General features: G+C 37.1%; 11 protein-coding genes, 1 non-coding gene and 1 pseudogene across 16 annotated transcripts; 8 read left to right on the top strand and 5 right to left on the bottom strand.

Annotated features, from left to right (window-relative positions):
- Nucleotides 1-3,644: 3,644 nt before the first annotated feature.
- LOC149012939 (pentatricopeptide repeat-containing protein At2g15820, chloroplastic-like) lies at nt 3,645-8,068 on the top strand. The gene is given in 3 exon segments (XM_089159819.1): nt 3,645-4,327; nt 5,714-7,576; nt 7,578-8,068. Coding segments are annotated over 3 exon segments (2,505 nt in total). The 5' UTR covers nt 3,645-3,715; the 3' UTR covers nt 7,608-8,068.
- Nucleotides 8,069-16,153: 8,085 nt separating this feature from the next.
- LOC149012938 (11S globulin seed storage protein 2-like) lies at nt 16,154-18,002 on the bottom strand. Its single transcript, XM_089158821.1, has 3 exons — nt 17,498-18,002; nt 16,664-17,393; nt 16,154-16,571 (listed from the first exon to the last, which is right to left on the bottom strand). Exons 1-3 carry the CDS (start codon nt 17,691-17,693, stop codon nt 16,415-16,417), a joined length of 1,083 nt encoding a protein of 360 aa, XP_089014947.1. The 5' UTR covers nt 17,694-18,002; the 3' UTR covers nt 16,154-16,414.
- A 6,062-nt stretch (nt 18,003-24,064) lies between these two features.
- ATA1 (TAPETUM 1) lies at nt 24,065-24,891 on the top strand. The gene has a single exon (XM_089157894.1). It carries the CDS (start codon nt 24,065-24,067, stop codon nt 24,875-24,877), a length of 813 nt encoding a protein of 270 aa, XP_089014020.1. The 3' UTR covers nt 24,878-24,891.
- An 872-nt stretch (nt 24,892-25,763) lies between these two features.
- LOC149012936 (glutelin type-D 1-like) lies at nt 25,764-27,160 on the top strand (annotated as a pseudogene).
- Nucleotides 27,161-30,662: 3,502 nt separating this feature from the next.
- On the bottom strand, nt 30,663-31,832 carry LOC149012935 (F-box protein At5g49610-like). The gene has a single exon (XM_089157684.1). The coding sequence runs from the start codon at nt 31,830-31,832 to the stop codon at nt 30,663-30,665; it is 1,170 nt and encodes a 389-aa protein (XP_089013810.1).
- Nucleotides 31,833-33,020: 1,188 nt separating this feature from the next.
- On the top strand, nt 33,021-35,364 carry LOC149012934 (pentatricopeptide repeat-containing protein At3g12770-like). The gene is made up of 2 exons (XM_089158200.1): nt 33,021-33,093; nt 33,269-35,364. The coding sequence occupies exon 2, from the start codon at nt 33,324-33,326 to the stop codon at nt 34,872-34,874; it is 1,551 nt and encodes a 516-aa protein (XP_089014326.1). The 5' UTR covers nt 33,021-33,093; nt 33,269-33,323; the 3' UTR covers nt 34,875-35,364.
- A 224-nt stretch (nt 35,365-35,588) lies between these two features.
- On the bottom strand, nt 35,589-47,624 carry LOC149012933 (ALA-interacting subunit 3-like). Of its 2 annotated transcripts, XM_089158201.1 has the most exons (9): nt 47,518-47,609; nt 47,287-47,374; nt 44,012-44,070; nt 43,842-43,916; nt 43,639-43,755; nt 43,439-43,509; nt 38,685-38,985; nt 38,238-38,527; nt 35,589-36,360 (listed from the first exon to the last, which is right to left on the bottom strand). In XM_089158201.1, the coding sequence occupies exons 2-9, from the start codon at nt 47,366-47,368 to the stop codon at nt 36,300-36,302; spliced, it is 1,056 nt and encodes a 351-aa protein (XP_089014327.1). In that variant the 5' UTR covers nt 47,369-47,374; nt 47,518-47,609; the 3' UTR covers nt 35,589-36,299. The 2 variants fall into 2 exon arrangements, with proteins under 2 accessions (XP_089014327.1, XP_089014328.1); XM_089158202.1 differs by lacking the exon at nt 35,589-36,360 and having other exon boundaries at nt 38,234-38,527; nt 47,287-47,372; nt 47,517-47,624.
- Nucleotides 47,625-65,059: 17,435 nt separating this feature from the next.
- On the top strand, nt 65,060-74,518 carry LOC149012932 (protein argonaute 1-like). Its single transcript, XM_089159513.1, has 22 exons — nt 65,060-65,219; nt 66,564-67,324; nt 67,409-67,617; nt 67,713-67,862; nt 67,976-68,109; nt 68,291-68,400; nt 68,522-68,628; nt 68,750-68,888; nt 68,967-69,083; nt 69,711-69,818; nt 69,927-69,998; nt 71,664-71,786; nt 71,864-72,029; nt 72,121-72,380; nt 72,537-72,679; nt 72,811-72,873; nt 72,942-73,005; nt 73,090-73,225; nt 73,462-73,535; nt 73,639-73,733; nt 73,837-73,868; nt 74,061-74,518. Exons 2-22 carry the CDS (start codon nt 66,572-66,574, stop codon nt 74,276-74,278), a joined length of 3,273 nt encoding a protein of 1,090 aa, XP_089015639.1. The 5' UTR covers nt 65,060-65,219; nt 66,564-66,571; the 3' UTR covers nt 74,279-74,518.
- Nucleotides 74,519-75,155: 637 nt separating this feature from the next.
- Nucleotides 75,156-80,168, bottom strand: LOC149012931 (sucrose synthase 7-like). Of its 2 annotated transcripts, none has more exons than XM_089159514.1 (16): nt 79,850-80,168; nt 79,632-79,764; nt 79,376-79,530; nt 78,969-79,161; nt 78,752-78,870; nt 78,434-78,650; nt 78,255-78,350; nt 78,003-78,176; nt 77,790-77,906; nt 77,538-77,704; nt 77,076-77,300; nt 76,222-76,788; nt 75,987-76,125; nt 75,767-75,882; nt 75,609-75,632; nt 75,156-75,434 (listed from the first exon to the last, which is right to left on the bottom strand). In XM_089159514.1, the coding sequence occupies exons 1-16, from the start codon at nt 79,948-79,950 to the stop codon at nt 75,281-75,283; spliced, it is 2,697 nt and encodes an 898-aa protein (XP_089015640.1). In that variant the 5' UTR covers nt 79,951-80,168; the 3' UTR covers nt 75,156-75,280. The 2 variants fall into 2 exon arrangements, with proteins under 2 accessions (XP_089015640.1, XP_089015641.1); XM_089159515.1 differs by having other exon boundaries at nt 75,342-75,508.
- A 909-nt stretch (nt 80,169-81,077) lies between these two features.
- LOC149012930 (small nucleolar RNA Z103) lies at nt 81,078-81,174 on the top strand. Its single transcript, XR_016174177.1, has one exon. It is a non-coding gene; the product is annotated as a small nucleolar RNA Z103 (small nucleolar RNA).
- Nucleotides 81,175-85,039: 3,865 nt separating this feature from the next.
- SDG40 (SET domain group 40) lies at nt 85,040-91,424 on the bottom strand. Of its 3 annotated transcripts, none has more exons than XM_089159516.1 (6): nt 91,142-91,424; nt 90,841-90,988; nt 90,622-90,753; nt 90,393-90,533; nt 88,053-88,310; nt 85,040-86,181 (listed from the first exon to the last, which is right to left on the bottom strand). In XM_089159516.1, the coding sequence occupies exons 1-6, from the start codon at nt 91,285-91,287 to the stop codon at nt 85,537-85,539; spliced, it is 1,470 nt and encodes a 489-aa protein (XP_089015642.1). In that variant the 5' UTR covers nt 91,288-91,424; the 3' UTR covers nt 85,040-85,536. The 3 variants fall into 3 exon arrangements, with proteins under 3 accessions (XP_089015642.1, XP_089015643.1, XP_089015644.1); XM_089159517.1 differs by having other exon boundaries at nt 86,091-86,534; nt 88,061-88,310; XM_089159518.1 differs by lacking the exon at nt 85,040-86,181 and adding an exon at nt 86,382-86,534.
- An 8,061-nt stretch (nt 91,425-99,485) lies between these two features.
- LOC149012928 (myb family transcription factor MOF1-like) lies at nt 99,486-102,650 on the top strand. Its single transcript, XM_089159638.1, has 6 exons — nt 99,486-100,214; nt 100,327-100,403; nt 100,506-100,542; nt 101,078-101,255; nt 101,395-101,638; nt 102,201-102,650. Exons 1-6 carry the CDS (start codon nt 100,088-100,090, stop codon nt 102,534-102,536), a joined length of 999 nt encoding a protein of 332 aa, XP_089015764.1. The 5' UTR covers nt 99,486-100,087; the 3' UTR covers nt 102,537-102,650.
- A 7,721-nt stretch (nt 102,651-110,371) lies between these two features.
- On the top strand, nt 110,372-110,938 carry LOC149012927 (zinc-finger homeodomain protein 6-like). The gene has a single exon (XM_089157683.1). The coding sequence runs from the start codon at nt 110,372-110,374 to the stop codon at nt 110,936-110,938; it is 567 nt and encodes a 188-aa protein (XP_089013809.1).
- The last annotated feature ends 4,508 nt before the right edge of the window (nt 110,939-115,446 follow it).

The following is a 115,446-nucleotide window of genomic DNA, read 5'->3' as shown; positions in this document are numbered from 1 at the left end:
AGTTTTTTACACGACACCTATTCTTATTGGGATCAAATTAGTACCTTTCACTTTCAGCTGTAAATTACATGGCATTTACTTTTGAAGGTATAAGTTATTCATAGTTAATTTTTATTATTAAATAGCTGATAAAATTACTTAAATATTATTTTTATTTAAATTATTTAAAATTTAAATTTCAAATTATTTAAATACCCTCTAGGTAGTGAATGACATAATTATGTTTCATTTATAAGGGTGTCAATTGCGTATCAAAACCGTTTAACCGTATTGAATTGCGCCATCTAAAACCGTACAGTACTGTGTCGTTCAAAATTGTATCGTACCGAAACCGAATTTCTTCGGTATGGTTCCGGTTTTAGGTGCTCATATCGTTGGTATTTACTGAAACCGTACTGAATTAGTATCATACTAAATTAAGGAATATAAATATAATTTTACAATTAAAACATTTTACCTTTATCCTATCACTGATTCCCTTTTATAGTTTTTCGTTTCATTCTTCACTCATCTTCTTAAATTTACTTATTTTGTCTTTGTTTTATATTAATTTATATCGTTTATTTGATCCTAATTTCATTAGGATTTTAATGAACTAATAACAAAAGTGTCATGAGGTTCCTTCGTAAATAAATTGTACCGCATTAGATATAGTGTTTAAATCGTTTTTCTGTACCGATTTAATACCAAAACCGTATCAAACCATTTTTGCAAATACTGAAACCATACCGTACGTACCATGTAAATTCGGTATGGTACATTTCTATTTTCAGTATTCAAAGTTGATATCATATCGAAACCATACTAAAACCATATCGATTGACACCCTTACCCATCTATTCGTTTTACATACCTAATTCTTAAGTAGATGAAGAGATTCTCTATTCATCTATATACTACCTACACCTCCCCTAAAATCGCCCACTGACACAGCTACCGAAAACCACCGCCTCCCTTCTATGTCGACCAGGAGTCCGGATCTGCGACCCCCTCGGGGAGCATTTTCCACCCCAAGAAAAGATATACAAGGTGGGAAACAATCAGGGGGGTGGGTGAGGGGATTTTTTCTGGAAATATTTTTGCATAATCATGGATGGTGGCCACCAATTTTGTGGTTGTCAAGGAATCGTGGTATGGACAGCCTTTGTGCTCCCCGACGGGTGATGATCCGGATGAGTTCAAATCGATCGACGAGCAAATAATAGGGGGGGGGGGGGGGCGGTATCTTGGGTCGAAGCCGACATACATTTATTGGTGTAATAATTGCCCATTTTCTCTCTTTACTGTTGTAATTAACGCAGTATCAGTAAAGAATTTGTGGTGGAAGCTGCTTCTGACGTTGGATGGCAAGCTTGGATTCACAGAATTTTCAAACATAAAAAGTTGAACACTTGATGAATCATGTATCGTCAGTAATCCAGCAGTAAATTATTAACCCTCAATCGCAAAAGACGATCAAAGACGGAAATCTTATAGCTAACCTAATAGCACGACATGATTACCATGAACAAAGGAAAGAGCTTAGAAGAAACTTTCCAGATCGCAACTAATCTAAGGTGCGAAGCACCCAATTGACCTTAGGTATTCATAGCAGTTCACCAATTCGAAGTCCAAAACCTAATTTGAGAAATTTTAAACAGCTCAAGTCACTGAGAAAGGCAAACAGAAGCTATGGCACTGCCGCACTGGCCGGTTCCTTTCTCACTAGTTCATCTTTTCTTCTCCCTCAATGTTTCAGTTCCAAATCTCTCATTTTGCCCGTTCCATCTCTCATTCTCGGTTTACCTACTGAATGAGTTAAAGTGGGAGGAGACATAGTTGAGATGGGGTGGAAAAAGATGAGTTGTAGTGGGAGGAGACACGGTGGAGATGGATTGCAGAGGGAGGAGTACCCGTGGAGAAAGAGAGAGGGAGGTTGATTTGGTAATTTTAATTTTCAAAGGGTATTTGGATAATATCATCCACTAAATGAGTTAAACCGGACTAAGGACATTTAAGTCATCTAGTGAGTGAGCCTGGAGGCAATAAGGTCATTTTAAGACTTAAGAAAAATTTGAATAATTTGTATTTTAAATAAATTAAATGGAATAAGGGCATTTAGGTCATTTTTTATCCATCACTCAAAAAAAAACTTGACTATGGTGACTTGTAATTTTCAAGTGAATGCCATAAAATTTATATTATAATAGTAGCTGGTCATTAATTCCATATAAACAACTCCAATATTTTTTGTATTAATTTTCTTTCTCATGATTGATTTACCTAGACTTGGTTGTGATTTTTAACTTAGAAAGAAAACAAAATTTGTCGGACATGCTCTGAGGGGAGGGGGAAGATGTGGTAGTGACTAGGGATGGAGGTTTGAACCTCATGATTTCCTTAGACTCATTGTCTCTACGTGGGAGGCTATCATCGCCAATGTTCAGTGTGTCAGCGATATATCTTAGACATACGGTGATATATCGCTATGTCGCTGGGGGGAGACACAATACCCCCCAGCGATATGATATAAACAATAAATCGGTGATATATCACCAACAGTTGATTTTTTGGGGCAAAAATATCAATTCTCACAGCCCGAGTCACTGCTCCTCCGATGCTACAACAATAAACACGGAATTAGTTAGATCAAACAATTTCAACAGATTCTTCACCAAGTTTCTTAAGCTCCTATTATCCCAACGGTCACCAAATTCCGGTCTACGATTTGCGGATTCATAGTCTTTGTTTTCAGATCTACTAAGCCTCAAACATATTTGAATGTACAAGCAGTAACTCCACAAAAGAATTGAAGAAGAATAAGAAGCTAGAAATGAAATGAAACACCAGGAAGAAAAAGAAAATTCGAAATGAGAGAGAGAGAGAGAGAGAGTGAGTAAAACTCTTCTCACTCGTCTGACAATCACCGGCGTCATTATTTCTTTCTCCTCAAAAAATTGCTTGACATATCAATTTGTGTCATCGCGTCGATAGTGTTGCCAAGCACCGACACAACAACACATATCGACATGTCAAACCTTGGTCACCACTGTGTTACAAACACATCGATCCACTCACTTAGTTATAAAATGTTGTTGTTTGTCAACTAAGATAACCCCTCAGGAGATTTTACTTGGATAGTGCGTCTAATGTGGTAGTGCCTGTGGTGCGCACCATTAGTTGCATGCCATGTAGATCTCAATAAATTTTAACAGCTCAAAACACCATATGCACATATAATCAACTTAAGTTAAAAACGAAAAAGAAAAAAAAACAAAAGTTTTATTAAAATGGTCTAATTCATTTGAGCAGCTACGATTTAATATAATTCACGCAGCACGCATCCAACGGTACATTCCATAGACACCATCAAGTTAGGTGCACTACTCAAACAAGATCCTAATGAGATAGTTAAATAATTATTCAAACTCTATCTATTTATAATCCTAATTTAACTAAATTAGCACGAGGATGCCGGGGTGACTTGCCCAACCCTACCCGCCCTGTCAGGAATGGCTATATACTTATATTAGTACCCAACCCTGTCAGTTGGGTTAAAAGGTCAGGCCAGATTCTGGACGGGTTTGGGTTTTATGGACACACCCCAAAAAATAGCCGGATATAGCGGGTTAAACCGTCAAACCCAATTTGCCGCCAACCTCAGAACCTCTTGGATAAGGGCTTAGCAGAGGGAGAAGGAAACGGTAAAATCTAATGTTAGTGGCCAAATGCTTCTATGGAGCTAACTTCCTCTGTTCTCACCAGCGTCACCACCTCTTCCTTCTTCTTCAATTCTAACCCTAACTCCACCCCTCTTTCTCCTTCCATGTGCACATCCTTCTCCTCTTCCATTAGGGTTATTCGCTCCCTTGCTTTCTCACCTTGTCTCCGAAATCTTTACTGCGAAGTCTCTCCGCTAACCATCTCACCTTTCCGCCTTACCCGTAAGCGCAACCACAGCTTATCGATCGTTTTGCCCACTTTAGCTTCTCCTGCTTCTACTGCATCGATACAGCAGTTATCGGCAGAGGATGAGAGGGTTAGAGTGGAGGAGAATAGGGATTTTGATGGTGAGAGTGAGAAAGAGGTCTTTGATTTCGATTCTGGGTCGGCAGCCAATGATTTGAAGCATCTGAAGTCGCCTTCCATTGAAGTGAAAGACCTGGAGGAGTTCCCGGAACATTGGAGGAGATCGAAGTTGGCGTGGTTATGTAAGGAATTACCCTCACATAAACCGGCAACTCTGTTTCGGGTACTTAATGCGCAGCGGAAGTGGATGACTCAGGAAGATGCAACTTATGTTGTTGTTCATTGTATGAGGATTCGTGAGTATGAGGCTAGTTTCAAGGTAAGCTGGGTTCTGTCTTCACCTGTGAATGATTGCTTGTAGGATTCTTATTTTTATTACTGAGCTGAACGGTTAATCATCCTGTAGTTTTTTTTTTTTTTTCGCTTTGGGTTTAAAGAAAACGGATGAAGCATCTGCCAGAACTAAGAAGTGTAACGATTCTTTCAGCTTAGAAACTACATTTTGGTAATAATTGGGACTGGAACCAATTTCTAGCTTGGATACTAATGTATCTATCTGTTACTAAGAAAACAAACAGTGACAACTAAGCCCTATCCTCCAACTAATTGGAGGTTCATAATGTAAGTTTCCCACACCCTGTAGTGATGAGAGCTTTATGCATTGGGTATGCTCATTATTGGTCAAAATGCATAGCAAGCACATGATGCTTGGATGTGTAGGTATGTTCAGTCAGGAGCACTATGAATGGGGACACCTTCAGAACATTTCAGCCATTGCCCAAAAAGTAAATAAATGGATGACAACTTTCTGAAGGCATAGATGCATTCCCTGCATGGTAGTTTTTTATTCTGACCAACACATCATCTTGATGGAATTTGGGTTTGAATTTTAAGCCATAGATTGAAATTTTACCAAGCTGATTGTGATTCCTTTTGTAAGAAGAAGAAAAAAAACAATGAAAAAAACTAGTGCTCTGCACTTTGCCTAGGTTTCTGGGTTCCTATTTCTTGTTGTTGCCGATTTTATAGTTTACAACTGTCTAGGTGGCCCTTGTTAAGCCTTTGTTGTTCGCTTCACTTTGGCTGGGCTTTTCCCTTTGTTTTCCTTGGATCCCCCCCCCCCCCCCTTTATTCTTTTTCCTTTGTTAGAATTTAGTTATTCATCCAACAATAAAAAGCTCCAAACCAACGCTTTGAAGATCATTATTAGTATGGAGAAATCTGGCTCATCAGGACACTGCATTTCTCAGATTTGCACATAATCGTGAAATGTACTATCAACGGATCAGTTGGAGACACTTTGTGTTTCATTTATTCCTTCTTCAACCAGGGCTTCAATTCAGTCTCCTCCTTTCACATAGAATACTTGTGTGTGCTTTTCTATATGATCTTGACAGACAAAGAAGACAATGTGCTACTCTAACGTTCATTCTGTTTCTCTCAGTTCCCAGAAGAAGCATAAGGTCCACCTATTTGCAAAAGATGTTAGAAAGGTTTTAAATATTCTTAACCAGTTTCCTTTTTTATTTATTTTTTAAATAGACTATGGCTAATTGAACAAAATCTGAGGTTTTATTTACCTTTTAGAATACACAGACTCGTGATGCATCTTCTCTCTAGTGTCATACATTTTGTGCCTTGAATTAGCTTATTCTTGTAAAAGAACAGCTTTATAGCTTTTTTCCTCATGTGGGTCTAATCTCAGGTGTACAAATGGATGACCCAGCAGCATTGGTTTCGATTTGATTTTGCACTTGCTACTAAACTGGCAGATTTCATGGGCAAAGAGCGAAAATTTTCAAAATGTCGTGAGATATTTGATGACATAATTAATCAGGGTAAAGTGCCCAGTGAATCTACCTTTCATATCCTGACTGTTGCGTATCTTGGTGCGCCTGTTCAAGGTTCCCTGGAGGAAGCATGTAGCATTTACAATCGCATGATTCAACTTGGAGGTTACCAGCCGCGCCTAAGTTTACACAATTCTCTATTCAAAGCTCTCACTAATAAACCTGGAAGTGCCTCCAAATATTATTTAAAGCAGGCAGAGTTCGTTTATCATAATTTGGTAACATCTGGACTTGAAATACACAAGGACATTTATGCTGGTCTGATATGGCTCCACAGTTATCAAGACACTATCAATAGAGAAAAGATTATTGAACTGAGGAAGGAGATGCAACAGGCAGGAATCAAAGAGGGAGCGGATGTTCTGGTGTCCATCTTAAGGGCTTGCTCCAAAGAAGGGGACACAGAAGAAGCAGAACGAACTTGGCTTAAACTGCTGAATTCTGTCCACAGACTCCCTTCTCAAGCTTTCATTTATCGAATGGAAGTCTATTCAAAGGTTGGGGAACCTATGAAATCATTGGAGATATTCAGAGGATTTCAAGAGCATGTGGGATCTATCAATGATGTGGCATATCATAAGATCATAGAGGTCATGTGCAAAGCCCAGGAAGTAGAAGTTGCAGAAATTTTGATGAGTGAGTTCCAAAATAGTGGTCTAAAGGTCCTTGTGCCATCTTTTATTGATCTGATGGCTATGTACTTGGATTTGAGCTTACATGTCAAAGTGGAGTCAACATTTACGGAGTGCCTTGAGAAATGCCAACCCAATCGTACTATTTACAATATATATTTGGATTCATTGGTTAAAATTGCTAATATTGACAAGGCTGAGGAGATCTTCAACCGAATGCTCAATGACGGGATGATTGGTGTCAATGCTCGATCATGCAATGCAATTTTGGCTGGGTATCTCTCTTCAGGAGACTATGTGAAGGCGGAAGGGATTTATGACTTGATGTGCCAGAAGAAATATGACATTGAATCTCCACTAATGGAAAAACTCGAGTATATTCTGAGCTTAAACAGAAAGGTAGTTAAGAAGCCCACGAGTCTGAAACTAAGTAAAGAACAAAGGGAGATCTTGGTTGGCTTGCTTTTAGGTGGTTTGCAGATGGAATCAGATGAAGAACGTAGGAATCATGCGCTCCTATTTTATTTCAATGAAAACTCTGATGTACATTGTGTTCTGAAAAGACATGTCTTTGACCTCTATCATGAGTGGGTACATTTTCATGCTAGGCCAGATGATGAGAGTGATGACATACCAAATCGATTTTCTACAATTTCACACACTTACTTTGGCTTTTACGCAGACCAATTTTGGCCCAAAGGCCGGCCCGTGATTCCGAAGCTCATTCATCGGTGGCTGTCTCCCCGTGTTCTTGCATATTGGTACATGTATGGAGGCCTCAGAACATCTTCAGGTGACATTTTGTTGAAAATAAAGGGAGGTAATGAAGAAGATGTTGAGAGAATTGTCAAGACATTGAAAACAAAATCATTGGACTGCAAGGTCAAGAGGAAGGGGAAAGTGTTTTGGATTGGTTTCTTGGGAAGCAACTCTGTCTGGTTCTGGAAGCTTACTGAACCTTACATCTTGGATGGGTTAAAAGATTTCCTAAGAGTGGCTGGTCACACCGAGGAAGCTAAAATGACTGAAGTCGAAAGTACCAGGTTTGACATTGAGTCTGACTCTGAGGAGAGGTCTTGTAACTACAAACAGTAAAAGTGATCCTCAGGAAAGCTAAGAGTGCATTAGATGCTAACATAATTGTACAGTTTTTTTTTTTTTGGTTTTTTTTTGGTATTTCTCAAGTGCAGAGCTTGAAATTGCCATTGTTGGATCTGAGTTGCATGTGTTACTTTCTGGGCTGGCTTGCTCATATTTGAGCCTTTAGAAGATGTCAGATGTCACTTGCTCATAGTTGCTTGGTCTTTCACCAAATCAGTCGAGGAGAAGTTAAAAGTAACCTGATTACCTTGGCAATATGGTTCTATATTAGTGGGTTGTCCGTTGATGATCCGAATTAGAGAATTCTTCATTTTCTGATGGCCAGGGCCCCTTTGGCCCATGATTCAAAGATGCTAGATTCTTTCATAAGTAGTCAAAGCAATGTTATTTTTTAGGGAAAATTTCATGGACACCCTAAGATAATTGCTCTCATTTTATCGTTGTTAGCCTAACTTACATTAATTTGGTGGTGAGTTTCATACAGGTGTTACCCGGAAAAGAAAAAAAAAAAAGAGATTGGAAGTGTTGATTAACATCTCTCGAACTTCATATAACTACATGTTCTTCGTGACACATAAGAAACTAGTCTTTCTGAAGCATCTTTGAGTTATCCCATTCGATATAGAATTTGAGATTCAAAAGGGATTCAAAAGGAATTCAAAAGTACTTGTGTAGAGAGTATGAAAGTATTTTATGTTCAAAATTTTTGTGGTCAGATTTACTTATAATTATTATTATTATTTTTTGGGTTACATTTACTTATAATTACATGGTTACAAGTTTACAAACTCAAATAATACAAGACTTAATTCAATCTGTAGATGGAGTTTCTATCCAAGATCGAATAGATCGATTAAAAACTCTTTTCTACAATAACAATAAAAGATGATGATAAGCATACATTGTTTAGGATCCATTGGAAACAAAGCGCATCGAAATCTCTTTATTTTTAGTCTCCCACTTGGAACGAACTTAAACTTGAAGTTGACTCTATAATTAACTTAATTTCATATTCACTGGGTTGATGGAATAACCTCTCTGAACTTAGCAAAGAATAATATGGTAATTATTAGGGTTTAGAGGAGTGACCTAGCATCCTTTATATAGGCAAACTTGTTAAATCATCCATCAAGATCTAACGGTCCCTATTAGCCTACATTAGTCAATCCATAAAAGAATTTTAGTAACTATATATTATCCATATCAGACCAATAAGGAATCTAAATCAAAATGTAACACAATCAATGAAGCTCATTTTATGTGGAATATTTTTATTAATAATCTAACATTTTCTTACTTTGGCTATATTGATTGTGATACAATCGAGTAAAACAAAACATCTCTTTAGTTAAAAAAAAAATTAAAAAAAAAAAAGAATAAACATGTTAAAAATATTTTGACATTTATGTGCACAACTTATATTGGTCTGATGATAATCCTAAAACTCAATCCCTTCACATAGAGTCTTAAATACCGAATCATGGCAATGATTGCACTTTTAAGCGACACAAGACTATCCATGGTCATTTAACTCTACTGAAATGGATGCAATATGGTAATGTGGCAACTAATGATACTTTGAGGATCATTCCTTTGTTGATTCAAATCTCTCACTTTATATGACTCAATGTCACGAAAAAATATATTTTATGGTTCCCACTAACCTGTAATTCAATGCCACGAAATTATGTACATTATGGTTCCCACGAACCTGTGATTTAGTGTTACGAAATTATGTACATTATGGTTCCCATGCACCTATGACTCAATGTTAGGAAATTATGTACATTATGGTTCCTACGAACCTGTGATTTAATGTCACAAAATTATGTTCATTATGGTTCCCACGAACCTGTGACTCAATGTCATGAAATTATGTACATTATGATTCCCACGAACCTGTATGTCATCTTTATAACTTAAGTTTAACTTTATGTATTATATGACACACTTCAAGGCTAATACATAAATGCATTAGCCTTTACATTTGCTTAAGGTTAACACATACATTAAGACTTACATAATATGCAACATGATAATAATGTTGAACACCCATGTGTCACTAAAGAACATTGTTGAATTTAAACAACAAATTATCAGTGCATATATAATATCAAGAAACAAGTACAGATAAAATACATTATTACACAATAGAGCAAAATATACAAACTCCCACTAAACAACCGCATCTAAGGATGCTCTTAAGCCCATAGTTACCACATGTCTATCAAAGACGTCTGGGTAGAGACCCTTAGTTAAGGGATCTATAACATATCATTTGTACAAATATGTTCTATTATGGTGTCACCTTATTTAGCTTTTTCCTTAGTGATCAAATATTTGACCATCATATGCTTAGATCATGTGATCACTTATTTCTTCTTGTTAATAAACAATACAACAAAATTGTGATCAAATATTTGACCATCATATGCTTAGATCCTGTGATCACTCATTTCTTCTTGTTAATAAACAACACAACAAAATTGTGATCACAATATAACTAATTGGCCTATCCACGATATTAAAATAAAACTGTCATTTATCTGATGAGATTATTTAGTCAAACAATTTAAGTAATTGCCCCATAACATGTAGCAAAGTCTACCTACATAATGGAATAAGTACTTATTCTTTATTTTGTATCTTTCACGATACTATCCCTCTTGTCATCAAGGAAAACAACCTAAAGTGGACTTTTTATTATGCTAACAATTAGCAAAGTCAAAATCTATATACCCTAATGCTCTAAGTTTGGAACATACTTGTAGATTAGCATATAATCATTTGTCTTTTTAAAGTACCTTGAAATAAGATATTTTCTTCAATTGTTCTGTTTCAGTATCTTTTATATGGCAATTATTATAAGCTCAGTGTATTTCCATTGAGAATTAAAACATTCTCAAGTCTGCAATATAGCATACTGAATTTCTTTAAATATAAATTATATATGCCCTTTGAGAAAGATCCAATAAATAGCATGATTGTTTCCAATAAATAGCATAAACAATCCATATGGTTTTCAATGCCTAGAACAAAGATGTCTTATCAATGTTTTTTATTTCATAATTCTCATATATATATATATATATATATATATATATATATATTGATCTACAAGGTTCTCAACAAAATCGAATGAAATCACAACATTATCAAACTTTAAGTACCACAGTTTGGACGCTTACTCAAAACCACAAATAGTCTTCTTGAGTCTACACCAAGATGATTAAGATCATCAACTACAAAACCCTCAGGCAAAATGATATAGGCTTCCTTATTAAAGTTTCCAATAAATAAATAAATAAATAAAAGTAGTCTTCATATCCATCTGGTATAACTCTAAAAGAATACTTAGAAGGGACAGGTGAGAAAATCTCACTAGTCAATTTCCTTTTCCTAAGTAAATTTTTTAACTGCAAGTATGGCTTTAAACCTTGCAATCTTTCTTCAGTTTTTTTATTGTTCTTATACACCCACTTACAACCAATGGGTTTATAGATTTTGGGCAACTTAACAAGTTTTCCAAACATCATTATGTCTCATCAACTATATCATATTTTTCATTGCACCCAATTATAAATCTAATTAAAGATTAAAGACAACTTTTTAGTAACTGGGTCAATCATAATGTCAATGTTATAATTATGTTCACTAAAATTAAATCAAGTAGTATGAGAATAAACTATCTTTCTTGGCTATATAAAACTCCATAAAACTAACTAAGAATCTACAATTCTAGTGTCTCGACAAAGATGGTAAAACAAGATCTAAGTAAGAAACAAATTAACAATGAATATCTTTATGTCCAACTTTTGCAATACTATATTATATAACCTTAACTTTGCAGAACAACTCAAATACTAAGATGATTCAAGTTAAATTTATGAATAATCTACAATAGAAAGGGAATCAAAGGAACATATTTGGAAAGGGACATGATTAAAGATATAAAAGGTTGTTATCAAGGCTTTACCTTATAAAAAATTCAGATAAAATAGTTTTTCTACCATACTCATCAGTCCTAACTATTATCCATAAGGGTATGATTAAGCATTTTAGTTACACCATTTTGCTTGGGACTGTCAAGTATAGTAAACTAACCAACTATATTCAAATCCTCCAAGTATTTGGCGAATGGACCCTTAAGCTATCCAACATCCTCATATTAGCCATAATACTCTCCTCCCCGATCATATCTAACAATTTTTATAACTTTTTCTTACTGTTTCTCAATTTCAATCTTAAAAACAAAAAAATCTCAAGAGATTCAGACTCTTCCTTAATTGAGTATAAAAAACTATATTAGGAGTGATCATCAATAAATATGATAAATAATAATTTATACATAAAGTGGCTGAATAATAACCACTATTTAGTCACTAGAACCGAATGAGACAAAAGAAAATCGAATTTTCAAATAAAAACCAAATAATCATTACTTTTATTCTCGCATTTGGCTAACCAAATCTTATACTCGATGCAACTTCTACTTACAGAAAAAATAACGCTCATCTCCCTTTTATAAGGAAGCTTTCATAAGTCCCAAATTGTTAGTTTGATCGAACTCTTTATCTTTAACATGAGTATTTTTATGAGTATTGATGTTCATAAGAACAAAGTTTCTTCTTGGAAAAAGTAATTGGTCTTTATAATTCCAACCTCAGGGGAGGATCCTAAGGGCTTTGATGAATAATAGCAGGGGTAATGAAGAGAAACATTAGAAGTCTTGAGTTTTATCTTGAAAAACAATCATCCTAATGAAATAATTCATAACTCCTCCAAAACCATCACACCTTATGATAAAGAACTCATCTTACAAAAATATACTTATTTCAACACTAGATGAAACTCAATATCTTTATGTTACTGCACTCAACAATTTCAAAACAGTGCATTCAATGAGTAAACAACTCTTCAAGTGTTCCTTGATGAACCTCTTAATGGACAGTAAGTAGACATTATTACTTTTCACATCTGTAGTGTAAATCAACTTTTGTCTTTTATACTCTTATTAGTCATATCCATCAATTTCTCAATAACTAAGAATGTTAATCATCTACTATTTTCATAGTAATTAATACAGACTCTACAATTTCTTAAAGTTTAACTTTATAAGAATCTCAATAATAATCATATTATTATTGTTGACATAAAATGTGACTAGCATCAAACAATGCATACTTTATTAGCACATTCTTACAAGTACATTATTAGAAAGAGCACACATATATTATAATGAAAACACCTTTTGATACAATTCATGATATACAGTTGTAATATTTCCTCACTATGTTAGCACATTAATGTGTAACTTATAAGTACATCACTAGGAATAACACACATATATCATCCTGAAAACACTTTTTGGCAGAATTCATGACATACAACTGTGATACTTTCTCACTTTGTTAGCACATTAATATTTAACTTATAGGTACATCACTAGAAATAACACACATATATCATCCTGAAAACACCTTTGGGCAGAATTCATAACATACAACTGTGATACTCTCTTACTTTATTAGCACATTAATATGTAACTTATAGGTACATCACTAAAAAGATCACACATATATCATCCTGAAAACACCTTTGGGCATAATTCATAACATATAGCTGTGATACTCTCTTACTTTATTAACACATTAATATGAAACTTATAAGTACATCATTAGAAAGAACATACAAATATATCAAAAAATATTCCACATATATAAGATGGGCTTCATTGATTGTGTTACATTTTGATTTGGATTCTTTATTGGTCTGATATGGGTAATATATAATTACTAAAACTCTTTTATGGACTGGCTAGTGTGGGCTAATAGGGATCGTTAGATCTTGATGGACGATCTAACAAGTTTGCCCATATAAAGGATGATAGGTCCATCTTCTAAACCCTAATAATTATCACATTACTTTCTGCTAAGTTCAGAAAAGTTATTCCATCAAGCCAGTGAATAGGGAGAAGTCTAGAGGAGAAGATCTAACATCAAGTTGATCATAGAATCAATTTCAAGTTCAAGTTTGTTTCAAGTGGGAGACTAAAGATAAAGAGATTCTGCTGCGCTTCATCTCCAATGGATCATAAACAAGGTATGTTCATCATCATCTCCAATTCTTACATATGATATCAAAGCCTACATAGAATATATTAAAGACCCATAGGAATGTTGAATGATGAATTTTGAGTTCTAGAATCAAACCTTTGCAATTTGTGAATTTTTTCTCTTGAATTTTCATCGAAACCATACGTTTTTTGTCAATAATTTTTTTTTCTAGAAATGATCTTGAAAAACCAAAACCACCACTACATAGATCTCAAAAAAAATGAAGAAATCGATATATTATGGGTCACCACCGGACTTCGGACGTGCCGACACACGTTGCCAGAATCCGACAACAGTTTTCTTTTTCTTTTTTCTTTTTTTAAATTTTTAATTAATATTCTAACATTTTCCACGTAAATCAACCATTTGTTCTGAATTTCCTGATCTTGAATATGAATTGATTTTGATTGTTACAAAAACAACACCTTGTTGTGATCAGAGTTCCACTTGAGTACTGGTCAACTTTACTAACTAATACTTTTTTTTTTTTTTTGATAAAAATTTACTGACTGTACAAAGGGTTATAGAACTGATGGCAGCACGCAAGAACCATTTCGTGAAACTATATTTAAACTTAGATTAGAAAGATAATGAAGGTTTCTCTTTCTCCTTTGACACTACATTTAAACGACAAATCCAATCGAAAGTGGCAAGTTTATCTGACTCTCCCTCTCTCTATTTTTGATAATATCTGACTTTCTATGTTGTGAGAGCCTAGAGCCTAGCTGAAAACATTAGTGTCGTAGTCAAATTACCTTCTATTCCTAGACAAGGTTTGCAATGTGTAAACCAAGTGAGCTCAAAAATCTTCTCTAGTGTTGTTATGTGTGATCTAAATTCTTTTACTCAATTTTGAAGATTGGATTGTATCAATATATTTTGAAGGATGAGCCACGAATTCAGATCAACTGCATTCGAGAAGTGTGTCCGTCCAAGTGTCTAGCAATTGGATGTCTTGTTCATGGTACTCGATTCTCCAAGAGGTGGATGTACGAACAGACACCCTAACGCAGGACGCATGGACGAACACCCTGCCCAAACCCAGAGAATTTTTAATGAACCAAATGATTTTGTTTTTCTTTTTTAAGGTGTGCAATGAGTGACTTATTTATCTATATTTTTGCATTAGAGTTTTAGGTGAAAGTTTGTAACGTTTGCATTTTGGTTGATAGTTTGTAATATTGTTCTAAGCATTATTTAGTGATTTCTATCCTAATCTTCTTTCGTACATAATAATAATTATTTCTTAGTCCATAAACATATCACATTATGTAATGATAGTTATTTCTTAGTCTGTTGACATATCACATCGTGTCAGTTGCTTTAGAAAAGTAATGTCATAAATAATTTATAGATCTAAATAGACTTGTAACCGGATTGGAATTGACTCGAACACACCACTATCTGAATTCGAATCCTATAAAAAAATTCGATCGGATATTCGACGAATAATTTTAAAGGTATCCGAATTTGAATCCAAGAACCTATCAGATATCCGGTTATTATTTGATCCACAAAATTACCAATTATTGGTTGCCATTTTATAAGTTCCGGTGACTATGATCTTAAAGAACCTGAGTTTCAATGAAGTAGTGAAGATCGTCCGGTTTGAAGATTGACCCATCAAGCACAACCAATGTATTCAAAGAGGATCTAATAGAGGAAGATCATTGGATTTGAGAGCATCCATCAAGCACAGCCAAACCATTGTCGGCCATTTAAGAGGAATTCAAGACAAACAAAGCCACGTTATTACTAGCACTATAAGAAACACGAGCCCAATGAAACAGAAGAACAATAAGAATTTGATGAGAAATCATCAATATAGGTACTCGAAGATGCAGAGCCACGTTCTTACCGGCGCCATAAGGTTATTGCTATTGTTTGTTAGCTGCCTCTGGTTGACGGTAAGTACTGAAACATGAGATTTTACCGTTTCAATTTTTTTAACAAACCCGTTTCGATTCTTCCCAAGCCAAAAAGAGCTAAAGAGCTTGAAAGTGCAAGTCTACATCCCAAAAGTCTCCTTAATCAGTATGCCTGATAAAGTCGCTATTGGAGTAGTGGAAATATTGAAAAATTATTTTTTAAAACCTTTTAAAAGTTGCTAGTGGAGTAGTGGTTATGTTGAAAAATTATTTTTTAAAACTTTTTAAAATACAAAAGACAAAGTCATTGATGCATGTGTGAAGTCACTCGAGATTATCCAAAAATATCAATTTTTTAAAATTAAAGTCATGCAATGATGTGAAAAGTGATTGTATCGAAAAATTTTAAAATGCATGAAAGAGAAAGGGGTAGAAACTTTCCTCAAATTCAAAATCATATTTGTTAATTAAATTTATTAAAAAATATATTTTTTATTTTAAATGAATAAAATATTATCCAATCTATTTAGCAAATATTCGAATTCGAAACTAACAGTCTTAAACAAATATGAAAACGAATTCAAAGATAAATTTCGATTATCCATTACCCATATAGATAATCCATCTAAATCTAAGCAACAATATTTGCCAACTTTCCATAACTCTTCTGCAAATTATTCAATACATGAACGTATAAGGAATAATAAACACAAGTTGACAAACTAATACTTGTCCCTCATTTTATGTGTGGTGGAAGATCTGCACGGAAGCACAACCCAGCTCCGCATTAGATTTATTATTCTCAATTAGAAAATGAGCCTCTCTCTCTCATAGAAGATCTACGACTTTGGTGCAGGAATTAAATTGGTTTTCTCGCTCATCTTTGAAGTGAATACTTCAACTTCGTTTGGAGTCAGATTCAGAGAAGCTTGAAGAACTTTTGGAGATAAAGCTTTCCACACAGATGTCTTCCCAGCCAAGTAACTAAAAACAGGCCTGAGAAAAGAAAAACAAACGAGTAATATTTCAACAAATGTCTCTATCATAAATCCAAAGAAACACAAAGAACAGAAGTTAAAAGTCCTTACTCTGTTGCTGTAATCACAGAAAAACACTCCATCCCTTCATGTCCTGCAATCTTAGAGACCACAAAAAACCTTGGCACCACAAACAAGTCGCCAGCCTTGACCATTTTGTCCAGAACACGTTTACCATTAATACCAACAACCTGTACATGCCCACTGCCTTTGATAACATAGCAAACTTGAACAGATGAATCTGGAGAGTATTCTGGTGCAGAAATTGCATTGCCATTAACACTTAGATGTTTGGCACCCAGACCAACTTCCTTCAAGAAAGGAAATTTTGCGCTACATAGAACGATCTCTCGCCCGCCGTTCTCAATGTTTTCGTCCGGTGTTGCAGTGTCTATGTTAAAGATGATCTCTTTCCTGTGAGACTTACTGGGTTGAGGCATGTCATCTTTTCCTTCCTCAAGCTTGATAAGCAGAACACCAGGTTGACTACCCACAATCTTATTTGCTTCCTTTTCATTCAAATCACAAGCTCTACTGACAAAATCTGTAGAGAAACCCTTAAATATACTCATAGCTCCTGCCAGAAAAAAATATGTGAAATCACCTGGACTGTGAGCCTTAGAAGTATCCCCTAAGAATACAACAATAAGTTGATCAGTCTCAGCATCATTGAACCACCAAGAGATGGAACCAAGTGGTACAGGTATAGTATCTCCTTTGACAATCTCCACCACCTTCTCTTCCGAAGCATTTGGCAATACAATCCCAACTCTTCCCTTTCCTATATTTCCGACAGTACAAAAAAAAATCTAGTTAGATATATACATCAATGAAGGATAACAAATAGAACAATCTTAATTTGAAGATTATAAGCAGTTAATTAACCTTGAATTACATAGCCAATTTTTGAAGAATCAGCGTAGTGGGGCAACGCTAGACCAAGAGGGTTCAGAACAAGCTTCCCGGCACCAAGCTTGGCCTGGGTAAGAATGGGGAACTGAGTACTTAACCAGGTATAGTAAGATCCAGCTTCTCCTTCAAAAGCGGTTTGGGCTTCCTTTGGTCCCAATTCTAACTCCATGGTTGCTTTTGGTTTCAACTGCTAGTTGATCAAACTCTTGCAGGTTTTCAAGAAAGGGTTGGTGGGTATGTCTAGAACGGAGTCTGAACTAATGTTGTGAGCTCTCAAATGGGCGTTTAACCCATATTTGTAGGTGAAGAGGTTGATGTTCAAGCCAAGGCATCAAAGTATCAGACACAGATCCATTTTATCTGATTTTTCCTTGTCTAAAAGTCAAGGGTTTTAAATGATCGAACATCGAAGTTTACATGTGCAATAGCAAAATAGAACACGTATGGCTCACGCGCAGTATTGGGTTGAGACAGATATTAAAGCTCGACGGCTCGTTTATCACGCACAAGTATCCAAAATATTTGCCAACCATACAGTTGAAAACTTGAAATCGAATTCTCGACCTTATTTCGATTTTGACCATTTATTGTGCCGTACTGTGTATTTAATGCACAAAACCCAAGCAAATTCCTAAAATAATGATTTTATTTTCTTTTTATCTTGGGATCCAGATCCTCTCTTGTCCCACGCTGCCTTCGATGATGTACATCAATAATTGTGGATAGACCATGCTTGAACTAATAATTAAGTAAACCTACAACAATTTGGATGGAGAGAAATCATACTTTTTGAAAATATACTAATTTTGTATCACAACCCTCTTTATGGTTTGACCCATGGCTACCGACACAAGGGCTAGATCAAACATTAACACAAGATTTCTCCATATGGCCACGTCAAGCTACGGTGGCAGAAGTCCTCAACAATACCCAAAGCATCAACAGGGAGATATTTCTAACTCATCCTAACATTATCCCTATTATTTCAACACTAATAACCCTGTCGGATCGTGACGATTCATGGTCCTCGTTGCTTTCTCCAAATGGAGAATTCACGGTAAAAAAAGCCTTTTCTGAGATAATCAAACGGCGCTTCTCTTTTTCCGAGAACCTTTATTCTGAGTGGTGGAAATTTTATTGAGAATTACCAATACACCCAAAAATTAAGGTTTTCTTCTAGCGGCTGTTGAATGACGGTTTACCAATTAGATCAAAACTAACCAAGTGATCTAACTTAGGGGTGTCAACAGTGCGGTTTGTGGTGGTTTAGGCTGAAAAACACTTAGCCCAAACACGACCCATTACCAAAATAACGGTTTCGATTTGGTGCGGTTTGGATTCGGGCTAACTAACGGTTTAGATTCAGGTTGACTAATGGTTTATGGTGTGTAAGAAAATGAACAAAAATAAACAATTTAGCATCCTACAACAAAAGCGAAAATTATATAGTTTTTAAAGCAAAGTTGTTATTGGTCAATTTCCATTAAAAAGAAACCCACCCATTCTATAGAAATCAATAACCTAGATATCGGTTTGGGCATGTTTTTACTTCACTAACTCCTTTTTGGAATACAACAAGGGATTGAGAGGGTAGCAACACAAGGTTTTGGGATACAGGAGATATGGACCAACTCTCAAGAGTTACCAAACCTGTTACGAAAACCAAATTTTGGGACTTGGCCTCTACATGCACCATATAGCTATATTAATGAAGGTTGCTAAGACAACCAAACATGTAATCTTTGACAATTTTCCATCCCCAGTGCTCCAATTTTGGTTTGAAAAGATAGCTTTATCTGATTCCGAACTGCTAGGAATAGGTAATGGTACTCAATCTTATGGCTGTAAGTGTTTCTAATTTTAATAAAGTTCTTTTTCTTATAAAAAAAAATAAAAAATACTGATTTTGTATCACCCTTTCACACTTTTTATTTCTGCATGATGGAGAGAAACCAAATTTCTTTGTCTTACCCTTTCTTGTTTCTAGGTACAGTTGGAAAATCAGCTTTTCTCTAATTAATTTTGTTTTAGAAAAACTTAGGTAATTCAAATTCTATAAAACTCGATCAAATCGAGTTATATTGTATTTTTCATAGAAGGTCATTAATATTAAAGTAACGGAAAAGATACATAAAGGACTATACAAACATGAGGTATAATCTCCTTAATCACACCCACAAAAAAAAACAATTTGTTGCTCAATCAAAAACACCGAGTTAAAATTTAAATTGTCGTAGATTCACTGTATCCCTATGTAGCTCCATCTTAATCACATTACCCCCATGATATATAATAGAGCAAATTGCATTGGAACCCAAAATTGGAGGCCTTAAACCATTGACACCCCCACTTTATGTTTAAAAAGCACAGACCCCAAAATTGAATTTATATTGAATATATTTGTCCAATTTGTCATTGAAAATGTTTCAAATACGGTTTATTTTAGGGATATTTTGAAAATAAACAGTGATTTAATCGTTTTCGGTGATAAATTTGACATATACATCCAATAAAAATCTAATTTTGGGGTCTCTGTGCTTTTTAAACATAAAATGAGGGTGTCAATGCTTTAAGGCTTCCATTTTCGGGTGACTAGTGCAATTTGCTCTATATAATATCTTGATATCTATTTAAGTTGGGGTTCAACCACTACAACAATTAAGGGCTTCTGCCACGGTAATTTACTATAGCAAAAGCCTAGAAACCGTAGCAAATAATTTGACCCGACGGTAACTTTTCCGTCACATTTCCGTTAGTTAGAAAGCCATCATAAAGGTTTTGCAATGGAGATTAGTGAGCAATAGCTCTATTTTCTTTAGCCACGGTAATTGGTTATCGTGACAAATACTTACGTATATGCTACGGTAATACCGTAGCAACTACTTCACTATCTTGTATAGTTTTAGTTACAGTTGCAAATAATTTGCTACTAGGGGACCCATGGATTTTGTCTTTCGCTACGAAAATTTCCTACCATCACAAATAGATTTTTTTTTTTAAACATTTTATAAATCATTATATTGGTGTATTAATGGAATGTCTTGAAGAAGGTTCTCTCTCCCCCTGGACCTAGAAAAAATGAGTTGTAATCTAATGAGAGAAGTATGTAAATTGTATAGCATATGAATCTGAAAGCTGTTTGGTGCATCCAATCTTACTATATAATTCATTCTCAAGTACACTAACAAAAGTAACCCCAATAATCTTACTCCATAATTTCACAGGTTAATCCAATAGACAAATTTCAGCAATCAAGCTGCAATAAGGCCTTCAAATAAGAAACCTTCAAGATTGCTAAATTAATACAATATTTCATCATTAATAGAAACAAAACAATGATGGAGCATAAACCACAATCGAACTGACTGACATCAGATCTCAAGTTTAAATTCGAGTCTTGGCCAATTTAGTTGGGACCAAATAAGACCTGATATACAAAAACCCCTGTTAAGGTAACAAAAATAGTACTAATCATTATGCTCTACTCTATCTTTAAACCCCTAACAGAAGGTTCCCAGAAAAGAAAACAAAAACAAGTTGCACAAACAAAGATAGTATAACAGATTCTCTGGTCTTTCATGGTCATTAGACTGGATAATATCATGACCATTTTGAGATCCATTACCCTCACCAGAGGCCATATGCCCATATCAGGTATTGGAACATTATTAACTTGAACAACTTTAGTGCTAACAAAACTGCAAACTTCAGAATCCTGTGAAAAATCACTAGGTTGTGCTCTTGAGGTGTCTGATAGATGAATGTGGTGACAGAACAGACTAGGAACCATCTCTGCTTTTGGCTGTGTCATTTTTGGACCTATCGCTGAACAATGAGGAGTATTTCACATAAATGCATGTCAGAGTATTCTTTCACAGAGATCTGATTACCATACTCTTCTTCTAAGCAACCTGGTACAGTTTGTCTACCTTTTGGGTCTACTGTTTCTAAATTCTCTTCTGGACTCTATGCATCCTGAGCAAGAACTGGGCAATCAGAAACTTCCTGCATGATTGAAATTTCAGAGTCCTTTGTCCTGATGCTGTGGTGGATAGGTTCTGCTTTAATGAGATATATCTGATGAAGAAATGATAGCTTCTGATCGAGGTCTCAACTTTAGGCTCTAACATCCCTTGACTGCTTGTTTGAAGAAGTGTGTCCTGGGATAGAGCTCCATAAATGGAACCATCTTGTCTAACTGCTATTTCAGAATCTTCTAACACACTACTCTGTTGATCATGCTCCACTTTCCCTACAACATTTCTTTATATTATGTCGCCAACTTCCAGAATCAAAATGCAGTTTAAGATCTTAGTGCATTTAATTGACAGTAGAAAAATGTCATTGAAGTTGTTGGTGCAGATTTTGCCAAGGGTCTATGAACCACGAATTGCACCAAACAGCTCAGATATGGTTTGATTTGGACTTGAATTCACTCTAACCTGTAAGATCAAAGAAGAAACTATTAGAAACGGAGCCGATCATTGTGACCGGCGGTCTGTCTCCCGACGGTTAAGTCAGTGAGTGTTGAAGGTCTGATGTTGTAGAGCTCCTGAGAGCAATCCATGGGCAGGATCAGAATGCTAAGTTTATATAGTGGGAGTCTTATACAAAGTCAAACATATGTTTTTCTATAGTGATTGTGAACCAATATCAGTCCAACTTTGGACAAGAGCATCGGACTGCTGTCAAGAATACTATAGATTTTAAGTCTATTCCACAGAACCATACTCACCTCAAGTATGTCGTCCTTGCATTAGGAGCGCTCTATCAGCCATGAGCGAAAATATATTTTCATCCTGCGTAGTCTTGTGTAGATACCTTTTCAACTTAACTAGTTATCTCTTCAGCCTGCACAGATGTTGTCACCTCTAATGTATGTATCTTAGCTTGTAATTGTGCATTCTTTTTAGCATATGACTTATTGTCCCATGTACTTGTGTTTGAATTAATCCAACTCCACACATTCGTACTTGATCATGCACATCATCACTTATATAATCTCTAAAAATTTGGTTTTGCACAAAAGGGTCCCGTCACATTTCTTCAAACAATTTGTTGAGTTTTTTTTCTTTTCATCTTGACCTGCATTTGAAATACAAAAATCAGTTAAAACACATATTAATTGAAGTTACAAAATGGTAATACCTCATTTATGATTTTATAACCCACAATGATCACATTAGCAATCTCGTCTGTAGGGTCACATGTAATCTTGAACATTTCCATACGATTGAGAGGTTCTTTATTTGGATGCTTCTGATGCTAAATAATTAAGAAATAATAAAATATTATAAGACATGAACTTCCATTAACAACATTTATACTTCCAAATGACATCATATACCTTCTCCTCTCGAATTACAGCAAAATAAATATTTCCTGTGTTATGCAATGATTTTAAATTTTTTCTATTATCCATGTTGCGGGCCAACATAGCCTAAAATATTTTCAAATACACAGAATTAGATTAGAAATATATTATTGCTCATATAATTTACTGTTTTGTCACAAGATAAGCTAAATTCTAAGCGTCAATATCTGATTGACCTCTTAGCTCCATGTCTCAAAGAGTATATTCTATTGTTCTAATGGAACACGCTTATCCAGATGAGCTAACCTCTCCTCATATGTTCCATACTTGTACACATTTACCTTTAGCTCATGTTTAAAATCCCTCCATCTCTCATTCAGGTTCATTTCCACCCATCTCCTATGATCATTAAAATGCATATCACTAAGCTGCGTATGGCCACGATCAAATGAGTGATCGAGGTCAAAATCTCAACCACTCATTTTGTATTTTTTCTATTATGGTGTGTCTGGTTGAAAAAAAAAAACAAATAATTGAAATTTCTGTCCCTATCACTCATTCCATCTTCACCGTACGTAACATTAAAATTCAATCCCCTATGTTCTAAGTTCTATCCACCTATATTAGGATTATACGGAGAAATTTATAAGCTCCAACGCTGTTCACCTGTTAGGGCTTTCAGGCATTCTTATTATGTCTCTTTTTCTTGGAAAACCGTGATCCATTTGAGGTGGTGGGCCAACCATTTCTGGACTAGTGAGAAAGAAAAAAATTCAGATGTTGAGATTAATTAGGGTTCTCTCTTTATTGGTAGTATCATAAATTTCCTTTTGGTCTATTGTAGGCTTCACGCTGTTGATGCCAGAAGTTTGGTTCTCACCTAACGTTTAAATAAACAAAGAACTATATACTAGCATTTTAGTTTCTTCTTTGCAGCTTCAAAGTAGATAACAAGCATAAAGAGTGTGGTTCTGGTGGCTGAACCAGTCAACCTTATATAACTGCTTCAGTGAACTGCTGAGGAAATTAGAAGCAGAAAAATGGATCAGAGTGATCAAATCTACCACTTCCAGAGGTTAGTTTTCTGTTGAAATCTAAGTAGGGAATGTCTGAAATTTACTATATTTTGTCATATACCCTTTGTACTCTCTCCCAACTCCTCTCCTTCTGGACCTAATCATATATATGAAAGAGTGGCAGAAGTGAACTTGGTAACTGACTACTTGATGTCTTGTAATATTGTTAGGTTGAAGGGTAAAGTCACAATCATAACAGGTGGTGCAAGAGGAATTGGAGCTGCTACAGCCAAACTATTTGCACTTAATGGAGCTTACGTTATCATCGCCGACATCCTCGACGAATTAGGCACCACCCTCGCCGAATCGATAGGTGGCCGCTACATTCATTGCAATGTGGCAAAGGAATCTGATGTGGAATCTGCGGTCCAGTTGGCATTAACATGGAAAGGACACCTAGACATAATGTTCAACAATGCTGGCATATCAGGCCTTGATGGGAGCATAGCCAACATAGACATGGATAAGCTAAATGGGTTACTAGCAGTCAACCTTAACGGAATGGTTCATGGTATCAAACAAGCAGCAAGAGCCATGATCAAGGCTCAATCTGGGTGCATCATATGTACATCAAGCAGTGCAGCAGTGATTGCTGGTTTAGGTTCTCATGGCTATACAATGTCTAAGGAAGCCATACTTGGGTTGGCAAAGAGTGCAGCTTGTGAACTAGGGATGTATGGAATTCGTGTGAATTGCATTTCTCCACATGGGATTCCATCTGATATGCTTATTGATGGGTACAGGTATGTCTTGAAAGATTCAGAAATTTCTATGGAAGATGTGAAGAAGAACCTCACAGAGAAAGATAGAATACTGCGTGGGAGGAATGGCAGCCCTGAAGATGTTGCACAAGCTGTGCTCTTCCTTGCTAGCGATGAAGCTGGATACATAACAGGGCATAATTTGGTGATAGATGGAGGATTCACTACTTGCTATAATAAAATGAGACTTATGTATCAGTGATCTCTCTACTCCGGATTTCACTGCATTTAAGCCTTCACAGGTTATTTAGGCAGGATTTCTATAACCCATTATTATAATAGGCTTAATCTCAGCATGCCCTTCTATGAATTTAGAATAAAATTTCGATTTCCCTGAATATCTCAAAAAGAGAGTTTAGTAGTTTGTGAACAAGATGTGTTTGTGAGTTTGTCTGTGAGAAAGACAAAATGAAAATGATGCATATTAAAAGAAATTGCACTAGACAACCCAATTCCTCTTTCTTCCTCTCTGTTGCTATATTACTTTTCCTTCATCTTCAACCTTTACATGGATAGCTGGTCTGTGTCACTTGATTTGATTGTCCCTCTTTCCTATCTCCCTTCTTTAATATTTCATGATACCAAAAGACTGTTAGGGCTGATAAAAGATTTGGTAAAGGTCAACCTCACTGCCACATCTAGAACTGATCGAATCTACTATTCCTGTGCATTTATGTTGTTTCATAGAAAATAGAAAAATATTATCGAGAAAATAACTTCATATATAATAGTAGAACCTAACCACATGGTCACATGAGTGTTTAATGAAACTTCTCTACTATAATGATAAATCACACTCTTCTTTTCTCTATCTTTATATCAACTAACATGGCTACCTAACAGAAGAAAGGCAAATATAATTGCCATTCAATTCTGGGCCATAGCTGATCAAAATCCGTCTAACCAACAGTGGGGCTTAGATTAAACTTTTCCCGGACTTGGACAAACTATCATTATCAAAAAAAAGCAAAGAAATGATGCACATGGGAAATGTCTCATCCCTAAACAACTATAAATTGGGAATTATCCCACTCATTCTTCTCATAACCTACAAAAAAATATCGCAGCTTTCCTTCAAAATCTTTTTATTTTCGAATTCTTTTTCCCTTTAATAAGTAATAAGAATGAGAGATGTTAAGCTTTTTATCATCCTGGCATCGAGCTTATTCACAGCATTAGAAGCATCCATGGAGTCAAACGACTTCGGACCTAAGAATCCCTAGATATTTGTAGCAACAAAAGGTGGATCTTACCATACCTGGTCAGCTGATGCACTTCCCATACTTAGCCAAGTTCCGGTTGGAGGAGGGAAGCTCGTTCTAAAGCCTCTTGGTCTAGCTTTATCCCACTATACTGGTTCTTCTAAGATTGGCTTTGTAACTCAACGTAATTTGTTCAGTTTACATTTAAATCATATGGTTAAATCCTAAGAATTTTATTTGGCCTGTGGCAGGTCCATTGCAATTGACTGAGGCTCTTCTCTGCTTGTAATTCTCATAGGAAAGGGAAGAGTAGGAATCATATTTCCAAAAGCTTCAGAACACAAGGTGGTGGAAATTGAAGAAGGTGATGTTATACCATTACCACTTGCTACTGTGTCGTGGTGGTTAAATGACGGCGACTCGGTATTGACCATAATCTTCTTAGCCGATACGTCTAAGGCTTACAATCCAGGCAATATCATATATTTATTTTTAGCCGGAGCAAGTGGTATCTTCACTGGTTTTTCTAATGATTTTGTCAGTAAAGCTTGGGGTTTAGATGAAGCAGAAGCAAATACGCTTCTAGAAAGCCAGAGTGGTACCATAATTGTCAAGCTCGAAGAAGGAAACAACTTGCCTCAGCCTTCCAAGGCTGACAAAAAAGAAGTGATCTGTAACATTAAAGCTGCATTACCTGACATCAATGTTAAAAATGGTGGGCAGTTGGTGGTTCTATCAGATGAGAAATTTCCATTGTTGGGAGAAGTTGGGTTAAGTGGCATGTATGTATGGCTTGATGCTAATGCAATGTTTTCACCAGAATTCTCTTCTGATTCAGCAGTTCAAGTGATCTATGTTGTCAAAGGCAGTGGCCGAGTACAGGTTGTGGACATTAACAGTAAACGAGTCTTGGACACCACGGTTAAGGATGGTGACTTGTTCGTCTTGCCAAGGTTCTTTGTGATCAGTACAGTTGCAGGAGATGAGGGGATGGAGTGGTTTTCTATGGTTACAACAACAAAGTAATGACTTCTTTAAATGCCTTTAGATCTCTATTATTAGTATTCTTCTAATGACTTTAACTTGCATTGACATGCACTGACTAAAATCTTCCTTGGGTTTCTTTCAGGCCTTTTATCAATTTTTTGGTGGGAAAGACGTCATTGTGGAATGCTCTCACTCCCCAAGTTGTCCAAGTTTCCTTCAATTTGACTCTTGAGGAAGCAGGAGCTTTCTTTTCGAAGATAAGCAACAACCCAGTTTTCATCCCTGCTTCAATGTAGTTAACCAGTTGAAAGGGAAAAGTTCTATTTGAAATAAAAGATTGAATCAAATCTTCAGAAGAAATAAAATAAAGAAAATTACAGAATGCATGCACACTTCAGTACTGGGGCTTAAACTTGGGTTGTATGCTTTTAGTACCTAAAGTGACATATTGCACACTCTCAAATTTACAAGTTGCATGCTTATAATATCAAAGATTGTGATTAAATTTAAAATATTTGATGTGATTTGTAATTGGACCTCAACCCTTTGATGTGATTTTAAGATACATGTCACCCATCCATAGAAATGGATTGGATAAAATTTCCTTCTAACATTCTATCAAAGATTATGTTAGGTCATCTGTCAAATGACCATATTGTAATCTCCCTTAATTTGAAAAGTTTCACCTTTCAAGTAGTTGCTTGTTAGGGTAGAGTTGTTTGAGGTTGTGGCTTTATATTTTTGTGGGTGCAAGAATTAATATTAGAGTGGGTGCTCTATGTTTTGAATTAATTAAGAGTGGGTGCTCTCTGATCATTGTAGTGAAAAGTTTCACCTTTCAAGTAGTTGCTTCTTAGGGTTGAGTTGTTTGAGGTTGTAGCCTTATACTTTTGTGGATGCAAGAGTTAATACTAGAGTGGGTGCTCTATGTTTTGAATTAATTGAGAGTGTGTACTCTCTGATCATTGTAGTGATCAAAATTTTAGTTGGAAAGTATTGAGTAAATACGAAGCTCTATTTAGGGCATTATTCCATGGATGTAGGCAATTTGGTTGAACCACGTAAATTTGGTGTCTTACATTTCTAGTTTATTTTTCATTGCATGTATTGGAGTGCTTTGATTACAGAGTGGTGGTGCACTGTCTGGTAGACCTAGCCACATTGTGGTGTGTGGTGGACGTGCCAATCCCCTACAGGGATTGATTCCCCAATCTCCTAGAGAGATTGATGCCTATAGGTTATCCCACATAGACTATTTATAGGGAAACCTAAAATCCTAATCCCAATGTAATTACAGTTTTACCCCAGTACTAGTAATTGACCCAAACCCTATTTCAATTACAAACACAACCAAAACCATAATTACATGGACCCACAAAACACAAGACACCCAAACCCAACAATCTCCACCTTGGCTTGAATTCTGCAAACCACCTTGAAGAAAACCGTTGATTATGTCTTTCTACAATCACCAGACTCTGTGTATCCACCACACCTTACCACATGGCCCACATCCCCTCCAGGGATGCTTTTGTTATCGCCATCACTAAACCAGTATGGCGCACACCCCCACCTGGGGTGTCCCGTACAGCTCATCGCCGCTATACACTCATGACCCACATCCCCTCCAGGAATGTTTTTGTTACCGCCATCACTAAACCAGCATGGCACACACCCCCACCTGGGGTGTCCCGTACAGCTCATCACCGCTATACGACATGACGTGGCTCCATCTCTCCTTTTGTCACAGCCGGCTCCGAGAGATCACTGCCACTCACCAAATCCAAAGCGAAAATCACTCGCTTCTTTCCAAATTTGCCCTTGTTTTGCACCTAAAGTAGCGATATCTCACTGATATTTTCATGAGCACAAGAACTGAATACAGAACCGGGGATTATGGCGACGACGTCCTCCATCTCCGGCCGTCGACCAGTAATGGAAGTGAACCCCCACATCACTCCTTTGTTGTTCTTTCCCACGCATCTCTGTCGCACAGTCGCACCTCGCTTCCTACATCTCCAGCCGAGTGTGTAAATGACAATAGCTTAGGCAACATCACCACGATTTCAACCATGGAAGCCAGAATCTCGCCGGAACTACCGCTGCTACGCTCTACCGGGAGATTCAATAGAGCTGGTGGTGCTTGGGCTGTTTTCGCCTCTGAAAATAGAAGACACGCCGGAGCTAGTTCTTGTTCGTCTTTTGCTCTCATGAGATCTTCAGAATCTATGGTAGATGCATCGAAACCCTACATTTAAAACAAGTGGAGATGGCAAGGGAGTTCGTCTGAACAAGCGGAGCTAGCGAGGGAGACACAAAGACAAACTGACGAAGACAAAGAGAGAAGTCGAGAACACAGTAGAAGTTTAAGAAAAACTAGGTGGAGATTGGATAAGTGATAATGAAATTAAATTAAAAAGAAGGAAACGTGTGAGGAAGTAAGACTGAATTGAAGTTTGGAGTCACGTGTATGGGCCCCGCTGATAAATATGATATGACAATAGGGAAGAGTGGAAGACACATGCCAATTGCAAACCTAAAGTCGAACCACATATGTCATATCTCACCGAAATATCAGCGAGATATATCCATATCGCTCGGTTCGCTACCTAGCGAACCGGCGATATGGGGCGAAACTTCGCACCCTGGTTGAAACTCCCATGTTCCACTTAAATATTTCACAATCACAATGATGGAATTTTTACAAACAAATAACATATAAGATCCTAATTGATAGGATTTTTTTTTTTTTTTTTTTTTGGGTATCTAAGGTTCATCCGGGCCAGCTTGCGCGCACCTTAATTACATCCTCAAGGGGGATGCTTGTCGTCCACAAGGGTCGAACCAATGACCTCTCCACTGAGAAGTTTGGATCTTACCACTCTACCAACCCTGCATTGACAATTGATAGGAAATTTGGTAACACATATAATGGTCACCGTATATTAGGTGATTTTCAATTTTCAACTTTGAATTACATTTGATATTTTTTTATATTTTAGTTTCAATTTTAAGTTTTATTTAATCACATATTTTCTTTATTTTGTGATTTCTTTTAGAGAAGAAAAATCAAATCTTTCCTTTATTCAATGATTTCTTTTATAAAAAAAGAAAAACTAATTTAAAGTTAATTTTTTTTCTCATAGTTAATTAAAGGTAGTATTATAACTTGACAAAAGAGTAAATAAGTAAAGAGATAACTGCAGAGTTATTTTTAAAATTTTGAAAAAATATATATAAATGCCACATCATCAGTAAACTAACAGAGCTTAACAGTACAAGAGCATTAGTAATTATAGACATAGTTAAATGTTGGATTAGCACTTTTAAAAAGTACAAGGGTAAAGTAATAATAAGATTAGAGTATTAGGGGACAAGAGTAATTATCTCATATCATAAATAGATAAGCCTTCCAAGTAAAAGAAATTTAATATTTTTAAATTTAAATTTTTTAAAATTCAAATCCACCCTAACTAACCTTATCATCAACTATTCTAGTCCGAAGTGTATTACTATGACAAACCTATGAAAACTTTAATTCAAATTAAATGAATTTCTTCCCCTTCAATTGTCTCTACCTTTGATGCCTTCACAATTCGAGAATGGCATCTTAGGATTCTTTTTTAAGTGACACCAAATGTATCCTCAGTTTCAAATTTAAGCAGAAAATTCTGTACTCGATCAGCAGCTTCCTATGTCTCAGTTGATTTAAAACATGAATTTCAATCTAATTAAAATTGGAAACTTTAACAAAACATTCACAAACTCATTACAAATATTCTCAACATCAAAAGAAAATTAAAATAATGAGCCACAATCGGTTTTACCAAAGATTGCAGGTTCGAAATCAGATTGGAAAGCATGAACTCCAACAATGCTTTCAAAATGACCTTCCACCATACCAATTTGAACCCTTCTCTGACAATCGTACCAAATCAACTTACCAAATACATGAATCAAAACCACATCCATGGTATACAATGCTAATATATGCTGCCATCGCCATGGAACTTCTGGGTTCAAAACTTCTAAACTCAATCTATATTTCTGCTTCCATAATTCCTTGGTATAGTCCTCCATGAACCAGAGCTCCATCCATACATCAGTACTGTACATCAAACCAAGATCACCTTCACAATCCACTAACGTTTTACAAATGCGGAAATCATTGTTCATCGTATCCAAATGTTCTGGAAGTGAAATCAGGTTCCAATTCTCGCAATCAATGTTGAATGCAAGAATCTTTTTTGTGACGTTGAGAAGGATTTGCCAGTAGAAGAAACTCTTAGAGGTTACCTGATCAAGTCCAGAAACAAATGTAAACAGAGGTAACTTTTTATACTGGCTACACTTGCGCCAAGCCCATTTTTTGGAATCAAACATCTCCCAATGAATGCATGTATGGTTGTGCCTAGACCATGAAAATCTAATTATCTTGAAATCGGAATGATCATATTGCTTCATAGCCATCTTCGAAGTAATGCAACGAGACTTTGGGTTTGGAAGTATAGCATATTCTCTAATAGTGGGTTTACAGACATAGTAAAGAGTCTTACCATTCTTGTAAACACTGCAAAGGAGGATCTGAGCGGTAAGGCATGAAGCTTCAACCATGGCATTACCAGGAATGAAGTCAAGAGTTCCACAGTGATGGGAGACAGCAGAGACGAAGTAGGTGAAGTATCCTTCTCCCATTCTAACAGGTTTTAAGGATTGAACAATATAGCCTGATACAGAAGGTGTCCTCTCACAATGAAATTTCTTGAAATTAAAATTATAGGTGAGAGAATACCAATCTTTGCAAACGAATTTACATTGCCGCATGAGAACATTCAGGGAGACTCTTGTCAAAATCTCAAAGATGAGATCTTCGGGTAATGGATTGCTCCTTGGTTCATCCGTTGCTGCTTCTTTCTGCTCTTCTTCTTTGAATTGTATGTCCTTAACACTTTTCTTATAAAGCTCCATTCGAACTTTGATGAAACAATTGGTTTCTCCAATGAAGTATTACTGTTTGTCTTTATGTAAGCTTGAAAGAGAGAAATCGAAAGTACAGAGACGAAAGAATCTCACAATGGCAATCGTACCAGTATTTTTCTTTGCTTACTATTTTTTGTATACCAAAATAGACCCAGATGCTTGCTTACCATCATCTCCAATCTCGGATTCAATGATTCAATCCCAAGTTCCCAACCCTCTTCTGCAGACTTCGAATAACTATAGACACACGCAACCCTCATTTCTTTCTCTCTTCTTTCTTTCTTTCCTTTTTTTTTTTTTTTTTTTTTTTTTTAAAGGGTTTTTTTCTCAATTATTTCTTAGAAAACCAAAGGGATGACGTTACCCTTAGAAATCTTGACCATAACTTGTTACCTACTTTCTCATATCTATCTGTTTAAGCCAAACAGAAGTCCATCACCAGTAGACTATATTAGTCAATTTAAACTATCCACGAACCTAGAGGTATACACTCTCTACAATTCCACCACTTGCAATTCTCCATAATTTCTATCTGGGATTGAGTTTAAATTATGATCATTAGATAATTAGATAATTGATTATCACGTGTCGCAATCCTTAGATAGGAATTACAAGAAATTATAAGTAGTGGGAATTATAGAGAATGTGAACCACTAGGTTTTTGGGTAGTTTAAATTGGCCAATGTAGCCTAGCTTCTTTTTTTTCTTTTTTCTTTTTTTTCTTCTTTTTTTTTTGAGAAAACTATGTTAAGCTAAAGGAGACACAGGTTAATCAACGTGGTTGGTCCAAGTGATAAGCAGCTTGGTTCGCTTAAGCAAAGTTTCAGTATCAAATCCTTATGGATGTAAAAAATTTCCGCTGAAAGACTCACCCACCACAACCAGGTTCTGAATGGAGAACATGCTCCCTCAACCAAACAATGGAATTTTGACAAACCAACGCTTTCTCAAGCGCCAGGGCTTTGTGTGCCAAGGAATGCATCCTAGCGGTTCATAGATATGGGAAGGGAAGTAACAAGGTCTTGGTCACGATTTTTAGGGGTACCATCATCTTTTTTGTCTTTTAAGAAACAATTGAAAAACCCTTTTTTAGGGTTGCCTCTGTCTTTCTACAGCAACAGGAAAAAAATTCTATAGTTATTCGAAATCTTTAGAGGAGGGTTGGGAACTTGGGATCAAATATCCGAGACTCGAAGTTGTTGGTAACCAAGCATCTGGGTCTGATCACCATTTTGGTATATGAAAAATGGTAAGAGAATTTACCAAAGAAAAAAAAAAAAAGTAATAAGGACATTTATCACTATTATGAGTTTATATCAGAGTTTTTTGGGATTTAACATTTGGAGTTAAATGTTTGAACGCCTCACTCTCTGGCGTGCCAAGTGCTAATCTCTTAATTTTTACTGGTAATTTTGTTGTTTCAGAATCTTGATTCTACTGGTTAACGCATGCTGGGGAGCTTTCTTAACTATCACGATTATGTTTAGAAGAAAACACCCTTCTTTTACTTATCCCAGGCGTAACCCAGTGTTTGGTGTATTTCCATTACACTTCCAACCCAATGGAAGGCAACCCACCAGCAATTCTTCCTCAATCCAAGAACTAGTTCATAGTGGCCATTATATGAAAGCCTTGCAACTCTATGCCAACCTTTGGAACCATCATGGCTTCAAGCCTGATAACTTCACTTTTCCTTACATGCTCAAAGCTGCATCTCAAATCAGTGACGTAAACACTGGATTAATAGTCCATAACCATATTATCATTACTGGGTTTGATTCCAATCTCTTCGTTACCAACAGTCTTATGCTCTTCTACGGTCGCTTTGGAAAATTCGAATCAATGTACTACCTGTTCGATGAAATGCCCCAAAGAAACATCGTGTCGTGGACAGCAGTCGTATGGGCGTCCACTGAGCACTGTCAATTCAACCAAGCAGTCAAAACTTTCCATGACATGAGGATTGTGGGAGTTAAACCCAATTCCTTTACCATGGCTACCCTACTTCCAAGCTTCTCTTGTGCTGAAGGATCAGTTCAGATTCACAGTTTCTTGATCAAGTGTGGCTTTGAGTCAGATATCTTTGTCTCGACTGCGTTAATTGACACATATGCCAAATGTGGTTTTGTCAACTCATCTCGGCAAGTTTTCATGGAGATACCCAGTAAAAATCTAGTTTCTTGGAATTCAATCATCACAAGCTATACCCAGAATGGAAATTCAAGAGAAGCACTCAAACTTTTTGTTGAGATGCAAACTGCTAGGGACATCAGACCAGATTCATTCACCATTGTAACAGCCCTGTGTTCATGTGCCAACTTGGCCTCACTCAGACAGGGGAAGGAGTTACATGGTTATGTATACAAAGCTTGTTTACAAGATATAGTCATTGTTGTTAATGGACTTATTGATATGTATGGCAAATGTGGAGCTTTAGGGCTTTCAGAACTGGTTTTTGATAAAATGCGGGAGAAAGATGTGAGCTCATGGACAGCACTGATTAATTGCTATGGGGTAAATGGACAGGGTTCTAAAGCCATTTCTATCTTTGAGAAAATGAAGCAAACATCACCTCTGACCCCGAATCCAGTAACTTGGATAGCAGTTCTCTCAGCTTGCAGTCACTCCCATCTCATAGAAGATGGATTCAGGTATTTCAAAGAAATGTCTCTTGATTTTGGTGCAAAACCCAACATGAAGCACTATGTTTGCATGGTGGATATGCTGGGAAGGGCAGGACATTTTCAAGAGGCCTTGAAGTTCATCAATGCTATGTCAGTTCAAACTAACCCACAAATATGGGAGGCATTGCTTGGGGCCGCAACAATTCAAAGGGATACAGCAGTTGCAGAGCTGGCCGCAAAGCAACTTATTAAGTTAGGACCTGAAAATGATGATCTTCAGGTACAGTTAGCAAACATATATGCAAACGCTGGAAGGTGGGATGACGTTGAAAGCATACGAGCAAGATTATGTTCCAGGAGACATCAAAAAAACCCGGGGATAAGCTTTATCCAGGTTGTGAAATAGCATTAGCTCCATTTCTATTTATCAAATACAAGTAGAGTTTTATTCCTACACTTCTGAATAGAAATTTCAACCTTGATGTACACTGGGAAATTGTCAACCTCCCAAAGACCAGAGATCATGTTCATTTAGAAGGCTTGGATACCTATATGCAGCTTCAAGGGGCCAAAAATCAAATAAAAATGTTAGGATTTAGCAGGATCATTCAAGACTGTCAGGCTTCCTAATCAATGTTGATGCATCTTGGTGTGAAGATCTTTACAATAAATGATTCACCTGCACCTTAATGCTAAGAAAAACCTTTTGATGCTGGCTTTAGCAAATGCCCAGGTGTTGGTGATTTAATCCTTCAAGATTCCCACCAGTGGAATGCAGGATTGGTTAAAGAGTTGTTTAGGCCTGAAGTTGCAGAAGCGGTTAATACCATTCAAATTCCACCTTTTCCCTCTAAAGAACGTATGGTGTGAAGAGTGGAAACAGATGTTACTTTCTTGGTAAATTTAGCAAACCACATGCTTAGTAATGCTTGAGACATTCAAGATCAGCCCCTCCTATCCTCATCCAATGTTCCTCAATGGTCCCCTGTCCCTTCCCTGATGTGGAGACTTACCTGAAAACGTAATACTTCTATGGTAAGGCTTGCGTAAACCCTTAGGTACAACAGTATGCTTTTGGTAATGGTCTTTCCTAAGAATGGCAATCTTTCCCGTAATTGTTTTCTGATGTTCTCATCAAATAATGGTGGTCTAAGTATAGTTTTGACCATTTGGTAAAACCTGTGTTCAGAGCATTTGCAAAAGAGTACTTATTATGTGGCACAGCATGTGGAGATTTATATGGAATGGTCTCAGTTTTCTGCTGTTCTAGCAATTGCCAATGCAAAACAGGTACTTCTCATAAGCTTCTCATTGACCAGCTGGGTTTTATGGGAGCTATCCCACCGAAGAACAATACATGCAGTTAATATCCTTTGGAAAGAGAGGAGAAAGACGGTTTATGCTCTAGCAGCCACTAGTATCGCATACTTGCATTTATAGATTCTCAGCTGATATTGCAAAAAGATCAGAAGTACGATATTCAGAAAGTAGGACACCTAAGCTCTGGTTGGCTCAAAGAACCCTTTCCCTTAAATGTATATAAATCTTTCCTTTCTCTATGAACATAAATTCGGAACAGTAATGTAGAATATATATTTAAAAAAACTCAGCCTTGCAAGAGAAACCAAATACAACTGAAGCTCAAGGATTTCCATAATGTCCAACAACTGATATATTTGTGCCCAGCATTTTCCCTTCATTATCTACACGCTCAGGTTTCAGTTCTCGACAATGATCACATATCTCGCTGATCACCTCATCCAAGGAAGATTATCATGGCCATGAAAGCATTGCAATCCAAGAAATGGAAATCGGAAGCAGGAACCCAGCCTTAATTATAATGCCCTGCTGGATTTCTGTTCCATGATAAGAAGGATGGATCCCCCAGCGGCCTGCAGAAATTCCACCTCAAGTTCAATAAATATACATGTACCATCCATGAAAATAGCATATACATATCTATTAAAATTCAAATAATTTGGCCAGTGACAATAATGTAAGCATCATGACAGCTGCAGCAATTTGAAGGTAATAAGACTAATAATGCACATCATGTTTCATCCAAATACTGCACAGCATTTGATCTTAAGTTTACGAGAAGGCCATGGACAAAAGTTAGCAAAAAGGAAAAGACAATTTTTATTTTATGGAATTGTGATAAGATATGCGTGAGATTTTCATTCCAAAGACAGCAGGGTGGCTTGCCTACAACATACAGTTGCTGGAATAAGAAGGGTAAGACCACTCAAACAAATCCTCCAGACAATAGTCTGAAGATTCATCCAGAAATATACAGCTGTAGTTCAGACCTTGCAGTAATTTCTCCTAACTGGTAATTCTGAACCATTCACACTCTCCTTGCTTTATTTACAGACACTCAAAGGTGGACAAGATGCTTCTTCCCACAAAATCCATAAACAATATCATAGAGGTACTCCCTAATTTTAAGTCCAACCATGGGTATTCTTTGCATGTATAAATGGCTCCACAAATGGATCCATAAACCCTCTATCTGCAACTTTCTGCCATTCTTGTTCTTTTTTAAGATGATTTCACAGTTTCTCTTTTTCATCATTATTAGGAGCTATATGGGCACAGTGATTTCACAAAACTCAGGTGCTTAAGGCACATCTAAATCTAAACTATACAAATCAGTCAAGTTTCCAATTTATGATATATGAAAAATAGTGAGTTGTCCCCAAGGGGGCTTATCCCAGATTGCTGAAAACAGGGATACAGCTGCAACTCCCCACCCCACAAACTGAAGAAGATAAAAAAGAGTAAAAACCTTTCTCTTTTTCCCTCCAATGGGGCAGTAGATATAGGTAAGATTTAATTTCAGGTATAGGACAAAATGTCTTGATGAATGCATATCATATGCATAGCACAAAAAGGTACTAATGGTTGGATTTTTATTTCATTAAACATGCTAGAACAAACACCCACTTCCAATACAGAAATGCGCTAACTTGAGTCTCATTATCCTAAATAGAAGTGTTTTCATGTCTATGGCCAGAAAATTTTAAGCAGTGATGTAGAACAAACTCAAATTCTACCATGGCGGGCCAACTATTGTAGCTTCCCTAAATCTAAAGCATTTCAAATGAACTGACCAGGAGGGACAACCTGATCCCTTCAAGGGCAGCATGCCCACACATGTGGAAGCACATGGCACAAGGAAATTCTAGACAACTTTTTCTTCTTTTTCCTTTTCACATGTGGAAGCACATGGCACAAGGAAATTCTAGACAACTTTTTCCTCAATAAATACTGGACACTTCTGGAAACAGAATTTCCTCAATAAATATGGTAGACTACCAATCTTATCCAAATCCAACAATATAAGACCCACTTCTAACCATAATGCCAAATTAAAAATAACCTATCCTATGCCTAGTTTAGAGTTGTACTAAAATTTTCAGAAAATAAAAACTGCAGAAAAAGAAGCTTTAAATAAAAACTCAGACCCCCCCCCCTCCAAAAAAAAAAAAAAAAGAGGAAATATAGAAACTAGAGAAACATTAAACTTGAAATTGCATTGTTTTAAGTAGTAATAGTTTCTCCACAAAACAGTTGGGAAGAAAGCTCAACCACTTGAATTGGAACTACAGATGGGTAGAAACCACTACCACTTGAATTGGAATATTTTGAATCATTTATCATTAGAAAAGTTTTTCTTGTTATTTTAATTAATTTATATCCAAAAAAATAATACTGAAAGAATCATCAACAGCAGGAAGTCATTGGGAAAAATGAAGAAGTTACTCACCTTGGATGGATCACGTATACTAGTACAAAGCTTATTGCCAAGAATAAGCAAAGACCACCAACAGTAAGATATGCTATACCCAGAAAATCATTTTTCCCTCCTATCCAACTGGTAGTTGAAAGAACTAGTTTCTTTTTGCCCTCAAAACCATAAGTATTATAGTTGTTCTGTATTTGCACTGTAATCTTTTCATTGGCTTCAAGGTCGACCTCGATCCTCCCATAGAGCTTTCTGAAAGTTGGCAGTGCTGCAGTTCTCATCCAAACAATGAGATCCTCTTGTTCGCTCAACTGTTTTTAAAGTATATAAATAAATAAGAGGAGATAGTGAGGAAGAAAACTGAACGACAGGGGAAATAACTGAAATAACAAGCAAGCTTTAGAATTTTTTCCCCCTCATATTTTTCCAAAGATCGGCAATGGACACTTAAGTTGCTATGAAACTTACAGGTTTACTTGAATTAAGTTTGCCACCCCCAATTAAACCCCCACTCTGGAAATTTTTAGGGAAGACATCAGAACCAAACTTGTGATCCAGGTCACTTTTCCAGGCTATATTTTTCTTGCTGACTTCTAAAGCCTTGTTTTTCACAGAAAACCTGTATGTGTCATTAAACAAGCTCCAAGCAATAAGGCCACAAGGAACAATGGGATGCCCATTTCCTGTGGTGGCTTCAGGGGCACAGGTGCTTGTCTCACTTTCATATGCTTTGCTCCTGAGTTGTTTGTCACTTCTGTTTTTAACATATCTGGAATAAAAAGGCAGAAATATTACTATTCACTAACCCAGAGGAAAAGCACAGATTTTTCCAGAAATACGTATAAAAAATTCACAAACTTTAAGAAAATAATATGCATCTAAACAGGCAACACCTACAGGAGTTATCCACATAACCCCCAAGAGAGGTTTTAATACTCTGAAGCAGAGTATGAAGAACACTCATATCATCCATACAACCTGACGTATAGGCATATAGCTCCAACATGGCACAATGAATTCATTTAGCCTATGGTAGATTAAAGACATATATATGACAAACATTTTGAAACATCCGAGATAACCACCTATTTTTGTTAGCTGAATGAAATATCAACACAGGTAACACCCATTTCAAACCATCTAGGAAGATAGCCAATAAATTTTTTGGACTGCAAGTCATCTTATCATGTCTTGGTTTAGGGAGAACTCATATTAAGTTGCTTTAGAGTAGTACTCTTTGCAACTAAACGAGCTAGCTTGTAAGAGTTTCTCAATTAAAAGGTCCAACCAATCTGGGAGGGAATAAACAAAACCAAGGAGAGAAAATAAAAGAAAACATGTTAAAAGAAGAGAAGAAAAAAAAAGATGCAAAAACAATAATTAAAGTTGAACAAGGGCAAGTGTTGTTCCAGGCAATTCCGGAAAAAAATAAACAGTATTTTGGGAAATAGAACAGTTCTGGACTTCTTGGTTTATCTATATTGTCCAACACAAAGTCCTATTATATTGGAGCCTTTATAACTAAAACCTTCCTATCATCCCCTGACTCATGTGAAAGCTGCAGATCATGTGAATTAAATAAAAGAAAGACATCCAGTTCATAAATTCCAAGTCTTGTAGTTTGTAATTGTGGGAGTGATCTATGCAAGAAATGAGACAGGTCCTCTTCAATAAAGAACGATGACCAAGTCAGTAATCAAGGGTTGGGGAAATGCTTTTTATGTCCGGAGGGGATGTGAAGGGAGGAGAGGGGGTAGCAAAAAAAAGCAATGTACATGTTAAAAATCATTCTTAGTCCATGGTACAAACAAACAAACTCATACTTCAAAAATGCACCCAAGTGTTGGATCTTCCCATATTTGACCCTCCAAAAGAACCTTGCTGACTCCCTACTCTTGCTTCACTCCACATTATCACTAACTAGGAGGCTACAAAAGTTCCATACTGTCTCAAATACAAAAGTTCCATACTGCCTCAAAAAATATTTAACAATTACTGAGTGGTGACATCTAAGCAAGGTTCCCCTTCAATATACTTACTGAAATGAATATACAGAACAGAGTTTATCTCAACTCTCCAGTACTAGCTCATCCAGAAGACTGGCAGAACAAATCTGCACACTTAATAGGAAAATCCCATACCAAAAAATGCCATAAGGTGCTTTGGATATCAAGAATAGAAGTGTTCTTCAAATGCAGATCATGCAATACTCATTCATGACAAGTAGGTAAAGAATGGAGGTTATTGCAACTTCATACTGAATTAGTTGAATGACTGGATCTTTTCTCTTTGACTGTAAACAAGAAGGGAAACAGAGTGACAACTGATGAAAGGTCTTTGTATTCATGTGCTTTTTGCAGTCAAAAAGGTTCCCCCTCACATTTGAGTGTATAGCATCAGAGGATGATTACCAGTTCAACATGTAGGCATAGAAAAGCCACAACATGCACAAAAAAAAGTGCAAAAACATGCATAAGCCTTGACAAATTTCTGTACTTCCTCCCTCCTTAGATCAATAACTTGGCAAGATGCTGATAGTATCTCTCTATTCTCTTTTTTATTTATTCTATTTTATTAAGATTCCTAGATAAGATGGCATACGAGTTAATATCCCAGATTTTGCAGCAGTGTCTCAGTTTCTCAGCAAGATTTTGGTATATCTTGAATTTTACTGAAACTTTATGCTTCCCGCCCAAACCTGGCTTCAGTTTCAACCAAAAACAAGTGCACCAACTCAGCTAGATTTTGGTCCAACTCAGCCTTTTGCCTGGTCAGGTTGGGCTCTGAACCCAAGTTCTCAAATTATGCTGTGAACATCACTAAGCACTGTCAGCAACAGCCACACTAGAAAATTTCTAGAAAACCAAACTCCATGAAACTGTATATATTTGCCAATGTTTTCAACATTCTACTCCTTAAAGGAATCACTACTGACATAAATAAAAAGCTACACACTAAGGGTAGCATAGAAATACATTAGGCCCAGCACTTTGCCATATGGGAACACCTAAGGGCCTGTTTGGTTACTTGAGTCTGGAGATTTCAAAAATCTAAAGATTTCAAATCTATAGATTTCAATTCTATGGAGTCATGGTTCATAAAATTAACTGTTTGGTTAGCCTAAATCTTTTGCCATATGGGAACACCTAAGGGCCTGTTTGGTTACTTGAGTCTGGAGATTTCAAAAATCTAAAGATTTCAAATCTACAGATTTCATTCTATGGAGTCATGGTTCATAAAATTAACTGTTTGGTTAGCCTAAATCTTTGGAATGAAATCTGTAGATTCATCCAGAAAAAAAATATTTATGGAGTCATAGTTCAAATTTTTAATGCTTTTATTGTAGGGGGTGAAATCTCTGGATTTCATCTCATACCTATAAATCTACAAATTCACATTTTTAGTGTAAAAAAGTGAATCTCTAGATTTCATGAATCTAGGGATTCACACAACCAAACGGGTATAAATCTCCCATTTCTGAATCCAAAGATTTGAAATCTTTGGATTCATGTAACCAAACAGGCCTTAATGCAGTTAATGTTTAAATGCCACCCGATATGTTTAAAATTTGTTCCATCAATACAAAAGTTCTCTTTTTTAAAAATTAATACTGCTATAAATTCCGGAATTATAAATTTGTAGTTCATAAAATTCCATTTAATCTAACAGCATAAGGTATAAACCTCACAAGGTATTTGCTTTCCTTAAAATGACATAATCAAAGTATTGACCCACCTTTTTTATTTTTGGATGATTTAAAAATTAAATAAAGCAAAGAACACCAAATCTACAAGAGGAGAGAGGGGGCAAGCCTTCAGACAAGAGGCAGGAAGGAAGAACTAAGACTCTAGGTAACAACAATGAGCTTGTTCCTTGGGGTATCAATAACCAAGGGATGGGGAATAGCAAGTAATTTAGCCAAAACATCAAAATAGATGGCTTTCCAAATCAAGTCCAAAGAGCAGGATTTGGAGCTCCATCTTCAAGGATTGTGTTCCCACCACAGGTGATGGACAGTGGCACTGAATACTAGCTTTCCAACCTTGTCACAAATAGAGAAACCTGAAATTTTCTCAAAACCCAATATCAATCTTGAGCAAACCCAAAAGAGCGTCTTGAACGGGCCATATCGAATCAAGGGCTTTTCCCCAAAGGGAATTGGAGAAGGGGCAAGTGAAGAAAAGATGTTCAAGGTCCTCTTAACCATTCCAACACAAGATGCAGTTATGGGAAACCGGAATGCAGCTAAAAAGAAAAGATTAGGTGGGGAGAGCAAGGTTGAGGGCTCTTTAGAGGGTCAAAGAGTGGCAGGGCATGTGGCCTTTAAACCAAACACGAGACAGCCAAGGGGTAGGGGGGAGGGGGAAAGAAGGTTCCAAGCAGAGGAAATGGAGAATTGTTTAGAAGAAGAGGGAAGCCAAACTGTGAGGTCATGGGGGAGACATGGAGGAGAGGGAGAGAAGCCCAAACTCGTGTGAGACTAGGGTAGGGGAAGGGGGCCCAGGAGTCATTAATAATGAAAGCGGAGATGGGGGTGCTTTTGGGAATACAAGACTCATAAACTACACGAGTGCTGAGGAAAGTGTAAAGGATACCCATCGGATGCTACAGATCAAACTAGAGGAGATATAGGTTGAAATGGCAGGTAGGGTGCATGGTCTCAGGAAGAGGGTTTTCCACTAGATCCAAGAAGGATTTGCAGGGACATGAGCAGTCCAAATGGATGAAAGGGGGAGAGAAGTGGGAGAACCATTAATGGTAATGGAGAAATGGGGAGAAGATATACAGGTTTCAATCCAATGGATGAAAGGGGGAGAGAAGTTCATAGAGGAGAGGACATCACTAATAAAATCCCGACTCATCTGGCAGTTTTAATGATACCCGACTTTTGTATGGTACTAGAGGTAAACAGAACTGTTTTAATGATACCGGACTCATCTGGCAGTCAACAACCATAATATTTATACAAGGTGCCAAATGAGTCAATAAAATAATTAACACCACCTGCCTAGTTCAAGAGCTACCTTTAACCGCTAAGGTGCTTTTGTATCTACCCCACCCAATAAAAAGAAGAAATAAAGATACGACAGTAAGGTGGATGTGTAGGATGCTTTGGGATGACCATCATACCATCTTTGATGAAGAAGAAAATAATTAAGCTGGTGCAGTGTATTTTAGAAAACATCTCAAGAATAATTTCTAAGACCATGTAAATTATTCACCTGCGATGGTTCTGGTAGAAGTTATCAAGCTGGTAATAAACATATATAGGACTTTTCATGAGCTTTGGGACCTGAAAGAAATATAACCACTTTGTTTATCAGAATTCTTTGTTACCGGGATTAGGAAAGCATACTGTAGAAGGCAAACTAAAGAATTTATTTCTCAATGCTCCTATGAACTGTGGGGGGTTTGAACTCACAGTCAAAGTCCTAAAACAGCTCTTGTTTGTTTTTGTGCTTTGTATAAAAGCAACCATATCCTTGCTATACTGCCCTGGAATACAGTCCTCGTCATACCGGTCCACAACTTCCACGACCTAGATGTGAAATAAATTGTTACAATCAAATAAAAGATAGAACATAACAAAATGCAAGTCCATAGAAAGTTTTAGATATTTCTTACACTCTCTGATGCAAACAAAGAAACAAGACCAATTGGAATGAAGATAGCCCCAATTAATATAAATGCCGATATGACCTGAAACAAGCCAAGGAGAGAGTGAATAGAGTCTGGGAAATAATTATAAATCTAGTTTAAATGGCCATATTCAATCAGAAGCAAGTAAAACTAACCAATCCTGGTGTTAAAATAGGTTTGCAAGCAGGAAGTTCTTGCTGTGTAAACCTAGAATCTGCGACAAAGAAGCATCAAGACATTAGTTAGAGACACATTATCTCAATGAATCATTCAATGCAAACTGAATGTTCACCTAATTAATAATGCAACTTCAGAAAATAATTCTTCCATCTACAATAGAGGTGGAGGGAGGTAACTTCAGTTAATTGAGAGCTGGGTCGAAATCATTGAGGTATGCCTTGAAAATACAAATTCTCTTATCCAAAAAGCATATCTCCTAGGACAAGTCAGGCTTAAGTTTTCAACTGAACATTTGCACATGATGGTGCTGGAAATGCATTAGATGAAAAGCTAGAAATGTGAAATTCAAGATTACATAGGACTTGCTCCATCAGAAGGTAAGTTGAAGAAAAGATGTTTGATGTGGCAAGCTAATTTTGCAATAGAGGCCTTCCAGTGCAGCCATAAGGAGCTATATGATTCAAATAACAGGAATTGAAAGACTAAGAGATAGACAAGATACAACTTGTGAATAAGTGGTTGGGAAAGGTACAAATGTTTTGGCCTTGACCACAAAATTGGCCCCAGATAGAGTTGAATGGCAAAACAATGCCTGTGTAGCCAATCACATGTAATCATGAACAGGCTTGGTTGAGTTGAACTCAGATGGTGGCAACGTTAGTGGAGGATCCAACTCTTAGTTAGACATCCAAGTATTGCTAGGAAAGATGAAAACAAAATAACTTCATACTGATTTTCCCATCATTGTAGACATCTCCAAGTATACATTTAGCCCAAATATATCTCTAGAGCAAAAAAATGATATTTAAGTTCAAGACAAGCTCCTTGAAAGCTTCAAAAAAACACAACCATATCATAAGATTGGATATGAGAAAGAACTCAAAACTTCCTAAGCAGAATAAATTAAAAAAGTCGAGAGGGGAATCTAGTGTAAGGCTACAATCAAGGATTACTTAGCCCCAATTAAACCCACGAATCAGAAAATTCAGAACTAGGACAGAATTAAAAGTCTAAGGGGTATGGCCAAATCAGACTTTGAAGACTAGGTCAGGAGTGAATAGAGGACTGCAATAGTTCAAACAGAAGCAGCTTCAACACAGATTTGAAGAAGAGAATAATAGGACAAAGGTGTTTCAGCTCTGTCAGCTAGGTTCCTCAACCGTAGGTATTTATCTCTCAAAAGCAAAGCCCTCACCTTTCTTATCACTAAAACAAAAGACAAGATAATAAATTCAAAGCAAAGCTTCATTAACAAGTTCATCAAAATCTGTGGGCCAAGAACAGCCTATTATATATTTATAGAGTGCTATTACTTGCTCCCCAAGTTACATAAACCATAGAAACTATGGCTGAGAGTATTTTTCTGATCTAGCTAATATTCTCACCAATAAAAAAAAATAGAAACTTACTACATAAAAGAAATAGAATCTAGGCTTTATAATCAGCCACGTGCTTAAATCCTAGAATAGAAACTAACTTTTAGAACTTAGGGAACAACTAAAATAAAAAGTAAATCAAGTCTACTAAAGCCTTCAGTCCTCCAAAGCTGTAATGCAAGTGAGCCCCCAACAAATCTTCCCTAGTCTTCTCATGAAGATCCCCAAACAAAGGTGTAACACAGTTCAAGTTACTGTACACATGAACTGTGTTTTTTGCTCTTCTAGAAGCCTATGGCCCAAGGGGTTGGTTCAAAAGTGAACCCGCCCTGTTCTTATTAATTCTTTTGTTATATTTATTGCCAAACAGCTTGGCATCTACATCATAATCTCCCATCTATCACCCTTAAAAACCAGAGAAAAGTCCTTCATGACATTTTCTATTGCTTGCTGAACTGGTATACTCCAAAGCATAATTTGCCACCAGATCCAGTCCATGATTTTGTCATTCTTTTAACAAAACCACAGGGTTAGAAGGAAGGGAGACTCGGACTTTCTAGTTTTCTCAGTCTCAGTCATCATAAAATCAATCTTTTGCAATCATGTAGTCATGTTTTGTCTCATTCAAACCTGAACAAGGAACTTGAACCAATTCCTAAGACAGCATAGAACTAGAAAGAAGATTGGACTCAGGTTGGCTGCAGAGAAGACATATAAAGTAAGAACAACATATATTTCTACAGAAATTCCAAAACAATAATTGATGAAAGGACCACCTCTTTTGTTACAACAACTATCTTAACAAATATGAGTCCCCCCCCCCCCTCTAGGTTTTTTATGGGCCAAGAATCTCAATTACTAACCCAAACTCAAAGCCTAACCAATTTTAAAAATTAAAACCCTTTGTTCATTTGCCATAAATAGCTCACTACAGTAGAAGCAAAAGAATGCCATTGCAAATAATATTTTAATTAAATCGCATTCATGTACATTCGACTGCTAGCATGTGCATTTGACTTGTGTCCTCGCGAATGTTCATAAGTAAATTTCAAAGATCCAGGACTGGCAGGTGAACATCATCAAGTACCTTGCTGTTGTTGTACCCTATCCATCATATTATCTGTAATCTTAAGCTTCAAACCAGAAAGCTTTCAACATAGTATGTGCAATTAGAGTCAGCAATCCAAATGAGGGGCCAGAAAAATATCGAGAAATCACCCCATTACTGTGTACGTATTTTAAACTTTCTATGCCATATCTTTATCCAACCCATTGTATCCCTCGTTTATGTTTTACAATAAAATATTTATCAATAGCAATCAAAAGAGTCAAAAACAAAACAAAGAAGAAACCATACATAGGAATGTTTATCATCAAACACGATAGAGAAAATTTCAAGTTTTCAAAGGTGGATGTCTTAATATTGCGACTGCTAACCCCATCGAGGTCCTTTCAAGATTACCAAAACCCTAATATTTTACGATCAAATGGAAACCCCATTAGCACCCATTACAGCTCCCTCACCTTGTATGAATTTACTCGGACAATGAATCAGACAATTCAACTTCCTCTAACATGCAATACAATAAACCCCGCACCCCCTATTTCAACTATCCCTCACCTTGTAACTTATAAGTTCAAAACCATCAGAAAAAGAAAAGGAAAAAAATCAAACTTCTAGATAAATATGGGCCAAATCTTCTGTAGATTATAATAATTTATTTTAACAACGTGTTCACCAACCCTAGAATTAATATATATTTTTTCAATAAAAAAAGGACGAAAAAAAAAGCATAAAGATGACGATTGAAACCTGCCGGTACCAATTTTAAAATGGAACGACATAAAATGAATTGAGTTCGGGAGAAACTCACATTGAGGTTTCTTGGAATTCTTCTTCGCAGCAGGTGCATCGTCTTCCCTTCCGGAGCTATTAGCTCCACCGGAAGAGGCCATTTTTCTACAAGATTTGAAACCCCAATTTCCGATCAAACACCGATTTGAAATAACAGTCGCAGAAAAATAATGGGATTTGAAATAACAGTCGCAGAAAAATGCTGGAACGAATCAACAAATCAGACACACAAAACTGTTCTACAGTTACCTTTTTTTTCGTTCAGTTCTCTTTCTTTTATTTTATTTCCTCCTCCGTTTTTTTATTTCTATTTCTTTTCCTTGTGTAAAATGGCTTCTTTAGATTTGAATATAGACAGCTCAAAAAAGGCAGAGAATTAACAGATGAGAGGATGCAGTTTTCCGTGAAAGCGAAACCGATATTTTTCCCACACCAGGAGCATTCGGTAATAATATTTTTTTTTTATACAACATTAACCTTGAAAGTTTCTATATTTGCACTTTTACTTTTACCGTAATATTTACTGGTTCAGAGCTTAACTCGGACTCGGAGACCCGTCAACCCGCAGCTGTTCGTGGGTCTGCATGGGCTGAAGTAGTTGAGGCCCAGTTATTTTTCTTTTACGGTTTGGGGCTCAGGCCTGTAATTTCGTAATAGACATTGCCACGTGTCAAAATAAAAAGAAACAACAGATAATACTAGCACAATTTTGGCATATTAGACCATCAACTTAGTTGGGAATGACCAACGAACGCCTCCTAATGGAGAGGTTAGGGTTTCATCTTCCCTAATGGTATATGTAATAGTTATGGGTTTGATCATCATTGATAATATATGTAATAGTTCTCAAAGCTAAGGATGTCAATGATGCAATTTAGAGCGGTTTCGAGCTAATAAACACTCAGCCTAAACACGGCCTATTAAGAAAATAACAATTTCGAGCCAGTTTCGGTTTGGGTTGACTAACAGTTTGGATAAATTAAAAGACTTTGGAAACAATCAAATTATAACAAACTACAAGACAATAAAATTATGGCTAAAGTTTAGCTGAATGGATTGACTTTACTGAACACTATTGAAATCCTACCCTTAAATCTATACAATTATGTTTGAATTGTTCATTAAAGTTTTAGATTTTTCCCATTACTTACAGGTAATTTTCATCACCGGTTATTGCCTTCTTTTTTTTTTTTGGTTAACTTACTGGAGAAAGCCGAGTAACCTCCGGATTTTAACCACTTCATTCATTACTTTTGTCTCTCCTATATCGGGTGTTTGATGTCTCCCTTTCCACCTCTGGCAATACCGACTCACCACCGGCAGCAACACCGATTCACCACCAGCACCAATGCCTCCTATCTCATTTTATAGTTTCCCTCTTCAGCTCCGGCAACACCTAGCGACAATAATTCATGGAGCAGGAAAACACATGGTGGAACTAACAGATTAAGAGTTTGAATAGAACAGTAAGAGGGCTTCCAAATAGAGAAGCTGTATCAATTGAAGATGCAGGGAAAGCAAGGAAAAAGATGACTGGTGAGAAGAAGGACGAGGAGGAGGTAGTGGAATAACAAAAAATGAGAGACACACCAGGAACCACGTCCTTCTTATGCTCAAATCTTCTCTAATTGGGTAACCTCGAGACCTCTTAGTGGGATTTTCTTCTTGGAAGAACGACCTCCCCCATTACTACTACCACCACCACCACTGCTGTTATTTTTATATATTTGGTGTTGCTGTTCTTCTTGTACCATTCTTCTGCGCTACCATCTAACTGCAAATTTATTGATCGTTTCCAAAGAGACGAAGATAGAAGTTTAATGTTAAAGGCTCTGGGTTTTTTTTTTTTTTAATTTAATGTCATTTAAATGACAATTGGTGATAGAAGGTTAACATAACTAACTCATAAATAAAATAGAAAAATTAAGAATATTGTTCGACGATTTAGATTTAGTTTACTAAATCTGATGGTAGATATTTAGAAACGTTCAGCTAAGAGACTCACATGTCCATTCAACTACCACATTCCCTAAAATTATATAATAGAATAAAAAAAAGAAAAGAAAATTATATATCTAACTAAGAAGTAGAAAAAGACAATACATATGCACAGTTGGATAATTTTGCTAACAAGAGTGCTTGGAAGAGTAATAACCATAAACACTTTAAATTGCATTCGAAGAGCAACTGTCATCAAAAAATTTTGTCGTAATACTTGAACAAGAAGAATGTGTTCAACAATTTCAAATTCTAACACCAACTTTTTTTTTTTGGTAAATTGGGAAATTTATTTGAAATGAAATCCTATAGGAAAAGGGCACCCAAAGGCGTCGAAGTACAAGTTCCAGTTTAGTATGGGGGGGTAACAGAAATGAAAGATAAAGGGGATTGAGAGTTTGGAAGTGAAGCAAGTTTATCTGCTACATGGTTTCCTTCTCTAGTGGTGTGGATGAAGGAAATGGATTCAAAGTGGTACAAAAGTAATCGAATTTCTTCAAGGATGTTTTTGATTATCCATGGTTCCTGTTCCTTCTGGTGGTTCAAGAGGTTGATAATTGCTTCATTATCTCCTTCAAACATGACTTTCTTGAAATTCTCTTTGATAGCAAGATGGAGGGCTGTTCTGAGGGCTTCAGCTTCAGCTTAGAGAGCAGATAAATTTGATTTGGAAATGGCAAAGCATAAGAGGACTTGGCTAAGATGATCACGAGCTATACCTCCCACTCCAGCGCTATAATGACCATTCGAGTTCCTTCTTGAGGAACCATCAATGTTGAATTTGATCCAGCACATAGGAGGAGGAGACCAACTGATGCTGACTTTTTTCCTCTGCAGTTTCTTGGGACCAAATTCCAAGGATTTTTTGTATTATGTAGTCAAAGAGTGAGCAAGCCACCAAATCTGACGAGGAGTTTTGTGTGGTTGTTGATGAGCAACTTTGTTATAAGAAGTTCAAATGATCCAAAGTGATGTGAGGTGAAGTATCAAAGCTTTCTCATCAAGGGAACTCTTTTTAGAGATACTGATCCAATTAGAGACCTGCTTTTCAATGTCGAGGTTGATGTTCCACCAACAAAATCTAAATCTGCTCCACACCTGTTTTGCAAAGTCAACTTAAAATCAACATATATGATTCTTTTTTAAAGGTCTTAGAAATTCATAACACAAGTGAAACATATAAACAACATAATCATATAACAAAAAAAACCAAGGATATCCAAAAAAAGTTCTTCATGAAAGATGCACCCCCAACAATCCCACACTCCACCCCCCCCCTCCAAAAGAGAAAAATAAGAGCTAAAAAGAAAAAGAAATTTTAGTACATTAACTTAACTATGATACATGGAACTCACACATAACCGTAATAAACTTTGTGGCCTGTTCTTTTTTTTACTAATTTGCCATTCATAGGAAGAGCGGTAAAACAATAAAATGGGTTATAAAGGGTTTCGGTTTAGTTTCCGGCTGGTGTAAACTTCGTCCCCAAGTCCAAACACAATCCATTAAGGTTTGGTTCGGGCTAGTTCGAACTATAACCAGCCAGTGCAATTTGGTTTTAACCGTTCGGGCTACAAATTGACACCCATACTCAAAACCCTTTGGCATTGTTTTGGGCTCATTTTGAGAAAATTTTCTTATTAAAATAAAATAAAATAAAACTTTCTCTAAAGTCATTGCTTGCACAAGTAGCTTACAAGGTCACCACTACTTCATCTCCTCTTTTTTCTACCAAAAAAACAAAAAGTAGAGGGGCATTCTTGTCTTTTTGACATCAAAACATAACCTCTTATCTTGAAACTCTAAAGACTCAATAGTTTCTTCCCTATTTCATTCGTGTTTACTTTAGTCATGAAAAGGTTTTTCTTTTTTTGTTTCCACTGTAATCACATATGAATTCAATACTCAAAAATAATGAAGAACAATGAAAATACACACACATAGGTAAAATTGATCTTATCTAAAATCTAAAAATAGGAAACGTAACAAAAACATCACCATATAACCTCTTAATGAATCTATATTGTTCTTTCTTGAGGGAGAAAACAAAATCTATATGTTCTCTATTTAGAAGGAGGGAAACTCCATATGTCCACGCTATTTTGGCCCCAATTGACAATGCCACATTATAAATTTCAAAGCAATTCAACAATGGCTGTACCATCACAGGGTTACTCGGTTGGTTATTGGTTAGACTAACACATCTTAGTGAGGAAGTCGTGGAATGTCAAAGCAATTCAAGAATGACTTCTTAAATGGGCCTCACAAAACCACCACATTGTAGATGTCAAAACAATTCAGGAATGACTTCTTAAATGGGCTTGCACAAAACCACCTCTCTCTCTCTCCCCCTAACCCAAAAAAAAAAATGAGCTGCCAAAAGAGCTTTTTCTTGAATAAAAAGAAAGAAAGATTCTTTTGTAGTCACCATGTAATGGTATCAGCTTTCTTTAGCTTCTTTGTTTCCCTATTCGACCCAGTTCTGTTTTTTTTTTCTCTTTTAAGATAGTGATGGAAGCCTTTTTCTAGATGTGATTTCCAGAGAAAGAATAGAACTGCATGTCTTCCACCATTCTCAAAAGAAAAAGACAGAAACCAAAGAAATATTATCATATTCAGATGCAATCACCAAACCCTTTGTTTTTGGTTGAGGGAGGGTGGGTTTTTGTGTGTGAGGACAAGAAATGTTAGCAAATAGGAATTTAAAGGAGTAAACCCACAGAAGAGGGAAAATTTTAAAGGATTAAACCTACACAAGAGGGAATACTTATACACCAAAAACTACTGGTTTCCTGGAAAATTATTCACACAAAAGGAAAGACTGTTCCCATTTTCTTTTGCTTTTATAGGTTAACAAGAATCAATATCTCTCTCTCTTTCTCTCTTTCTCTCTTTCTCTCTTCTTTTTACCTGGATGTGACTCAACAAACATGAAACACACAGATCTTTAAATCCCTAAATTTAAAAGTAATATAAATATTAATAAAGTATGAAAAGCTTCTAAGTTGTAACATGTTAAAAAGAAATAGATATATACATTTCGTACATTCAATAAAATAGGCAAAACAACTAGGTCTGAATTCAATGCCGGGAGCTCGAATATTCATTGAAGAGTTAGGAAATGATTCACAACTAGAATGTAATCACATCATAATATAGAATTAGTTCACACCTAAAAAAAAATACATATCCTGAAAAATAATAGAGACTTAGATTCTCCACACCCCACATGAGCAAAAGGGAAACACATCATTTTTTTTTTTTTTGGAGATATGAAGGGGAACACACACCCTTTGGTCTCCAAAAATCTTGAAGAGGTACCCTGTATCTCCCTTGAGAACCAAGGTTCGAGGCTGGTGAAAAGAGAAAATCAGAAAAATCTCGAAGAAGATGAACTTCATAGAGAACTGCATTTACCATTTCTAATTAGAATCTTGTTTTCAATTTGAAACACCCAAACAATTTTTGTTTGTTTGTTTTCACTTGTTGAAAGAACTAAGATCAATAAGAAGAAAAGTATGTTCAAAAAGAACTTTGCTAGGGTTCCAATATAAAGTATAAACTACTATAATTAGCCACATGCAGATAAATAATCATCAAGTGTGTAACCATGGTGGTTTCTTTCTTTTTATCCAATTGAAGAATGCAATATTATATAGTATAGCTTATGAAAAATTGTTTTAATGTTCTACTTAAAAAAAAAATATTATATTGATGAATCTATGGTGTTGAGTTTTATTTTAATTAATTTATTTAGAAAATAACATCTTACTTGAAATTAGATATATGTCAAAAATCTAATTAGATAGATTAAATTTTTTTCTCTCTATGTAGATAATAGATCTGAATCCTATATTAAAAGCCTCTCTCCATCCATAGATGGTCCCCAAGAAGGGAGTCAGTTCTATGCATTAACTGTCAAGCAGAACAATTTCAGTTGCCAGTTCGAAATCTCGGTCGAGATTTTGAATCTGACAATTTGAAATTCGGCTTGACAGTCCTGCGCATTTAATGCGTAGAATTGAAGCAATTTCCCCAGAGAAGACGAGAATAACTACAAACTCCAGGAGCCATGTGGTCTTAGAGCCTTTAGGTAGCTAAGTAGGCCTGAGCATCAACGCAGCTGTACTTTCTATTACTTTGCTTTTGATAACTTCAAAGACGTGACTTAACAGGTTTTTCAAGTGTACAATAACAACAGTGTCACATGGGATATTGGAATCAAAGTTTACAAATTCTGAAGATTGGTCTCCATCAATCTTGGATCGCTTCTGATCTAAATTGTACTAATACACCAGAAATGGTCGGATTTGACTATATTTGAAGTTTTGAACCACTACACATGAAAACCAAGCGAAATTGAAAATCAGTTTAATAGTAAATGGTTTGGGATCAACTACCATGGGATTCAACACCAACCCAATATGGAGTCAAAATTATTTCAGTCATGTACATTAAATTCTCTAATTAGGGCCTGTTTGGTTACATGAATCCAGAGATTTGAAATCTCTGGATTCATGAATCTGAGAATTATATCCGTTTGGTTGTAAAAATTTATAGATTCATGAAATCAGAGATTCACCTTTACACTAAAACGTGAATCCGATTATGGGTGGGTGAATCGAGATTTCAAAAGCTATCATTGCACTTCCAAAATCACTCGATCAAATAGTTTTTGGATAAATCCCATTTTATTCCACAACCAACATATAATTTTATAAATTATAACTCCATGGTTGAATCTATAGATTTGATCTCTGCTTTGATCTCCGGCTCTGTCCCGGCTCGTTTGATTCATGAGTCCGAGATTTCAAATATGTAGAGATTTCAAATCTATGGACTCATAATTTATAAAATTAAATGTTTGACTGTGGAATGAAATTTCTAGATTCATCCTAAAAAGTTATTTGATCGACGTGATTTTTGTGAATGTGTAAACGTATAGCTTTTTTGAAATCTCTGAATTTCACCTCTTACCCATAAATCTACAGTTTCACGTTTTCAGTATAAAAACGTAAATCTCTAGATTTCATGAATCTAGAGATTTTTACAACCAAACGGGTATAATTCTTAGATTCACGAATCCATATAACCAAACAGGCCACAAAATTTCGAACTATTGGATTCAAAATTTTGATCGAAATTTCGATTTCGATCTTGACTGTTGAATTTCAATGGTCAAAATCGATAGCTCGAACGAAGATCTCGATCTAATAGACCAAGATGTACCGTGTGACGGTCCTGCGCATTAATTGAAGCAAGGTCATTATAGACCAAGATGTACCGTGTACCTAGCAAGAGTTATGTATATTCTTGATCGGACTGGATCGAAAAGCTCATTATGCTCATAAAGATCTTTTAGGAAAGGTTAACAATCCTATTGGTTGATCCTCCATCTTTTTCTTACTTTTAAAACATGGATTGATCTTATTCACATTCCTACTTAAAATCAAATTTAAGTCTATTGGTTGACAATGGACTTCAAAATCAAATTAAAATGAAAGTTGAAGTATAGAATTGACAACTCATGTATAGATTTTAAAGCAATAGGATTTTAGATACCATTTGGGTTTTCCTTTTCATGTAAGGACATATCCTTGCCATGTTAACCTACAAACCCCTTTAAATCTTTGATGCACTTAGAGTGGTCCACACTCACATTGATAGAAAGACATCATTAAGTCTAGCCCCAACTGGATTACATGATCTACTCCGACATCAATTCCTTGGTAGGTTATTTTGTAAAGGAAACACTCTGGACCATTAAAATGCTAATGAGTAGGAATGTAACAGAATATAGTTTTTTTTTTGTAAAAAAATGACAGCTAAAGTTTCACTTGTCTTATACTTTTTATATTATATCTTGTCTCGTAGCACAATGAATCAATAAAATAAAATTTTTATATTGGCTTTTTCATTCATTAGGAAGATCTGGTTCTGAAAGGTTATTCTTCCTTAAATATTCTTTTGAGTCTTTTTTATATTTTTTATCTAGTCTTATTTACTATCTAAGAGGGGCATTGTTAGCTTAGACTGTTAATTTAACCTATACTTATTTTTCAAGCCAATCCATCAATATAAATAGTTTATAGGCACTTCTATTGTGGCTCGTAATGTTGCGCTTTTTCCGAGGTTGTGATCTACCATTTTCTTTTTTAATATGTGAACTTGTTATACAACTTTTTACCAAGTAACTTGGCTTGGTCCTTAATCGTCGGACAAGCTAGGTTCACCATTTCCAACTAATCCAACACAAACGGACAGAGGAGTGGCTTAAGAAGGTTGGTAACATCTTCGGAGGAAAACATTGGCACTGTCCCAAGGGCGAAGACTTTGTGAACTTTAACATACACAAAGGAAAGGTTACGAAATTCCAAGTAGTTCGTGAGCTAAGAAGCTCTTATACGCCCTAGGAAAACCATTAACTGTTATGCTAACTAAGCAGCGTATTTGCTTCAAACGGAAAAATCTAGTCTCATATCCGAAATGGATGGAGCATATCCCTACTTACTCGAGATAAAGCTGCATCATAAGATTTGATTGTGGAGACCCAAATGGAAGGCCACAGTTGCCAAAGACCTAACAATAATAATAGGAAGAGATCAATATCGACTAGAGGATCTTACTGCCCAGATGATCAGGTTTTGCTATTTAAACCAATACCCACTTCGCTCAAATGTAATACACACTCTGCTCATTCCCTACTAGCTTTGTGACTACTCGGTTCAAAGCCATTCTCACTCCCAACATCGGGTATTGTTGTATTTTATTACTGACTTGATCGTTAGAGATGGCTTTATGACCACTCAGGTTGGCCTACTCTCACCATTTTCTCTGTGAACAAGTTCCAAGCAAATCTACTTCTCCAACAAGTTGGTTTTGAATGCAACAAACCCCAATAATACCCATTCTTTGTTACATCTATTATTATATAAGATTCTCATTGTGTCACATAGTGTAATTCTTCCCCCTTTTAGCATTCTAGTTGAAGATGAAATAATTTAAATTCCAACAAACTAGTAGATAGCATTTATATATATCTTTACTCTCTCAATAATGGGAATTAAGTCTGACTGATTCAAATAACCCATTGGTCCAAATGGAGCCAATGAGCCATTGAAGCGAAGCACTGGTTCTGACATTCATTAGATGCAACTAATGAAGAAAAAAGTAAATTAATGCCAACAATAGTGAGTGCCCACTCATTTTTTGCATTAATTATATGGTTTTTTAATATTAAAATTCCTTTCCTTCATGATTCATGGGTTGCACAAGAAAACATATCACTTATCTTCACAAACAAAAGAAGAAACATATCATGGGAAAGAGACTACTAAGATTCGTAAAAAATAAGAAAATAATTAGATTGGACAGAAAATGACCATTATAAGATCAAAACTATATGAATAATGAGACAAGAAACTTTTATTCTGAACATGAAATGCGCCCTAATCATGATCCACTTTGCATGAATCTGTTCTAACCTCACAATACCAAATCTTTTCTTGAGATAATAGATAAAATTTTAGGGCTTTTAGTGAAAGGATATGGAGACACCTTTATTTAGAGGGGAAAAGCCCCCTAAGTTTTAGGTATTTGTGGAGCAAAAGAGCTAGCAAGATTGGTGGAATTCTAGGGTAGAGATTGGCCTGTATCCTTTGCGTGGTTATTAGAGCTATGCAGGGCCTTGCATTTTTCCTCCGCTGAATAGGTTATTTATCAAAAAAAAATATTTGGTGGAATTCTATTACAAAATTAAGACGGTGAAATGGCCAGAGATTTAAGCTTACTTTCAAAGTGAATGCAATTTTTATTTCAAGTCAAGAGAAGTAATCCAAAGATTGGCTTAGTTAATAAAAACTAACACCTTTAAATAGAAAGATAGAATTCAAATTCTCTCGAGGTTAGGAGTGAAGTGTTCGATAATGTTTGTTTTTTTTGTGTTGTGTCTGAGGTTCATCCAGGTTAGATTGCACGTACCTCGATTACATTCTCAGAGGGAGCTTTATTGTCCGCAATAGTCAAACTCATGACCTCTCCACTGAGAAATATAGATTTTACCACGAACCTTGCATTGACTGGGAAGAAACATTTTGATTAACCAGAAAGAGATAAAACAACAGACTAAGGAACAGGCTCCTTCAGCCACTGAGTGGAAATAGGCCAATCCAACGCTGTCTTACGCATCAGGATTTCCTGGGCCAAGGAATGAGCTACAGTGTTAGTCTCTCTTGGAACAAAATAAAATTCGTATGAAATTGAAGCACATGCTAATCGACGAATATCGGCAACTACATTCTTCATCAACTAATTCGCATAAATTTTAAGGTGTCGTTATCGAGTATTGTATCGATAAAGCGATTTTACTTTTATAAGGAACTTATCATATCAAATCATCGGTCAGTAATAGGATAATGTATTTTCTTTTTCTGGTAATTCCTTCTGAATAATACAAATTTGTCACGTGGCACGACAGTGACAGGTCAGATTGGTCATTAGCAGAGAGCCCTTGGTTGTGCGGGTCCTACTTTCCAGTCTCATGTTGGTCTCGGGAAACTTTCAGAGACAACGAAAGGGAAGACGTTGAGACGTTGAGACGTTGAGAGAGTGGGAATGTGATCTTCCCGAAATGGGTAAAATCACTAGAGTGGAAGGAAGGCACTTGTGATTGATACCATTCATCAATCAGATCAGACGGCTCAAACTTCAAGAAATTTGTTTTAGTTTATTTTTAATAAAAGAAATTTTGAAAATTGGTAAAAATATATAGTATAACGGTTAGTGGATCTGAAACTATGACTTCTGATTTGATGCTCGTTGATGGAAATAGAGGGTCCCACCATTGCTTAGACTTTGACCATTCCACAACCGTTGGATAGATACATCAGAAAACGTCTTGGGAATTGATAAAGCTATCGTTCTTTGGTAGAGCGGAAATCACGTTTAAAAATTCTTTGGTCAGCAAACCAGACTGGATGAAAGTGCTCCGCCGTAGGATTGCCTAATTCCGACGGGCCCCACTACTGGTTTTATAGTTCTGATCTTAATTGTACTAGCCAATGAGATTGACACACGTTTCTGATCCACTTGACGATAAAGATGTGGATGTGATGCATCATGCAACCACAGCATTTTTTTTTCTGAATTGTCTTTCGGGTAAAACTCTGTGCTCAATAAAAATGAATAAATTGATTCTAGATTTTTTTTTCCCTTCTTTTCCGGCTAGTGATTCTCTGGATTAAATATGTTACCTCTTTCTGCAGATTCTGGTCGTGGTCCGAACTGGTCATCTGGGTCGGAACGGCACAAGTTAAACAAGTGCCACTTTTGAATACATGATTTTTTATGTATTGAGAATGAATATATTACATAATGATACGGAAAGATTCTACCCGACTGGGTTTAGACCCGACTTGGGCTAAACTAGTCGTTCAGTTGGGATCTTAGCCGATCGCACTAATGGATGGCTCTATTTACGCTGGACCTGTATTGCAACATCGCCATAAACGAAAGGTTAACTTCGAAGATGATTAAGTAGGACAATTGACTGGGGAGCCTGTCCAGGGCCTATTGGGCGGCCACCGTCAGGGGAGCCTACCTGCAATTGAAAAGGTAATCCGCATGTTATTTAAACAAAAACTCACCCCTCCGGTATGTAATGAACACTTTCTTAGCAAACTTTTGTGTAGCTCTTGCACTAGATTTTAATTTGATCACTGTCTGACTTAGTCATTGGAGGCGGTTGTCCGGCATCCTAGCTGGTCTGCGTTTGACTTTTCTTGTAGGGCTCATCGTCTCTACACGAGAAAGCACACGAATATTAATGCGGCTTAGTTGTTGTTGATGATTGAGGGATCTCCACCGCACACCAGAACTATTGCTGTAACCACAATACTCCTTTAGAGCTGAAACGTACATGAAGTACTTTCTTTAAGGTATTTAGACACCCCGAATTGTGCAATACGGGTTCTAAGGTGTCTTCACCCCAAGATCAGGCAGCTCAAACCTTTAAGGTTGCACCCCAGAAAGGTTTACTCAAGGTATAATCAGGTTATGTTCACTGGCAAACAGAATAACAGGGAGAGAGAGAGAGAGAGAGAGAGAGGAGGAGTAATTATGTGTGTCAAGAATGAGCACGAAATGGAGTTTATATAGAGCCCCAAAGGCTGTGGGTGAAAGGGTAAGGCTGTGAGGGTACCTTTCAGCTCAACTCTCTTCAGCAAGGTACCTCCAAGAGAGTGCCACTCAAATGGCATCTCCACGTATTCACCAAGTAGTGGGCTTTCCAGAATAGGTCCCATGACAAACTGGGCCTTCGGATCAAGTCCCAAGTCCCAAGTCCCAAGTCATATAGATATATATAATCATAGCAAGGTCACTATAGGGTATCAAGTAAATTAATAATACCTGAGCTCTTACTATATAAAAACCATATAATCAGATCCTCTCCACCCGATGTGGGACTAAATAAAACCATGGATAAAAGACACAATTAAAATAAATAAAATATTTATATAACGTTTTAAACATATTTACAACATTAGTCGGAACCAAGATCAAAACTGAGACACATCACATAATATTATAAGACATAATCAAATCAACCACTTAACCACAAAGGCGTGGGCTTCGCCAACTGAACAACCTTGCGATGGCCGATGGTAGTACCTAAACTTTTTCACCATATATATTATGCGAGATCAATTCTATATATTCATAAAATAATTTAGAAGTGGTATTCAAGTGAATCCCACGTGAACCCCACACAATGGATGGTGAGAAAGAAAAGCATATTGTGATCCTCCAATGGAGCTAGCTGATATATAGATTGATGGAAAGATGAAGTGGAGAACAAGACAGAGTGACTAGAATAGTGAATATTGGAATGCCTTTACTTAGGTATGTATTTAAAAGTTGGCCTAAGCATCGATAAAGCCACAAGAGTCACCCAAGGGAATTACTAAAAAAAAGAAAGTCACCCAAGGGTCTTCATCCAAGCACGTGGTCCTATGGCCAAACACCACCTAGTCTCTGGATCGTACTGACATATGATCAAGGGAGTTCACGACTAACACTTGATCATCTATGAGGAATTGGTATCACCTCCCCCATCGTTTGTGCTCTCCGACTGCTTCCCAACCACAAAAACACAGTTGGGCCCATAGGTAAAATTTTAAGGTTTTTTTTTTTTTTTTTTTTTTTTCAATAAGTGTTTTTCACTGTGGGCCCCATTGTATTTGTGGTTATGAAGCCGTTGGGGAGCTAATCCCAACTCATCTATGAGGGCTTATGAAAATTATGAAATATCACCACCTGTCGCCATTCGGGGAGCAAACCTTCATGCACTGATGTCGCTTCTCGTCTCTTGGATGCAAATCTTCAAGTACAAGTGTTGAAACCCTTTACTTGTAGGAAGCATATCTTTAAGTATGGATGTCAACACTTGTCGAGTCCGGATTATCTCCCCATTTGTGCTTTTTTCACGGTTTTACAACAATAAATTATGTAGGGTCCACGAGTAAAAAATAATAATTTTTTTTTTTTTAAATCTCATTACCTAATCCTGTGGGCCTCCCTGTAGTTTGTGGTTGTAGCCGTCAGGGAGATGATCCGAACTCCCACTTGTCGCTCTCGGGGAAAAATCTTCAGGTACGAATGAACATCCCTTGTCACACTTGAGGTATAAATCTTCATGTACTCTTTTTTTTTTTTTTTTTTTTTTTTTGGCATGCTTGATGCTAGTCATAGTGACTAGGGGCCTACAAGAGGATGGTGTAAGAGAAGGGAAAGGTGTGTAAGGAACAGATGATTTTATTTTTTTGTAAACAACAATCTTATCAAGGCGGGCGGGTGGGGGGGGGTGGGAGTGAACATAATGCCACCAACCACTCAGTGGAAATCTGCCATTCTTTTGAGCCTGAAACCGAAAGGGCCTTCTTGGCTAAGAGATCTACTATTACATTAGAACTCCTAGAAATAAAGGCAAGAATACAATGTAGAAAGTTATCCATTAAATAATGGATATTTTGGATCAAAGGTTCCATTGTCATCTGGGCATGATCTCACCTTCCAGTTATCGGATTATTTGCTTACAGTCAAATTCAATTAGAATTGACTCATATACACAAGCAAGCGCCTCCAATAATCCTGTTCTAAAAGCAATAATCATCTTCCAGAGGATTGAACCACTGATTTTCTTGAACTTTATGCCTCTAAATAGAGACTGCCACACAATCTTTATGTACGAGTCATCATGTATGGAAGAGCACCTATACATATAAGAGTGTCAATAAAAAAAACAATTTTTAAAATCTTTACCAAAAAATTAAAAATAACCATACATAGGGAGAAAACAAAAATGTAAACACCCAGTCCTTCCAGATCTATTAATTTGAACTAGTCTCTTGAGAGAAAGAAAATCTATCTTTTTTATGGATTCTCCATTCAAAAAAGTAAGAAGAACCTTACACGTTTTAGTGGATACCATTATTTCAAAATGCCAATTTGAGCCTAACAACAGTGAAAGGATAAAAAACAATGAAGAAAAAAAAAATCTAGGTTTTAAAACCATTTTCAGCCAATCAAGCATATTGGATTGAGAAATAGAAAATGAATTATATGATCCACAGAATGAATCCCAGTTGAGTAGATTGATCATGATCGATATTTGTCTAAACTATTGATATTATTCGATTCAACTTCGAGACTGTGAACCATTACTAGACTATTAAGATATAATTTTGTCCTTATTTTGATTAAAAAAACAGAAAATCCCCATTGATTATTTGTATTCAATCTCTTCCCATGAACAAAGTGCAAGAGGATAATAGTTTTTTCTTTGGATGAAAGGAAAGAAATTTATCAACACAGAGTTGTTCTAATGGTTGAAACCAACACCTCTTAGTGAAGAGATTGTGGGTTCGACTCTTACTGAAGCATATTAATATTCTTATCTCCGGCTTAAAAAAGCAAAAGAAATTCAGAAGACCATAGACATTTCAAAAAGCACACTAGCTTTGTTTGCAAAGGTGGAGTGAGAAAAAAAAAACATGTGGGTCCCATGTGTATTGGGGTGAAAGAGAAGAAAATGAAAAAAAAAAATTTTGTGAAAAAATGATAGTGGTGGGTCCTATTTTTTACTTTTTCTAACTTTCCCACAAAGTCCAAACAAATATGTGGGGTTTTAAAATAACTTGGGAAAATTAGGTTGCCACATCAGCAACCAAATAATCTTCCATTTTGAGATTTAAGGAAAACTGGAAAAGTAAGAAATATGCACTCTTTTCAAGAATTTTCCTACCTTTTTTTCCCACCCTACCTTTATTCTAGTAAACAAACGCAACCTTAATGAATAGGTTTGAGTCCAACGGGACGGCAAGGCATAGCTAAAAGGTTTGTTATAAAGAAGGTTAACGATTTTTTTCAAATATTAAAAATTCAAATTTGAAAATCCTAATCCCTTAGCTACTTGTGATAATTGTAAAGGTTCCTCTCTTTCTAAAATACTTGAGTTACTTCTATAAATTAAATACTTATTTATTTGGAAGTAACATAGTTTACACCTAAATACAAATTCTTTCAGCCTAACTGTGTGATTGCAAAGTTAGAGTGTGCCTCTTATAAGGCTATCACTACACAATCTGGCATCACCATTTATATTAAACATCTTGTTTAATGTATGAGTTTAATGATACACCAGTGCATAGCTAGAACGTGTGTGATAAACAGAGTTCAACGAAAATTCATTAAGGTAAGATCAATGCTTCTCAGTAGAGAGATCATGGGTTTGATCTTTGCGGACGACAAAGCTCCCTCTAAGGATATAATCGAAGTGGGTGCAAGTTGGTTTGGATGAACCTCAGATAAAAAATAAAAAAAATTCCATTAAAGTTTTTTCAAATATTTAAAATTTCAATTTTAAAATTCAAATTCACATTTTGAAACCTTATATTTTCTCTACTACTTGTAATCGTTATGAGGAGTCCTATCGTGTAAAATACATGAGTTGCTTTAATAAATAAAAACACTTACTTCATTGGTAAGTAAGTGTCTTTAAACCCAAATATGAACTCTTTCAGTGACTAAAGCAAGATTCTCCACTCTGGAAAAGATGGTAAGTTCTATGTGAAACCACCACGGATATCATCAGGTCCGCTACTCAATAGGTTTTTTTTTTGGATATGAGGTTCATCCGGCCCAATTTACACGCACCACAATTACATATTCAAGGAAGTTTTTGTATAATTAATGTGAACCCAAGACCTCCCTTAAGGAGGTTGGGCCTTTAACCGCTTTACTAACCCATCATTGACATAAGAAAATTTTAGTCTTTCTACTGTAATTTATTGAATTTGGAATGAAAGATGCAAACGTCATTTAGGTGATTGTTTTTGTTCGGCGGAACCATGGAAGCTGTGACTATGCATAGTGCAGGTTTTCCAATTTAGAAAAGTCAGTTTGTGACAATGAAAACAACCTGTTTCTTTTAGGCTACCTTTGTTTGCACCAGGGGTGAAAAAAAAAAAAAAACATGTAAGCTCCATGTGTAATAATGGGGTGAAGGAGAGAGAAAGAAAGAAAATGAAGGAATTTTGTGGAAAAGTGTTAATTGTAGGTCATATTTTTTCTTTTTTCACTAAGTTCCACATATTTTATGAGGTTTTGAAAAAACTTAGAGTGAGAAAATTGACTTACCACCTCACTAGACAAGTTTTTTTAAATTAAGAAAATTTGATTTTACCTCTCATGTCCAAATAAACAATATTTTTAAATTTAAAAGAAAATTTTGTTTTTTCAAGAATTTTCACACACCACTTTTATTCTAGCAAACAAACGCAGCCTTAGCATTGAAGAATCAAGTCCCCTTCTAAGTTCATTAGAACAACTTTGACTGCTGTGACTGATTTAATAATGACAAAAAAATGGAGAAATAAAGTCTTTGTAGTTTGCCTATTAATACTATTTTCCTATTTTAAAACCTACCAAACTCATGTCGGTGCAATTCAATGTAATTTCACTATTTGTTTTTTATTCTAAATTGACACGAAACCTAAAAATCGCTATCGTAAGACAGCAAAGACAAAGTTAATTCCATATAGTTACCCACCAACTGAAGTTCAAATCATTTATTTGTCAACTAGGTTTTTACCCTCACCAAACATGCAAAGGTGAAAAGAAGCAATCAGTTATCAGGTGCTTTGTTCCTAATCATCTCAGAACGGACTTTTAACTCATGGATCCTGATGTGAACCCTTCCACTACCAAACGTTACTTTTTATTATTCCTTCATTCCTAGGGTATTTTGGTAATTCAATACCCTCGGTAAAAAGTAAAAACATTCGATACTGAAATCTCACGGTATAGAAACTTCTAGAAAATTATATATATATATATATATATATCTTTAACATTTTCGTAACTTCCCTCTGAAAAAGAATCTACTTGAATCGATAAACGGCTTTGTTTTAATTGTTTAGCCTTCAGCAGCCTTATCTTCCTCTTGTCGAGACGAATCGTGGGCCTGGGTCGTCACCAATCACGTACCTCGTTCCAACTTCTAAAAAATTTAAAAATAGTTCATACGAAAAAAAATAAATAGAGGGAATCCATCGTGGCATGTCCCACGTCATTCATAATAAACTATTAATTTCCACGTCAACGATGTAACGAGATGAGGATTTTAGCCATGTCATCATCCACGTCTGAGTAGAGAGAGAAAGCTCAGCGAGCGTGCGTCGTTTTCGTAAAGTTAGTCCTTTATATAGTGTGAGGCGTCACAGTTGGTTAATTTTCACTCGGAAGAGAGAGAGGGGGTTCGCACTGTTGTCTTACTGTCCAGTTTTTGGTTCTTCTCTCCGAGTTTCATTTCATCTTCGAGAGTGGAGACCAGTCCCAGCGAAGGAAAGTGCAAAACCATCTGTGAAGTGAAAGTTGTATCTCTAGAGTGGTTTTGAGGTAAATATGGTGGATTATTGCTCTTCATGGCAGTTTTCTGGTTTCATGCTTTCAGAAATGTGTTTTGCTTTAGTTCATTGTCGGTGTTTACTTCGTTTTAACTTATTTTGTTCTTGATCTGCTATTGCTAGCTTGTAGATAATTGTTTTTTTTAGTTTCCCGAGTCATTTTAGTTTTAATATCTGCTATCGTAATCTCGTCACCCCGTTTTGTTTTATTTTTCTAGTTCAGGGGTATATTTTTGGTTCTGTTTTCAGTATTGTTGAGTTTTGTTCTTTTGGTATTGTTTGTTAGGGTTTCTGATTCATCTTGATATTTTTTGTGGATCATCAGTTTTGATTTAGACTGGGCGATTCGTGGTCTTTTATTTCTTTTTGTGAGTTCCTCTTCTCTCTTCTGAATTTAGGATTTCGGATTTGATTTTGTGTGGCTTTCGGAACTCGCATATTTCTTTTTATTTGGTGAATTGATATGAGATTGAGTTCAGGCTTAGAGTTCTGAGAGTTGAAGTTATTTGCATTTTGGTCCTGGTAATGGTATATTTAGATTGCAGTATTATTGTGAGAATTTTTGTACATTTTGAGTTTTTGTGGTTGTTCTTTGACCTTGAGAACTTGAGACGATCTCTGTTTTCCTTTCTCTGAGGTTGGTATATCTAACTTCTAATGTTATAGGGTCTCTCTTCTATTAATCCTGCTGTAGGTAGCCGCCATTTATTGCTTGAATATGGCGCTGAAATGTTCTAGCCTCTTATATCCAAATCGTCTGTAATCTTGGTGGATCTGCCTGTAGCTGTAACCGCTTGCAATTTTTGATTTGTCTAACTGTCAGTCAGCTGACACATATGTTCTGCCTTGTTTTATATTTTGGTTTTTGGATATCTGCTTCAAGTAGACGCTGCTGATGCGTCTGTCTGTCAGTGGATGCTCATATTTTATATTCTACTTGGTTTCATATATATCTAACGCTGGTTTGTTTCTCGTCCTTATCTGGGTTTCTCCCCCTCCCCCATTTGCACTATTTTCACGTTATGGTGTACACAATCCTGGTTATATGATTGCTTTGATCAGCTTAAGTTGAAATAAGGGTTTGTTATCTGAATTAACTGCTCTGCTGAGTTTTGATTGGGGTTGTAACTGGGTAGATCTTGTAGAGGTGTTAGGTGGTTTTGTCATGAGCTAATTGATGGAAGAATTGAAATTATATTTTTGTTCACTTTTGAAGTTTCCTTTTTTGTTTTATTGATTTACCTAGAGTACATTTGTGTATTTTTCCATTAACTTAGAAAATTATGTATTCATTTTTTAAATTATTTTTAATGATGTTTGTGTGGCTGTTGGGCAGTTAGCATCATGGTGAGAAAGAGGAGAACTGAACTTCCTAGCAGCAGTGGAGAGGGTTCAGAATTCCAAGATCCTGCTTCTGGCCGTGGCCCCCAGCCTCCTTCAGAAAGAGCTCCTCCCACTCAACAGGGAGGTGGAGGAAGTGTTTGGGCTTCCCAGTCTCAGCAACAGCCTCAGCTAGGAGGTCGAGGGTATGGAACTGGATATTCTCCTCAGGGACGTGGTGGATCCCAGCCAAGGGGTGGACTTGCACATCAGCAGTATGGTGGACTCCCTGAATATCAGGGTCGAGGAGGCCAGCCACGTGGAATGCCACCTCAACTGCCTATGGGTGCTGCGCCTGAATCCATGGGAAGGCGCAGGGGTGGAGGCAGTATGGCTGGTGGCCGTGGGGCAGGACCTACTTCTGGTGGCCATTCTAGGGCCCCAATTCCCGAGCTGCACCAAGCAACCCAGGCTCAGCAACAAGCCATGGTGAACCCTCAAACTGCACTTTCTGGCAAACAACCAGAATCATATTTTCAAGCTGGTTCTTCGTCGCAGCCACCTGAGCCAAGCACTGAACAAGTGGCACAGCAATTTCAGCAGCTTTCAGTACAGACTGAAGCGGCACAAATGCAAGCGATTCAGCCTGTTGCCGCATCCAGCAAAGCTATGAGGTTTCCTCCCCGACCTGGCAAGGGCAGCACAGGGGCAAAGTGTGTGGTGAAGGCAAACCATTTCTTTGCTGAGCTTCCGGATAAGGATTTGCACCAATATGATGTAAATTTGATATCTTAACCTTCATTTTCTTTTGGGTGCTTAATTCTATCTTGGTTATGTTGAATTTACTTCTATTTTGGCTAGGTTTCAATCACGCCGGAAGTTACTTCACGAGGAGTGAACCGGGCTGTGATGGGTCAACTGGTGAAATTGTATAGGGAGTCGCACTTGGGAAGGAGACTTCCTGCCTATGATGGGCGAAAGAGCCTTTATACTGCTGGGCCACTACCTTTTACCTCAAAAGAGTTCTCAATAACTTTAATTGATGAGGATGATGGCACTGGTGCTCCCAGGTCTTGCCATGATGCATCAGGACTCTTAAATAGTTTTGAAGGCTGTCATCTACACCTGTTTGGCTAATTTTGTGGTATGTTCTGTTTTTATATAGGAGGGAGCGGCAATTCAGGGTTGTCATCAAGTTGGCTGCTCGTGCTGACCTTCATCATTTAGGATTATTTCTGCAAGGGAGGCAGGCAGATGCACCACAGGAAGCTCTTCAGGTCCTTGACATTGTTCTGCGTGAGCTACCCACTTCAAGGTACTTTTGATGATGTTTCAACAGTTTTTGCCATTGTATTTTGAGTTGTTTTGTCCTTCTAATGCAGCCAAGTAAATTTCATCCATATTGATTTCTTTTTTTCCCGATTGTAGGTTCAACCCTGTGGGACGATCATTTTATTCTCCAGATTTAGGAAGAAGGCAACCACTTGGTGATGGATTGGAAAGCTGGCGTGGTTTCTACCAGAGTATCCGCCCTACTCAGATGGGTCTCTCACTGAATATTGGTAAGATCTATATTTAGTAAGAACCAATTTATGAGTGTTTTGTTGACACATTAAAGTGTAGACCCCTCTAAACTTTTTCCCTTCTTGTTTCATAAGTTATGCTATTCCATGCTTAGTAAATTCAATCTCTGCCCTGTATATTATTTTTCTGGCCAGAGTCTCATTCTTTGTGATGTTGCAGATATGTCTTCCACTGCTTTCATTGAGCCGCTGCCTGTGATTGATTTTGTTACCCAGTTGTTGAACCGAGATGTTCTTTCTAGACCGTTATCTGATGCTGATCGTGTTAAGGTCAGTTTCTGTTTTGTTAAACCTTCCTTGCAGTGAAAGTGTTGGATGGGAATTGTGGGTGTCTGTGTGTTTTAAGTGCTTTTTTCTATATTTGAGATAAATTTACTGTAATTGTCAACAGATCAAGAAAGCTCTCAGAGGTGTGAAAGTTGAAGTTACTCATAGGGGACATATGCGCAGGAAATACCGTATATCTGGTTTAACTTCACAGGCCACAAGAGAACTAACGTAAGGGTTAATGGTTTGGTAGAAATTATGTGTGCTGCCTTGTTATGTTCTCCCTTTAAGTTCTTATTTTTTGATGGCTTTAATTTCTCGTAATTGGTGATTTGCATTCTGTCTTTGGCAGCTTCCCAGTTGATGATAGAGGAACTATGAAATTTGTAGTTCAATATTTTCAAGAGACATATGGGTTTGTCATTCAGCATACACACTGGCCTTGTCTACAAGTTGGGAACCAACAGAGGCCAAATTATCTGCCAATGGAGGTCCAATCATTTCCCGTGCATAATGATTGTACAATTGTTGTCTGAATTTGCATAGTTACCAATCCTAGCTGATTGCAGGTCTGTAAGATTGTTGAAGGCCAACGATATTCTAAGAGATTAAATGAGAGACAGATAACGGCTTTGCTGAAAGTGACTTGTCAGCGTCCTCGTGATCGAGAACATGATATTAAGGAGGTGCATCACTGCTGCTAGCCTCTATTATCTACCATTTGCACCCCCACCATTCAAAAAAAAAAAAAAAATGTTTACGCTTGCTCAATTTTGCCTTTAATAAGAGGAGACTTTCTTTTGATTGTAATCTTTTTTCTTCTTACCACTGCTGGGATGAATGAAAATATCTTTGACAAAGCATGGTTTCCACCAGAACTTGTAGTATTAGTATTGACGATTCCATAGAACTTACACAAACCACTCAGTCTGTCTTACATCAGCAGGATGGACGATGGTTGTTAAAGAAAGAAACATCCATTTTTGTGTAGTTGGTTTGATGGAAAATTTTGTAGAAGTTAAAGAATCTCTTCAAAACAGAAAGTAGCCTTGAGGAAGACAAATAGAAGTCACATTTACTTTTCTTGAACATTGAACATAGTTGACATTTTTATCTTGCTTCCTGAATTATGATTCTCGGTGGCTTATAGGAACCGTTGCGGTTTTAATTCTGTGAGTGATATGTATACTGTCTGTTTGTTAGCGTGAGTCAATTTGTTATTGGTAGAGCAAATGGTTACTGTGGTACCTTTCTTCGTTCTTCTTCCTTCTTTTTTTGGCTTTAACAAGTGATCAAAATCTAATTCTCTTCAGACGGTGCACCACAATGCTTACCGTAATGATCCATATGCTAAAGAATTCGGGATCAAGATCAGTGAGGAACTTGCTCAAGTTGAAGCACGCATCCTCCCACCACCATGGGTGAGTTAACTTCTAACCATGTAAAATAACTTTAAATTCTATTCCTATGCAAATTTCTCTATGCAATTCATCTTATGAGCTTACAGTTGCTGTCTAATGCGTCTACAGCTTAAATATCATGACACAGGAAGGGAAAAAGACTGCCTGCCAGAAGTTGGCCAATGGAATATGATGAATAAGGTATTGTCTAGTTTTGATTGTAAAGTTTCAAATTCTTTTGTGTGTGTTGAACTGGTTTTTTATCCTGCTTATTTCCGCAGTTAGTAGATGTGGCCCTTGAATTGTGCAAATTGGTTAGAACTTGTTCCGTTGTTTGTTGGCAAGTATCAATATGGTATTTCCTCAAAAGTTTCTGTGTCAAAAACTCAGTCTAGATTGAAATGTGGAAGTATTTTTTTGAAGTATGCCAATTATTAGTACACATTTATAAGGTGTGTGCAATGTTGAAATGATGGTTTTTGGTTGTTTAGGTTTTTGAGAGATTTATTTTTCATTAGTGATCGAAACAGTTATCTGGACAATTGTAGTATTTGAAGCTTTGGTAGTTGTCAGTACAGTTATTCTGTGTGTGGTTTGTGGAAAACCAAGGGTTAGTCAGTAATATTCTTCTGAAGAAAATTAAATTTGTTTTGTTCTACCAAAACAAATTTAGTACGTAATTTTCATGATATATGGTACATGCAATTATGGATAATGCTTCTGGATATCACAGAAGGTTCAAACAAAATTCTGTTTTATACTCATCTCTTGGTCCTCTCTCTTATTTATTATTATTTTTTTGTGGGGCTTGGGGTGGGAGGAGTTTAGTGGAGAAGAGAACAGAAGAGTTTCTTTGCTTTATGTTTTTTGGATGACACTTCCCAGTTTCCCTCTTTTCTTTTAGTTCTTAGTCTGGAACCTCCACCCTCCCTTTAACCGGGAGAATTATAACCCTTGCACTAATCTTTAAACAACTATGGCTTTTCTGGTGGTATTGGAAGCTCGGTTTCTTGAGATGTTTGTTCGTCATCTTCTGATTCTGTCAAGTTTCATGCTTGGAGTTCATCCCATCCATTGCTTTACTACTGTGATTTGATTGGATTTGGTTGCTGATTTTTTGTGTCTATATTATTCTTTTGCCTTGATTATGGCATGTTTGACCTATTTGGTGATCTGCTATGTAGTGAGAAGAGGAGGGACAAAGTGTTTCAATGTAATCATATCTTTAACCTGAAAAAATTCTCCACATGAGGAGAAAAAAAAAAAAAATTATTGTCTTGGAAATGTTCCTTTGGAATGGGAATGTTGTAGAACAGATCCTAACTAAATTGCCCTGCTTTTTCCAGCTTTCGATCAAGCAGGGTTAGAAACTAACTGGCGTAAGGAAAGTTGGTAACTTAATTAGAAATTTGGGGTTGTATGAGTTTTGATTCAGGTAATCATTGATATACATACATTTTTTTCCCTAATAAGAAAATGATGCACTATGTCATAAAATATTGTTAACATAAGAAATCTTCAATATTTTGATGGGTTGAAAATTTTAAATTATGTATTCGAGTTTGTTGCCTCATTAAATATTGTGAATGGAAGGATATGATTCATTTTATTCCACATGTTTTAAAGATGTCTACTACACCTGTTTTTGCATAACTTGGTATATGAGGGACACTTATAATTTGCATAATTGTCAGTCAAAGGCTTTGAGAAGGGTGTAAATTAGGTGTACAAGTCTCATTACCCCTACTTCTCTCACCTTGTTACTTTTTGGTTGAAACTCTTTCACACATTGAAGAATGTCTGTTCTGCAAATGATGCCATATAAACCAATTTGATTATTTCTTATTTCCTGTCTTTCAATTGCAGAAAATGGTTAATGGAGGAACAGTGAACAATTGGTTGTGTATGAACTTCTCGCGCAATGTGCAGGAAAGTGTTGCCCGGGGATTTTGTCAAGAACTTGCACAAATGTGCCACATTTCAGGGATGGTATGATTTGGGAAATGCATACAATCATTTTATTGTTTGGTCCTCTTCCTAAGCAATAGCCTCTGGTTCAATTGCAGGTTTTTAATCCTGAACCAGTTCTTCCACCCTACAATGCTCGACCTGATCAGGTAGAGAAAGCCTTGAGGACCAGGCATCATGATGCCATGACCAAACTCAAACCACAGTGCAAGGAACTTGATTTACTGATTGTTATATTGCCTGATAATAATGGTTCTCTCTACGGTATGGAATTCATACTCTTGACCATGTTTAAATTATCTTTCGCAGTAAGATAATAATGAAAATTTTTGCATCTCTTTGTGTTGTTCCTTAGGTGATTTGAAGCGAATTTGTGAGACCAACCTTGGACTTGTTTCCCAATGTTGCTTAACTAAGCATGTATTTAAAAAGAGCAAGCAATATATGGCAAATGTTGCTTTGAAGATTAATGTGAAGGTTGGTGGAAGAAATACAGTGCTTTGTGATGCATTGTCAAGGCGTATACCTCTGGTCAGTGATCGGCCTACCATTATCTTTGGTGCGGATGTGACACATCCCCATCCTGGCGAGGACTCTAGCCCATCCATTGCAGCTGTAAGAATTCTTTTTCCCTTTCTTGTTTTCTAATTGAAACCATCTCATTACAAGTGTTTAGCTTTGTTCTTTTATTTGATACTGCTTCCCTTTTTTTTTCTTTTTTCCAACATTGTTATTACTATTGGGTAGTAATGTTTACAATTGTTGCGTCAGGTTGTGGCATCTCAAGATTGGCCAGAAGTCACTAAATATGCTGGTCTGGTTAGTGCTCAAGGACATAGGCAGGAATTGATTCAAGACCTTTATAAGGTCTGGCAAGATTCTGCCAAAGGAACAGTATCTGGTGGCATGATAAAGTATGTGACTACTCTCTAGTGATTGTTATTATATAGTGATTACTCTATATTGAATTAGCTGTCCTCAATAATTTTCTGACAATCATTTCTCTGAGTGGACGATCTGAATTAGTTTGGAATTGTGTTTCCAGGGAACTTTTAATATCTTTCCGCCGAGCAACTGGTCAGAAACCAGAGAGGATAATATTCTATAGGTATTCATTGTCCCTGTTTTTGTCATTGTCTCTATTCAACATAGGGCAGACTAATGTTCTATTTGCAGAGACGGGGTGAGTGAAGGCCAATTCTATCAAGTCTTGCTGTATGAATTGGATGCAATCCGGAAGGTAGATTGCTTGTATTTAAGTGGTGACGTTTCAAAATTGGAACCTGAAAGCCAACCTAACTCTTAATTGTGGCTGTTCTGTTAGGCATGTGCATCTTTGGAGCCAAATTATCAGCCTCCTGTTACTTTTGTTGTGGTTCAGAAGCGTCACCATACTAGATTGTTTGCGAGCAACCATAATGACCGTCGTGCTGTTGACAGGAGTGGTAACATTTTACCTGGTAGGTTTAGCAGAACTACTTCAATGTTTACTTCAAAATCTTTTGACTTCTTGTGATATTAGTTTCGTACATAAAAGATCATATTTACCAATACATGATATCATATCAGTAGACAGTAGGTATTATGTCAGTATCTAAAATCTATTTTCACAACAAATATTTACGTGTTGGACATTGATCCTTCAAAAGTGTATATATACAGCCAGCCGGATACTAATCCTTGGACTTCGTCTCAGGTACTGTTGTTGATTCCAAGATCTGCCACCCGACAGAGTTTGACTTCTACTTGTGCAGCCATGCTGGCATACAGGTAAAACCGATTAGTATTTTTTTAGCCTTTCAAGTTTTTTAGATTTCATATGTTTTTCAATTCATAGGAATGATGGTTATGCCGTGATATCTACCTTGCACAGGGTACAAGCCGTCCAGCTCACTATCATGTTCTTTGGGATGAGAACAAGTTCACGGCTGATGGGCTGCAGTCTCTCACAAACGATCTGTGCTACACGTATGAAATTGACCAGAATTTCAGAATCCATGTATTGCATTTGTATAGTGTACACTACCTTGCAATTTTTTGTGTTTCTGACATGATCCCATTATTGCCGCAGATATGCAAGGTGCACCCGTTCGGTGTCCATTGGTTAGTTCCTACTTCCCTTTCTCAAATTTCTTTTGCAGTTACATTTGTTTTATCCCCATCTTTGATTTGATTTCTTTTACATAATACATTAGAGTGACTCAGTATTTTCTGTATGTAGCATTGTTGGAGTTGGATGCTGATTATTGTTGGTTTTCTGATGAATTGGTTTCCATTCTTTTATTGTGATGTCAGTTCCGCCAGCATATTATGCACATCTGGCTGCATTTAGAGCGCGTTTCTACATGGAGCCGGAGACATCTGATAGCGGATCTATGACAAGTGCAGCAACAGGTCGTGCAAGTGCAGCACATGGTGGTGGCCGAAACACACGTGTTTCAGGTCCAACTGCTGCTGTTCGACCATTACCTCCCCTTAGGGAGAATGTGAAGAAGGTTATGTTTTATTGCTAGATATGCATGTTATGTGTTTCTAGAGACTACCCGTTAGTATTTCCTGTTGCTGCATGCTCTGTGTGCGCATGCATGACAGCCTTGATGAGTTCCTAAATACATTTTCTTATTATGGTGTGTTATTATTCGGAGAACGGAAATGAATTGTTAAGCTCCTTGCGATGGTTTCAGCTTCAGTTGCTTAAATTCGTATTTTATTTTTCTTTAATTTTCATGGGAACACTTCATCATTGTTGGATCCATTTTTTTGGCCTCGATACAACGACTCAGACTGTGACAATCAGACTTCACACCAGACATGGGGAATAAATGACCTTGGGTGCTCATCTGAATTTTTACCTACCCAAACTATGGATGGCTCCCTGAAGAGGGTCTCCCATCAAGCTTCTTTGGGTCACCAAAGAAAACATTAATGTTCATCATCCGTTATTATTTAAGTTGCTAGCCTCAGGGACATCTTAGATCTAGAGATCCTGAAAAGCTGCTTCTGAATTCAGTCTCTTCTGTGAGTTCTATCCAAGGAAGGTGTTCTAAATCAGTAAACTCTAGAAATGTAGTGACTTCCTAATGTAAAAATTCAAGAAAGGTTTTGCAAATTGTGTGATGGTGGTGTTGCGTGAAGGAGTGGTGAGTCGTTTTTATTTTATTTTTATTATGAGCCGTTCTATCTTAGCAGTATAATTGCCAATTCAATGCGAAGCACCAACAAAGGATCCATCAGTGAGGTCACTCATTTTTTTTCATATTTTCTAGCTTGAGGGGATTGACTTCTACTCAATCTTGATGTAAAGCCTCTCTTGGTGACACCCTCAAACTTATATCGTTGGATGATATATGCCCATTTACCACATTTACAGAATAAATTTGAAATAAGCATTTTATTGACAAAGTAAATTGCATACATGAACTTGCTGATCTGGAGCCGTTTACATTATAGTAGACCAGACCTTATTTACACAATTCAAGAATTTATTGAACTTCAGCTGATTAACACCCAGCCTTTTATTGTATGAACATATTAGATATCTTTTTCACTATGTAGTAGAGAAAGCCACAAGAAATTAATAAGAAGCACCATCGACCCCAGGTGGGAACAGCATTGTCTCTTTCGGTTTGGGAGTCAGTCGGCTTCACCTCTGGCTCTGGATCTTCATCCCTGCGAATTAAGGCTCTTTTTTGAGTTGAGTAGGGAATGATCCTAAGACCTTTTGCAGGAATTAACCGAACATCCTAGAAGTAAGTTACATGATTGGTATAAGTGATGACCCAAGCAATGATAGAGAGAAGGATTATATATTTCTATAATGTGTAAAAATGGATTCAAGATTACCTTTGCAATCGTGACTGGGTTCGCCTGGTTTCGAACAAAACAAGAAGATATGCAATGGTAAGGGTTCAAGATAAACATTTATAAATGAAGCTAAGGCATTCTAACAAGGGTTTCAACATTTCAGAAGACTTCAAAGCTAGTACTCATCACTTTAGTACCTTTGTGTTGGCTGCTTCTGTGTTGGCTGGCGCTGTGTTGGCTGAGGTTTAACTTCTGGCTTTGTTGCTGGTGCTTGGGTTTGGGTTCCATCAACTGGGATGGGTATGCTATTTGCCTGTAATAATTTCCAGTTGAAACCAATAAGGAATGCTGAAATTGATCTGTTCATACCTTTCGAGTAATTTTATTCAACACCCAAACTGGCAATAGATAAATTACCAAGTTTTTGAATTGGAGACTGTATAACATCTGAATGTATCTTTCCTTAGCTTGTTTTTGTTCCTTGTTCAACTGCCTCCAGAAACCATAGATTGATCCCATGTTCAACACTTTGTTTGCATAGATCTTCCACGTATAGCTTCAAAATACAAACAGAAAGAAAATGCAAATATTAGAGAAGGAAAACATAATTGCAACTAATTGAATATTCTCGAGGAATGTAGGATTTAATTACCATTCATATATACGTTGGAGAGCTGCTGTGGATATCTTGGTCCAGTATGCAGGATCCTCCTTACATTTCTCGAAGAAATTAGCTATCTTATTGCTTGATTCATCTCCATTGTTGGGATCAACATGGAATCCTGAGACCCCATCCTCAATGATTTCTGCTGGACCTCCCTGATTTGTAGCAAAGGTGGGTAATCCACAGTTCATAGCCTCAATAACTGTAAGGCCGAATGCTTCATACAGAGCAGGCTGAACAAAAGCTCCCTTTGAGTCTGCAATGCAGCGGTATAACTCTCCATTCCGGACTCTATCATTCTGAGCTGCTATCCATCTGATCTGACCTTTAAGTTGATACTTCTCAATCAGGCTATGCATCTTTTTAATTTCAGCAATTTCTTCTCTGTCTTTTGATTTGGATGGATCAAAGAAGCCAGCAACAACAACAAGGTTGACCAAATTCCTAAGCCTCTTATTTTTTCCATACCATTCAGTTAATCCTGTAATGTTCTTCACTATATCAAGTCTTGCCATGGAGAAGATAATTGGCTTCTGCCTGTCTGCCAGATATCCCCTGCTCAAAATAAGGTTAAGTTCCGAGGTTAGAGATTTAGAGAAATAATCCAAAACCGTAGTTTTCTTCAGAATGAACAACAGTATGCAAATGAAGACAATCAAATATTGCACTACTAGAGTTTTAAGAGTTAAATGATATTGGTTTGTGTTCTGCACTTAAAGATTCACCACAGAGGTGAAGATGGGATTTTCATCATGTCACATGATAATAGAGAGGACTGAGAAATTGCTGTCTCATTTTTCACAGGGTTTTCTGCTTAAATGAGTTGAAGGTAAGAGACTTACAGGTGTTCATCGTTATCCTCTTTATTGTACAGGAGTTCTTCAATGGCAGGATGAAATGAGGTCATTCGCTTCTGTTTCTGGGTGTATGGGAAGTAGAGAGATTGATCAGCACCAGGGGAAGCAATGTTGAACTTTGGGTCAAAAACATTGATGCCTGAGACTACTCTGCACAGCCCTGGTAGTGTAAATGTAGCATGGCTTTCATACTGTCCTGGCCGATCCTTGCTGCAAATAAAATAAAATAGAAGTCAGATTTTTTTAGCAGTAAATTTTATCTACTCAACTTGAACACCCTCCAAAGTATAAATGAAATGATTCTGCAGAGTTAAACAAGTCGAAATTGTAATATTAATAATATGAACTGCTTTGAGAGTGTGATCAAGCTATTCATGAAGCACTAAATTGGTGGAGAGTGAACTACTAGGTGGTCTTTCAAACATATTTACTCTCAAAGTATCTAACCTTCCTGCTATTTCTTGATATGTGCTTGTGATGATAAAATCGGCAGAATTCATGGCAATTATGTCAGCAGTGAATTGGCTTGAGAAATGATACTTCGGTTCCAGTTCTTTCCAGTTGATATCTGAATCTTGATATTTTGACTTCTCTAGAGCATGAGCAATGGTTCCCTACATTAAGAGGCCTATCAGATCAGTATTGGCAAAAGGTTGAGTTCCACAACTTGGTTGAATTCTGTAAACAATATAATCATACCTGGGTTATCCCTAGTTTGTTAGCCATGAGAGATGCTGCCAGGTTTCCATCAGTGTAGTTTCCGATGATGAGATCTGGTTTCCCTTCCAAGTGATCAAGGATCTTGGCAGTGGCATCCTGGGAATTCAGAAAAAGTAATATATGACCGAGATGATCCATGTATGTTTTGAGACAAAGATGCTGAAGTTATAGAATGGGGTTGCATTTACATACTTGAGTAAACTTCTCAAGGTAGGGATAGATATCAAAACGGGAAACCCATTGGTGAAGTTCACCGCTTTCTGTCATAAATGGCACTCGAAGGATGTAAGAATGCTTAGTGTTTGATATTGGCTCCAACTCTACATTGCACTTGGTTCCTTTAGCATCTGGTATAAGTCGCGTAACCTGTGCAAATAAGCAATGCTTTTAATCAACCTGAGCTGGTGATGATTATGTAGTCATCTCACAATGATTTCAGCATACCACAAGAATCTGAGGCTTGATAGTCAGTCCTTGCTTCTTAATCCTGAGGAGCAGTTCATCCTCTAAGGCTTTCACTTGATCCAAAATGTAAACAACCTGTTTAAAATGGCACTAACCATCAGTTCATTCATTCATATTGGATGTAATCTGTTTCTATTAATTCTCAACTTATTTCATACCTGCCCACCAGTATCAGGTAATCCTAGGACATCTGATTGGCCAAAGTATCCATGGATAGAGAAGACTACAACATTGAATATTGTTGGAAGCCTACTGAAGAATTTTTCCGTGTTGATTGGGTCTGGTGCTTGCAGTACCTCTGAGAGTGACCTAACTGTTTCTCTGACAGTTTCTGCTGTATCACCCCATCCCTTCACAAAACCCCACTCGGCAAACCTGAAATAAGGAAATGGCAGTTTTGAGGTCTATCATTTGAGTTTCATTTTGGCTTTTTTCAGTGTCTGATGACAGAAGAAAACTGAAGCTGAAGCATTGACCTCTGTTCAAACTGGTCAAATGTGGTGTCTTTCGGAAGTGCTGAGAGATATACATCAGCTACAATCAATGCTGCCTCAAGCTTGGCAACAGTGTCGAGGGTCTCATTGATCATAAGATTCTGCAAGTTTCAATCAAAAAGGGAAAAGAATGTAAATTTTAGAGACTGCTTTAAGAGAAACATCATCACTTCTTTACCAGGTTTTATTGGTTCCATACTTCTCCTAGATGCTTAAGAGCACGCAAGTAGTCTAGCAAAGGCTTTGCACTCTCAGAGCCCCCTGCCAACTTTGCAGTTGTGTACTTAGAGACATAGTGGAGACCATTCCCGATTGAAGATGATAAGGTCACATGAGGAATCGAGTAATCGAATGCTCCGAAGTCTATCTCAAATGCAAACTCGTCGGTTGCCCTGCATATCCACGTTATATTATTCTATATTGATACAAATCACTAAACCAAAAATTTTGAATTGAGAGCAAATGATCAAAGTTATTGCCATGACTATACAAATCAATTATCAATGTCCAATCATATGAAAGAAATTCATTGAATTTCAGGGATGGTTTATTGATGATCAATAAATTTAGTTGAAATTTTCAATTTTTGAGACAGATATAGCCTACCATTTTTCATCACAGATCGTTTCTTTGAATTTCAGGTACTCGGCAGGAGTGATTCCATCTACTGAAAGATCTTCACAGTTCACCTTAACGAATTCCCAAAATCCTGGGTTTGTTCTTACAGCAAAAGCAATATAAGGAGGAACAACAATAGCCTCCTTTAATATCCAAGAAACAAAATGCATGCATCAGTGAGGTCTTCTTCAAGTGGAGGAAATAAAGAAGTACACTAACAAAAAAAAGAGGCACTAACTAGCACCTGAGTAGAGGAGAGGATGAAGCCTAGCAAGCCCTCCAAGACCCTAGCTCTTTCGAGCCTGTCCTCGATTGATGCATCTATTTCTTGCTTTAAATGCTGGAGCTTCATTAATCTCTTCCCCTTTGAGGCAAACCTGAATTGAAAACCAGAGCTTCTCATGAATAAAAACTGGTAAAACAAAGAATGAATCTCAAAGGAAATCAAATTTCAAAACATACGTCGCAAAGCATTTCTTCATATGATATCTAGATTGCCGCATAGCCAAGGGCATGCTATCAGCAATTGTGTCAGAACGCTTGAAACCAGACCCAGAAGCCATTGGATCAGAAATTGTTACCGGAAAAGCGATTACAGAGACTAGTACTGAATTCAAGAAAGGAGAAGGCAGTTTGATTCATCAAGCCTAGGTGTGGGGCAACAATTTATAGATAGGCTTTCTGGCTTTTCTAATTAAATTTCAATTTCAACAAGTTTAACAATTGGAATCAAGAAACTCTCTGGAGCTGGAAATGGAGGCAACAAGAATGTGAAGGTGTGGAAAAGAGGGCAAAGCACATTCGATGAAGTCGGTTTGAAGGGTTAGGTACAGGAAAAGAGTTCAGCAGGAAGAGCAAGAAGAGATTCCCTGGTGGAGGGAAAACTCTAAAAGGGAAAATTTTCAAATGGAGGAAAGCATTTTTTTTGGGTTCTGTCTGTGGGTTAGCTATGGTTTCTATCCTTTCCTTCTTTGTTTTGTTTTCCTGACCGTTGCAAGCGGTTTACCTTTTCGTATTTTTCCCTCGATTGATAAACGTTAAAGACTCTGTTCCCGGGTAACCGAGTGGGACCCACATAGGATATGTCGATTTAAAATTTCGCCACCAGTTCTGTTCCACCGACGAAACCCACCATCGTCTTCGATGAGGTCGAATCCATATGCCCCCACCAACCATTAATCTGACGGCTCAGATGATGCTTTATACAGAATATTTATTATTTTAAAATAGCACTAATTCCTAGTGATAAAGGCAAGGAGACCTTCGAATCTAGACCGTACACGTGGCGTAAGTCCCTCTGGATTATCAGCTGGGGTTTTATTCTAAACCCTAAATTGAAATTAACGGCGATCGAAAACCCTAGCGCTATAAATATCGTGATCCTTAGTTCAGAAAATGTCTGTCACTTGTGTTCCAGTCTCTCATGTTCTTTAGGTTAGGTTATCGTTTCTGATTACTTTTATCAATTTGCCGATAATTTTCATGTTCGATGTGTTTTGTTAATTTTTTCTTCTAGGTCTTCTAGATTTTGATTGCTTTGCTTGATCTCGATTTCTGCTTGCGTTTATGTCCAAGGTTTTCAATTTGCTTGATTTGGATTTCTGCGAGCCCTAATGTCTAAAGAGATTTCTGAAACCCTAATAAGCAGGGCGTTTGATCTGTGTTAAAACACGAAGTTCGTATGGAACGGATGGAAGTGAGGATTCTTTCCCCAACTGCTCGACTATGATGATGCTAAGCTTTTTAGTTTTCTCTCTCGGAGAATCCAAGCCAGGAAGCTGATCCATCCTTTCATGCGAACCAAAATCATTCTCGATTTTTCTTCCTCTGTTTTTAGTTTTCCTTTCCACCTTTCATTGATTTTCTCATTTGATGTTTCGATTTGTTTTTAATCTTTTTCCAAATTGAATTGATCTGACGGGGGGAAAGATTTTCCCTTTACTCTACAATTGGAGCAAACAAATCGAGTGTTTGCAAAATCCGTTAGTAAACGTCAGAAATCAAGCAAATAGGTGTTGATGGTCTTTTCAGGTTTTCACCTGGAAACTCCTCCATCTCTGCGGTCTCATATTCCATCACCTTGGGGAGGCGGCGTCGCTGCAATGACCTCTTTGGACAGGCCATGAGACATACATTTCATATCTTTCTTCAGCTTTTCCTTTTACATTTTCTTTGTGTTCGATTCAAATTCCTGTGAAATTTTCGAATCAATCCGATCACGAAAATGTTCGCATGATTTTTTTTCTTCTTCTTTTTTCTCTACTTAGTTAATTTAAGGCTACTATTCTTTTACAAGATTTTGAATTAGTGTCATGGTTGCACATTAATCTAAGATAAATCTGTTGTTTTCGTTTATCTCCAGGACCTACCAAGTTCGGAATGAAATTGTTTTCGCTTTGGATATTTAAAAGATTCAATTCCATTGTATATGCTTAGGAATTTCATCATCATTGACAAGTTAAACCGTCCCTATTTTCTTAGATCAATGGATCTCTAAATTATCAAGTTAGAAAGGGATATTGCTCTCTGGTTGGCAACGAAATTCTGATTAAAGGTGTGAACTGCCCCGAAAATTAGATAGTACCTTCTGTCATTCTACAACAGATCCTCCAAAAAGCATACGTGTTACTTGTTTCAATTAGCTACTGCTGATACTACTACATTGAAATCGAACCTTTTTTCATCACCAAAAAAAAAAAAATTCGAATCTTTTGATGAATGACTGAAGCAAGAATGACCAAAATCAATGCAACCATAGAATAATTTAGAAAGATTCATCAGTTTTGAAGTTAAACCTTCCCGTGAATAACTGAAGCAAGTAAATGTTACAATTAAAAAAATACATAAAAAACTGAAGCAAGAATGACTAGAACCAATGCTACCATAAAATTCTACCAAAAAAAAAAAAAAATGCTACCATAAAATGATTTGGAAAGATTCATCATTTTTGTAAAAACTTGAAAGCTGGTATTCTTGTAGGGATATTTACCTATCCACATGAGCAAAGGCAAGCAAAACAATTAAACTCTTACTTTCCAAACAAGTGAATTTCTAATAAGATATTTTTTGACCATTATCTAAGGGCCTGTTTGGTTACGTGAATCCAGAGATTTGAAATCTCTGGATTCACAAATGGGAGATTTTTACCTGTTTGGTTGTGTGAATCTCTAGATTCATGAAATCTGAGATTCACATTTTACACTAAAACGTGAATCGCATTTATGGGTATGAGGTGAAACCGAGATTTCACCCATACTATCAAAGCGTTAAAGATTTGAACCATAATTCAATAAATATTTTTTTAGAATAAATCTAGAAATTTCATTCCAAAAATTCAAACTAACCAAACAGTTAATTTTACAAACCATGACTCTAGAGATTTGAAGTCTGTAGATTTGAAATCTCTAAATTTTTGAAATCTCCAGACTCAAGTAACCACACAGGCCCTAATACATTTTTATGTTCTTACTTGTATTCTTTTGCCTAATTTGGAAGATGGAATTGCACTGATATGTTTTGGTGGGTGACCTGAATGACATGTTTTTGGAGATTTGTGGTGGAAGTTAAGGGTTTGGGAGATTTTTTGATCATCTAATTAATGCATCTAACTAATACACGTTATGTTCTTACCTGAATTCTTATACCCAACTTGGAAGACTGACCCGTAACGAATTATTATGGTGGGTGACTCAAATGACTTGTTTTTAGAGATGTGATGGAAGCATAGGGCTTGGGCCGATGAGGCCAAGTTTGGAGCCTGCCATTGATCTTGGCCTATGGAGGGGGTATGTGGGATCTATGCCCCCACGGTATGGTATGACCCGACCTGATGAGTCGACTCGTTTACCTAATTGGAGTCTATCTATATATATATATGTTATGACCGCTTATTACTTTATTGAGAGATTTGAGATTTTCCAATTAGGATTTTGGGTGAGAATTCTTATAACGTTGTTCTTGGCGATTGGTTGTGAGATTTCATTATATTCTTCTTCTACATAATGAAAAACTCTTCTTCTTTGCTCGTATTGGTGTGTGAACCAAGTTAGATCTTTATGTGTTTTTGTTTTTTTTTTATATTTTGATTCACTATTTTGTGGTGTTTGTTTTTAAAAAACCAGTATCAAATATCTTGGTTTTTTTCGATCTATACATTCATGGCTACTACATCAACGAAATACAATATTTAAAAATTCGACGGAAGCATCAGTTTAAGTTTATGGCAAGCCTGGATGTTGACGGTTCTTACTGTCAAGGAGTGAATAAGACCATTTTGGAAAGAAGAAGAAACATAAGGCTATGTCTGAAGATGATTAGACTGATATGGATGATCGAATGCTTACCACAATTTTATGGCAAGCCCGGATGTTGACGGTTCTTACTGTCAAGGAGTGAAGAAGACCATTTTGGAAAGACGAATAAACATAAGGCTATGTCTGAAGATGATTAGACTGATATGGATGATCGAATGCTTACCACAATTCAATTATGCCTATCGAACGAACTTCTGCAAGAAGTTTTTTAGAAGAAGACAATAGCAGAATTGTGGTCGGCTTTGGAAAGTTCGTACCTCACGAAATCTCTCACATACATTGCGAATGAGTGAAGATACTTCTACAAATCTAACATTGATACTTTTAACTCTATCATTATTAATCTGCAAAAGATAGACGTTAAAATGGAGGATGAAGATTTAATCCTATTATTATTATGCTGCTTCTATCATACAAGCACTTTAGAGAAATTATGGTTTATGACAAAGGGACAATCTCAGTTACAAATGCAAAAAAGAATCTTTTGAGTAAATGGGTAATTGATGATGAATTAATAACAACCAAATCTAAGGGGGTTGGTTTGACAGTTAAAGGTAGAACTGCTGAGAGAAAATCGTGACAAGAAGAAAATTTTGACCTGTAATTACTGCAAGAAAAATGAGTATATCAAATCTAAGAGCTACAAGCTTCAGAACAAGTAGAAAACAAGTGGTGGTGCCAACCAACCAAAGAAAGAAAACTCTGTCGATGTACTAGACTATTTGCATTCACATTCAGTACCTGTCTTTCATGGAAAATTCGATTCTTCTGACATATTGCTACAAGAAGAGAAGAAGGATTATGGGTCTTCAAAATTGGTTGCTTTAAGAATGTGATTTCAAAGCTTCGAATTGGCACCTTTATATCAAACTCTAAGAGGTGAATTGGGTCATAAAAGTGATGAACTTGAAGCCACAGAAAAGTGATGTTTATTGTTTCGGTGTTGTTCTAGTGGAGCTTTTGACTGGGGAAAAAGAAAGATATACCAGTATTCATATCTAACCTAATGAAACTAATGGAAGAAGGTAAGGATCTCTCCACTATTCTGGATGAAAAAATAGCCATGGATGCAAAGGAAGAACCACTCCAGGTAGTTGCTAAGCTTGTAATAGAGTGCCTTAAGGCTAGAAGTGAAAATCGGCCAACAATGGAGAAAGTTAAAAAGGAACATGAACCCTTCTTATCTACAAGTAATCCATGATAAGATCTACTACAGCTTGAAATTACAAGGTAAATATCGTCTGATGGCTTGAGCAAATGAGTGACCATTCCTTGAGATTGGTTATTAATTGGTCAACCAAGCTGGTTTTATTTTGTTCTATATGTTGGGTTACTTGGGAGTCTCAAAATACAAAATAGATGAACAAAATGGGAGATTCCAGGATTTAAAATTGTGTATAATAAGTTTATTTTTTTTGTTCAGGTTTGAAGAAAGAAGAAGTTGCTTCTCTGCTGAAGAAGTTCAAAATGGTTGCACTGATGGATCGTTGAAACCTGCTATTGAATTATCCGTTTCAAGGCTTACTGTTCTGTTGGATGCTGAAGCAGTTGTAGAATCTTTTCTTTTATCTTTGGAGTGTTCTTGTTTAGTTTTTATATTTTTATGCTGAACTTCTTGAAATGTTCTTAGTGTGTGCACTCGGACATTAGGCATGTTGGTTTAGGTTTTCTATGCTAGTCGGTTTGCTTTACAATACTTCTTTACTTCATGGTGTGGATGTCAATGTTTGAGACTTACAATATGAAAGCTTTGGATTTATTTTCAAGGAAACCTCTCGTCCATGCTGAAGCTGAGCTCCTTGATATGTTCATCTTCAGCTTCTGTTTCTAAATTTTCTAACTCTTCAGATTTCCGTTTGTTATGGGATCTAGAGAATTGATAACCTCATTACAGTAAGAAACACAGCTGCCAAGTATACTTTTATACTTGAGTCTCCATTGGACTGCCAATTTCCATCTCTCCATTGACCTTCTAGCCTTCCTAGGCAGTGAGAAATCTTTACTTTCCTTCAGCAGCCCACAAGCTTCGAAGAAAGCACCAACATCATCTCCTGAAGTAGATAGCATATGTTCAATCTCTTTGGAAGAGAGTTTATCTTGCATTTTTTGAACATGATGTAGCAGCAACCGATCATCTTCAACTGCAGTTGGAAAACTTTCAAGAAGTACAAAGCAGTTCTTTCTCAGCCATCTCATGATGGTGATCTCATTGTTTACTGACAGTTGGAATCCTGAATAAGCAAGGTGGCCAAGTGACCTCCGTTGGTTTGGTGGAGTAGCCCACAAACGTAATGTTGACAGCAGGGCAAAAGATGGCTTCCCATCTTGTTGGATATACATTGAATCCTTGGGCCATGAACTAGAAGAGTAAATGTCAGCTTCCAAATGGATAAAGGCTTTGTCATTTGGATTCGCATCCAATATAAATCCATAGTGTTCAAGAAGCTCCAAATTTGTGTATGTTCCATAACTTAAAAGAACCTGAAGAAAAGCAGGAGCATAAATAAGACTCAGATTGCTTCAACTATGGCATCTTAATTTTCCTAAAGAGAGAGGAAGGTTGGGGGAGGGGGTGGGGCACTAATATTTAGAACATCAATGGTCGGTAGTCTGCAAGTCAAAAATATATGAACTAAATAATAAAAAAAGATCAATTAATCAAAATAAACCAGCAGATCCTAGACTCTGCCAGTACTAGATATGGACATAGTTCCATGCTGAACACAAGGTTTTACAATAGTTGCATAGAAAAAGTTCTTCCCTGTTGAATGTTACTGCAATCCAAATATCCAATGAATTCTGATCATGTTGCACCCTCTCCAAGTCCATGTCAACTGTAGGAGTGATAAATAGTGAAAGTAAGAGGAAGTTGCATTCTTCTCTATATAAACGACACATCCAGAAGTGCTTAGTATTTCATTCAGGTTAATTTTGAATAAGAGGTTATACTAGTAAGAGACAATTGGTGCTATTGTGCTTCACATGAGACCCTTCTAGTTTGGTGTTGGTGCTATGGTACCTCACATTAAATCCTTTGCCTTGAAGTGATAGTACTGTAGATTTCTGAAACTGCTCTACAACCACTCCTGATTTAGAAACTATATCCCAATATTAACTACCGTAGATTACCGAAACTGCTCTACAACCACTCCTGATTTAGGCTAGATCATGTTAAAGCATACATTTCAAAATACAAGCAGTTGGAAAGTATATCCCAATATTAATGTTGTCCAAGGGATGAAAATGAAGGCATTGTCCTGGTGATTGGTATATATTTTACAACAGAGTTCAATATCACTCAACCCTGGACATTCAAAAATAGGGCTGGTACAAGTCCCACTTTTACAGGGTCCCTAACCAACGCTAGATGCTTTTAATACCAACATGGACCAGTATTTAAATATTTCTGATTTCATGTGTCATATCATGGTTGATATCCTGAAACATTACTGGTTCTATAGCAATGCTAGTCGAATGCAGCTTCATCTCAGCTTTCTTCATACGAATCATATCTCATTGATGCTAATAACTAAATGAGTCTGTAAGAATTATGATGACCAAGCCATCAGATGCCCATTTTATAAAACTTCATTTACAACTACCGCACTCTTAACATTAAAAGTTGGCAAAGCAAAAAGTGATACCATATTTAGCTCAACATGGATAGCACTGACATTTATACCAACTGGTCTAGAACATTAGAATGTGAGCACACTTTCAGGGAGAAAGACTGGATTCATATCAGATACTAAAAATATTGACAAGGAACTAAAGAATATATTAATAATTAATTTAGACAATTCTATCTAGTAACTAGTAAGTACCATAATATCCCTACTTCACTGGGTCGTGGAAGATGAAGTATTTTGTTACTCACTCAAAGGCGGAACGAAAAAAAGCTAGCAACATTGAATGAGAAAAATACTAAGGGACTGTTTGGTTATTTGAATCCAGAGATTTCAAATCCCTGGATTAATGAATCGGAGATTTATATCTGTTTGGTTGTAAAACATCTTTGGATTAATGAAATCCAAAGATTTCACTTTTTTGCCTAAAAATGTGAATTAAGCCATTCTCGGGTATTGGGTGAAATCCATAGATTCCGCTATAAGTATAAAATTGACGAAATTTGCGGATTCACGCGGAGTAACCCAACATAACTCTATGAACTTCGATAGATTTGAGGCTAACCAAACAGTTAATTTCTTGAACCATGAATCCGTAAATTTGAAATCTATAGATTTGAAATCCCATTTCATTTCAAATCCTTGGATTCATGTAACCAGACATGCCCTAAGGCAACCATATTTCAGCATGTTTTACAGCAAAAATTCAAAGGAGTTAGCATGTACCTGTTCACCTTTCTTATAATTTTCCCTTGCATAGAAACAGTATGCAGCAACATCATCCCTGTATTCAGCATCTACCAACCTCTGAGAGTGGTCAGTCTCTGTACCATCATTCAGAGAAACTTGCAAGGAGGACTGTCTCCAACTTTCCACTTCTGAGGGAGCTGACTCTTCTCCAGGTGCAGCATAATTGAAAAAGTCACCCACTGGGCATAAACATCCAGCATTATCCCATGGTATATGCATTGTACGAGAAGATACCTTCATGCATGGGGGAAATTCGGCTAATAAATTTACCAAAACTAGGGAAAAAGAAAATGAAAAATGTTAAGTAACAAATGATGTCTAAGGTAAAAATTCATGGTAAACAAATCCATGTCCTCAATGCTGTGAACATACAAGTGATGCTTCTCAAGTAGAATCCAAACAAGAAGAGAAGAAAAATAACCTGTTTTTTGGGTATTGGCTTAGTTTTAGTGTTCTAGGTCGACCTAAACCTGTCATTCAATATTGGCTCAAGTTAGATTTTACTTTTAAGACTCCTATTGGTTATAAGGCTAAACAATTAGGATTGCAACAAGATTGGGTTTGGCTTGCCTTGACCCTGACCTTGACCTTGACCCTAACCACAAAACAGTAGAACGATACATTGTCCCACATTGTTCTTGCTTTTTTACCGAAGATAATCCACAAGGTGGTAGTGGGCCAGTCAAACACTCAATGCTGACCAGGCCCTGCCCCTAATCAGGGCCACCAGGGGTCAGCCCTAATCCACCCTCAGGGCCAGGATGAGCCCAAAACCTGTTCAAGCTTAAGGCTGGCCAAGGTGGGTTTGGAACATCAGGGCCATACATGCAGCTCTAGTCATGGACTTAGTATTTTTGGGCCCTCTACTTAGTAAGCCAGTTTCATAAACACAAAGGCAAGGTAATTGAAGCCCTTACAGGATTTACTGGTTACTCTCAATTTTTTAGTAGTCTAGAACATTTATATTTTGTTGTTTCTAAAACTCTCTTCGCTGTGAATATATAGTCACCAGTTTCTTCTTCTGTTGCAACCTTATAAATAAAATTGTAGGGGGCCATGCTACCTTATCATTTTGACAAACTAAAGCTCTATGGTTGTTATTTCTCTGTGTGATCCTTATGATGCAAAATGTCCTTGGGAGAAGTAATAGCAACCTTGATGGGATGTGAACAAGTCCAGTGAGATTCTGGTTAGTTCTGGAATCCTAATCCATATCAACATTCATTTTCTTTTACCTTGTTTCTCCCAAGGTCTGATTCTGTTCCAGTGTTAGTGCATTTGACTTATTTATTGAGTTATCTTTATGAACTGCAACCAATCTGATTACTAACCATTCAATGTTATTTTTAATAGTTTCAGGCTTGGTTTGCAGTCGAAACAACAGTCATTCCAAGCCATCAATTATCTGTGTAGGCATCTCAGTGCCCAGTTTGAGTGCTAATGCTGCCTTGATCTCTTCTCTACTCTCTATTTTAATGCAAGTAACTAATTCTGTATCCCTTATTCCCTTATTTTATGACATACTTAGAAACTAAACCTTTCCAACTTTCCATTTTGATTTCACTTGTCATTCAATGATTAGTTGCTGTATTTCTGTGGTTTACTATCACGTTCCCGATTTAAGTAAATTAGTAATTGGGTACTTGGTAACATCGACTCTTGGATTAGCATCCAACTTTGCTGGAGTACTCATTAACAGAAAACAAGAACCAGGGTTTGTGAGTTCCCTCAGATGAGAGATGAGAGAGGAGAACTACTTCCTTCATAATATAGTGACAATGATAACATACAACTTATGAGGAATAAGATAGACTAAATTACATAAAAACCATGGTCTAAGTTACCCGAGGTACATGACAATCCAGTATCCTGATATTTATCTTACAAACTGGGTCTTTCAACCAGACCTTGGACCCCATCATGACTACCTCGACAAGGTTGTTGAAACTTCAGTTTATTGAGTTATACTTGACCTATGTGGTTCTAGACCATCCTTTGGTTTCCTAACCCCAACCTAGTTGATTAGCAATCGGCTTGTCATTGCCAAAACACCTCAAGGATAAGTGGTAACCCATATGCCAGACAAAATTCACAAACCCCAAGTTTTCCTACTAGCTGATGTTTTAGCTGACTTTCAAAAACCCAACTCAACTCTAACTTCTGCAATACAACCCTTCTAAAGATACAGCAGCAAGAAAATGAATAAAAACCTGCTTTAGTGAATTGGCAGAACACATCCAAAATATATAGAGAAGATAATATACTTGATTGTTATTTAACAAAAATGACATGCTCTTACAGGAGGAAGAATCTCACAGTTGCAGAAGCCCATAGCCAAGCCCTAAAAGTTAAAAGCTGTGGTCCTAACTCAAGATCCTTCATAACGGGAAGAGTTTCTTTCCAGTCAAGCTCTGCCTTTGATATAGCATTTTCTGTCGCCCAGACAGCAACATCCACCTAAAATTTCAATTTAAAGGATTCAATGAATTTTAATCCATAACAATGAATTCACAAGACGTCCCAAATAGTAAACTTCAAACCGAACCTGCAGAGCTTGAGTCTCAAAACAAGTAAAGCTCGCTAAAGTGTCGTAGGTACGTGGAAGCTGCATTAAGTAAGGATACCACCAAGAATCTTTGCCTTTACCCATTTCAGCCAATAAAAACACAATCAATATCTGCATAAAAGATAAAGTAAATACAGATTGATGATTTTTTCGGATTTCTTGAAAGAGAAAACGAAAAACATTTAACAATTAGAGAACCTGAGTGGAAGAGAGGTTGGGGCATCTGTTCACAGAAGAAGCAAGCTTCTTGTCTTGCAATAGATGTTCAACATTCATTAAAGCCGATTTTGGAACTCTAAGGATCAATTCTCCCTTTTTAAGGTCACGAGCAGCAGCTAATCCTCTACTGCAGAACACTCAGAAAAGCGAGGGAAAAGAGGGAGGGGAAAAAAATTCCATGAGATGTGTTCTTATTTCGCATTTTGAAAACGGGAATGAGCAAAAAACGCGCAGAAATAACGTCAGGGTTGTAAAGTGGAAGAGAAAGGAGTCTAATTACCCGCCTGCGTCAGGAAAATTTGCAACTAATAGCGAGGATCCTAAACATGAATGAGACTCAGATTGTAACTGATCAGTTGAGTCAGAAATTCCTAGCGTTGCAGCCCACTTCAGGAAAGATTCAAGGCTTCCTGGGTCTCCCTCCATCTCCTCTGCCTCTCTCTGGTCTTGCTCCTCTCTGTTACTGTTCACAACGTTTCGATCGATGGATGCCTTCTCTACACATTACTGATTACAGAAACCTGAGCTACGTCTCTGACAGACCGGCCGGTCAAATGTCAATGGGTAGCCGGAACTTGATGGTTCAATTACCGAAATAAATAGTAGATAAACCAACCCGGTCTTTGAAAGGGTAAGTTGTAGGGGTATCAAAAGGCCGGATTGGGTCGAGTCAGTCTAAACCCAACCCTACCCTAGGGACCTAAACCCCCAACCCTGCTGGGTCAGAGAACCCCAAATCCAAACACTACTCTATTAGGTTCTTTTGCTCATGTGATTTATCCAAATAAGGTCCGATTACCTTGTTTTGATTACACCCTAATTTTTAACTTTAAGAACAAGGCAAAATGTATGAGTTTATAGAACAAAGGAAATTTGAGCTCTTGACCTCTTAGTTATGAAGTATTAGTAGCCAAGTTGTGTAGGCCTAAGGGCTAAACCTGAACCCTACCCAACCCTATTAGGGTAGTTAGTTTGTAAAACTAGCCTTTTGGGTTAAAAGTGTCAGGGCGGGTTTGGGTTGGTCTAGGCAAGGTGCAACAATTCAGCGAAATTTGCCAAAATTTAGGCAAATTTCACCCATCTCGGCAAACCGAAATCCACCACTGAAACTGAATTTACAACATAGGTAGGTATATTCATCCAGGATCTTGGGGCGCTTGTTATGGCATCTGAAGTGGTTTGACAAGGACGATGAAACATCTAAGTTTTCTAGGGGTGAGATGGAGAGAAGGAGAAGTGGCGAGGAGAATGGCTAGAAGATGATAACATGGTTTTTTGAGTGGTAGGTAACTCTTTTGCTCGGTTGAAGGCTTCAGAAAGAGTTTTAGAACTGAAGAAGAACTCGTAGCAGCAGAGATTTTCCGACTGAGAATGGATAATATCGAAAGAGGAAATATGCGTAAATCTCGGCTAAACTTTCGGCGAAGTTAGCCTGTTCGCCAGCCAGTTGGTGAACTTAGCCGAAACTTTGCACCTTGGGTCTAGGCCATGGTTTTATTGACACCCTTCTATGAATGAGAGGAAGAAAATGGGTGCGAATGCTAGAGGGTTAGGGAGATGGAGGCTGGGCTTGGGCCAAGATGGCCATTGGAACTTGGAAGCAAAAATGAAGTCAACCCACTCTTTAGTTCTTGAGCCAGCATTAGCTTTGAAACTGAGGCCTCACATTTAAATGGGCTTGATGTTGTGGCCCATGGTCTGGGCCAATTGGCTCAACTTCCTTTTCACATTTTCTTTTGCACCCAAATGGGATATTGGCCCAAGCCCAGCCTCATTTTTACTGTATAAGTGTATATTCATGGAGAGGCATGTCTACATTCCATTTGAATCAAGAGAGAGTTTCTGAAGGATTCCTACTTGCTCAATTGTCAAGGATGATAAACCTTGTGTAGCTACCATCTTCAGCCATTGTTGAGGATCTTAAACCATGCCATTTGATTTCATATGCAATTTGGTGTTTCCACTGCTACCCATTTGAAAATGATCCACTCTAAATTAATTTCTGATGGCAGTTGAGAGACATCATCATTATCTTCAATGGCTGTAGGGGACCGATCTGTCCAGTAGCTGGATATCATTGCTGTCTATATCCTGGCCATATTTCCCTGAATTCTGAATCTGGGCATTGCTAAAAATAGCTAGGATTGCTCTACTTCATCGCATTCAGACATGACAGATGCGTCATGGTCAAGGGCAGCCTTCATAGCATTGTAGCTCCACTGTTTTAATTCAAAAGTTTAAGTTCGACAAGTTTCTAGGTGCAATGAACTGTGAGATCTCAGGGTTTAATTTCCACCTAAAGTTTGAACTTTGGAGCCCTATAGAAGAATAAATTTCAAATGATAGATACTGTTCATGAAGAGTGATGTTTAGCCATGTGAGGGGTTATCGGTTGTCTTCCTTTGGTCAAGCCCACATAAGCCGCCATATGAGCAATCAAGAGAGCAGAGATTAAGAAGAGAAACAAGACGACAACAGAAAGAGGAAAAGCTCATCAATCAACAAAGCATGATCACACACAACACACCCACACAGACACCATTCTGAGCATTGTTTATTTCAAAGGTAACCTAATCCTCACCAAAATCAAGCATGGAAAGTCAAGGTTTAGGCTTTTAATTCTTTTCACAATCAAATGAATTTTTCTAACACCACTTTTTATGCAAGAGAATGTAATTTGAAGCTTCTTTAATTCCCAATTATTCCTCTAATCAGTCCCAAATGTTCTTTGTCATCTCATTCACATACATATATTGTGTGTGTGTGTGAGAGAGAGAGATTATGTGGGTACCTGGATTACAAAATACTTCTTTTCCTTCAGTCTCTCTCTCTCATATTCCATATGGATACTGCAAAGCTGATTTGTTATTGGTCTCCATTATTCTCGTGCAACAAAGGTCAAAAGTTAAAGAAATGGAAGAAAACGACACAAAGTAACAAATCATGGAGATTTCATGTGTTGATACCTACGCCAACCTATACTTTTCTTCTTTTTCTTCTCTTTCTCTCGGTTTGCGAGTTCGGTGGTTGGAGATTTTCCATGGAAAAGGTGCAACTCCAAACGGTAATGTGACTATAGAACCTACTCAGAGATTCAAAGCAGTAGTGTTTGAAAATTATTTACGGCTGGAAGATTGAAGGAGAATTCCCACACGTAGGTGTCAGGTAGGTAAATCTTTAGTAGAATGATAGCTTTATATAACTGGAAAATCCAAGAATTACGTGAATCTCTGTTTTCCATAAGCTTCTTCTACCTTGACCTTGAGAGCTGATGCCTAAAAAAATGCACGAATGTGCAAAAACCCACCTACTCAGGTTAGTTTCTGTTCATAATCTGCGTTAACTTTTCTCGTGTATCAAAAATAAAAGAAGGAGAAGAAAATTTAAAAAAAAAACAATACGCACAGCATATGAGTCGACGTGTACATACGCTCCCTCAGTCCCTCTTTCTTCTTTGCAAAGACAAAGAAATGGGAAAAAGATACAGTTGTTGCATAAATCAAGTGAAACCAGCTGGAAATCAATAAAGAAAATAAAAGGAAGAGAAAGAGCTGAGAAGGTTCACTTTCTTAGTGTAATTAAAGTTTTGATTGGGTGGACATGCTTCCGCTGGCAGTTTTCCATTTAAATGAATTGAGACCAAATTCCATGTAAAGGCAGTAAGATAAAGAACGTTTAAACCTATACCTTTAGGATAATGATGACTATATATATATATATATTATTTTGATAGAATTCAAGGGTTAATATCACAAAACGACTATTTTAGGTAATTTGCCACAATCATCAATAGAAAAGTAGTACAGATGATGCTATTTCCTAAAGAATTAAAATAGCGTGTATGAAGTGGAGAGAAACGTCTCAAATTTTGTGTGCTCGGTGCATTCTTTTAAAGTTCAGAGGAAAATTTATAAGACCGTCATATGACCTTGATGTATGGCGTAGAGTGTTAGATTGTAAAGAAGCATCATAGACAAACTCAGTATTATAGAAATGAGGTTGTTAATTAGGACGCTTAATTGAATAGTAAAATTAGGAAGGAAAAATGTAATATATGATATTGGAGCTGCATTTGGAGTAGGTCCAACAAATAATATGCTACAAGAAAGCCAATTGAGGTGGTATGATCACGTTCTACGAAGGCCTTTAAATACCATTATGTGAAACAACGATTTAATATAAATGTCCTATGCTTGAATATGCTTCAATGTTGCTATAACACTATGCAGCCTATAATCTAGATCAAAACTTATGGTCGAGACAAAATCATGACAACTTGTTTCGTGTAAATGAATTTCTTTTTGGTAAAGTTTAATTGCAAAACGAGTGATCGAGATTTCGTCTCGACAAAATGTTTTGATCTTGATTGGAGGCTGCACGATGTTGCACATTACGTATGGGTGCAAGTTTGGCCCTGATGGCCCTGACCCTAAGCTTGCCCTGAGCCTGAATACGGTTTGGGCTCAAGATTATGGCCACGAGGGAGTGTTAGGGCCAAGGGTTGGCCTAAGATTACTCTTTTGCCCACCGGGCTTGTCCTGATCCGTTAGGGCCAAGGGTTGGCCTAAGATTACTCTTTTGCCCACCGGGCTTGTCCTGATCCATTCCTAATTTTTTGCTTTGACCTTAGCCCCGATTTTTGTCATAATTTTGTCCCTGATGCTTGATCTCAATGAATCAAGAACAGAGACAAGGATATGGCCAATTAGGACCAGAGTCAAATATAGGGTCAATAAGGGCTAGAGCTAGAGACAGATAGGGCACAGGGTTAAGGGCTAGGGATAGGGCCATCAGGGCTAGACATGGCTAATTAATTAGGGCCAAGGACATGGCCAATTAGGACGAGTATGAGCCTGGCTTGACCCTGTAGAGCTTAAAATTAGAAGCAATAATCATTGACACTGAATTAGGGTTAGTACATTAATAAACTTTGATTAGAATATTCCAGGCTGGTTTAGAATTGCAAGAAATCCGGCCCAGCATTACGCAAAAGCAATTATTGAAGACTTTGAAAAATTTATAAAACAACCAGAGAAAATGGACGGAGAAAAGAAAATCCAGTGGTCCTTCGCCAATTGGAATGTTGCAATTTGTCGTCATCATTAGACTGAAATTTACATGCAAACATACGCAAAATCCAATGACCCATGAAAGAGCAGAACAATTTCACGAGACAAAAGGTGGTCCTTTGCGAAACGGCAAATTGCACTGACCCAATGTTTCATGCATTTATTCATTCCCGTCTCATTCAAATCTGTTTGTTCATATAGATTCTTCTGCAAGAAGGGTTTCAGAATTCAATCAGATCACATCGATCTATACACAGTTCTCGAGGAGTAGAGTGGGAGATTGAAGTCATCATCTCGGGTCAGCCATAGCTGCGCTGCTGCTTCTGCAAGTTGCTGCTAATTTTTCTGCAACTACTGCTGCACACGCCAAAGAATGCCGGCGTCCTCGAAGCCATATAATCTCTACTTATTTGAAATACTTTCAAGAAAACAAACTGGGTTCCACAGAGCAGTAAATGTCACAGGATAATCACGAAAAGTAGAAGAAAAAGAGATGATGATGGGAGAAAGAGAGTGAGAGATGAGGATGTTGTAGGTGTTGTCTTACTCATTACTCATTACATCCTTTTCCGATTGTTTCTCTTCTATGTGTTATTGCTATCTCGCATCATCATTCTTTCTGCAGAAATTTACCCTCATCATTCCTTCTGTTCTGTTCTTCTGTCTCTCCTGTTTTTCATTTTTGTCTCCTCTTGAAGCGGTCCACGACCTCCTCAAATCTCTAAAAGAACCACGTTTCTATACTCTCCCCGTTTTTTTTTCTATTTATTATTATTTTTTAAAGTTTTATTCTTTCCCCTTAAATGGTTACCAGTATGATTTAAGTATCGGGATCGAATAGGGCAATTTGAATCTATCTTGGGCACGATATAAACATTATTTACTGTAAAACAAATTTATCATTCAAAGGCAAATTTGTCCAATACCATTGATCTGCTATCATATTCGAAGTGCCCAAAACATTATTTACTGTAAAAAGCTCATTGAATCGGTTGATTTGTATCGGAATTAATTGATTGTTATGAGTCTTATGAATATGAAAACTATTGAGTTGTATTCTATGTATAAACCACTTAACGGACTCTAGGGTTCCTAAAAGTCGTCTCCTATTAGGGATATGCAAGGACTTTGACGCGTGATAACAACCAAGTCAGTCGACGTTCCTAGACTCCCACGGATAAGTTGGCCTTGACTAGGGTTTCTATCTTCATTTATGGTTGATGTAAAACTTGAATAGTTGTGATTTGAAGATTAGAGGTTATCCAAAAATAAAAAAATTGAAAGATTAGTAGCAAAAAATGTGAACCGGCTCAATCCCAACGTGTAGGCACAAAGTCATAACATACAAAAGTCTACACCAAACCCTAATAGTTGACAATTTTTGTTATGTCTAGTCATCCATAGCTTCTCAGGGAGCTAATAAATTAAAAGTAGAGGTTGAAAACTAGAGCCAATCAAACATTAGGTCAAGTTAATTAGTCCAAACTAAAATGATAGATTCAATTTAAATTAAAATAAGAGGAATTTCCCAAAATAATTTCTTTACACATAACCAGAAATAATTTGACCCATTTAATTGAGGGTATAATTTCAATTTTGGGACCCAAAAATATTTCATTAGGCATAAAAAATCATGAGATACATGAGGTTACTGTATAAAATAATCCAATAAATCAAACTTATAATTTGTTATATTAAACCCCACTTTTTCTTCACAGGTAAAAACTGCTATCACAGTCTCACAGAGACATTGGAAGGGCCATGACTTTAGATCAAGCGAGGAGGCAAAAGGAACTTAGGAGGAGTTGTCACATTTGATGCTCTGTTAGCAACTGAGCAAACTGCGTTTGCTTGTTCCATTGGTGTTGCTGACACACAGTCTGTTCATCACCCTTGCAAATCCAGAGCCCTGCAGCCCTAAACCTGGCTACCCATTTAAGAATCTGGATCGCCATATAAACCCTAATAAGGGTCACCAGTGTCCCTTGACCTAGAAAATTTAGTTTGACTTTCATACATAAATGTACAACAAGCACCATTATAATACGATTTTAATATATAAGGTATTAAGGTCAGGTTTGACTTAGAAGTCAGAGGAATATCTGTTGGACCAACCTTCTTAGTTGCCTCTTTTTAGGTCACTGGCCACATGCCATGCTTCTTGATTATTCTAAAGCAGTTTCTCTACCCATCAGAAATCAGACCAACATTCAAAGTTGAGAATCAGATGTGTGACAGTATGGTCCTTTGGAGGTGATGGGCCGGTTTAAAGGGGTCGTGTTAAAAACTGATCAATCGAAATCTCGTGGGTTTTATCCGTCTTGTCTAGGTCGAGATCGAAATCACGGTCGGATTCGATTTTACCTCATAATGGGGGTTTAGTTAAAAACATCAATTGAAGTGGGGTTTTGTCTTTCTATGGAAATAGTATGATTTCACCTCATAATGGAGAATTTTTTTCCTTTCAAAGTAATTCAATCAAGAAAAGTAGTTTTTATTTTTTATGAAATAAACTTCATTAAAGAAAACAGTTTCATACGTAGCTAAGTGGAGCATTTTACGCTAGACCAGCAATCGTATATCATATAAGGGAGACTAGGTCCGAAACATACAAAGGAAAAATAGTTTTATATCCAAGAATTTTCAAATAATGTGTTGTTCCAAAACTGACTTGCCCTTGATAAGAATTCTTTGCAACTTTAAAACAAAATCAACCTCCAAGGAAGGAGGATAGAATAATAAGAAGAAAGAAGAAATTTATACATGGACATTAATGATATTTTGACAAAGTGTATCATAGAAACTTTGTTCCATTGATGATTTATGTATTTAGTCAAAAAAAGGATATATTGTCCTCTTTATTCTTGGGAAAAAAGGAGGCTATGTTTGAAGAATTGTCTTTTCTAAGGTCATGATATTAATATTAGATTGGACATTCAAGTTGATCATTCTCATATTCTCTTTCTCTTCTAACAGTTATCTCTTAATTATAGATTTTGATATTTTTGTTAATAAGAAGATTTTGATAAATTAATCAGATGATGCTCGTGATATTACCCAGGAGAGAAATTTTCACATAATTTGAAATGTAAACGCCCTCTCCGTTAAGTCTTTTTCCTTAAATAAGTCGGCACCGTCTATATTTGTAGCCCCTCTTCTCACGCATATTAGACGTGATTGATGGAAAGCGAATTCTGTACGTAACAAAACACTCTCTCTCTCTCTCTCTCTCTCTCATGCTAACTGCTTCGTATATCTAAATCCTATCGCTGACTTTTTGACAAGAAATCCATGACAGCAGTTCTGTGGTCTTCTTTCTTGACTGATTCCTGATTCCAGAGGAAGGTTAATTAAGTTAAAGCTCAATTTGAGTAAGAGTTAAAGACAATCAAGAAAGAGATTCTATTCTAAGTATACGACTCAGGGCTGACGGCTATATCTTTCTATTTTCTGAATTATGTTTTAGAATAAAATTTGAAGGTGGAAATTTATTTGGTGATGTTCTGTGTTCGTGATCATGACAACGTTGGCGCTGTGTGCATGTAATGTATGAGAGAGCCACAAGGGTCAAAGGTTTTGTGTCATGATTTCGTGGATATCAGAAGCTCGTGATGAGAATTTTTTCCTTTGCAGGGCATAACAGTTGCAGATAAGCAGAGCCCAAGGAATTTACAGACCCCATCTTCCCTTCTCTACGTCCTCCTTCCTTCTCTTTTCTCGTGATCTGATGATCTCTCTTTCTGTCTCCCTCTTTACTATTTCAAGTATAAATGCATTTCCCCTTCATACCTGCAAGAGTTGTTTTAAACCAAGAGAGTAAAGCTAGACAGAAATTATAGCAAGAGACCTCGTGATCAAGTTGGTTTGAAGGTTTTGGAGTTTATTAAGGGACCCAGAAAGTGGAAGGAATACCCAGAAGCCTAAACCCGGTTTTGAGGGTCAATTGAAGGGACCCAGTTCATTTGAAGTTGGAGGAAGAAGAAGAAGAAGAAGAAGAAGAAGAAGAAGACCCTGTGGATAGGAAATTAATTCTGGTTTTCCATCTAGGGAACCATAGTAAAGGGTCTGAAGAACTAAGCTTTTTTTGGGTTTGGGAGTAAAGTTTGAGGCTTCGAAGTTGAAGGTTCCTAGTTTAAGGACTCATTGGAGGGAGAAAAATGGGGAGTTGTGGAAGACATGGAGGAGTGAGACAGTATATAAGATCGAAGGTGCCTCGTCTTAGATGGACTCCTGATCTTCATCGTTGTTTTGTTCATGCAATTGAAAGGCTTGGTGGGCAAGACAGTAAGTATATATTACCAATTAGTACCATCTTCTCCTCCTTTCACCTTTCTTTAATGTTCATCTCTCTCTCTTATCTCTCTCTCGTAATGAAATCCGGCTTCTGGTTCTGTAGAGGCTACACCAAAGTTGGTGCTTCAGATGATGGATGTCCGGGGACTTAAAATTTCACACGTTAAAAGCCATCTTCAGGTGGAGTTCTTCTTCATCTCTTTTAGAACATATGGTCGAAGTTCCAAATTTTCTGATTTTCTTTTAGAGTTCGGAAATTAAGCTCTTGATTTTTTGTATCAGATGTATAGAAGCATGAAGAATGATCTGAACAGAAAAGGTATCTTCTGATGAACCAAGATCTTTCTCTCTCTTCTCATCGTGATGGCTCTCCTTCTCATTTCTTATTTTTCTCTTTTCTCTGCCCTTTAATTATATATATATATATATATATATATATATATATATATATATATATTAGAACTTAAAGAGTCACTATAAATGTTATGTTTTACAGTGAATGCAGTTTCATGTTCCAGCTTCCATTATTAGGGCTTATTTTAAGTTCAGATTCAATTACTTAGTAATCAAACACCTTTGCTGCTCATTTTAGGATAGAGCCACCCAAGTTTCTTTCCTCCTCCATTTATTATTTTTCATTCTAATAAAGCTGCTAATAATTTACAACTCAAGCCCATATTTTCTCGATCTTTACCGGTTCTTGGGGGTGGTGCTGCTTCTGAAACTCACCAACCCCACATCCATTAGCTGGTTCACACCAAAGATTATCAAAAGTTAGGCCTATTTGCTCTTTTCACCTGAGAAACCTAACTCGTTTGTTTTCATGTTCTTTTCTGTGTGACTACTGACTACAGACATGCATTCGACCCAACAAAGGGAACACTCTTTTGATGATCATGATCATGGATGTAGTATTGATGATGATGCTGATCATGATGATGAGAAGAATGATGTGGCTTTCCTCCCTCCATCTTATCCCGTGAAAGATTCTGAAGATTCTCAGTTCATTTTTACCCCTCTCCCACCTAAAAGGTTAGCATCAAAGCTTTATAGTTTCGTCTTTAAAACTAGAAAAAGCAAACAGAACAAAAGAAACAGAAAGGATTCTGGGTTGCCCATTGCACCGTTTCTTTACATCCTTTTTCCTCTTCTTTTTGGTAACATTGTTCAGGGCTCGAATAGAGAGGGACTCCATCAACAAGAACATGAAATGCTCCCAAAGAATACATGACACAGACACCTCCCCTTGCCATTTTCATGATTATATGCAAAACATGGCTGAGAATGGTGGAATAAAAGAGAGTTTCAGATGGCAGCAGCAACCAGAGGTTCCTTCCTCAACCTTCTCTATACCACATCACCTATACAACCTTAATGCTTTAGGATACGCAATCGAAGAATCTGAACTCTTCAAGGTACAATCTCTTTCTCTCTCTCTCTCTCTCTCTCTGAGATGTGGCTTTTTGGTTTTTCTTTTTGCTTTTTTGGTCTTCTAATTCTACCCTACTTTAGTTTTCTTTTGTGTCTACTTTTCTTTTTGTTTGGAAGTGAGTTGTCTTGGTTTCGTTGATGGCTTTGCGGAAAGTTTCAGATGAATAGTGAGACGACTTTCTTAGTTCTGATCAAGGAGTGTTTATCGTTTTCCTCCAATCCTTCTTATTAATTATCATCGAGAACTAAAGACATGCCTATGATTCAGACATGGAATATTCTCTCCATCTTAGTTTTATTTTCTTCTTAAATTTAGTAATGTGGGCACAGAAGCACGAAAAAGACATTGTTTTAGCCTCCACCCTTCAGTTTTATTGCTTCAGAGAGAGATACAGTTCTGGAAAATTTTCTTTTTCCTTTTGATAATTTTTTTTTCTCATAAGGATATATTTTTGGCCTCCCCAACCCTCGTTGTAATTTTAAATATTTAGTTAAAAGCTCCTAATCTTCTTTATGTATGATCTTATGTTCTTAATTTCTTGCTAGATTTCCAGACTAAATGATCAGCAACAGCTTTCATTCACAAGGAAACACAACAAAGAGAACAGGGAAAACGGTTTCCAGTCTTTTATTTATCAATCTGGTTATAGAGATGGTCAGGTCACAGAAGATGAAGAAGCAGATGATGGCACTCTCTCACTGTCACTCTCTTTGCGTCCAATGACGCAAGTAAGTTGTAATGCGTTGTCTGCGAGTGAAATTAGTGAAGCATTCTCATCGTCAACGGTCAATGCTAAGGAGTGCTCTGGGTGTTTAAGGGATGATTCTGATATAAATTTGGAGCTCTCCATCTCTCCTTATGGACATTGTTGGACATTGTAAATCTCATCTGTTTCCTCTAATATCAATCCTTACTTTGCATGTTATGAGTTTTTAGTCCATTTCCATTGAAGAAACTTGCGGAACTGACTGATCACAATCATGCAAACCAACTGAAAAAGACCTCACCGTAGCCTGTAATGACTCCAAATTAACTAAGCAACAACTATTCTTATTAACTTAATGTTCCTAATCTAATAGGGCTAAAAGGTTACTACAAGTTGGGGAAAATCCCTTCAGAAAAGCTCAAATCATGGTGAATAAAAGCTAGTAATATTAATTCCCCACTAGACAATGCAGTTTGCCCATGATTTAGATGAACATATATGTAATATTATCGTTGAAAATTTTGCATTGGAACATGGAAAATGCCATTGTCAAGGCTGCTGGACAGTTGGATAATGCCTCCAAGTTTCATCCTTTTTACTTTCGTCATTCTGTATTGAACGGTTAAACCCACTTGTATTACAATGTGAAGTCGATAACCAAGCTTAGGTCAGTTGTGTCATTAAGTTTATTAGTGTGTTTACTATTCTCTTTTGTTGGTTCGGCTATATCCAATTTATTCGCTGGAACCGATATCATGCTTGATGTGCTTAGACAATGATTATGTTAATTTCTTGTGATTGTGTTTCTTGATCCCCCTGCATAACCACTTCTAATTTTATCTAGTATGATACCTTGCATTCCTCTTCTGTGTATTGTATATTGTTGCTACTGGATTTTTTTCCTCCTGTGAGGTAATTTGTATTCTCTTTTGTTTCCTGAAGAAGATCCATTTTCTGGTTTTTGCATTATGCATACATATTTATTGGTTCATTTTGCTGCAACCAGTGCTTTCCCTCAACATGAATTTTCTTGCTTGGAATATTCGAGGAATCAATGGGAAGTTCACCACACAGTGTACGTCTAGCCAAGATTATAAAAAAAAAATAATATGGATTTGCTCTTCTTGTGAGAAACAAAATGTCAAAATCATGAATCTTTCCTCTTAAAAAATAAAAAAATCTTATGACACTTTGTCCCAATAGCATCATCCAACATCCATGGAAATAAAGGACTTAAGGGGGATACCCACAAGTCCTTTATTGCTGTTCTAATATTTGGCAGAGACACTTAGTGGGTAATAATATTCATTTATGCACTCCCTACCTATGCTGAAAGGAATGTTTTCTGGGACTACCTACTCACCTTCATTGAGACTCTCCAACACCCTTTCATCTTAGCAGGAGACTTCAATGAAGTCTTGAAACCTAAAGACAAATTGGGGGGGGGGGGGAGCCTTTAAACCAATCCCATCCCTCCCCCTACTATCCAAAATCATCTCTGGATACTCTCTTCAACAACTTTCGGGTACAGGAAACCCTTTTACATGGTCAAATATGCAACACCCATCCCACCTAGTCAAAGAAAAGATAGATCATGTGTTTGCATGCCCAAATTGGATTTCCCTCTACGCTATGGCAACATTGAAAATCCTTCAAATGCTTGGTTTAGATCACAATCCATTACTCCTTACCTGGATGGATCCCCCTTGCTTGCAAAAAAATTATTCCATTTCCAAAATGCATGGTATCAACATCTTGTTTCTCTGATTCCCTAAAACAGGCCTGGATTAGAGATGGTGAACCTGACTTACACATTAAATTGGCAAATCTCTCCAGATTTCTTCAAAATTAACAAGTCCATCTTTGGGAACATTGATTCTGTTTCACCAAATCTCTTGTGAAATTGACACCTTACAGGCGACCAACCACCCAAATTCGGATCTAATTTTGGAAAAAATCATCACAATCCAATGGGCCTTGAGGGCTGAGGAACAATTTTGATTTAAAAAATCCAAAGAAAAATACATCTCAGATGGGGATCAAAATACCAGGTACTATCACATGGCTTCTAAAATACACTGCGATCAGAGGAGAATCTTGACTCTCAAACATGAGAAGCAAGTCCTAAGAAACATTGTGGATATTGCAACTGCCTTTTCTAACTTTATGAAAAACCTCTTCACCACCTCAAATCCTCTTAACCTTGACTTTGTAGAAGGCCTTTTCCCTCTTCTTGATCCCAATCTAATCCCACACAACATCTCCATCCTGCCATCTCTTGAGGAAATTAAAGATGCTCTATTCTCTACCGGTCCTCACAAAGCACCAGGGTTTGATGGATTCAATGCTTACTTTTATCAAAAAAATTGAGACTTACTCTCCAACCAGCTTCAATTTTTCATCAATAAGTTCTTCACCCATCTCACCCTTCCATTTGGAACAAGTCACAAACTACTATATTTTATCCCAAAAAGGGACAACCCTGAGGAGGTTTCGGACTTCAGATCCATTTGCCTTTGTAATGTAAACTATAAGATTCTTGCAAAAATAATGGCTAAAGGATTCAAACTCTGTCTCCAAAACCTCATTTTACCTTCTCAAGGAGCCTTTGTCTCACAGAAACAAATCAACGACAATATCATCATTGCCCACAAAAATTTTCATTTCATGAGAAAAATTAGGGCAAAAAATGGGTTTGTGGCTTTAAAGTTAGATATGTCCAAAGCTTATGATAGAGTGGAATGGGGAGTATAATCACCAAATTGTTCCAACTGTGGGGTCTTGACAACCACTGGTGTGCCCTAATCAAAACTCTCTCATCATCTACCTCTCTCTCAGTCAAACTAAATGGAAGCCCTATCTTTGGTTCTCAGGAACTAGAGGACTTAGACAATGTTGCCCCCTCAGTCCTTATCTTTTCCTAATTATTAAGATCTTTTCTAGACTCCTAACAGAATACAGGGACCTCAATCTTTTTCAAGGTACCCAAATTGCCCGGGCAACACCGGAAATCTCACACTTTTTCGTCGCGGATAACACCTTTCTCTTTTGCAAAGCAGAAAAGGAAGACGTGCTGGCTTTAAAAGCTGCAATTGATCTTTTCTCTGATCTCACAGGACAAACTATCAACTTTGAGAAAAGTGCCGCTTTCTTCTCAAGAAATGTGAATCCTACTAAGAAACAAGCAGTCCTAGAGATTTTAGGGATTAAGGAAATGAAGAAAAATGCAATACTTGGGAACTCAACTTCTCCATGGGAGAAACAAATCAAAACATTTTGATTCTCTTCTAACAAGAATGGAAACAAAATGGCGACATGGAGAGCATCTTCCTTATCATATGCAACACTAGAAGTCCTGATGAAATCTGTCCTTCAATCTCAATCCATATATCTAATGCAATGTTTTTGCTTTCCAAAAAATGTAATGCAGGAATTTGGATGCGGTCTGCCAAAGGGGCTTGGGAAGCCAAACCAAAAAAAAAAAAAAAAAAAAAAAAAAAAACTAACACTTATCTTATGGGATAAATGCTGCAAACCTAAACAACAGGGAGGGATGTGCTTAAAAAAAATGGAACACATTAACTGTGCTCTACTTCTTAAGCAAGGCTGGCGACTTCTCAATAACCACAATTCTTTGTGGGGACAAATTCAAAAAAAAAAAAAAAAGGATCATAGATTTGATGGAACATAACCACAATTCTACCACAACTACAAACTATGGTTTTGAGAAAAAATTGGAGATGGAAGGAAAACCGACTTCTGGCTTGATCCATGGAATCAAACATCAATGGATCATATGATAGCCGATCAAAACTTTGATCTCTGGAAAAGGCAATCCACAGTGCAGGAAGTATATAATTCTCATCAATAGAGAATCAGGGAGTCACACAATCCAAATCTTACTATTTCTATTCCAACATCTTTATCCCACTCAATCCAATCACTCCGTCTATCACAACCACCTGATTCATGGTTATCTCTTTTATCCACAACAGACAAATTTACGGCTAAGTTAGCCAGAAAAGCTTTGTCAAAATTAAATAACCATGAAATCACCAACACTTCACTTTAGATGGTGGAAATTCTTTTGAAAACTACCAATTCATCCAAAATTTAAAATTTTCCCCCTTCTGGCGCCTTGTGAATGCAAGATTGCCAATGAGGAATCCTAAATGGACAGGAGTAGATTCAACCTATGAATTCTACATTAATAGTGAGGAATCTCTATGGCACATATTTTTATCGTGTAGTTGGACGAAGAGAATTTGGGCAGCTTGGACCATCGGGACTGTGAACGGAATTCATAAACAATAGTTCTCTCATTAACCACTGCAATTTATTTCTAGCCTAACAAAAACCCAAACCCACTAAAGGTACTTGCTAGTATCAATAGGTGGATTGGAGAATTACAGCTCCACCCTCAAAATAGGACCAATAATGGGGAAGAAACACAACCATCACCACCCTTTAAATGCTTAAACACATCAAATAATTTTGGGTACTTACCAATCCTTATGTGTGTAGGCTTATTTGATAAACTAGAAGGAGACAAATGGAGTGTGGGACTGCTATGGGAAAGGAAAGATTCAAGAAATTTTCAATGGAAGAGCTCTCAAAGGACAACTCTTGGAAAACCAACTATCAAGCTATTTGGAAAGCAATACAGTCAACACAATTGAAGCAAATACAACTCCAACAAATTTGGTGTGATGAACACATGATGGAACATCTGATCCAGGGGAAACTAGATCATAATCTATCCCCTCTCTATTTCCTATTTCGGCAAATTTTTTACTTATAACTATCACATTTAAGATCTGTACTCTAAGCAACAAATTAGAAAAACTATGGCTACTTAGTTTAACAAATCATCACATAGGACTATCCTATGTAGAGACTATCGCTCATGATGGATGTAACCGCAAAACCTTTACTTAAATGAAGTTTCAGTTTCTTTTCAAACCAAAAAAAAAAAGAAAAAGAAATGATCCCTTACCTTATGAAGGCCTTCAATGGTCTAGAGCAATCACTTGTTCATGCCCTTGAGATCCTCCCTCCAAATTGGAGTATTCACAACTTTGCTCCTCACTGGTTGCCATCTGTTGTGTCTAGACTTGATGTGCCATGTGCCTTCATCTATACTTTCAAGGCAACCACAATCACCTTCTTTGGGGGTACCTCATTTGCTAGGGCAACTAACTCTAAACAAACCAAATAGTTGAGAACAAAACCAAAACACTTACTGTTTCTTCCTAGTAGATTTCTTTCCCTTTCGATGTGGTGTTTTGTCACCATGAGGTTCTAAGAATTTTGAGAATGCTCGATCTCTCTAGGGTTTCATTTTGTAAAATCAAATTTTAAAATACTTGAATGTAAAATAAAAAGTCATAACTACAAGTATATCCATCTTTTTATTAGACCCGTTGGATCAATGTTCTCCTGCATGATGTACTTCTAGTAGTCGAAAGGATGTAAGGGTATTTGGTCTAAAAAATGATTTGTCCTTAGTTGGTTTTTTTGGATACCATAGTAGAGGTAAATGCAAGATGCCTTTTTTTTCTTGGGGGGGGGGGTTAAAAATGACTTAAGTTAAACCTCCAGGGGGGCCAAATGAAAATTATCCTAATTTAATATACAATATTGTATGAAAAGAATGTAAGGTGTTTGTCAAGAGTGAGAGGTTTTTCTTCTTTTGGATGAAAAAGTAATTTATCACCAAAAGGAGAGAGGGGAGGGGAGAGAACAACCAGAAATCAAAAGGCGCCCTACAGAGGCCACCAAAGCCAATCAAACAAAACACACTAAGCCCCAAATAAGACCAAAAACAAAATACAAACAAGGCATTAAGGGCCGCGAAAAAAAGACAAAAGAAGGCGTGAATTACTTTTTCCTATTTTTCAGATTCTTTTTCCTCGAAGACAGAAGCTCAACTGAGAAATCATTGGGGAGGGAGGGCAGCCTTTAGTTGAGTGGGAACTTCTCGATCCAATGTTCCCGAAGAGGCGGAGAAGGGGTCTCTATCAAGCCCAGAGGAGGAAATTGGGTTAGAACCAAAGGGGCAAGGGGGCCCAATAGAGGGGGCCAAGGAGGGAGGGAAAGGGAAGTAGGAGGATTTTGCCCAAAGGAGTTGATGGGAGGCTAGGCCTAGAGGGAGAGGTTGTTATTTGTTGGAATGAATTAGAATAGCCTTAGGTTTTGATAAGGTGAGGGTTAGATCCTCCCCTAGTTTTCCTATAAGTTTTTATTCTTCTAACTAGTTTTCCTGTGAGTTTTTATTCTTCTAACTAGCTTTGAAGATTGACTCACACCGACATATTTTGATAGCCAATCCGAATGATCAATTTTCCGACATTTTGTGAACAACCCGACGATGGTCAATCCATTTACCCATTTGAAGCTCAATAAACTATAGAGTCATTGAGTTTTGGGGGTTTTTAAGATTTTGGGTAGGGGTGTCAATTTGTAGCCCAAACCGTTAAACCCAAACCGTTAAACCCAAACCGCACCGACCCGTTATAGCCCGAACCGGCTCGGACTAAACCATAACGAGCTGTGTTTGGGCTGAGGGTGTCAGAGCCCGCACCAACCCGACCCAAACCACAACCCGTTTATAGTTTTACATTGAATATTATTTGAATCTTCATATTACAACTAGATAATTGGTATAGACTATTAGAAAAATTGAGCATGAATTCAAAGATCAAATAGTTTTCTACTAGTTGTAAAGGACAATTAGAAGGATTAAGTATGAATGTCTAATTGAATGTACCAGTTTGCTTAAATTAAGTAAATATTTATCCAATCGAGAGGTATTTTTTTGCCTATTAAGCTAAATACCAACCCAAAAAAGAGACGGATTTCATAGAAGGGGAAAAAATCAATATTCTCACAAAACAAAAACCCAATTTCAAGAGAATCAATCATAGCACAAGGTTGAATTTAAAAGGATTTTTAGTTTGAAGATTTGTTTCAGGAGTACTATTCGGTGGAGCTTGAGGAATGAACTTGCAGTTTCTACGTTACTACTTACTATTTGAGTTCTTGATTTCTATAAGGTGGGTGGAATTTCTACAATGTGGAATGACTTTTCATTTTTTTTTAATGGGAATTGATCAATAGAAATTTTGTTTTCCATAGAGTTTATGCTCTTGTTGTAGCATGCTCAACTATTTATTTTTGTTCTTTTTCTTGCATACCATAAATTGTTAGCTCAAAACTGTTAGTCAACCCGAGTATAAACCGTTAGCCCAAACCGTTAGTTAGCCCGAACCCAAACCGCACCAAATCGAAACTGACCCAATACCATTATTTTTCTAACGGGCCGTGTTTGGGTTGAGTGTTTTTAAGCCCGAAACTGTTAAGCCCTAACCCGAAACCATTCCAAACCACACCGTTGACATCCCTAATTTTGGGTTAGAGTTTTATAATGTTGTTTTGGTGGTTTTGAGAAATTTTCTTTTCGTATTGCACACTTGTTTTTGTTTGTGAATGCGTTAAATCTGTGTGCTACACTGAATTGATTATGCTTCAATTAATGATTTTTTGGGTAGATTTTGAATTTTTTAGTAATAAATATTAGTCTTTAAGTAACTTTAATTATTTGCCAAAAATAAAAAGTCGAACTAACTTGTGCAAACGAGTTGGGATCCTCTACTTTGACGGATAGAGGTTTTTGCTCCCCTCACACCTCTTCACCACACATTAGGAGGAGATCCACCTCTAAATTCTGACAAGAAAATCAAGGTGGATCCCAATGGGTTCGCTTCTAATGTATAGTGAAGAAGTGTGAAAAAACACAAACATCTACCGATCAAGGTAGAGGATCCATGCTCTGTGTGAACACACGACAAATGTAATTGCGATATAATTCTTAATAGAGGCAAAAATAAATTAATTACAACATTAATTACTTCACGAAATCCAAAACTGAATTAATTTTAAGTATCCTTAAGATCTGGGGCATACCACTATATAATTGTTGTTGAGAAGTTCCCTGATGAGAAATTAAGTATGGAGAACCACAAAAGAAAGTTTGCTTATGGTGCTTGCATGAGAAACTATACAGCAAAGTTTGGCAGCCATGTCACTGATGGTTGTGGAGAATTTTTAGCAGCTGATCCCGATGGCTTTTACTGCGTCGTATGTGGATGCCACCAGAATTTTCACAAAGAAAGAATTGCTGTGAGGAGCAACACTGGTGGTAGTGGCAACGGGAGTCTGAACAGCAATGCGATGGTTGAAATTGAGGTGGTGGCTGTAGTAACTGATGAAGCAATAAGAGAGGAAGTGATGCTTCAAGCAATCCAACGCCAGAATTTGCATCTACAACAGCAAGGAGTGGTGGAGGAGCTGCAGGCTGATAGGTCAGTGAGAAGGCCAAGGTTTAGGTTTACCCGGGAGCAAAAGGAAAGCATGTTTTCTTTTGCAAATAGTCTTCAATGGAGATTGCTGAAACAGAGATCCAATGAGATCAACCGATTCTGTGAGCAAATTGGGGTGCCTCGAAAATCCTATGATTCATGGGTCAACAACAACAAGCCCCGTGGTGAACGTATTCGAGTACCTCTTGCCATATAGGGTGATCGTATCAAAATGTTTATGGAGGTTTGTGTAGAGTGAGTTATCCTCTCTATCCTCGAGGTACGAGGATAGAGGAAAATGATAAATCTTTATATCGTAAGAAAAAGGAAATGATAAATAAAGTATAACTTTTAAGTAGACTTGTTTTCTTGTTCACTGCTCCTTGAGTATTGCTTGCTTCCATAATGAAATCATGAACAGTAACTGTGTGCATTCGAAAGCATAGTGGTCGATCTTTGGAGGAAATTAAGACCGACATGGGCTGTTGATGTGGTTTGTTTGGTGTACACTTCTTTCTGTGATGGTATTGATCAACTGATTTGTCTGACTGAAAAATAGAATCAGTCAACAAAAATTGTTTTAACAATTACATTTTTTTGGCATTCCTGTGAGAGTAGAACCTAGTTAATGAAGCGAAAGGATGGCAAGACCAATGCCGTGTGCAACTGATTGGTCGCTTTCTGATTCTTGGCTTTTTAGGTGTTCTCCTAGCTGGGTGCTTCGCACGGTAGTTCTCAATTAAATTTGAATTACCAAAAAAAAAAAAAAGTGAATGAAAGAGCAAAGAAAAAGGAAAGAACTCCACCAGAGATGGAGAGTAGGAAGGAAGAAAAATGACTCAAAGCATAGCGATGATTATGATTTTATGGATCTATTTAACACTGAAATACATCAATCATTTCTTGGGGTTTGGTGATAAGGCATTTTCTAGAAAATTGGTGCCATCGATGTTGGAGGGCGCAACGTTTTCTAGGTCAACGCTTTCGGTTTGTTGTGGATAAACCTATTTCTTTGCTCTATTCACTGCTCCTATCTCTTCTTCTTCTCTTCTTCCTCTCTTCTTCTTCTTTTTTAACTATTTTTTACTTCTCTTCGTTTTCGTTCCCTTTGTGGGGGTTTCTTTGGTTTGGCCTTTTTTTGGGGTGGGTCTTTTTCTTGTGACTTTTGCCGCATAACTCTTGGGTCTGGGTTGTTCGTCTTCTTCCTGCATCGCTGCTTCTTTGTTAGGCTTTGCTTGTTGCTTCTCTGTGTTTACGTTGCAGGTGGTTGGTGCTGCCTCGTCTGGCTGCGCATGGGGTCACTCTTTTTCCCGTTTGTTTGGTCCACACTTGTGTTTGTCTGTGCATCGCCGGCCTCCCCCCCCGTGTCTTTGTCTCTGGGTGCTTTTATTTAAATCCAACATTCTCTTTCTCCCAACCATGCGTAACCATCAGGTGTTGTGCCTTTCACTGTCCAGTGGTTTGGTTGCTGTGTGTTTGGTTGTTTGTGTGATTTCTGTTTCATCTTCCCCTGGGGGTGTGTGGGTTCCTTCTGCTTAAAATCCGGTCTCTTTATGTAAAAACACATGGTGCATTCCCAAAGCTAGGAGCACAAGCAACACAGCTAGGGTGCAACATATTAGCGCATACACTTGTAAGCAAGGTGTGAAGTTTTGGCGAGATTTCGCCGACATATCTGCACAATTTTGTCTAAAGTTAAAAAGAAATGATAAGATAAAAGGCAAAGGCTTAAAACGTCAAGTCATTCCTTAAAGGTCAAGTGTCAAGTCATTTTTCAAGATATTTTTCCACCAGTTTTCTACTGTATCCACCATGTGTGTGGCTAGAAATGCCAAACGTCAGCTCATTTTTTTTACTAAGTAAGTGAATCCATGCACAGACACAAGTGGAGGAAAAAGAATCAAAATTTTAATTCTTCCGTGAAATAGAAAAAGAAAGAAAGGTTAGGTGGCTTGCTATTGCATGATGAAAGTCAAGAAAGACTTTTTAGTTTTTCAGAAAAGAGAAGATGAAGAGACGACTCTTGAATGGCACTCGGCTTGTTTGAAGCCAAGGATTTGGACTTCATCACCAAGCTCAACGCTGTGACGAGCTGCTTCAACAACACAGAAGCTCTGTTCTTCATTTTGGTCAATCGAGAAGAATGAACTAATTAAGTCCCAAAAAAAAGTTGATCGAATCAAAGAGGCAAAGATGAACACATAACACGTACAATAGTTCTGGGTCACTAGCTAGCTAGCTTGGAGAGAAATTGATATGCAAGTATGCAACTATATTTGCTCATTCCATCTCCAGCGATATTTCTTAGGTTCGGCGGTGATACTTCTCAAGTTCAACGGCAATTTTTGCCGATATTTCGTAGGTTGGCAATTTCTAGTTACATTGATTAATCTTGTTTTTCCGAGGTTTTTTTGTTTTTGTTTTGCTACTCACCGAATTAGGTGAAATTTCTATATTTCGGGTGAATTTTGCCAAAATGTTTTACCATGTTTGTAAGTCACAATGCTTGTGTACCCCCGTTTAATAATACTGATCCAAGGAGCGACCCTGGGTTGGGGTCATTGACATGATTGCGTGCCAATTGGCAACCTTGGGGTGCCCTCCCTCCTGTTTTTGGCCTGTCCCTTGTGGGTTTGGTCTTACTTGTTTGAGCCTCCGTGTTTCGTTTCTTCTTTCCTTGTTGGTTGGCTCGCTTCCTTTGTTGCGGTCGCGCGGGGGCTGGGCCGGGGGCTGGGCGGGGGCGGGCTGTGCCCGGTGGTTTTCTGCTGTGTCGGCCGTTCATACTGATCCAGGGCTGGGGGTTTGGGCTTTAGGGAGCCTGTGTTGCATAGTTAGGCCCTCCCAGCTAAAGTTGCTTGTTGCTTATTGGATAAACCAGATTCATTGTGGAACTGCTTCATGAAGTTCATTATCCTATCCTAATTCAGATTTTATGCAGGCCCACAAGGGGGTAAACCATCATGGGCCTGGGAGAGCATTTTGAAAGGGTGGGAGGTTATTCAAATGGGCCTGCTAGCTGCACACTATTGGGGATGGATCTAGTATTCCAATTTGGGGATCGAATTACAATCGAACAATGTCAGAGATGAAAAAACATTCTGTCTATAGATTTTCGTTTCAAAGTTGCCATCCGTATTTGACTAGACTTCGTTTTCCGTTTAAGTCTTTGAGTATTTTTCATGGTGCCTACTTAAGTTGGGCCTAAATTCTCTATAATTTATTTATTTTCCTTCAAGTTACCCGCTTGTCTTCTTTTATGTCAGTTTTGAAATTGAAATGACCATTTTGCCCATGAGGTGAAAGAAAATTTAAGTTTGTATTTTTACCGAACTTCACTTTTTTTTTCCTTTTCAAATTTACAAGAAAACTCCTTGGTTCTCTTGATTATTTTTTAGTGTTCCCGTCCACATTATTCAGTGTGCGTGGGGGTGGGCGATGTGAGGGACGTGGTGGTGGAGGCAATTCATATTTGGTACGACTAGACACATTGGAAATCCTGGATATTTCATTAATCAAAAACAAGCTAGTTCACTTGAGCCCCTTCTATTCTAGAATGATTCAAATCCTTCAATCTTTGTCGTTACAGATCCGATGAGATGAACCCAATTCTATCCATCACTACCATTGTTCAGCCGCCGGAGACAGCAGTGGACCATCAAAAAATTGAGCAGCCGTCGCCGGTTGAATAGCCTCTTGTTCATGAACATGAGGTTCTCCAATATCACTTGGAAAAAAAGGGTTTCCAGTGACAAGCCCATGAAACTGCTCAAGTTTTGGTAGTGATTTCCCTCTATTATTAATTAAATCAAGTAGTTATGCAAATGGAAGGTTAGCAGAAAAGTTAAGAACCTAACATCTCAGTGAAGAGGTTGTAAGCAAATTGTTGGCAATTTAAAATTTTCCCACTTAAGCGAGCATTTAAGAATTTAAGTCCAACTTAAGTAGACGCCATAAAAAGAACTCTAAATCTTTTATTGAAATTTTCACACCATAGTTTCATCGGATAAAATTGCAAGTATGAAAATTATCAGACATTTGTTTAGACATTTTTATGAGGATTTTCCTTGTACGTGTTGTAGTTCATTGATAAAAACCATGAATGTGAAAGTTATTAGGGAAGCTCAACTAAAGATTGTTACTTGTAGCGCATTCAAGATCACCCAAGAAAGTTGCATTACAACCAACAAAAAATTGTCAGAAACGTTTGATCAGACAATTTTATACTTTTAATTTTCGATAGAAACTGCTTTTAGGGATTTGTGATGTTATTACTTATTCGATTAAGATCACAATAAGAAAGATAGACATCAAACATATTGAGTGTCATTCTTAGCCATCGAATTTTCTTATCAAGAAATCATTCTCCTCGGTCGCACAATGTTTTTCAATGAACATGAGCTCTTATTATTAATCAAACCAATTGGCTGGTTGTTCCAAGTATGCTAAGACAATAAAGCAAGCGAGATGTACACGTACGATATGGTCAATAGAGAATGAAAAAATTTCGCCACAATTTTAAGTTTCATTTACCAAAAATAAGAATACATGCATGCATGTGAACCAAGTGTCCTTCTCCATTAAATTTCACTTACCAAAAATTACTCTCATTAAAGTCTTCCACTGTAACTCCCTCAAGAAAGCAAATCTCCGGAGATATTCTGCAATAAAGCCAAAAGCAAATCGATTACAAGAACTTTAAGATCAATCTCTGCACATCAGTATATA

The sequence above is a fragment of the Hakea prostrata genome, chromosome 6, assembly GCF_041222555.1.
Source record: "Hakea prostrata isolate BN-2017 chromosome 6, UWA_Hpros_2, whole genome shotgun sequence".
Lineage (NCBI taxonomy): Eukaryota > Viridiplantae > Streptophyta > Magnoliopsida > Proteales > Proteaceae > Hakea > Hakea prostrata.
Note: the sequence above shows the minus strand (reverse complement) of the source record. Positions and strands in the feature narration are given on the sequence as shown.

Excerpts from the sequence above, each read along its gene's own strand:
- LOC149012928 (XM_089159638.1), top strand. The coding sequence starts at position 100,088 with ATGGGGAGTTGTGGAAGACATGGAGGAGTGAGACAGTATATAAGATCG. Across the intron at positions 100,215-100,326 it reads AAGGCTTGGTGGGCAAGACA|AGGCTACACCAAAGTTGGTG; the intron begins GTAAGTATATAT and ends CTGGTTCTGTAG. Across the intron at positions 101,256-101,394 it reads ACCCCTCTCCCACCTAAAAG|GGCTCGAATAGAGAGGGACT; the intron begins GTTAGCATCAAA and ends AACATTGTTCAG.
- LOC149012938 (XM_089158821.1), bottom strand. The coding sequence starts at position 17,693 with ATGGAGTTAGAATTGGGACCAAAGGAAGCCCAAACCGCTTTTGAAGGA. Across the intron at positions 17,394-17,497 it reads AATTGGCTATGTAATTCAAG|GAAAGGGAAGAGTTGGGATT; the intron begins GTTAATTAACTG and ends TCGGAAATATAG. Across the intron at positions 16,572-16,663 it reads TCTGTGATTACAGCAACAGA|GCCTGTTTTTAGTTACTTGG; the intron begins GTAAGGACTTTT and ends TTCTTTTCTCAG.
- LOC149012927 (XM_089157683.1), top strand. The coding sequence starts at position 110,372 with ATGGAGAACCACAAAAGAAAGTTTGCTTATGGTGCTTGCATGAGAAAC.
- LOC149012933 (XM_089158201.1), bottom strand. The coding sequence starts at position 47,368 with ATGGCCTCTTCCGGTGGAGCTAATAGCTCCGGAAGGGAAGACGATGCA. Across the intron at positions 44,071-47,286 it reads GAATTCCAAGAAACCTCAAT|ATTCTAGGTTTACACAGCAA; the intron begins GTGAGTTTCTCC and ends TCTTTGTCGCAG. Across the intron at positions 43,510-43,638 it reads GCTGTTTTAGGACTTTGACT|GTCCCAAAGCTCATGAAAAG; the intron begins GTGAGTTCAAAC and ends TATTTCTTTCAG.
- LOC149012932 (XM_089159513.1), top strand. The coding sequence starts at position 66,572 with ATGGTGAGAAAGAGGAGAACTGAACTTCCTAGCAGCAGTGGAGAGGGT. Across the intron at positions 73,006-73,089 it reads AATTGGATGCAATCCGGAAG|GCATGTGCATCTTTGGAGCC; the intron begins GTAGATTGCTTG and ends CTGTTCTGTTAG. Across the intron at positions 73,226-73,461 it reads GAGTGGTAACATTTTACCTG|GTACTGTTGTTGATTCCAAG; the intron begins GTAGGTTTAGCA and ends ACTTCGTCTCAG.
- ATA1 (XM_089157894.1), top strand. The coding sequence starts at position 24,065 with ATGTCTTGTAATATTGTTAGGTTGAAGGGTAAAGTCACAATCATAACA.
- SDG40 (XM_089159516.1), bottom strand. The coding sequence starts at position 91,287 with ATGGAGGGAGACCCAGGAAGCCTTGAATCTTTCCTGAAGTGGGCTGCA. Across the intron at positions 90,754-90,840 it reads CCAACCTCTCTTCCACTCAG|ATATTGATTGTGTTTTTATT; the intron begins GTTCTCTAATTG and ends TCTTTTATGCAG. Across the intron at positions 88,311-90,392 it reads GGCTATGGGCTTCTGCAACT|GTATCTTCTCGTACAATGCA; the intron begins GTGAGATTCTTC and ends CCATGCATGAAG.
- LOC149012931 (XM_089159514.1), bottom strand. The coding sequence starts at position 79,950 with ATGGCTTCTGGGTCTGGTTTCAAGCGTTCTGACACAATTGCTGATAGC. Across the intron at positions 78,871-78,968 it reads CTCTTAAGCATCTAGGAGAA|AATCTTATGATCAATGAGAC; the intron begins GTATGGAACCAA and ends TGAAACTTGCAG. Across the intron at positions 75,435-75,608 it reads ACCCAGTCACGATTGCAAAG|GGATGAAGATCCAGAGCCAG; the intron begins GTAATCTTGAAT and ends CTTAATTCGCAG.
- LOC149012934 (XM_089158200.1), top strand. The coding sequence starts at position 33,324 with ATGTTTAGAAGAAAACACCCTTCTTTTACTTATCCCAGGCGTAACCCA.
- LOC149012935 (XM_089157684.1), bottom strand. The coding sequence starts at position 31,832 with ATGGAGCTTTATAAGAAAAGTGTTAAGGACATACAATTCAAAGAAGAA.